General features: G+C 35.3%; 1 protein-coding gene across 8 annotated transcripts; it reads right to left on the bottom strand.

The window, feature by feature from the left end:
• Positions 1–60,108: 60,108 nt before the first annotated feature.
• RBM46 (RNA binding motif protein 46) lies at positions 60,109–142,177 on the bottom strand. 8 transcript variants are annotated; one of them, XM_056802786.1, is made up of 8 exons: positions 142,039–142,177; positions 141,226–141,402; positions 135,033–135,080; positions 97,053–97,214; positions 95,903–96,370; positions 93,986–94,768; positions 77,652–77,737; positions 60,990–61,162 (listed from the first exon to the last, which is right to left on the bottom strand). In XM_056802786.1, exons 4-8 carry the CDS (start codon positions 97,201–97,203, stop codon positions 61,136–61,138), a joined length of 1,515 nt encoding a protein of 504 aa, XP_056658764.1. In that variant the 5' UTR covers positions 97,204–97,214; positions 135,033–135,080; positions 141,226–141,402; positions 142,039–142,177; the 3' UTR covers positions 60,990–61,135. The 8 variants fall into 8 exon arrangements, with proteins under 8 accessions (XP_016278647.1, XP_056658761.1, XP_056658763.1 ...); XM_056802787.1 differs by having other exon boundaries at positions 61,021–62,263; XM_056802788.1 differs by lacking the exon at positions 77,652–77,737 and adding an exon at positions 66,332–66,395 and having other exon boundaries at positions 61,021–62,263.
• Positions 142,178–144,179: the final 2,002 nt, after the last annotated feature.

The raw sequence follows: 144,179 nt of genomic DNA, 5'->3' as shown, positions 1-144,179 counted from the left end.
AATAAAGCTAAACTTAGAAAATAAGGCTTTTAGGGAAGATGTCATTTCCAAAATGAAAATGAATATATTGGTCCATGATTTTACACATATTTATAGCACTTGAAAATTTAGCCATAAAAGAGTTGACTTAATTAATGGATAATATCATAAAAGGCAATTTTTCAAATCAGCAATGAAAAGGAGACTCAGGAAAGGGATACTCAAAATGAGAAAACAACTTGGTATCATATCACATTCTTGTTTTTTTAAAAATCAACTGTGAAGGTTATTTAGCAATATTAGACAAGTCGGAAGCTTAACTATCTCAACCAAAGCAAATGTGCCATTTACAAAAATAAACTCTAGATTCTCTCTAGTCTTGTGTTTAATGTCACCAAAGAAAGAACACAAACAACCATTGGGTTGGGGGAGGGGATTTCAGGAGAGTGTTTTTATGCTCATTTGAGAGTTATTGATTTTCTCATTCTCTAAGTTCAAATAAAACTGAAATATTGAAAAGATGTTTTGTTCTGATTTTGGTCTATTTCTTTAAAGCACTCAGCAAGAGAATATCCCTCTATAATAACTCTGCCATCAAGAACATGTTAGTAGACAATGCAGTCAAAGGGTTGAAAGGTGACATAGTACTGGACCTGAAATCCTTAGAACTCTGTTTCTGACTTATAATAGGAAAGTTTCTTAACATCTTGAAGCTTCAGTTTCCTTATATGCAAAATTTATATTACCTACCTCACAGGATATATGTAAAAGTTTAAATTACATGAGATATCAGCATGACTTTACAGACTTTAAGGTACTCTATAAATGTGAATTATTATTATTAATAGAGCATTGTAATTTAAATATGCTGATCATTTATAGAGGCAGAATAGTGCAATAGACAGAATACTATTGTAAACCTCAAAATTTCTTAGACTTATAAATGTTGGAAATTTCACCATTGGGAAATTTCATACTTGAAAAATTCCCTATTGATAGTGGGTCTTGACTATTGGAATGTGAACCCCATTAGCATGGGAGGTTCCTTCTCTTCCCTTCTTAAGAGTACTTTAGGACAGAAACCTTTTGCTGAACAATGGAAAGGACTTTGACCTATGCTTAAGCATAGAACAGGAATTTCTTTGAGTCATGATTGATTTTAGAATTGATACAATGGAGATACTTGGAATCAATCTCCACCCTATTCAGTCCTAACAGGATTGAGGAAGGGCTGCAGCATAGATCAAAATTTAATTATTCCAATCTCTACCCTACTCAGGTTAACAGGATTTAGAAAGGGCTGTAGCAAAGGATCAAAGATTTAATTATTTGAAAATATGACCTTCAACAGACATGTGCAAAGCCAGAGACCTCTGGGCGGTCCTGGGTTAAGCTAGAGCCTCCATTGGCACAGGGAAATTGATGGACAGGTGATTGGTAGATGTGAGGACTGAGGGGAGGGAACTTGGATGGTTTCCTTAAGGATAGGAGGGTCTGAAGACGAGGGGGGGGAGAAGTTGGTCGGTGTGGTTGGTGTGTGCTCTGAGAAGCTTGCTCTGAAGGAAGCTGAAAGTGGGGGCCTCTGAGACTGTTTCTCCATTTTGGTCACGTGAGTAATAGGGACTGATCTCTTTTCTTTGCCCCAGCTATCTAAGGGCTTGGGTCTTTTGGTCCAGCCTAAACAGAAGGGGTATTTAAGCCCTATTTCCTTCTCTCCCTTTTCTCTCTCTCTATCTCTAATTACTTCCTCCTATTGTAATTAAACTCCATAAAAGATTGACTGCTGACTTAAGTTTTCATTTAGGAATTACATAGCTGAATTCCTAGGCGACCTTAAATTAATATATATCAGTCTTTTAAAGTGATTTCCTTGTCACACTATCTTGGAGCATGCTATCTTGGATGCTTTGGTGCATTAGATAGAATGTTATTTTAAAATATTTGGAGTTACAATGACCTGAGTTCAAACCCTGTCTCTGATACAACTAACTATGTCCTTAGATAAATCATTTACCTTTTATGTTCCTCGGATATTTCCCATAGTATTTGTCTGGTGGTTATATGCAATTGATGGAAGGAGCTCCATAATTCACAGTTCCTTCAAATCCAAAAGGCTTCCAATATTTATGTAGTTTATAGAATATTCCAAAAAGATGAGGACATGAGTTGGAAAAGACTTGTGTGTAAAGGAAAACTAAAGCAAGTTTTGGACTTTCCGACAATCAGGTGGAACAAACAGCAGTTGGAATGTTAGAGAGAAGATATTGACAAGAATCACAGTTGTTTGGGGGGAGGGACAACTGGGAGTGGCAGTTGGTCTCATGATTCTTGCTTCCTGGCCCTTAAACTGGAAGGAGCCTCTCTCCCTATCTCTGGATAGAAGTGCCTCTATTCCTGAATTTCCCAATTGTGTGTTCTACCTGGATTCCTGTGATTGTGTCATCGAACAAAAGGACTTAAGGGAAGCAGTTTGAACTGTAAGGCCAGTCTTTAGGGACATCAGTCTGAAGAGAAAGGCCCAACTAGCCCTGAACAAGTTCTAACCGAACTTTTCTTCCTCTTGCTGTCTACTGCAAAGACTTTGAACCTAAGAGAACTAGCACAGATTAGCATGGACAAGAATAAAAGAAACCCTCCACCAGCCTGTGAGGCCTGACCTCAGCGCAAAAGCTGAGAGAGACTCAAAACCAATATAAGGAAATCCCCATTCCTTCTTCCCTGATACCTCCCCAATACAAACTTGTTATTAAAATTCATCTTTATTTAAATAACCACAGTCAGATAAGAGGACTATCATTTCAGGGGACATAGAGGGAACTGAACCTCAGGACAGCCATTCAACTATAAACAATCCTTATTGGACCTGTGCTGGGCAACCTTGGTCTGAGGGGAGGCTTGTCCCTCAGGGCAGTCCATGCTTACCTGCTCTGGGGTATCTTCAACATCAATCCATAGAGAAGACATCCCCTCAGGCTATCACAGTTGGCCCATTTCTCAAGAAACCCAATTTTCAAAGATAGCCTCTCAGCAGGGGTATCTCCTTTTACCTCATTGGCAGTCATATTCCCTCTCTCCCTTCAACTCCTCTATTCCCTGTTACAAAACCTTCTGTATCCCCTGTTCTTCAATCCCAAACACATTTTCCCTATAAATATTTCACTTGGAGCTGTGTTTTATTACTGTCGTTCTTTAACTATATTCTTAATATATGTAATTCTTAAATAGAGAAGGAAAAGTTAAAATTTTCACATTTTTAACCAAAATGTCTCTAAAATAATGTTTTTCAAGTTTCAAATACTGCACAAAATGTCTGGATGGACTCCACTATAAGGAGGGGGAACAACTGTGAAAGATAAATATCTTTATTTTTGTAAGACATATACTTGTTTTTATAGTGTTAGGAGCCATCTTGGAGATAAGACTTGATCAGAGGAAAAGTTGTATGGGAGTAATACCAATGCCTAGGCAGGTTAAGCAGGAATCAGGGCAGACAATTATCAAAGAAATTTACTGGTCAGGCTAGACAAAGATCAGGAAACTACATATACTTATTGCCCCAAAAGTACTATTAGTTGTTATCTCAGGGATGTCAAGGACAAGGGAAAGTATCCATATGTTCAGAAATATTTATAGCAGACCTTGTTTTTGCAGTTATGAATTGAATACAAAATAGGTTTCCATTAGTTGGCAAATGACTAAACAAATTGTAGTATAATAATATATAGAATTTTATTGTGATATTAGATATTATGAATATGATGGGTTCAAAAGGATATGGAAAATCCTGATGAACATATGCAAAGTGAAATGAGCCAAACCAAAACCATAACTTACACAATTGAAATATAATGTGAAAAGAAATAGCATTGAAAGACCTCAGAACTCTGGTCAAAGCAGTAACTAGTCATGACTTCAAAAGGCTGATGATTATAGAAAATTAATATTGTATTGGAATATTCTTGAGACATGGTTCCCTCTTTGGTCCCCAAGAACAATTTGTTTTTCAAAACTACAAAACCATCTTTCAGGCTATAAAACTGAGCATCTTCCTCCCTTTTTTTATCTAGATGTAAAAAACTGGGAGAGTGGAGACCTGCTCCTTATTTATCTTATTTATCTGTAAACAAGAATATGATTGAGCAATGAAACTTAGTTAGCTAGGCAGCTGCCATTGAAAGGAGGAAAAGGGTCTCTTGATTTCCTTTAGAGATCAGCATCTTCCTGTGATGAAGTTTCCTGCCTAACTGCTAATTTTGCTCCTGCATAAGTCTCTGTTTCTATCCCTGTCTCTGTCTCTCTCTGTCTGTCTCTGTCTGTCTCTGGCTTTGTCTCTGCCTCTGTCTGTCTCTGTCTATCTGTCTCTGTCTGTCTGTCTGTCTGTCTGTCTGTCTGTCTGTCTGTTTGTCTCTCTCTCTCTCTCTCTCTCTCTCTCTCTCTCTCTCTCTCTCTCTCTCTCTCTCTCTCTCTCTCTCTCTCTCTCTCTCGTGCCCAGTCTGGCTGCCTGGCTCTCAGTTTGGACTGTGAGGGATTCCAATGGTGAGTTAGATTTTACTAAATATTAATAAATTAATCATTTAAAACTAAAAACACAGCCTTGAGAGAATTTCATTTCTTGCATGATGAAATATACTTTCCACCTCTTATAGGTAACTCATAGTCACAAAATGAGACCCTCATTCTCTGATATCACCAATATAGTGATTTTTTTTCCTTAACTATATATTTGTTATAAGGGACAACATAACTTTGATTACATTAAATTAGAAAAGTTTTGCACAAACAAAACCAATGCAACCAAGATTTAGAAGGCAAACAGCAAACTAGGGGGAAATTTTATATTAACTGTCTCTAACAAAGGCCTAATTTTTCAAACATATAGTGACTAAGTCAAATTTATAAGAACACAAAACATCCCCCACTTAACAAATGACAGAAAGATATGAATGTGTGATTCTAAGATGAAGAAATTTAAACTATATTTAATCATATTAAAAATTGCTCCTAATCACTACTAGTTGAGAGACTCCTAACCACAGATGAAATAGATAACTACAAATGTTCCCTGCTTAAGTCAATACAGCATGTAAATATCTAGAGACACAAAACAGAGATTATAGCAGTTGGGTGATGAGAGTGAGAGTAGGAATGACTCTTACTTTCCTGAAATGTTTTAGCATAGAAATAAAAAAACAGTGATGAACCCCTAGTAAAAAAGGCTACCCATTGACATAGAAGGAATTGACAGTCTAAATGCAGATCGAATCATACTATTCTTCATTTTATTTCCTCCATGAATTTTTCTCTAATGTAAGCAACATGTGTCTTCTTTTACAACAGGCTAAACATGAACTTATGTACTGTATAATAACACATAACAGCCTGTATCATATTACTGGTCATGTTAGAGGGATTGTGATGGGAAGGGAAACAGGAGAGGGAAAGAATATGGATCACAAATTATCAGAAAATGGTTATCAAAAATTGTATCAATGAGGTGTAACAGTTAAAAGAGTGGTTGCCTTAAACTGTGACTGCGAAAATATGGTTTCAAATCAAAAATATAGTGGTCGCCATGGGAAAATTCCCAAATATGAAATATACCCAAGTCAGATGGGTTTTAAAGAGATTTTAATTAATATAAATTAAGTAATTAATGAAATGTAGAGAGAGAGTAAGAGGAAATAATGAGAAAAGGGCTAGGCCAGCCTAGGCTTAAGCCTTAAGAGAGAGATCAGTCAGTCTTTAATCCACTCACCACAAGATTTGTCCCAAGCAAGATTCTAGTGTTCAGAGAGACCCACCAGTTCAGCTCCTCAGCTCTAAACTAAGTTCAGCCACCAAGCCCTTCAATTCAGATTTGGCAAGCTGCCTCCTCAGAGGCCTTTCTGACCTCCTTTTAAAGAGAATTTTCTCCTATGTCACCTCCCCTAAGTTTTCACATTTACCAATCACAGTAGACGTTTTCCAAAGGCCTGACCATTCTTAATTCACACCTTCTTTAGTTCTCAACTTCTCTGGGTAGACTAAAACTTCACACCTCTTTTGTTAAGCTTGTCCCTTTCAAGTTAGCAAGTTGCCTGACCTTTTAGTGATTAATTTGACCTTCATAGGTACTTAGCACCTTTTTGTATTAGATCTAAAAATGAACTTAGCCTAAGGGTTTTAGCTTCACTTTAAGTATGGGTTGAATAATGTTAGAGTTCTCATATTCCTGATCAAGTACCTTCATTGTTTAAAATGGGGAATGGTCTTAAACCAAATGTTCTAAGGTAGAGGCTAAGAATTTTTAACATTCACAAGTCTGAGAAATTTTAAGATTCACAGAGGTCAAAGGATATGAAAAAAAAAGTTTTCAGATGAAGAAGTCAAAACTATCAATAATCATATAAAAATATTCTAAATCCCTCTTGATTAGAGAAATGCAAATCAAAACAAGTCTGAGGTACCACCTCACATCTATCATATTAGTCAATATGACAGTAAAGGAAAGTAATAAATTTTGGAGGGGACATGACAAAATTGAAAAATTAATGTATTGTTGGTGGTGTGAACTGATCCAACCATTCTCGAGGGCAATTTGGAACTATGTCCAAAGGTCTATAAAATAGTGCATTTCCTTTGACCCAGTAATACCACTATTAGGTCTGTATCCCAAAGCAATAAAAAAAGTGGGGTAGGAAGAACTTATTTGAACAAAAATATTTATAGTAGCTCCTTTTGTGGTGGCAAGGAATTGGGATTTAAGGGGATGCCCATCAATTGGGGAATGACTGAACAAGTTGTTGTATACTATGATGATATTTTATCTTGAAATATTTGATGAGTGTCAATTTCATCATAAAGAAGAAAACATTTTAAAAGAAAGAAATGTAACTCATTTGAGCATAACTTTCTTTAGACAAAAGAGCTATCTCTGAATTTAGTGGAAATCAGATTTTTAAAAAAGATAATTGTATTTTAAATGCACTAGGAGCATTCATCACTGCTTTTTCTTCTAGAGTGAAACATTTTGTGAAGATAAGAATCATTCCCACTCTCCTAGCCTCACTACCCAATCCCTATATTCTATGTTTTGTGTGCCTAGATTTTTACATACTGGATTTGCCTAAGCAGTGCATATGTGTAGTTGACAAATTTCAGTATTTTTTTTAATATGCAGTTAGTCCTAAATGAAACACATTTTTGAAATGAGTACTTATACACGTATATCCAAAGGCATAGGAAAAGACCCAATAGAAGCAGGAGGTTAGTTTCATGTTGATATAAGCATTTCCTAAACATATGTCATAGATTAGGACTTGAAAGGACCTCAAAGAACAATCCCCTAATTTATGAGGAAACTGCTGTCCAAAGAAGTTACATGAGTTATGCAAGGTGATATAGACAGGATTTGAACTCAGGTCCTCTATAAAGGACTCTAGATCTTCAACACAATATCATTATCTCTAATTTTGTAATATCCAAGAAGGTAGGGACTTTGTCTTGTTTAAACATCTCCAGCACATAGTGTTGGGCAAGAAATAGACACTAAGTGCTTGTTGAATGAATGAATTCAGTATCAACCTTTTGTGCTTAAAAATAGCATTCAAAGTTGAGTTTCTCTAATTGTTGTGCCTAATAGACAGCAAAGTGTTAGTTAATGTTTTGAACCTGTCACAATCATCCTCAAGGCAACAATAAATGCAGCAAATATATTCTCCAATAAAGGCTTTCTGTGGAAAAAAAATCTACAGTCACTTCCTAGAACACTCATTCTCTCCCAAATCATAAAATACATTATGCTATTCTCCAGTAATAAGGCAATTCCGGCAACTAAGCTTTCTTGCACAGCTCATTCTGGAGAACTAGGGAGGTTGCAGGCTTTATCATTATTCCTCGGACCTGACTCTAATGTACAATAATGATGAGCAAATCATTGGGCATATTGTTATTGTTATTGGCTCTGCCTTCTAAAGAAATCGAAATAGACAGCAGATGCAAAGGAGGAAGCAGGAGAAATGGGAATGAGCTGTAGGGTGAAAGGCAAATCAGGACAATCTGAACTGAGGCTTGGAAGTTCAGTGGGAAGCCTGTCTGCAGACGTCCCCAAGAGAAATGACCTATGTTTTATAACATTTCGTATTTCCAAAAGCCTAGTGCAAGATGTCTATTAATCATGTCTGAAGGTGATCAAGATGATAATAATGTTAACAGCTAACATTTATGTAATGCTTAAAGATTTCCAAAACCTTCATATAGTTTATTTCATTGATCCTGACAAATAACCTTCTGTTGAAAGGAAACATGAGACTGAGGAACCATCATTTAGATTCTAAATTTTAGAATGTTGCCAGGAGGGGGAGCAGCAGTTGGAGCAGCAGCAGAGGGTTGTGGGAGAAAAAGCTGAGAAAGGGGTCTTTGCCTTGTGAACTCTGGAGAGTGAGGAGCTAGGACCCAAGCTCAAGATCCCAACCTGTGGTGACAGAGCCTTGCCTCCATTTCCCCTTGCCCTGAAGAGAGAAGATTCCTGATATCTTTAGATCATCAGTTGAAGAAAGAAAAGAACAACAACTGCTTCTGAAGGGTGTTGATCCCTTGAACTTCACGGGGTCACCCCGAAGACCCATCCCATCCCTTGACCTTCCCAAGAAGGACACTTGACACCTGTTTAGATTAGGATAGTGACAGTGATTAGAAAGGAAGGAGAAAAGAGACTCTGAAGCCTGAGCCATTTGGCTCAGCTGAAGAAAGAAAAGACAATCTGTAGGGTCTCCTATTCCCACAAACCTATTCCATCCCCCTTTTTGTTACTTGAATTAATAAACAACCTTGTATTGAAGAAACTCACAGTCAGATTCAAATCATAGAAGTTTAAAGAAAGAAAGAGTGTTGGCTAGGCTGGCCATTTAGCCTTGGCGAAACAACAAAGAGCCAACAGGGACAGTCAGTCTGAAAGATAAGTAGGACTTCTAGGGCTCAAGCAACAGCCAAGTTTTGAGAGAAGTAAACTCCATTATTTTCCAAAAGCCTACTTATTGAGGCACAGCCCATGTTCATCATCCTTGCTTTAACATAAGCTCAGGGGTACCTTTCTCTAGGGTTGGAGTGTGAGGGAAAAGGAGAATTACAAAGCCCCAGTGCTTCTCTCTCCTCTACCTCACCAGCTGAAATAGAGAAAGTAAACTGAGGAAACTGTTTCTTGTTGCTCTAAATGACTATGCTCTGGCCGACTGTGACTGGAGAACTGCTAGAGGGGAACCTGAAATTGCTTATTTGTAATGGAGGTAGGAATGAGAAATGCTGAGGGATGCTACTACAGGTATGTTGCCACACAGTGGAACTGCTCTGGGGAATGCTCTGGGGTTTGCCTACTGATCCCTACTGATGGCTGATGGATCAGTATATCTTTCTAACCTCCTCCCCCCCCTTCATTTTCCTCCCTTCTCCAACCCTCTCCTTCCTGCTTCCCTCACCTCCCAGTTCTTCTTGAAGCCTTTGGCTTCTTCCCTCCCCCCTTGAGAAAACTATAAAGATACTCTTTTCTTTTCCTTTTTCAAGTCAAGGGGTTTATTGGGATAACAGAATGGGAAACTGAGGTAAGAGGGATGAGAATTTACCTAATCTATAATGAGGAAGAATTTGAGGGTTTGAGAAAGTAGTCCAGTCACAAACTGTGTCTCTAAGACAGTTAAAGAGATGGAGGACAACAGTTTTTTAAAAATCTTTCTTCTTCTTCACAAAGTCAGCAAGGTCTTTCAGCTTAACCCCAGAGAGAAACAAAGTTCAAAATCTCTCCTTCAGCATGACTTTCCTCCAACTCTTGATCAGTCAAATCTCAGAGAGAACAGAGGTTTCTCCCTTGGTCAGAGAGCCCCCCAAAACCAAGCTAGCCCCACAAGGATCCTCAGCCATCTTCAACTGCCTTTTGGAACCTTCCTCTTGATTGACAGGCATGTCTTGGCTTATAAGTCCTCTCTCTCTCCATGCCTCTACCACACATCCCTCTTTTTTCCTTCCATCCCTTCACCTCCTCCATTCCCTGTTACAACCCTTCCTTACTCCCTTTTACCCAATCCTTATGCTTATAAGGTAGATGCTATTATTATCTCTTTTACAGATGAGAAAGACCTGAGTGAGAGTCTTACCTCCTTCACTTACCAGTTATGAGATTCTGGGCAAGTCCCTTGACCTTTCTCAGCCTCACTTTTCTCATCTTTAAAAAAAGATAATTATAATAGCATCTAGGGAGGCAGTTAGGTGAATATGCCAATGACTTCAATGATGATGATGATGATGATGATGATGACAATCAGGCATCTGGAACCACACAGTAATCCAGGGAGCCTGTAAGGTAGAATAGAAGAATATGGGACTGCCAGCTAATGGTTTTTAAAAAGAGACTTGAGGTTTCTAGAACTCCCAATTATGACCACCTTCATTACTAAGGCAATAGAAGTGAGATTGAGGCTGCTTGGAAACTACAACCCCTCTTCACTTTCACATACACTCACATATGCAAACACATCATTCAGGTTGTAGTTTGCCCCTAAATATTTCTTATCCATTTTTGAGGGATTCCTGAATAGGAGAGGGAAGGCAGAAGGGAATAAGCATTTATATAGTGCCTACTAAGTGCCAGGCATTGAGTTAAATTCCCTTATAAGGTAAGTGCTATTAGTATAGTTATTTACCCTTGTAGAAACTGAGGCAAATACAGGTTAAATGACTTGCCCAGGATCACACCATTAGTAAGAGTCTGAGGAAGAATTTATATTCAGACCTTCCTGACTCTAGACTCAGTGTACCCTTTGTACCACCAGCTACCTCAATTGTAATGTTTATTTTAATCCTATTTTACCTGTAGATAAGCTTGATTTAGAGAAATAGAAACAGCATACTTTTCTCTAGGTTCCCTAGACCTTTGGAAATTTTGGCTTGCCAAGAATACAAAAGTTACCTCTCTTAAAATGAAGGCAGAAAAATGGCGAAAAGCACAGATAATAGAAAGAGAGAGCCAGAGAAATCATCATCTGTATATAGCCAATAGATATTGATGGTTTTTTGACAATAATTAGACATGCATAACAAAAAGTTTATAAATCAGCAAGACTAGGTTATTTCACATCCTTCTACCTTGTATGACATTGAGTAAAGTATTTAATCTCCCTGAGCCAAGTTTCCTTATATGTGAAATGATGAGGTTGAACTAGATGAACTCTAAGCCCTTTCTATGCTTCAATTAGATATAAATTGGGGTAAAATCAGTATCTATTTAATGAGATAATATATCTGAAAATGCTTTGTAAACTATAAAGCCCTATTGAGAAGTAAGATATTGTAATTGTTTCTAAGGAGAATGAAGTAAAGATAGAAATAAAGATAGTTTAATTTTCTTTTTTGTTGTTGTTGTTGAAACCCTTACCTTCCGTCTTGGAATCAATACTGTGTATTGGTTCCAAGGCAGAAGAGTGGTAAGGGTTAGGCAATGGGATTTAAGTGACTTGCCCAGGGTCACACAGCTGAGAAGTTCCTGAGGCCAGATTTGAACCTTAGCCCTTCCATCTCTAGGCCTGGTTCTCAATCCACTGAGCTACCCAGTTGCCCCACATTAATTTTCATTTTTAAAAGGCAAAACGACTAAACATAATTCATGAGGATTTAGGGGAAATCACATGACCCATTTTCTGAGATGAACTCACAGTATAGAATGAGACATATTTTCAGGACATGGCTAATCTGAAATTTTGTTTTTCTTAATTGTGTATTCATTACAATTTTTTCTTGTTTTCTTTCAATGATGAGAAGAAGTAGAGGGGAAAAACTGATTTTAGTTAATTGAAAAAGTTATATTTCATTTTTAAATAGCAGTGATGTAAAAACAATAGATAACCATTTTTTAAATGGCTAAGGTACATGATGTTGGGGAAAGGAGGCAATCAGATCAGTGTAAAAGCAATAATTGCCTTTGGGATCATATGACCGTGGCAATCTATAACCCACCATAGTTACAAAGAAGTTAAGAGGATGAGTTATTTATAAACATGACAGTATTTTATACATTATTTAGTCTGAAAGATTTTAAAATTTTGACAGTATGTTGAAGGTAACTAAGGAAATGAGAAGGAAGTTTTTAAGTGACCTCCCCTAAATGTGGCTGCACATTTTAGTTTCTTTGATGAACTAAATCAGACTACATGCTGTCTATAAAGGCACACAGATCATTCACATTGATTACTAATTCAAAATGGAAGGGAAAACTGTAAATTATAACTATTCATAGTTTACTAAGAGAAACTATCAAAGATAATGGAGAACAACTCTCTTTCTTTCCAAAAGCCTTAAATTTGAACCTCTTGTCAACTATAAGAAGGAACCTCCATAACAAAAGGTAATTACAAATTCATTTTAATCAAACCTTTCATCTGCTTTGCTATAGTTCCTTTCTTTATTATAGTTCTCTCTCTCTCTCTCTCTCTCACACACACACACACACACAAGCAAGTACATGTGTCCCATGACAACAGAGCCAGGCGATAACATACTATCATGAACTCAATGATTTTATGAAATGATTTTCCATTTTTACATGGAATATCAGCTAAGAAAGAAACAAGGAGAAAGAGGGAAAAGACCATGGTTAACAGACCTTTACTCATAATTACAGCAGATTATGACTTTTTTCATAGATATAACCATGGCAGCTAATGACTTCATGATTGAGTTTGAGATCTTTTCATTCCCTCCATCAGACACACTGATGTTCAAATAGAAGTACAAAATTAGATTCCAAAGACACAGAAATATAATGTAATTATCCACATTACTGTTATTCCCCTCCCATTAGTCCAGGTGATTGAGAATAGATTGTGCATTCAAAAATGTTTTTAAAAAAACAGTTTGGGGAGGTGCTCCGTCCACAAGTGTTGTACACTGAGCTTATTCTTAGGCTTTTGCAGTATATTGATCAGTTATGATGATTTTTTCCTTTTTTTTGTTTTGACATTATAAAAATATTGTTTGTTAAATGGAATGGCTTTCTGAAAGAAGGAAGAGGAAAGACACTGGGGAAATGTATGTTATTTTTTTTAAATCAAAATATATAAACAAGAACATATTATTTTTAAGTTTGGAGAAAATATTTAAGTAAAGTTCCCATTTTTCACATTTGAAACTCATTAATAGACAAGGTAGAATATCAAGAAAAGTCAGGCTAACTATAATCTATCAAAGATCATATGATCAAAATGCACAGAATTTTAAAAAGCACAGATTACACAAGTAGAGAGATTGTTCTACTTCCTTGTTTAATTATATATATATATACATATATATGTTAAACAGTATATACCTAAGTTCACTATTTCTTATAAGATTCCCTTCCTCGTTTTTATCTTGAAATATCTATGGTTGTGATGATTATTAGGTTCACAAATATATTTTAGTATTTTAAATTCATTTTATAAACTATAAATATTTATAAATGTAAATAAATAAAAATTTTTAATGTATAGAATAATAGATTTAGAGCTAGAGGTGAACAGAAAGGTCATCTCATCCAATCTCATTTTACAAATGAGAAAACTGAGGCTCTAAGAGGCTACATAGTTTGCCCAAAGGCTCACTGCTAATAAGTGTCTGGAACAGGATTCAAATTCAGATATACTGACTTTAGGTCAGCTTTATCTTCTGGGTCCAGTTGCTTCTCTGTAGAGAAGGAGTAGCAATCATCCTAAGAAAAAGTCCTGACAGAATATGCAGGCTCAGATGGCTGGAAGTAGATTGTGAATCAGTGAAGGAAACTGAGAAGAAATGATCTGACAGGCAGGAAGGGGAAAAGGAGAGACCAAAGAAGAAGACTCCAAAGGAAGAAGGTGGTCAATCTTAGCCAATGAGAATTTTCTGCATATGTGGCACTATAGAGCCCAGACATGAGAGAAGTTAAGTAGGTATACCTTGCTAGAATTGGGAATGGAGAATGAAATGATGGAGGGATGACATATCTTTACTTCTAGACTAGTAGGGTCATAGTACCTCTAGGCTTCATAGATTAGGAATATTCAGAGCATGACATGACTGCATAGTGGGGATCAGAAAAAGAATGAATGGAATGGTTGGAATTCACTCCTATTATAAAGGAAAATAATAGATGTTCTTTCTGGTCATTGGGTAAAGAGAAAATAAGTATGTATCGCTCAGCTGGGCAGTTAGGGGTACAATGGAGTTTGGAGTCAGGCAGACTCTTCTTCCTGAAATCAAATCCAACCTCAGACACTTATTAGCTATGAAACCTTAAGCAAGTCACTTAACTCTTTGTCTCAGTTTCCTTGCCTATAAAATGAAGCAAATGACAAACTACTCCAAGATCTTTGCCAAGAAAATCCCAAATGGAGTCACAACTGAAAAACAAAAACATATCTCAGCTTGGTCCACACAATCCCTGAATAGTTTCAGTTCAATTTTAGTTAACAAAATGCAAATATGCTGAATACTAATGGAAAAGTCCTGTATTAGACTCTAGTGTGAACATAAATAAGAATGAGATAAGCCTTGATTTCAAAGCACTCACAATCACATAGTGGGGATAAGACAAGTAGACAAAGTTTATAAATTCAAAAGAGACTTAGAGATGATCTAGTACTCCATAATTTTACTGGTGAGGAGACTGAATTCTAGAGGCATGAAATGCTTTGCCTTTCAAATTCATTTAATTAAATCTTTCATCTGTTTTGCTTTAATTAATTTCTTTATTATAATTCTCACAAAAAACTACATGAGCCCCATGGCAACAGAGTTAATGGATAATACATTGTCACGATCTGCATGATTCAGAAATGATTCTCACATGGAATATTGGTGAAAAAGAAACAAAGGGAGAAAAGAGGAGGAAAATCATGGATAATGGATCTTTGCTCATAATCAGAGGAGATTACAACTAGTGAGTGGCAAAGCCACAACTAAACCATATTCTCTGGCCTCCCAAGACATATATCCCAGTGGTATAATTTTTCCATGATGGTGAGGTGTAGGGGATGAAGACCTGGATTTGAAGTCAAGCAGACCTGGTTTTGAATCCTTTCTCACAGACTTATTAATTGTGTCATCTTAGCCAATTCATTAGCATTGCTGAATTTCAGTTCTTTTATCTGTCAAATGCAGACAATAAGGTATCTTGTTGCTTCAGCTAGCCTGGTTTGTCTCCTTGTATGTGGCAGCTGGTCACAATACTATGTCAATAGTGAGCAAGTTTCTGAAGTAATAGGAAAGCAAACAGGTAATTTTTAATGGCAGGAAGATTTTGTGTAGGGATCACTGATAGAGTAGATGATCCACCAATAGGAGGAAAGCTAGAAATCTATGGACAAATTTCAAGCAGACAGTGATCATGGATAAGAAAAAATGATATTTATTCCCACTAACTTTTCATTGAAATTAGCTGGGATAATTTCATTTCTGTAAGGAAACTTAGCAGAGATCTAGTATTCAGATATGGTATGGGGACAATTTAGGAGACTATAATCCACAGAAAATTTCTTAGTGAATACAATCTCTAAGTGAGTCCCCACTGTTCCAATGAGTACAGACCTTGGGGCTAGTCATAGCCAGCCTCCTAAAATCTCTCAAATTAAACATGATCCTGACAGGCTGGATCTCTATACTAAATTTATCTGTTATTGGACCTCCTAGGAACATAGGTAGTTTTTTTTTTTAACTTTATTATATTTTGAAGATGTAAGATATAGATTAAGGGATGTTTTTTTTTTTTTCATATTAAAACTTCTATTGGAGCAATAAGGTGATTCAGTAGATTATAAACCAACCCTACAGATGTGAAGTCCCAGGTTCAAATTTGCCCCTAAATACTTGGTAGCTGTGTGACCCTGGGCAAGTCACTTAACCTCCATTGTCTAGCCCAATAACGGCAAGCCTTTTAGAGATGAAGTGCCTAATGGACCCCATCGCACCTCCAGACCTAGTGTTGTGCTGCACCCCCCCAGAGGTTGGGGGCCATGCTCTTCCCCCCATTACCCAAAGACAGGGGAGGGAGAAAGTACTTCCATTGGATTGCTAGGCAGAGGAGCAGGTGAAGTGAGGAATGTCTTCTGGAAGTGTAGAAAGAGGGATGGGAGCAGCTTTGCCCTCGTCACTCTGCCTTTCTAGTAACAAATTCTTGGGGAGGTGGGAGAAGGAGGCTACATGCACACAGAGAGTACATTCTAACCTTATTGAGAAAATTATGCATCATTTACTATAAGTCTTTCCAGGTTTTTTTTTGTGATCATCGTGTTCATTTCTTTTGGCCCAATAGTATTCCATTACAATGGAATGGAAAAAAATACCTTGTTCAGCCATTCCCCAATTGATAGACATTCCTTCAATTTCCAGTTCTTTGCCACCACAAAAGAACTGCTATAAATATTTTGGTACAAGTACATCCTTTTCATTTTCTTTGATTCCTTTGGGATATAGACCTAATAATGGTATTTCTGGGCAAAAGAGTATACAGAGTTTTATGACCCTTTAGACATGGTTCCAAATTGCTCTCCAGAATGGTTGGATTTGTTCGTTGCTCCACCAACAGTTTATTAATGTCCCATTTTTTCCACATACCTTTGAAAATTTATCATTTTCCTTTCCTGGCAAATTAGTTAATCTGGCAGGTGTGAGGTAGTACCTCTATGCTTAGCAATCTTAAGTTTTTGTACTTTGTCTACAACTTAATTTTGATCAATAATTTACCTGCACAATTAATATTTTTATTGTTAATCTATTTTATACTTGTCTGTACACAATAGTCTTAGTTGTGCAATATTTTATATCAACAAAAAAGGAGAAATAGGAAAGGAGCTAGAGGTGAGGGAAAAAAGATGAGAAGAAAAGACAATAATAAAGCCAATTAATAATCTCAGAAGATATTCACAAAAGTCTTCATGGAGAAAAAAGAAGAAAGGAAGAGAAAAAGAGGATGAAGAGGAGGAAAGTTTTTAGCCATTACTTTGATTTTATTTTATTAAATGCTATGTATGTTAAAATTAATCTATATATTATAATATTTTTCCTGTTAAAATGGGGGGGGGGGGTGAATACAGCCACATTTCTTTCCTTCAGTGTTATAGGAAGATATTTTTAAATAACTTTTTCTCAAGAATATTTGAAAGAAACTGGCGTATACCACATTGTGCATGGCTTTATCCAAAACATGACAAAAAACGGGGAGGGGGGGGGGAGAGGTGAATTTAGAATGTTCTTTCCATGTAACTTCTTAGAAAGTTACCTTGCTTAAAAAAAAAAGCAACCTAAATTTTTGTGGTAGTAAAGTGACTGGAGGAAAGAGGGTTCATTTAGTTAAAATCAGAAATTGTCATTTTATGAAGCCAAAATTTCAGCAGCAAAATGAATCTGAATTGCAGGGGGTATGATGAGACTAAGGTAACTTTATCTGAACATCTATCATAGTAGATTCAGTACTGTTGTTTAAGTATGAATTTTCACAAGCATTTGAATTCTGGGTGGTTTTTTCAGCACTTCTCATTATGGACAGTGCCAGTAGCTGCCTAAATAGAGTTTTTGTTATTAGTGAAATGCATTCAAATTTTTTAAAAATGAAATTGGCATAAATAATGTCCTTTATAATCTTTTTCTGCTTGATAGTTTGTGTCTTTAGACACAATTTTCATTTATTTATTTATATCATTATTTATTTTTATTTACTATTTATATGAATTTATATTATTTCTTTTTAATATTTATTTGCACATATTAATTTACAAAAACAAATTACATTTCTCATTGGACATATGATGGAAGTAAAAGGAGGTGGCTGATATCAGAAGGTTAAAGATGAATCAGGTGAGATTTTTGAGGACAACCAGAAAATAATGATGAATTTGTTTGGAATCTGTAGTTTAGACCATCAATTTGTTCATCTACAACAACAAACAGTCTTTTGAAGTTAACCTCATATCTATATTCAATTCTTTCAGGCAATGCTTATCCTGAGGACATGTAAGTGGCTTAGGGGGTAGGAAGTCAGGCCTAGAAATGGAAGATCCTGAGTTCAAATCTGACTTCAGACACTGCCTAGCCCTGTAATACTGGACAAGTAATTTAATGTCAATTGTCTCACCTTGATTTCTTTGCTGTCTTGGAACAAATACATAATATTGTTTAGAAAACAGAAGGTAAGATTTTTTAATGCTCATATTGATGAAATAAATGCCAAAGAGAATTGATGAAATTAGTATTACCATATGATAAACATTAGAACTCTCTAAATAAATAAATATTTACTTAGAACTTTCAGGATAGAAAGCAGGTAGTTTATAATATTAACCATATTATTTAAACACAAATACCACCAACAAGAAACTGAGACTCTAACTTTCAACAATAATGTAGGAAAAGGAGATATTTACAGTGACTTGAAGAAAATATTTTCTTTCTATTGCTACTAGTGCCAAGTAACAGCTATATCTACTTTTTAAATGCATCTCAATCTCTGAAGGTGAAAAGGCTGAAAGGATATTTATTTTTTAAAATTTTATTCATATGATTTGTTTTTATTATAAGGGGGAAAGAGGGTTATTATATAAAAAGGTTGGACTGGATTATATTTAAAATAGGGTCACCAGGAAATTAATTTATTTACAATTTATTTACAAAATATAGAAAGAATAAAATAAGAAAATCAAAGATAGAATAGAGCAAGATATCTAGCCTAAGCACTAAGTAACTTACTACTAGCCCCTGGCTCAACTGGGGCAGGGAGAATTAGTCCTTAGGTCTTGGCAAAGCCGAGGACTTGGGGAAGTCTCTCAAGAGGTAAGTCTCTCCTGGGGCTACTGAAAAGTTATTTATTTTACATTTTGTGATTTTTTCTAACTCTTGCTTGGTTTTAAAGTCTTTCCTTTCCCAAAGATCTGACATGTATACTATTTTGTGTTCACCTAATTTACTTATAGTTTCCTTCTTTATATTCAAGTCATTCACCCATTCTGAGTTTATCTTAGTGTAGGGTGTGAGATGTTGATCCAACCCCAATCTCTCCCATACTGTCTTCCAATTTTCCCAGCAGTTTTATCAAATAGTAGATGTTTGTCCCCAAAGCTGGGATCTTTGGGTTTATCATAGACTGTCCTGCTGAAGTCACTTACCCCAAGTCTATTCCAGTGATACTCCTTTCTATCTCTTAGACAATACCATATTGTTTTGATGACTACTGCTTTATAGTATGGTTTGAGATCTGGTACTGCTAGTTCCCAAAAGGAAGAGATTATAGAACAGCCTCACCAGGAACAGGGTCTCGTGTCCAGACAGCAGATTCTTCACCAGCCTCCACTCCAAGGAATGAAGAACTGTCAGCAGAACCCAAGTAAAAAAAACTACACTCAGGAAGTTGTAACTCCCTTTAAAAGATACTTTCTTTTGCATCACTTCCTGTACCTTCCCCTAATTTTACATCCACCAATCACAGTTGAAGCTTTGCTTTAGGACTGCCCAGGGGCAGTCAGTTTAATTCTGATTTATCACCCTCTATTGCATATGTGGGTCACTCCCTCTTCCTACTGGAAGAAAAGGGGGGGGGGAATCCTTGTATCAAATATGTGGGAAAATATAGAAAAGTAGAAATGTTATACACATTTTTATTGGCCACAATGCAATGAAAATTATATTAAATAAAAAACTAGTTTAAAATATTAAAAATTAACTAGAGACTAAATAAATACTAAAGAATTTGGTGGGTTAAAAAATAAATCATAAACATGATGGAAGGATAATTTTCTACTCCAAGACATTGACGTAAATAAATAAAAGCATTCAAAGAGAAAACAAAGGACTACAGGAATGTGAAGAGGCTGAGGCGAAGGTTAAACTGGGTTAAGAGGCTGAAACATGAAGGAATGTGACACAAGAGAAAAATGGAAGTTGTACCCCTGAAGCTAAGTAAAGATTACCATAGGATACTCTATGGAGTGTAGGAATTGTATCTTCTCAATAAAAAGCCAAAAGAATCATTAAGGGTCATGATTAAATCCCTTTTCACCATGAAAATAGGTATTATAAATATTAGTTGGTAATACAGTTGAATTCTTGAATAGAAATAAAGAATGGTTTCAAAGAGCTTTCAAAATTATATTTCTCTGGAATCTTTAAGATATGTTTATTAATAATCATTCATTCTCACTCCTTTTTCTCCCCTTTATAAAATATGCAAATTCCCACATTGGCCATGTCCAAAAATACATCTCATTCTTCATCTCGAGTCTACAAACTCTCTGTCAGAAGGTGGGTAGAATCTTCTGATCCTAGAATCTTTTGGATGTGATCAAGAGGACTTTAAATGGATGGTGAGAAAACAACTTAAGTGTATCTGCCAAGTCAGAAACCATGAAGAGTAAAAGGACTAGAGCTAGTCTAAGCAGCCCAATTTTGAGGGCATTCAAGAATATATCTCAAAGGATCTGAAAAAGGAGAAGATAGCAAAACATGGAAAAATCTGACTTTTTATTATGAAGAAAAATGGAGCAGATATGCTATCAAGACAATTTCAAAAGAATAATCTACATAGAAGTTGAAGTCATTAGAATGGAACAGGCTGGACAAAAGGGCAGAACACACAAAATAATGTCCTAGGGCTCTGGAAAAAGGAAGAATGGAGCAGTTCCCTGACTGCTGACTCTGCCTTGTGAATTTTAGATTTTCTCCACCCTGATTAAATCTTTAAAATCCTAGCAAACAGGAATGTCTACACCCCTACTTAAGGATTAAGTGTTGAGGAGGATGGCCTTTGACAGACATGTGCTAGCAAATGACAAATCAGAAACAACTAGCAGACCCCCTAGGCTGTCCTAAGTCAAGCTTAAGCTACCACTGGTACATGTGAGACACAGGAAGTGATGTCAAAAACAGCCTATATATTCGCGTCACTACCTCTTGCCAGGCTCTCTTTGGCAGTAGAGGCACTGAGCTCTGGGTCTCTCTCTCAGAGATGTTGGGTTCGGCAGTGGTGTGGCTGGTGGCAGCATGCTGGGTGTCTTGGCATCTTGGCATGCCTGCAGCTCTTGTCCAGGTTTGGCAGTGAGCATCCTTGATGCGGTAGCTAGGAGAAGCTCAATAGCATGGGTCAGGTGAGGCATTTTCCCTGAGCTCTCTCAGAGTTTAGGCTGATTCCTTTATTTTCCTTTTTTCCTTTACCTTTCCTAAAATGCTATCCTCTTAGGAGGTCCCTCATCTTGGAGTAGACCTCGTGACTGGAAGCCGAGGTAGATTAAATCTTGGAGGAGGCCTCATGATTGAGGTCTCTAAACTTCCCTTGGTTTAGGCTAGGCTGGAGAAATCTTATACCCCTTTCTCTCTCTTCCTCTTCTTCTTAATTCCTTCCCTCTATATTAATTAAACCACCATAAAATTCCCAAACTGACTTGGGTATTTTTATTGGGATTTGAATTAATTCCTGGTGACCATTCGTATAATATATTAATCAAAAACCCTTGAATTTAACCCTTAAAGTCTGCCTGCCACACCCTCACCAACACTGGTCTAAGGTGACATTGTGTCATTCTACCTCCACCTAGAAATTCTCATTATTCTGGAATAATTCTCTTTCTCAATAGATCAACATATCTATCAGAATTCAACAAGCCCTCAATGGGGACAAGAATTCCAGCCGCAATTGAAACCATTAAAAATGCACAAAATACTTTGTGATGGGGGGAGGATGGATATTTACATTTTGATGAAGATGCTCAAACCTTGCAGGTTCACTTAGATTTCTGTCAACTGTTTTACTATAGCCTATAAACAGTGGGCTTCATCCGTTTGTTGTTTTCAAATTGTCATGGCTATAGTGTTGTCTTTGATAAACTTTTTTTTTTAACTTTTATAACAATGGTTAGCAAGGAGTTTGGGGGGGTTTCTTTTTTCTTTTTTCTTTTTAAACTGGCCTCCTTGCTGTTCTTCCAACTTCATAAAGTCTGCTCCATATTGTAAAGGAATTAATAATCACAAGTTGTGAACAACTGCAACTGCCAGATCTCTGGATGGTCTTTGTTTTCTGAGGCTACATGAGTTAGTTTTGTCAGTTCTTTGTTCGGGATTTTAGGTTGGGTTTTTTTTTTCATTTTTGATCAGCTTTTTTCCTTTGTACTTCAGTGGGACTGATCTCATTTAATTATGTATTTCAATGATCCTTGAAATGCTTTATTTCCCATCCCAACAGCTACTACCATGCTCTCTAATGGTCATTAAAGTGTACTCCTTAAAAGCTGAAGCTTTTCTATATTTCCTTGGAATAATATCCATTTTTAAAACCAGAGAATTAAAAGACAACAAAAGAGAGCAACGAAATAGCAACGTGTGGTTCAAAAGGCTACCATTTGACTTACATGAAGAGAAAAACAACTAAAGCTGAGGAAACTTGTTCAATTCAATTTAATCTGGTCAAGGTCAGATTTCTGGGTCAGTCTATTATCATTAGGAGCATGCACACAACCACTACTATCACAAAATTAAAACACTGTACAATTATTGCCTATTTCTAGTCATTTGAATACTAGTAAGAGTAATGGAGGGGTAGATACATACTGGATATGAGGAGCATATAATGCAATACAAGGAAGGAGAAATGAAGAAAAGGGATAATGATCTTATCAGAGAAATCTTATGACCCATAAGAAAAAAGGTGGACTGGTCATAATGCAAGAGCGAGGAATAATTCCCATTCCCTACTAGTATGTATAGTCTATCAGTATCCTTTTCTTTTAATATATTTCTTTATTTTATAAGATTCCTTTGCAAGCCCATGTGAAATGTTAAATTATGTATATCAATTGGGTTTTTTGGAAACTCCAATTTTGCCCCTGTCCCCTGAGAACTCACCCTAAGGGACTTCCCAAACTCACCCATTTCAGACTGAATAATAGACTTTAAATTACTAAATGGTCCCAGTTCAGGTGGGTTTAGTTGACCTAATCAAATGTCAAGTGCCCTTTTGTACTGGTGGGTTTCTCCCATTGTATCAAAGTTCTTTCCCAGGTAGCCTAAATCCTTGGCTGGATCTTTCCCTTTTGTATCCATTGTAAAGCATTAGCCTCTTCCTGATAATCCTGTCTTGGACTTCTCATTTCTCTGTAGCCATGGTAATGCTAATCAATTATAATTCCCTGTCCTTAGTTAATCATAGTAGTAGTAGTAGTCTCTCAGGTAGCCAAGGATGACGATTGTCTTTGTGCGCTTACATCTGTGATGTAGATGAGTGTGCACAAAGACACTTGTGCTTGAAGGAGATTTAAGTGGAAAAGCCGTTGCACAGAGACAGTCCCGCTCTCTTGGCATTAGAAGCCTGGGTTCAATGGCACGAAAAGTCGTGACACCTGGAGAATTCCTCAGCTGCATTGGATGGCCGTGTTGTCCCTTGTGCTCCAACATGCCCTAAGCACTCCACAGTGCTTTGCTGCGTTGCCCTCTCAGCCGTTGAACCTTCTTGTTGGTTTCTTCTGCCTATTCCACCAAAGCAGTCTTCACATGCTGGGTGAGCAAAGCCCTGGTTCACCAGGGGTTGATGACCCTATGGCTCCCCTCACAAGGTTTAGCCAGCCTGTCGAAGCCGTTGCCTGAGGTGTGGCCGCTGCTGCATGCTAGCAGCTACTGGGAGCCACAAGTGAGAGCTGGGGGTCAGGTGGGGGTCAGAGGCTGGAGAGCTGCCCTAAGAAGGCACGACAAGCCCTCCATACCAGAGATACTAACCCTCCCTGAGCACCCCATATACCCCTTAGTTAGTTAATCAAATTAGTTAATCAAATGGGATATAAATTCCCCAAGTTCTATTATTCTTTGGAGATCTTCTAGCTCATTGATCTTCCCAGAAATATTGTCCCCAGAACCCCAGGTAGTTTTTGGTGTATAAGATTTAAACTAATGTGTAATACTTCAAGTATTATTTTTATAAAAATTTATTATCTAACAAAATAGAACCACATGACTAAGTTTTTCTACCTGCTCAAAAATCTCCACTCCACCAAAGCCACCACAGGAAGGAGAGATGTACTTACACCCAATTTGTATCCTGTCTAAGTCAGCATGGAAGAAAGTAAAGTGCTGGGAATCTTAGTTTTGCTGGAGATCATAGTTTTTAGAGTAACAGATTCAAATTACACAGGTGCCTGGCTCTGTGATAATGGCCAATTATTAAGGACCTATCTCTTTCCTGATTAAAGACTTTGTTTTTCTGACTACTTTAGTAGTTCTGTGTTTTTTCAAGTTGACACTCAAAATTCCTTTGGTGAGTCAGCCCACCTGAATCAGGTCTGGACTTCCTCCCACAACACTGTGCTAAACTCTAGTTGTACAAAGAAAGACAAAAACACATATTCAAACCAATGCTCTCTGACTCCAGTTCCAGCATACTGCATTGATCTTAATCACCTTAGTCAAATGTGGATTCTCTAAAAGATATAAGACTAATTATTGATTTTACAACTGAATATGGTTTGGAGAGGTATCTGTGTGATTGGATCACATTTTTATCCTACAGTCATCTTTCTTAGCTTCACTGCACACCAAAGTAAGTTTGGAAAGGTTAATGTGAGTTGGACTGGATCTTAATATTATTGTTAACATTTTCATTCTCTAAAGGGTATAGTTCCATACTTTCTAAATAGTTATTAATAAATAATATCATGATAATTTTTAATATTGTATTAGAAATACTAATAATAATAAGAGAAAAAAGAAAGTGAACGAGTCATAATGGGCAAAGAGGTAATAAAAGTATCTTTTTGCAGAAAACATGATGGTATATATGAGAAACCCTAAAGATTCAATTAAAAAATTAGTTGAAACTTCAATAATTTCAGAAAAGTAACAGGACATAAAATAAACCCAAATAATAACTAGCATTTCTATATGCCACCAACAAAGTCCTGCAAGAAGAGATAGTAAGAGACAACCCATTTAAAATAACCATAAATAGAATAAAATGCCTAGGAGTATACTTTCCAAAACAAACCCAAAAACTATATTAACAAAATTATAAAACACTTTTTATGCAAATGTGGTCACATTTAGATAATTGGAGAAATAGTCATTGTTCATGAGTGGGCAGAGCCAATATAATCAAAATGACAATCCTTCCTAATCTGATTTACTAATTCAATGCCATTCCAATTAAATTACAAAAAAATATATTTTATTGAACTAGAAAAAATAATGACAAAATTCATTTGGAAAAACAAAAGGTCAAAAATATCAAAAGAATAAATAAAAATATATATAAAGGAAAGAGGTCTAGAAGTTCCAGATTTTAAACTATCTTATAAAGCAGTAATTATCAAAAATATCTGGTGCTGGTTAAGAAATAGAAAAGTAGAACAGTGGAACATAAGATACAACAAAAAATTGTAAAAGATGATCATAACCTTGTATTTAACAAAAGTAAAGATTCAAGTTTTGGGGATAAAAATTCACTATTTGGCAAAAATTATTGGGAAAACCAAAAAGCAGTCTGGTAGAAACTAGACCAAAAATCTTACATCATTTACCAAGATAAGTTCAAAATGGACATGTGGCCTAGGCATAAAGGGAGATATCATAAGCAAATTAGAAGAGCAGGGATAATATTGCCTATCAGATTTATGGGTAGGAGAAGAATTTATGAATAAATGAGATAGAAAGCACTATGAGATGCAAAATAAATAATTTTTACATATTAAATTACAAAGGTTTTGTACAAATAAAACTAATGTAGCCAAGGTTAGAAGGAAAGTGAGGATAGGGGATTTATAGACAGTTTCTTGGATAGAGGTCTCATATCTAAAATACATGGAGAACTTTGTCAAATATATAAGAATATGAGCCATTCCCCAATTGACAAATGGTCCAAAGATATGAACAGATATTTTTGAATGAAGAAATCAGATATATAACTATATGAAAAATGCTCTAAATAATTACTGAGTAGAGAAATGCAAAACAAAACAACTCAGCTATCTTCTCACACCTATCAAGTTGGAGAAAAATGGTAAAAGGTCAAAATGACCAATTTTGGGGGGGATATGGAAAAACAGAATGTTAATACATTATTAGTAGAAATGTGAATGGATCCAACTATTTTGGAGAGCAATCTGGAATTATGTCCAAAAAGTTATGAAACTGTGTATACCATTTGACCCAGAAATACCACTCTTAGGTTTATTTCCTAAGGTGATCAGAAAAAAAAATAGATAAAGAACCTATAACTTCTAAAATATTTCTAGCAGCTGTCTTTGTATTGGCAAAAAAAAAAAGGCTACACAAGTCAAGGCATATGATTGTGATAGAATACTACTGCACTAGAAGAAATGATGAACAGGTTAATTTTTTTAAATGGAAAAATCCTGCATCAAATTATGAAAAATGAAATGAGCAGAACTAAGAGGACATTATTACAGCAACAGAAATACTATTTGAAGAATGGCTTATGTATGTCCACCTCTAGAGAAAGAAATGATAAATAGAAATAAGCAAGATAAAGTTTTATATATACATATCTTTTTGTCAAATGATGCCTTCTCTGAAGAGGGAAGAGAGGGAGTTATGTAGGGATTTTAATGTAACAAATAAACCAATAAATAAATTTTACTTATTTACAATTTTTAAAAGAACAAATACAAGAAATTAAAGTGAAGGTAAGAGGAATTGAAAAAAAAATGGAATAGAGGGCAGCTAAGTGGCTCAGTGGATAGAGGGCTGGATATGGGAGATTCTGAGTTCAAATGTGACCTCAGATATTTCCTAGCTGTGTGACCCTGGGCAACTCACTTAACCCCATTGACATGGGCACTGTACCCCCAGAAACCCAGGCAAACTATTACCAAGGAAACTCCCTTGCCTTTGCATCCTTGTGACTCTTAACCTAGAAACACCCAATGACCCCACCCAGGCTCCTGAAATGTTTACCCTCTTTTGTCCTCTAGATTTAAGATGGACAAAAAGATGAATCTTTATGCCTCCAGGCAGACCCCAGTCAGATGACCACCCCACCCCACCAAATGCCTGAGGGGCTAGCACTCTCCAAGTCACGCCCACACCAGGACATAGCATCTAAAGAGTATATAAACCCCAGAATTGACAGCCTCTCCATCCATGCTGTCCCCATGGAGGAACAGCCTTTCCTTTCATGCTGTCCTCCCAGGAACTGCTCCCCATCTTGCTGTTCCACCTTGCTATTCCCCTGGCCACTCTCAACATTACTTCCTATATTAATAAATTTCTCTTTTTTGTTTTAAGCTAAGTTTTGGAGTCTTGCATGCTTGCAAAAGGTATCCTTCCTGCCCATAACAATATGTCATATGTATATAGTGCCTAATTAAAAAGAACTAAAAGTATTTTCCAAAATGTAACATCCCTAGAATGAATCTGTGGAGTAGAGAAGAAACATCTCACATTCAGAAAACACTCGGGTCATATCTACATACTGTCACTAAATCTATCCTTTTGATATTGAAACAAATTTGGTCTAATAATAAATGGCTGTTAGAGGCTAACTATGTGTTATTAAGACAACTAAATTCATCTGATCAGTTGATCTGACCAATCATGGCTGCCCAAACAACTGAGTTGACAGGAAAGTGATTGATTATGTAGACCCCATTTAAAACTTGAGCTTTTTTCCAGGTTTACTTTCATGAAGGTCAAAAACCAGGGAAAAAAATGCATGCTGATTACAAAGCCTCTGTTCCTTGTCCCTCATTAGTGTATAAATCAACCCACACTTGCTGCTCAATTTTTTTTAGATACCAATTTTCTCTAGTATAGTTAAGTAACACGGTTCCTGATCTCGGTGTCTTCTGCAAATCTGTTGCTGATCCCAGGCTTTGTGACAATAAAACTGAAATGTCATTAGCTCTTTTAAAATTTCTACTGGGAAGTTGTTAATGCCTCCTATCTTCTCTCCTTTTGCTTCATGCCCACAAACCAAGTCACAGACAGTCCAGTAGTCAGTCCACACAGCAGCTGCTTCTGCTAGCCCATATGTATTTATGTGTTCATTTATTTGTTTATTAAAAATCCTTACCTTCTGTCTTGGAATCAATACTGTACATGGGCTCCATGGCAGAAGAGTGCTAAGGGCTAGGCAATGGGGGTTAAATAACTTGCCCAGGGTCACACAGCTAGGAAGTGTCTGAGGTCAGATTTGAACCCAGGACCTCCCATCTCTCTGGGCCTGGCTCTCAATCCACTGAGCTACCCAGCTGCCCCCTGCTAGCCCATATTTAAAGTGTATAAAGCATAGTTCAGAGCTCAGTTTCAGCTCCATTCTCCAACCCCTCCTCCCCATCAGAAGTAAGACAAATAAAGAGGAATGCAAGGAAAAATACAAAGGTAAAGTGAGAACAAAATATTAGTAATTCTAGAGACAAAAACTTTTTGGGGGAGGAGGGAGGGAGAGTTTATAAATAGATGAAAAGAAGGTATAAAAGAATCAGGTTTGAAAAGTGTCTTCAGAAGCTAAATTGATTGCCTACAGGAAGGACTCATTAAGCCTAGTAGAAAGGGAAGCAGAATCTGGAGAAAGGGAAATATCCAGTTCAGATGGAGTATCCCATATTTATGGTCATGCTCCACTCACTGTAATTGGGCAGAAAACAAAGACGGGCAAGAAGAAATCATTTTGTTCCTGTGCGATTACTAATAAATGCTTATTAAGTGAATGAATGACTGAATGAGTCTGAAGGGAGATCATAGCCATGACACTATTTGCTGTTTTAATTAAATACTCTTGCTAAGTAGTGAAGAAGTTCCATTGTTTCTGTACTGTTTGAGTGTTTTTTTTAGCATCCTCCAAAGTTTACTGGAGTTGGGCACAGCTCTGGTGATCCCATTTAGTTAACAGCTCAGGCTATAAAGGATGGATTCTAGAGGTATATGCTGTGCCTGGATAGAGCTTGATTTGGTAAAGAGAATAATACTGCGTGGTCTCTAAAATCCCCTAAGGGCTTCCAGCCATCTTAGTTCTCTCTGGAAGGGTCAGCCTACCGAGTTACCAAGATCACCATCTAGTGGGCAAATTAGGTTGCAGCCTGAATGGAGAGATGAAACAAGATAGCTGCATCCTTAAGATGTCTGGTACTGTGTTGATTCATTTGCAATCAACAGGAAAAGATCCCATATAATTTATTTGAGGTGAATAGAATATTAAATATCTAGTTCAAACCCATCATTTTCCAAAGGAGTGATACTGGAAAAATAAAGGAACTTGCCCAAGGTTGCAACTAGTAAGTAGAAGAGTCAGGCTACTACTCTTGAAATCTTCCTGACTCCAAATCCAGTCTCAGATAATTACTAGCTGTATAACTCTGGCCAAATCACATAATCTCTTTTTCCTCAGTTTCTTCATCTGTCAAATGAACTGGAGTCTTCTCCAGAATCACTCCAGAATCTTTGCCAAGTATGAACGTGGATGTAGAAGCCACCAGACTTTTAGCCTAGAAAGAGTTAATGATCCTCAGTTTACTTAGCTTAAAGGTGAAAGCCTCAGGTTTGACCCTTTTCCTGTGAGAATCCACCCTGAGGGGAATGTAAGATTTAACAATCCACTTCAGATGGGGACTAAACCCAAACTGAAGCTGAGTGACTCTTTGGTGAAGTGGACAGCATGTTAGTCTCAGAAGCTGAAGGTCCTGAGTTTGATCCTCAGAAGGAGGGTGTGATTTACTTACTGCGAGAGGCTTCTGGAGACTAGAAGAGTCACTTGGGCTTGGGCTTAGTCCTCAGAAAAGCAATTCCAAAATAAATTAAACTAGTCCTTCATCAAATGCACTTTAGCCTATAAGAAAAAAAAAAGGAAGGAAGGACCTAGATTTGAGGCTTGCTTCTGTTACTTGCTACTTGTGTGTTCTTGGATAAGTCATCTCCCTTCTGCCCACCTCTATATATTTCCTTTTCTATAAAATAAGCAGATTGGACTAGATAATCTCTAAGTTTTCTTCTTCCAGCTTGCAGTCCTATGAAGGCAGATTAAAAGTTCAAAATGTATTTAACTAGAATCAAATTGTCTTAAAGAAGAAAATGACTTCAAAGAATATCAACTACAACAGCTATGTGAACAAAAATCCCTTCTGAAACATATACCCCTTTGGTTGAATGAACTGCAATAAGAAGAAATCCCCCACTTCTCTAGGCAGTCCATTTCACTTTGGCTTAGAACTAATTGTTAGGAAGTTTTTATTTTGTCAAATCTAAATTAGCTTCTTTTTAAGTTCTACTCATGGTTCCCACTTCTGCTGTCTAGGAGCAAGCAGGATTTATTCTTTGTCAGGAATCTATCTGGATTTCTCTCTACTCTTAAAAATCCACTCAACAATTACAGTGTGTTCGATTAAGTGAGCACTTGAGACATGTGAGTATCCTAAAGGCAATCAATGAGGATAGCATAGGACTTGGACTTTCAAGCTGATTCACAAGCTAGTAATATAATCTATGTCCACCACAATAATTATCCTCTTGGGCAAGTTCCAGAAATACCTTTGGCCTGGATTTTCTTGCCAAATTCTATCCTCATTCTATGAGAAATTTCTTTGAGAGAGTCTCTAGTTGGGATATCACGAAGCATTTGGGAACCACCTTGTAGTAAGATTGACTTTATGTTTAGGGGAAGAAAGGGACAGAGTTGATCACCTGCCAAAGATATTTTATCCTGACATATGAAATATTCTGTGAGCTTCAATGAAGAAAAATAAATCACTCAAATGATGTTTAAGATTTCTGAAGTGTTTTCCTTGCAAATGCCTGGTGATGCAGGCAATTCAAGTATTATTATTTTCATTTTCATTTTTGAGTTGAGAAATGGGAAATTTAGCCTTTGTCTGGGTTGCCCAAGATTATACAAGCTTCAACTGTCAGAGGCAGAAATCAAACTGGCACTTCCTTATTCCAAGCAGTTTTTTCTACTATACAACCATATTTCCCTAACAGCATGTGTTCCATAAACTGTAAAATGCTATATAAATGTTCACTGTTACTCCCATTACTATTATTAGCATTTAGGCAGTGGGAGAAAATAAGCAGTATAAAAGATACTTCCTGTCCTTCATGACCCTGCAGTCTTATTAAGAAGCCATAAATGTTAAGAACTGGGCAACTTGAACAATTCAAATTTCATTTCCAAACTAGTTCTGCCACTGGCCAGTTGTGTGACCTAGTGGAATTGATATGGGAGTACAGGCTTCCCCTAGATACCCAAATGCCCCAGGTTATGTCCCAGTCAGAGAGTACATAAAAGACTCATTTTTCCTTGCATTCCTGCAGTGTTAGGGAAGGTGACTTTGAGCCCCTCTGTCCTTTCCCTTCATTCTTGATGAGTATAGATAGGCACCTCCCAGTTTACTTCTGATAAACATCTACTTTTTATACCAGATATCTGATTATCCTCTAAACTGGACAGTTCACCCCCTTTTGACTTTGAGGCATAGGACAAAACCACATGATCCATCTCGGGTTCCAGGACCAAGTAACATGCCATCATCATCCTTTCTCTAGTCATGTAGACTCTATTGTCGAGAGGGCATCAAATCCCCAAATCCCATCTCCTCAGGGAGGCAATGTTCCACCTGCACACTATCTTCTGGCCTTTCAACATGACTTCCAAATTGATAAATTTCTTTTTGTTTTTAAACTAAGTTTTAGAGTCTTGCATTCTTGCAAAGGGTAACCTATCCCAAAACTGAAGTTTCACCTCAAAGCTCTTCCACAACAGAATCACAGCTTCATAATCTTTACAAAGGGAATAAGAATACTACCTAACTCAAATTTATTTTGAAGATCCAATGTGACAATATCATGTAAAGTGCTTCACAAACCTTAAAATGCTATATAAAATCCATTATCATCATTAGTGTAGGAGAGTAGCTAATGCAAATGTAAGCGGCTAAGAGAAATAGGACTAGAGATGAGAGGTCTTAGGTTCAAATCCAACCTTGGACAATTCCTAGCTATATGAACCTGTGCAAGTCACTTAACCCCAACTGTTTAGCTATTACTGTTCTTCTGCCTTAGAATCAATACCTAATAACAATTGTAAGACAGAAGATAGGGCTTGGTTTGGTTTTAAAAAAGAGAAGAGTAAGAAAAGATAAGTGGTGTGTTTCACATTATAAATTATCTGAGTAGTTGTGTTGGGGGGCTTGAGGTGAACCCCTGGGGTTTGAGAAGGGTATAGTTTGCAAGGATGCAATACTCTAAAACTTAGCTTAAAAATAAAAAAGAGAAATTTATTAATTTAGAAAGTAATGTTGAATATGGCCAGGAGGACAGCATACATGAAAGAGTGCCTCCTAGGTGGAACAACATAAATGGAAAGCTGTTCCCCAGTGACATCAGGTATGGGGTCTTTATACCCTTTATAACAGTGAAGGCATGACTCTGTGCCAAGGTGAAGATGTGACTGGAGTGGTATGCACTGAGGCACAGGGAGGGAAGGTTTGCCTAAAGACATAAGGGGTGACCCTCATAGTTTAGAGGACAGACAGATGTCTGAGTTACAACTTGATGATATCAAGGAGGTGTATCTCTCTGTCCATCTCAAATCTAAAGGGCTATGGAAGGAGGATAATCGTCTCAGGATCTTATCAGAGTTATCAGATGTTTTGGGTTAGGAGTCACAAGAATGTAAGAGTGCAAAGGATTTCCCTGTGTAAGATTAAAATTAATATCTAAATTCCAAGTGTTATATTTTATAAGATTTATTAATAATAACTAGAAGTAAAGGAATAAAAAGATAATTTAACAAAATAAGACCACGTGACCAAGTGCTCCTGGCTAGCACTCACCCAATCACCACGGCTGCATTTTCAGGAAAAGGGAGTGAAGGTGAGGTTACAGAAACTTTATCTCCAAAATGTAAGTGTGTAAGATAAGAAGGAGAGAGCTGGGAATCATAGTTTTTAGGGTTAAAGATTCTAATTACACATCTGCTTACAGTTTGCCTGAAATATTTCTGTGGTTTTGGGGTTACAATGCCCATGCCAGTTAGAAAAGAAAAAGGTCCATAAGGGCTGGAATTCTTTGCAGACTTCATGGAGAAGATGGATTTGGAGTTTAATTTTAAATAAGAGTAAATGGGTAGAGAAGGTAGAGGAATCAAAGAGAAGGGGAGGGTATTTCAGGTGGGAACAAATCATATAAGCAAATATGTAAAAAAAGGAACAAGCCTGGAGTATAGGAACAACTGTATTAAGATCAGTGATATCACAGCAAAGTATACTCTGAAGAACTCAGAGGAATGAAATTGAAGGTGAAGAAATATAACAAAGCGCTTTGAATACCCAGCTGAATGATCTAGACCTAAGTCAATGGAGGGAATTTGAGGTTTTTAATAAGGGAGGGGAATAGAGTGAAAGAGAAAGATAGAGGGGGCAGAGGAGAGAGGTAAATTTTAAAATATACAATATAAAGTCTTATACTTGATGTCAAAAAATCAATTTCACTATTTTGCCCAACTATATCCAATAAATCTGACTCTAATAAAATAGATGAATACTTACAAAAATATAAAACTACCCAGATTAATAAAAGAAGAAATAGAATACCTCAACAACCTCATCACAAAAAAAAAAGAAAGAAATTGAACAAACCATTGATAACCTTCTTTTATGAAACCCTAAATTTACCTTTGTCCCCTGGGAACTTGCCTTCAGGACACTTTCAGACTGACAGTCCCTGTGACAGAGGCTGGCACATAAGAAAAGTGCCAGGTTGAAGAGTGTGTGAAACTGATCACCTTGAAGGGGGAGAGGCCCAAGGAGAGGGGAATCTTAAGGAAGAGAAGACTCCAGCTGGTAGAGGAGTTGGTTGCTCTCAGTCTTGAGAAGTCAAAGAGAGAAGCTGGTAAAAGGACTTTTTTCTGAGGGTTACCCACTTTTCCTGCTGGTGACTGGAAATCTTTCCCCCCAGCACTTACAAATTGAAGGGTTTCTGAAAAGAAACCTGAGCAGACTTTACCTCAGCTCCTGTTGCCCAGGGATAAGTCAACCTGACTTTTCTCTCAGGGGGCTGAGGCTGCCAAGACATGAGTTCCCCTCAACCTTGAGGAGGGAGGAAAAGGGTTTTAGATAGAGACAGGGACCCCCTTTTCCCAAATTCCTTTCCCATTCTGTCCTGCCCATTATTCCTTTTGTATTACCTGATTGAGTTGACATTAAAAGTTATCTGTTCCCCAAGCTTAGTGTGAGTGAACAGATCAAGGGGAGATCCTTTGGTTTTGAGTAGTGGAGGGGGGACAAGAGGAACAACAGTGAATTGGGGAAAGCAGCTCTGGCTAAGGGAAGGCAGAAGGTGGAAAAATCTTCAAATCCCCTCTATTATCCTTGAGCTAACCCTAAGCATTAGCTGTCTCCCCTGTACCCTGCTTTGAGAAGGGGGGGTCTCTATTCTTTCCCCCTGTCAATACTGAAAGTCTGAAACCCTAGAATACAAATTAACCTCCCCTTTATAATACATACCAGACTCAACAATAGGCTATCAAGCATCCACTTAGCAACCCAGGATAGGAGTGGCCTGAAGTATCCTTTATGCCTTCTTAACTTATCGTACAATATTTTGGCCTCTCCCTGGTACCCAAACCTTGGGCTATATATAGCCTCTTTCCCAAGCCCCTCTGTAACTAGTCAACTATTTCTCTTTGTTTATATTCCATCCAGTGTAAATAGAACCCCATGTTCATTAATTAAAAGGAAAAATTACCATTCCTGTTGGTTTTTTTCCCTGGAGACATTGGTTCCCCTAGTCTCAGAGCTTGGCTCTATGTGGTGTTGTTTGACAAGATGTGGTGACCTTAAGAGCATTGTCTCCCTTGTCCTGATTAAAGATCTCTTCTTTTGTGACTTCTTTGGTGGTCCCATATTTTTCCAGGTTGACACCATCAAAGAACTCCCTAAGAAAAAGACCCCTGGGTCAGAAGGATTCACAAATAAATACTACCAAACACCCAAAGAACAACTAACTCTGGTACTACATGAACTATTTATAAAAATAGATAAAGAGGGAATCCTTGCAAACTCTTTGTGACACAAATGTGATATTGATAACTAAACCAGGTAGAGCTAAAATAGAGCAAGAAAACTATATCTCCCTACTGAGCATTGATGTAAAATTTTAAATAAAAATGTAGCAAGAAGATTGCAACATTATATCAAAAGAATTATACTGGAACAACCTCCAGGAAGTGAGAGGAGCAGAACCAGGAGAACAGTGTACACAGAGACTAATACACTGTGGTATAATCGAACATAATGGACTTCTCCATTAATGGCGGTGTAATGTCCCTGAACAATTTGCAGGGATCTAGGAGAAAAAAACACTATTCATAAGCAAAGGATAAACTATGGGAGTGGAAACACCGTGGAAAAGCAACTGCCTGAATACAGCGGTTGAGGGGACATGACAGAGGAGAGACTCTAAATGAACACTCTAATGCAAATATTATCAACAAAGCAATGGGCTCAAATCAAGAAAACATGTAATGCCCAGTGGATTTACATGTCGGCTATGGGGGGTGGGGGGGAAGGAAAAGAAAATGATCTATGTCTTTAATGAATAATGCTTGGAAATGATCAAATAAAATATATTTTAAAAAAAAAGAATTATACACTACCATCAGGTGGGTTTTATATCAGGAATCTAAGGATGGCTTGATATTAGGAAAGCCATCAGTATAAATAACCACACCAATAACAAAACTAACTGAAACCATATGATTGTTTCAATAGATTTAAAAAAAAAGATGTGACAAAATGCAATACCCATTCCTTTTAAAAACATGAGAAAACACTGGAATAAATGGAACCTTCTTTAAAGTAAGACATGGCATCTATTTAAAAACATCAGCAAGCATTATTAATGATGGAGATAAACTAAAAGACTTCCCAATAATAATAAGTGTAAAACAACAATGCCTCTTATCCTTACTCTTATTTAAAATTTAGTAGAGAAATTTGCTATAACAGTAAGAGCAGAAAAATAATTAATGACTTAGAATACGCAATGAAGAAACAAAAATGATATGTGGGCATATCTAGAGACTCCCAGAGAATCAACCAAAAAACTAATAGAAATAATTAACAACTTAAACAAAGTTGCAGGATACAAAATAAACCCACATAAATCATCAGTATTTCTATTTACCACTAACAAAATCTGACAGCAAGATAGAAAAGGAAATTCCATTAAAAATAACTGGGCAATATAAAATATGTGGGTACGTACCTACCAGAATAACCCAACAACTATATGACCACAATTTCAAAATACTCCTCACACAAATAAAGTGTAAGGGGGTAGAAAATGTGACGGGTTTTTAATTAAAGGTTGGACTGGATTATTCTTTTAATTTAATTAATTCCAAGAGATTTATTTTAACAATTTATTTATAAAATATAGAAAGAGTGAAAGTAAGAAATTCAGAGAGAGGATAGTGTAAGATATCTAGCCTACACACTAAGTATTTTACACCACCCCTAGTTCAACCCATGCAGGGCAAATTAGTCCTTAGCCAGAGTGGCCTCAGCCTTGAGCCAAGGACCTGGGGATGTAGGGAGCCTCTCTCAAGAGGGTAGGTCTCTTCTGAGGCTAGTCCCTTCAGAAAATCCAGGAAAGGAGTCAGACTTTTTCACTTACCACCTGTCAGTCCAAAGTTCAAGAGCAGTCCTGTCTCATACCTGAGCTCCTCCAAAATCAGTTTGAAGACTGAAGAGAGAAGAGAGCATCAAAGCCTTCAGAGGGCAGGGAATCTCAAGCTCCAAAACTCCTACCCCACAGACTGCTGGACTTAATGCCATCAAAGCTCCCCAAGGACAGGGAAGCTCAAGCTCCAACAACACTCCCCCACCGACTGCACTGAGAGATTTACTGACAAAGTCCAAGGGTGAAGGCAGAAAGAAAAGTCCAAAAAATAACAAAAAAAAATGAGAGGAGCAAGAGCTAAGGCAACAGAATGGAGTAAAGAAGGGGTATGAGCAAACAACAGAAAAACAAAAAAAAGAGATTACAATCGACAACTTCTATACAGGCAGTGAACAAAGAGCAAATGGAACAGAGAAGGATGAGGGAACTCCAAGCAAAAAAAAAAAAAACAGAAACCCCAGCAAATTGGATACGGGCTCTGGAAGTACTCAAAATACAATTCAAAACACAATTAAGAGAGGCTGAAGACAACTGGAAAAAGAACTTAAAAACTAAAATAAGTCATCTGGAAACAGAGGCACTTTAACTAAAACAAGAAAATAGTGTCCAGTAGAAAATGAGGCAAAGGTGATGAAAGATGAAGCAAAGGAGATGAAAGATGAGGCAAAGGAAATGAAAATGAGGCAAAGAAGATGAAAGATGACCTCCAAAGAAAATCAAACCAGAAGGAGAAGGATGACCAAAAAGCCAGGGATGAAATTCAGTCTTTATTATCCAGAATACAACAACAAGAAACAAGCGACTTCACAAGGCAGCAGGACACTATAAAACAAAATCAAGAGAATCAAAAAATTGAGGAAAATATGAAGCACCTCATTCACAAAACAGAAGACTTAGGAAATTGTTCTAGGAGAGACAATTTAAGAATCATTGGTCTACCAGAAGACCATGAAAAAAGAATTTCTGACCTCCTTTTAAAGAGAATTTTCTCCTATGTCACCTCCCCTAAGTTCTCACATCTACCAATCACAGTAGACGTTTTCACAGGACTGACCATTCCTAATTCACACCTTTAGTTCTCAACTTCTCTGGGTAGACTAAAACTTCTGAGTAAGTTCACACCTCTTTGCCCCTTGCAAGCTTGCAAGTTGCCTGACCTTTTAGTGATTAATTTGACCTTCATAGGTACTTAGCACCTTTTTGTAGTCGATCTAAAAATAGACTTAGCTTAAGGTTTTTTAGCTTTACTTTAAGTATGGGTTAAGTACTTTTCATTGTTCAGTAAAGAGTTTACAACTTTATCTTCCCCTTAAGGTATGCCTAAGTATGGGTGGAGTAGAGTTCTCACATTCCTGATCAAGTGCCTTCATTGTTTAAAATGGGGAATGGTCTTAACCAAATCTTCTGAAGTAGGGTCTGAGAATTTTTAAGATTCACACCATAATACTACAGGAAAATATCCAAGAAAATGTCGCTGATGTTCTAGAACAAAAGTGAAAAGTGGAGATTGAAAGAATTCATAGATCACGTCCTATACTTAATCCCCAACTGACAACACCCAACAATGCTATAGCCAAATTCAAGAACTATCACACCAAGGAAAAAATATTACAAGTTTATAAGAAGAAGTCATTCAGATACCATGGAACCACAATGAGGATAACACAGGATCTGGCTGCATCTATACTGAGGGACCGAGAGGCATGGAATATGATATTCCAGAAAGCAAGGGAACTAGGTCTACAACTAAGAATCAATTACCTAGAAAACCTGACTATATTCTTACAGGAGAAAGTATGGTCATGTAACAAAATAGGATAATTCCAAGCATTTGTAAAGAAAAAACCAGACATGAACAGAAAATTTGATGCCCAAGCATAGAACTCAAGAGAATCATCAAAAGGTAATTAAGAAAGAGGGAAAAAAGAAAAACAAAACAAAAAATCCACTTTTTTTAAGAGACCCAATAAGTAAAAATGATATGCACCCCTATAAGAAAAGAGGTCATTGGTAACTCTTAAAAATTGTTCTTATCACCTGGTCAGCTAGAATAATTATACTTAGAGGGAACAGTGACAAACTGTATAGAATGAAATGCCAAGATATAAATATGTATCCTGATATATGTATGCATAAATACATATATGTATATATACACCTCTAGAGCTTAAAAGAGGTTAATACTAAAAGAAATGGGAAAAGAAACAAAAGGGGGTAAATTTATATGTCACAAAGAAACTCATGGCGGGAGGGGGAGAACATCAATACACTGGAAGGGTAAAGAGGTTGGAGATAGGAAATACTCAACTCTTACATGCATTGAAATTGACTCAAAGTGGGAAGAACAATCAAATCCACTGGGGCAGAGAAATGATTTGTTCCCTATAATGAATTTGAAGGGTAACAAATGGACTGGTGGGGAGGGAAGCAGTACAAGGGAGGGAGAGGGTGGGAGGAGTATTTTATAAAGACTATAAAGAAAATAAGGGGTGAATAAGAAGAGAGGGGGTAGAAAGGGAAGTAAAATAAGGGGGAACTAGGGGGACTGATTAAAAACAAACAAGTGTAGAAGGAAATAGTGAAAGAAGAAAAGGCAGGACTAGGCATAGAAATCAAAATGCTGGGAAATACACAGCTGATAATCATAACTCTGAATATGAATGGAATGAACTCACCCATAAAATGCAAGTGAATAGCAGAGCGGATTAGAATCCAAAACCCTGCTGTCTACAAGAAACACAAATGTGGAAAGTAAATACGTATAGGGTGAAAATAAGAGGATGGAGCCAAATCTATTGGGCATCAACTGACAAAAAGAAGGCAGGAGTCGCAATCAGTCAATGAGGAGATGAAACTATCACTCTTTGCAGATGATATGATGATCTACTTAAAGAGTCCTAGAGAAGCAACAAAAATCTAGATGAAATACGCAAAAACTCTAGCAAAGTTGCAGGATACAAAGTAGACCCACATAAATCATCAGCATTTCTATGTATCTCCAACACATCTCAGCAGCAAGAATTAGAAAGAGAAATTCCATTTAGGATCGCCCTAGACAATATAAAATACTTAGGGATCTATTTGCTGAGATAAACACAGGAATTATATGAACACAACTACAAAACACTCTTCACACAATTAAAATTAGAACTAAACAATTGGAAAGACATCGACTATTCATGGGTAGGACAAACTAACATAATAAAAAATGATAATCCTACCCAAATTAATTTACTTATTTAGTGCCACACCCACTGAACTACCAAAAAATTTTATACTGAATTAGAAATAAAACATAACAAAGTTCATTTGGACAAACAAAAGATTAAGGATATCCAGGGAAATCATGAAAAAAATGCAAAGGAAGGAGGCCTTGCAATCCCAGATCTCAAACTATACTATAAAGCAGTGGTCATCAAAACAATTTGATACTGGCTAAGAGACAGAAAGGAGGATCAGTGGAATAGATTTGGGGTAGGTGAACTCAGCAAAACAGTTTATGATAAGCCCTCCCAGCTTTTTGAACCAAAACCCACTATTTGATAAAAACTGCTGGGAAATTTTGAAGACAATATGGGAGAGATTATTTTTGGACCAACATCTCACACCCTACACCAAGATAAAATCAGAATGGGTAGATGACTTGAATATAAAGAAGGGAACTATAAGTAAATTAGATGAACACAGAATCGTATACATGTCAGATCTTTGGGAAAGGAAAGATTTTAAAACCAAGCAAGAGCTAGAAAAAAATCACAAAATGTAAAATCAATCATATTGATTACATCAAATTAAAAAGATTTTGTGCAAAAAAAAAAAAACCAATACAACCAAAATTAGAAGGGAAGCAACAAATTGGGAAACAATCTTCAAAGCAAAAACCTCTGGAAAAGATCTAATTACTCAAATTTATAGAGTTAAACCAATAGTACAAAAAATCAAGCCATTCTCCAATTGATAAATGGGCAAGGGACATGAATAGGCAATTTTCAGTCAAAGAAATCAAAACTATTAATAAGCACATGAAAAAGTGTTCTAAATCTCTTATAATCAGAGCGATCCAAATCAAAACAACTCTGAGGTATCACCTCACACCTAGCAGATTGCCTAATATGAGAGCAATGAAAAGTAATGAATGCTGGAAGGGATGTGGCAAAATTGGGACATTAATGCATTGCTGGTGAAATTGTGAATTGATCCAACAATTCTGGAGAGCAATTTGGACCTATGCTCAAAGGGTGCTAAAAGACTGTTTGCCCTTTGATCCTGCCAGAGCACTTTGGGGTTTATACCCCAAAGAGATAATAAGGAAAAAGATTTGTACAAGAATATTCATAGCTGCACTCTTTGTGACAGCAAAAAATTGGAAAATGAGGGGATGCCCTTCAATTGGGGAATGGCTGAACAAATTGTGGTATATGTTGGTGATGGAATACTATTGTGCTCAAGGGAATAATAAAGTGGAGGAATTCCATGGGAACTGGAATGACCTCTAGGAATTGATGCAGAGTGAAAGGAGCAGAACCAGGAGAACATTGTACACAGATACTGAAACACTGTGGTACAATCAAATTTAATGGACTTTTCCATTAGTGGCAATGTGTCCTGAACAACTTGGAGGAATCTATGAGAAAGAACACTATCCACATTCAGAGGAAAACTCTGGATGTAGAAACACAGAAGAAAAACAACTGCTTGAATACATGGTTTGAGGGAATATGGCTGTGGATGTAGACTCTAAATGAGCATCCTAATATAAACACCAACAACATGGAAACAGGTTCTGAACAAGGATACATGAAATTGTGTGTTGGCTGCAGGAAAGATGGGGTGTAAGGGTTAAAATTATGGTTGCGACTGAATTTAATAATTATATTTGGTCACCAAGAATTTTATTTATAAAATCCTAATGAAATACCCAAACTCAGCTGGAAATTTTATGGTGATTTAATTGATATAGTGGAGGAGATTTAAGAAGAAAGAAGAAGGAAGGGGCTAGTACCTGGCAGGAAGATTAGGAGATCTAGAAAGTAAGGTTTTGAGTGTGAAGGAGGGAAGAATCAGCCTGACCTCCAAAGGGGCTCAGCTAAGATGCCTGAACCTGAATCAGCTCAAGGGCAAAACTCACCACCCAACTCTCCAAGATGTCGAAATGCCTCACACACTCTCAGCCAGAGTCACCTCTCAGACTTTGCTTAATGATTCTGTCTGATTCCAGGACAAGATATACAAAAGAGCCATTTCACAGGGCCAAAGAAGCACAAAGCTAAACCTGAATAGTGCCAAAAAGAGCACACGGGAAATACTAATGTGGACTCGAGGTTGTGACACTTGACAAATGTTAAGTCATAAGCCTTCCTTGTATCCACACTATTTGTGAAAATACTTACAGAGGAGTATCTCAAATTTGGCTCCTACCTGGATCCTATAATCTAGTCCCTTTTCTGTCTTTCATAATGTGGCAACTTTCTGTAGTCCTGGCTACTGACTGGGTACATGCTTACTTACTTATATCATTTTAAATTGGCCCTGATTCAAGGACCTGTTATAGATTTACTTTTCCTTTACTTAGAATTTTTACATGTAAGACTTTGATAGTCTATATTTTCATCCAGAAATTATCTTTTTTTATTTGAAATTTTTTATGTGTTTGATTCTCTTGCCAATTGATTCATATACCTCATAACTCAGCCATGCCTCCTTAAGTGATCCTTGTGTTTTTCAATCACCCTCTTAGGGTGGGGGTGGGGGGGAGATGTATAATTATTATTATTTTAAATTGAAAAGCTTAAATTCCTTAAGAGAGAAATTTTAGGTCAAGAAACATGCTATCTCTCCGAATCCAGAAACTGAACTGTTTGGAGAAGACACCATGAAGATGCCTCCACAGACCACAAGCTGCATGAGAAAGATCAAGAATGAACTTTGGGTGTGGTTGATTGAACATTTAATTTGTATGTATACTCTTATGCCAAAAGGGACTGCCCCCTAACTGGCTTTTTGACAATGCACCTAGCAATCATTGGTTTTGTTCTCTTTTTCTCTTATTCTCAAACTATTGTAATCTCTAAGTTGGTTATGTTTCCATGATCCTTTTGGGGAAACTGGTTTCCCAATATGATCACAGGGGAGGAAATGTAAAATGTAGATTTGAACCCTGGACTTCAATCCCCAGAAGTCCTTAGTACTTCCCAGAATTCCCTATAATCTCACCTGAGTCTTCACCTGAGTGCGAGAACACAATTTAGTATTTAAAGGGCTCTCTGCCTCCCAAGCTCTCTCTTCTTCCACTTCTAAGCACACAAGTCTCTCTGCTCGGCATACAAGATGTAGTAAGTGAATTGTGAATGGGCTAATCAGTCCTAGGCATGTGCTTTTCTTATTTTGTATTTTCTCATTTCTTTGATTTCTAATACTCTTTAATAAACCTCATAAAATATAATATTTTTTATCAGTAGAGACTAATTTAATTTTTACAGTGGGGAGGAGAAGGAGGGAAATAAGTAATGTATGTTATAACCAAGGAATAATGTTCTAAATTAACTAAATAAATTAATTCAATGATAATAACAATAACAACAACAACAACAACAACAATAATAATAATACAACCAAGATTAGAAGGGAAGCAAAAATTTTGAGGAAAAATTTTATAGCAAGGAGCTGACAAGACTTCATTTCTCAAATAGAGAACTGAGTCAAATATATAAGAATACAAAACATTATTCAACTGAAAAATGGCCAAAAGATATGAACAGGCAATTCTCAAAGGAAGAAATAAAAACACTCTATAGTCATATGAAACAAATACTCTAAATCACTATTAATTAGAGAAATGCAAATTAAAACAACTCTGAGGTACAAACCCACATCTATCAGATTGGCCATTATGACAGAAAAGGAAAATGACAAAACTTGGAGGAGATGTGAGAAAACTGAGACATTAATGTACTGCTGAAGGAGGTGTGGACTGTTTCAATCATTATGGAGAGCAATTTGGACCTAAGCCCAAAAGGTTATAAAACAGTACATTTTTTTATGTACTGTGAACCATTCCTAGGATTGAATCCCAAAGAAATAAAAAACAAATAGGCATGACCCAGGTATACAAAAATATTTAAAACAGTTCTTTTTTTTTTTGAGGGTGGGACAAAGAATTGGAAAGTGAGGGGATACCTATCAATTGGGGAATAGCTGAGCAAGTTAGAACATATGATTGTAACGGAGTGCTACTGTGTTGTAAGTAATGAGTAGGATGAGTACAGAGAAACCTGGAAAGACTTACATGAACTGAAGAGCAGAGTGAAGCAAGTAGAACCAAGAGAACATTGTTCACAGTGACAGAAATAGTGTACAATGAACAACTGTGAATAACTCAGCCTAGTCTCAGCAATACAATGATCCAAAACAATACCAAAGAACTCATGACATCTGCTTCCAGAGTAAGAACTGATGGAATCTAAATCCAGACCAAAACTAACATTTTTTCACTTTCTTAATTTTTTTATTCAAATTTCTTTACATAAAAGGATTAATATGAAAAAGTGTTTTACATGTTTCACATGTAAAATTTAAATCAGATTGTTTACCATCTCAGTAGGGTGGCAATGGGAGAGACAGAGAGACACAAAGAGAGAGAATGTGAAACTCAAAATTCTTTTTTAAATTTTTGAGAAATGTTTTACATGTAAGTGGAGGGAGAAAAAAATAAAATATTTTTTAAATTAAAATTTTTTAAAAGAAAAAAGATCTGTTTGTACAAAAATATTTATCGCAGCTCTTTTTTATGGTGGCAAAGAATTGGAAATTAATTAAATTAAAGGGATGTCCATCAATTGGAGAGTGACTGAACAAGTGTGGCATATGATTGTTATGGATTTCAGGAAAACTTGGAAAGACCAAATAAACTTAAACTATTCTTAGCAATACAGTAATCCAAGATAATCCTCAAGCACTCATGATGAAAATGTCAATCCCTTCCAGAAGAAAGAAGTGATGGAGTACAGATCAAGACATATTTATTTAACTTTATTTCTTCATTTTTTGTTTGTTTGAGATCTATTTCATAAAATGACTAATATGGAAAAACATTTTATATTATTACTATTACTACACATGTAAAATCTTTATCTCTTTGCTTGCTGTCTTAGGGAGAGAAGAAAGCAGGGAGGGAAAGAGGTTGAGAATTTGGCTCAAACATAAAAATGAACACTAAAAATTATTTTTTCATGTAATTGATTAAAAAATAAAATTAAAAGGTTTAACATTTACATAGCACTTACTATATGTTAAACACCATGCTGACTGCTTTACAATTATTATCTCATTTGGTCCTCAACAACTCTTGAGATGTAGATGCTATTATCATCACTGTTTTTCAGATGAGGAAATTAAGGCAAACAGGTTAAATGAGTTGTCCATTATCATATAGCTAAGTAAGTGTCTGAGACTGGATTTGAAATCAGTTCTTCCTGACTACAGGCAATTAAACTTCTTTCAACTCTATTATTTACTAAAGCCTCAATGGGTAGCCATTCTGTTATTTTTTTCATCTTTATGCTCCAAGGACAGTTAGATGGTACAGTAGATAGAGTGTTAGGGTAAAGAAGTGCTAGAGCCATCTTCCTGTGTTCAAATGAGGACTCAGACACTTACCAGCTATGTGACCCTGGGCAAATCATTGCCTCCTTTTCATCACTCATAAAATGAGCTAGAGAAGTGTAGTATACCAGGCATGTTGGCATCTGGAAAGTATGATTGATGTATTGATATTGTATTACCAGACACATGGTCAGACCCCTTGGCCACACTGCCTCAGCTCGGAGTACATTCATTTGCATAGTGCAGTTAGATTAGAGCCCTCAGTGAGGACTATTTTCATTTGCAAAGCTGGGTTGAATTAATCCCCACCTCTTTGATCTCATCATTGTCAATTCAACCAATGTTAAAACCTATGTCATGTTATGTATTCATTGATCCACATTCCTAAAAACCTTCAATAAACACTGGGAAACTAGCACAAAACTCTCTCTTATAAGCTCCTTTGCTAGCTCTCTCACTTTTACTCTTACTCTCTCTCTCTTCCCCTCCTCTCCTCTTACTCTCTTGCTTCACTGTATCTCTTTTCTAGCCCTAGTGCTTCCTATTGCTATAAGATGCACCAGGAGTTGTAACTCCCCCCCCCCCTTTTCTAGCGACATTGCCACCCCAGTGGCAATAATATAATTATAGGGGGCACCAAGGAGTTGAGACTCCTCACCTTTTCTAGCAACACTGTTGCCCCCAAAACAGACTCTCTTGTCTAGAAATATCAAGGAGTTGATATTCCCCACTTATTCTCTTATTCCTCTGATTTCCTTGGAGTTCGCATTACTCCCCATGTGTTTCTACTTCTACCTTTGAGTCATTATTATTCTCCCATTTCCTTAGCCTCCTCTCTCCACCTCAGGTTATTACCCACAGATAAATATTATAGGACTCCCATGGGGGGGTCTCTATAAGAAGGAAATTACAAACTACTCCAGGATCTTGGCCAAGAAAACCCCAAATGGTGTCATGAAAAATTGGGCACATCTGAAACAATTGAACAACAACCCCACCACCTAGCACAGTGCTGTAAAAACCTGAGCATGTAATAAATTTGTTGATATTTATTGGAGTACCTTCACTAATGAAAAAGACTTTAAAAACAGTAATATCCATAATTCTCAAATTCCACTTGGACAAGTCCTAAAATATCTTTGAAGAACAAGGCCAAATAATCAGAGCTTGGAGTCCATTAATAATAAAATTCATTTAATAGAATGAAGATAGATTTTACAGAACATGCTGCACTGTCATTTCATTTTAGTGGTAAAAAGCTGGACAGGTAGCTCTCTTTTGTACGTCTTATATTATTAATTCTAACAGATGGATGAATTCTCCACAGAGCATCAAGCACAGGGACATAGTGGACTCCCAAGCCTTGGGAAATCTTTCTAGATCTCTCTACAAATAGCTACTGTTTTTTTTTTTTAAAGAAAAAGGTGATTTTTTAAAAAAACTAACAAACCTCACAGCAGTGAAAATGTCTTTTGGTTTCATTTTACATTACAAATTTAAATTTGTTTGAAACAGATACAGAAGAAATTTCACATGAATCATTTAAGAGCTTTTCCTTTCAAATTAATGACCTTGGGACCTTCGTCTAATTGTTTCAACTACTTCAGATATCTCTATACTCCTAATTTGATGTGCCTGCTCAAGTTTTCAGATGAAAAAATCAAAACTATCAATAATCATATGAAAAACTATTCTAAATCCCTCCTGATTAGAGAAATGCAAATTAAAACAACTCTGAAGTAACCATCTTATGCCTCTTGGATTGGCCAATATGACAGTAAAGTGATAAATGTTGGAGGGGATGTGGCAAAATTGAGACTGTGAAGATTGGATTTAGCTATCTCCTGATTGTAACAATGAAGGTACTTAGCTCTTCCTTTATAGTGAAGCTAGAATTGTTAGCTACAACCTATTTTTAGATTTTAACTACAAAAAGGTGTTAAGTAACTACAAAAGGTGAATTGAGCACAAAAAGGTGTTAACTACAAAAGGTGAACTTAACAAAAGAGGGGTAAAGTAACCCCAAAAGATAAAATCTAACCAAAGAAGGTGAGAACTAAAGAATGGGCAGTCCTAGAGAAAAACATCTGCAGTGATTGGTAGATGTGAAAATTTAGAGGAGGTGAAACAAGAGAAAAAGGTCTTTAAATAGAGGGAAAAAAGACTGAAGAGGAAAGTCAGTCACCCGGGCTTGGAGTGAAGGATCAGTCACTCAGAGCTGAAGCTGAACATTTGGATATTCGGAGATTCGGACATTCAGGCATTTGGACATTCAGGCACTGACTCAGAGGATTGACCAGAAGGCAGACACCCAGACTTCTTTTAGACTGTCACCATTGGTAAGTGAAAAGCTGACTTAGTGACCCCATCTTTCTGGAGATGTGAAGCCTCCAGGTAAGGCCCATCTTCTTGAGACTCTCCTCCCCTGACTGGGGCTGAGAGATTCTAACTGGTATCAGAAGAAGCCAGAGTTTTCTCTCTCATTCCTTAATATCCTCCTTCTATTGTAAATATTGCAAATAAACTACCATAAATTCCATTTACTTTTGTAATTCATTTTGGGATTTAGGAATTAAATCCCTGGTGACCACCTAATTAATATATTTCAGAGTCTCGACCACAAATAATTTTAACAAGACACTAATGTATTGCTAGTGAAGTTGTGACCTGATTCAATCATTCGGGGGGGAGGGAGGAGGGCAATTTGGAATTATGCCCAAAGTACTATAAAACAATACATACTCTTTGATTCAGGAATACCACTACCAGATCTATATCCTAAAGAGATTTTTTAAAAAAGAGGGGGGAAGGACCCACTTGTACAAAATTATTTATAGCTGCACTCTTTGTGGTGGCAAAGAATTGGAAAATGAGGGGATGCCCTTCAATTGGGGAATGACTGAACAAATTGTGGCATATGTTGGTGATGGAATATTATTGTTATAAAAATGGAGACTTGAATCCAGGACTTCAATCCCCAGAAGTCCTTGCTCCACTTCCCCAGAATGCTTTGTAATATCACTGAATTCTCACCTGGGCAGAGATCAAGACGGGGTATTTAACCTGATTGGAAAGGCTTCTGGGCTCTCTTCTCTTCCTGTCTCCGCTGGCAAGCAGATGCGTCTCATAATGTAAGTGAAATTGAATTGGGCCTCTTGGCCCACCTGGCACATGCCTTTCTTACTTGTGTTTTTTCTTAAATTCTCAACCTTTAATAAAACTCTAAAAATACAATACTCCTTGCAGAGAGAAACAAACTGCCTCAGTTTCCCCAATTTTAATCTTTACATTGTGCTAGTAATGATGAACAGGATGATTTCAGAAAGAGCTGGAAAGACCTTTATTGACTAATACAGAGTGAAATAAGCAGAACCAGAACATTGTACACAGTAACTCAAATATTGTGGAATTATCAACTGATATACTTGGCTACTCTCAGACAGTACAATGATCCAGGACAATTCTGAGGAACTTATGACAAAGAATGCTATCCACCTCCAGACCAAGAACTGTTGGAGTCAGAATGCAGATCAAAGCATGCTATTTTTTACTCAAGTTTATTTAGAGGTTTTATTTTATATGATTATCCTCCTAAAAATGAGCAATATAGAAATGTGTTTTGTATGAAAATACATGCATAACCCAGATCAAATTGCTTACCATCTCTGGGAGAGGAGGATGGAGAGAGACAATTTTGAACATATATCTTCAGAGAACGTATGTGGAAATTTATCATGTTTAATTGGTAAAAATAAAAATTTTTTTTTTTAAAAAATAAGAGTCAAAGGGGCATAAGATCTTTTTTCTATCTTAATCGTCTTGGTCTTTTGGAGATGGATTTTATTTTTAGAACAGCCCCAAATCCCAGATATTTGTAGTTGGAAGGAACCTTAGAAGCAATATAGTCTAAATTATATCTGAACAAAAATCCCTTTTTACAGTATCACTAATAATAGATCATTAAGCCTTTTTTATGGCCTCCAATGAGAGAGAACCCAAGACTTCCGGTATGGCCCATTCCAAATTTAGATAGCTCTTAATGTTAGAAAGTTTTTCCTTAAAACAACTGCTTAGGACTTCCAGGTAAACATAGTTGCAATATAGACGAAAACAACTGCTTGAATACATGGGTCGAAGGGATATGGCTGGGGGTGTAGACTCTAAATGAACATCCTAATGCAAACAACAACAACATGGAAATAGGATCTGATCAAGGATGTCCTTGATCAGATGAAATTGTGCCTTGGCTGCGAGAAGGGTGGGGGGAGGAGAAGGAGAGAAATGATGTGATTCTTGTAACCAAGGAATGATGTTCTAAATTGACTAAATAAATTAATTTTTAAAATAAATAAAAATAAAAACTAAAAAAAGTTTTTCCTTATATCAAGACTAAATTTTCCTCAATAATTTCTATACATTTGTTCTTGATTCTTCCCTCTTGGGACAAAGAGATCGAGCTGAATCCTTCCATTTGACAGCCTTTCAAATACTTTTGGATGTCTATCATGTAACTACCCCATTTCCCCTTACTTCCTAAATTCCTGCTATGTCTCTTGTTTTCTAAGTTTATCATTTAAGGTCAAGTCTCAAAAAAAGCACTGTTTTTCACCTTTCTTAAGGTATGTAAACCTCTCTCCTCCAAATGCATGTAGAGCCTGCTTAGTGTTATGGAAGACCTGCTACCACTAAGGGACATCCTCCCAACTTGCCATCTATTTGCTTACAGGGTTTGGATGAGATGAGAATCAATAACCCTATCCTGATGAAGAGAAAGACCATCAAGTCTATCATCTGCATAGCTGCCTCTAGAATCTGAAGTCTCCCAGCTGTCATCTTCATTCCCTGTGGAACCTGAGAACCTCTAAGCCTCACCAACCATTTCACAAATGAACTTTTGTGAATTCAAGAACTTTCCATATTCCCCAAGGCTTTTATGAGTTGTCTCCTTTAGTTAAAGGGAGCCTTCTTAAATATATGGACTGTCTTGATTTTTCTATTTGAATCTCTGGGAGTCTGCACAGTGCTTGGTAAATACTAAGTAGGCATTTAAATAATTTTTCATTCATTCATTCATCAAACTAAGAAATGCAGTTTGGGTTCAAAAAATCAAGTGTGAATATAAGAGGGTGATCAGTTTTGCTAGCATTAGGGGTAAACTAGCTCAGAATGGAATAGAGGCACATTTATTAAGTGCTTAGTATGCACCAAGAACAATTTGGAACAAGGAGTAGAAACAAAATCAAACTAATTGTAATGACACTTTTTTATGCAGTTCTCATTTCTGTGCCATGAATAGTTTTTATTCCCTGTTCATACATAGTTTCAATGAAGATAGGATCCATGTGACTGAATTCTTACCAGTAAGAAATAAATGTTGTACAGTGGAACATGGATCCAGGAAGAGTGTAGGAATCCTGACATTGACTAGTTGTGTGACCAAGGGCAATCACTTTTCTTATCTGAAAATGGGCATCATTATGCCTTTTGTAAGGATCACAAAATTTTTTGTGAGATCGAATGAGATAATCTGTGTGAAGCTGGATTGAGAGGTTTGTTGAATGATGTTTTCTCCTCAGGGTCTCCCTAAACCAATGAAATCAAAGGTTTAGTCCAAAGCCAAATGTTATATTGTAATATAATATCTTCCACATACTTACCTTTGAAGGGGGATGTAAGTATGATTGCAATGAAAAAATCAGTGAGACAGAATTTCAATATATTCATTATTCCTCCCTATATTAAATTTAGCCATTTTCTTTGCTTTTCTATCCTGGGAAGACTTTGTAACCCTGAGGACAACTATGTCTAATTACACTTTGTAAAATTATCTGAAACATCACTCTTGTCTTGGAGTGAAATGTTGCTTTTGGAATTGAGGGGACCTAAGATTGAATTTCAGCTCCTTTCCTTAGGGTAGGTATAACCAACAACAAGTCATTAAACTGAGTGGTAGAATTCTCACCTGTGAAATGAGGATGATAATGTGTTACCACACTTATGGAGGAGAAAGTATTTTGTAAACCCTAATGGACAATATAAAATAGATGTGAGTGATTATTGCCAGCCCTGTTCATTGAAAAACTAATTTCACTTCATAGGTAAGGCCAGTCTTCCTTTAAAATAAATCTGAGCTTCCTTTCCCCCTGCTTTATAAAGCAATGTAAGGGTGGATAAAGACAACTGCACATATGGCATGTTGGGCAGTAGTCCCAAAAAACTATTTGTAATTTTTGCCTTCTCTAATTTGCTGCAAATGCAAGATAGTGTAAAAACAAATCTTTTTCTTTTCCTTTATAAGTTGGTTCATGTTTCCCTCTACAGGAAAATGCCAGTCATAACAGACTTTCATAAAAGAGCACACATAGGTTGTCAAAAATGCTTGAGTCAAAAGAAGTCTTTCTCTAGGACAAGGGTCTCAATATAGCATTCGATTACCATTCTTCCATTTCAAAGTGTCTATAAAATATGCAGCATGAAACCCAATTAAAGAATCAGAGAATCTCCGCCTTGAAAAGGACCTCAGAGACCATGTAGTCTAATCCAGAGACCATGTAATCCAAACCTGAATAGTAATACCCCAAAGAACATAGCACACAAGTTGTCATCGAGATTTTGCTTGAAGATCTCTAAAGGAGATGTAACACACCATCTCCATTCTATTTAAGAATGACTCTAAATGTTCTCTCTCATGCCTGCTGGCATGAAAGCAGACCTGTGGACTTTTGATTATCTACAACTACAGAACACACTTCTTGTTGAGAAGGACAGAAACAAAATGGAAGCTGAATAATTCCACCTTCTCCCTGATATAATTTAATATTATAACATACACCAAAGCCATTACAATCAATCTAACTTTAGAACAAAGGCCAAAAAACATAATTGGGGGAAGCAGTACAAAATGTGCTCTCAAATCAAATCAACAATTTAAGATAAATTCAGTTGAGCAGTAGTAGAGCAATTGGTAACTAATAAGCATCAAAGGTAGATCTTGGTTTAAAAAAACAAACTATGAAATCTTGGCACAAAAGGTCACTGAGGAGGAAAGACTTTGGTCTTTAACTCCCCTGAGAAGAGCCACCAGAATGATGATTCCACTACCAAGGAGGATATCATTGGAGGAGGGAGCAGGGTGTGGGAGAAGCTCATCTCCAATAGGATTACAACAGGGAGTTTTTTATTTTAACTAATTAATCTTTCTAAGTAAGGATAAGTTGCTGTTTTTGCTAAAACTAAAGTTGCAGTTATTCTTCGTAAGTATTTAGTTGTTAACTGTTTAAATTCTTTTAGTATGTTGAGTGGTTATATTGCTATCAGCATCCTCCAAATTTTGATTCCCTGAAAAAATGCATGCACCCCATCCAAGTTTCAGCTCTGCTAATTATAAGCCACAAGGCTTTCCCTTCCTTATTTTTACTCTGAACCCATTGTCCTTAACAATTGTTATCATTACTTAATTATTTACAAATTTCAGGTCATTCAAAGCTTTAGTCTAAAAGAAATATTCCTGGTATCTTACAAATGGCTGAGCCACTCTTTAGAGTTCATCTTTTCCTGTCTCCATCTATTGTCTGAACTTTCATGCTGAAAGATCCATGATTTCATCAGTATGAGCACTTCCTCCCCCAAAGTGGATCACAATTCTTCAGTAGCTTAGTTGATAGTTTCTTGGGAGGTTTTATGGTTGGAAAATTATTCATTTTGTGACCAAGCTAACAATTAATCACTCTGTGCCTTTCTAGATGGCCCTCAGAGAGTACACACTACCCATTAAATCCTTTTCCCTTGGGAGGGTTTCCAAAATTTGTGCTTTTCCTCTACAAGCTTCAAGAATCTAGTATCATATTCACACCATAGTGAGATACAAGGGTAAACGTAGAAGATCTAGTGTCCATGTCTTTTTTAAATGTGAACTCAAAGACAATCCTGCATAGGGCTACATTCATTCTTAAATGCTTCACCCTTTATATTTTGCTTGATATCATTTGTAATTTTAACATCAGACTTTACATTTGAAAACTTTACAATTCCGTGGCTTTAGCCATGGATCATCACTCTTTTTCTCTGACTAAAAATTTTTAAAGTTCTGCTTTCCAGAAGTCTACAGTATCACACAATCTTATTTTAGTTGAAAGGTTCCTAAGATACTGTCTGATACTCTTACTACATCTAAGATTTCTAGCAAGTCCTTTTATCTTTCTGGGTCTTGTATACATGAGGAAGGAGTTGGATAAGATGATTTCTAATTCCGAGTTCAAATTCTATACCCCTATGACTCCATCATTCTGGGAAGGAGTAAACTGAAGCAGGGTCAATTGGAATCTCAGAGGAGGAAGGGAGAGCATTGATAATCTATTCCATTCTGCCTTTACATATAGGGACCGCCTCTAGGCAGAGATATTAACTAGGAATTCCAGTGCCAAGAACAAATTTCTTGGGTAGGCAAAAGGAGTGATGCAAAGTCCCATAGGGGAAGAGTCCTGAGGCCATACCTCAGGGAACAGGAAATAGGAATGAGACCCAGGCCAGTTTGTCTTTGTCAGGGAGAATTCCCTTCTGCAGAGAATCTTGACTTTTCCAACATGGCAACCTCCAAAGGGTTGAGGCTGCTAAGTTACAGTGACAAAAGGATGGTCACAAATTGCCCTTAGATCACAATATTCTTATTCCTTGTGAAAGAAGGTATGGAGAGTCCTGGAGAAAAAATAGAGAGGATTCTGAGGAATATAATGTATTCTGTACGAAGTCAGGTTTGCATTCAACAACTCAATCAATACACATTTATTAAGCACCTTCTATGTTCAAAGTGACACTGACAAAATGGCAAGTAGGAGATGTGAGGGAGAGAATTGGGATTAAGGGAATTTTGCTGATAACAGAAAAGGGAGTTCAAAAGGAGCAGAAGGGATAAAGAGATCCACAAGTATTTATTATATGCCTGCCACGTGGCATGCATTGTACTGGGTGCTAAGAATACAAAGACAAAAGTGAAACAAGGAAATAGGGTTTGCATGAGGGTAAAGGCTGAGGTGAATGGAGTTGACCACAGAGTAGTAGAAGGGGAAGAGGGATTTTGCTTCAGAAGAGAATCACTTTGAATTATAGGGATGGGGAGGGAGCAGGGTGTTTTCTAGCTAACAAAGTGGGTAAAACAACAATTATTTGGGACAACCTTCACTTTCCATCAGTGGCTCTACTTTGGCCCAGAATAAGTTCATCACCTGAAATTTCATCATCATGCAGGTTGACTCATCTTTTTTTCCTTGGTGTACTTTTTCTAATTGCATGTAAAAGCGATTTTTAAACATTTATTTTTTCTTATTTTGAGTTTCAAATTCTCTTATTTTTTTCCCCCTTATGGAGAAAACAAGCAATTTGATATGTTATAAACATAAATATGCAAAATATCTTTCCAATTACTCATGTTGTAAAGAAAACAGATAAAAAACAAGAAAAACAAAGTCTAAAAAAGAATGCTTTTTCCTGCATTCTATCAGTTCTTTTTCTGAAAGTAGATAGTTTTCATCAAAAGTTCTTCAAAATTGTCTTAAATAACTGTAATGCTAATAGCTAAGTCATTCACAATTGTATATCATACGATATTGTTCTTACTTGTGTAAAATGTTTTCTTGATTATGCTCTCTTCACTTTGCATAATTTTATGGAAGTCTTTCCAGGTTTTTCTGAAGCATCCTGCTAGCTATTTCTTAAGGCACAATAGCATTCCATTACAATCATATACTACAACCTGTTCAGCCATTCTCCAATTGATTGGCATCCCTTCATTGTCCAATTTGTTGCCACTACAAAAATAGCTGCTATATTTTTGTCGACGTCCTTTTTCTTTTTTTGCTGGGGGAGGGTGGGGGTGGAATCTCTTTGGGATACAAACCTAGTAGTGGTGATGTGGGATCAAAGGATATACATAATTTTAGAGTCCTTTCAGGCATAGTTCCAAATTGTTCTCCAGAACAGTTGGATGAGTTCACAATTCTAATAAGGGTGCTTTAGCAACCCAATTTCCCTACATTCCCTCCAGCATTTGTCATTTTCCTTTTCTGTCACATCAGTCAATCTGCTAGGTGTGAGGTGGTAACTCAGTTTTTAATTTGCATTTCCCTATCAATAATGAATTAAAATCTTTTTCATGATGATAGTTTTGATTTCTTCTGAAAATTAGTCTTAATTTTCTGTGACTATTTGTCAGTTGGGGAAAGACTTTTATAAATGATGCAGTTCTTTATATAGATTCATGTGTGAGACTCAACACCTCAGCAACTTCAGTTGGCCTCTCCCTTCTGATTGTAAGGCTAGAGGAAGGAGCAAGAAACTCTTTCCAAAGCCTTCCTTTTAAGAGGTGGCTCGTGTACTGGCCCTGGAGTCAAGAAGACGCATCTTGCTAAATGCAAATCTGAACTTGGACATACCTTTTAGCTGTGTGTCCTTGAGTAAGTCACTTCACCCTGTTTGCCTCAGTTTCCTCATCTGGAAAATGAGTTGGAGAAGAAAATGGCAACTTGTTCCAGCATCTTAGCCAAGAAAATCCCAAAGGGAGTGCTGAAGTATATGACACAACTGGAACAACTGAAGAACACAACTTACCAGATAATGCTTCATTTTCTCTCTATGGCTCTGCTCTGGTTTCTCCTGAACATCATGCCCCTGCGCCATATAGCTTCTGCTACATACTACCCCCTTTTCAGTTTTTCTTTCATCGTCCCATTATATTATAAGTTCCTTGCAGGCAAGAACTGTGTTTCTTTTTCTTATTTGTATTATCAGCACTATTCACTATTGACTACCATCCTCTTCTGTCCTGTGATGATGGGGGGTAGTATTAAGCTGTCCTACCTCAAACATCAGGGAAGAAGGGGGTTGAGTGAACAAAGAAATTAGGTTTATTTCTGATTAACTCCTGTGGTGCCTGGATGAATCCACACCCAGGGTCAATTCTTTATTTCATCCCCAAATGGCAAGCAACAACGTACATGTAGAAAACATTCTGTAAATGGATCACATAGTTGACTCCTGGTCAGCCTTCTTTTCTGAGAATCTGGTTTTAGAGAAGATTCTGGTGGTGAGTCCTAGAGGCAGTCTGAAGTGACAGAGGGCTATCATTGTTGCTCATCTCAAAAGGATTTGGTAAATCAGGGTGGAGCAAACAGTTCCTCCACACAAAGTACTATGTTCCTGGATAAAGAGTGAATGAAAAATATCAAGGACCTAGAGTTGAAAGGATCATGGATTTAGAGAAAAGAGACCTCAGGGATTCATCTCCCTTATTTAACAGCTGAGGAAATGGAGGTTCAGGTCAAGTAAAACAGTCACACAGGTAGTACTGGGATAGAAACAATAGTGGAATTAGTGGGAAAATTTTAGTCTCCTGGATAAAGGTCTCATACCTAAAATGTACAGAAAACTTTGTCAAATTTATAAGAGCTATGCCCCAATAAAGAAATGGGTGGGGAAAAGATATGGATAGCTTTCAGATGAAGAAATCAAAGCCATGCAATGGTATACAAAAAAAGTGCGCCAAGTCATTACTGATTAGAGAAATGCAAAACAAAATTCTGAGGGATCATCTCATGCCCATCAGATTGGCTAAAATGACAATAGCGCAAAATGAGAAATGTTGGAAGGGATGTGGAAAAACAGGGACACTAGTACACTGTTGGTGGAATTGTGAATTGATCTAAGTATTCTGGAAAGCAACCTGGAATTATAGAATATGCCTTCCTCTCTCTATATACATACACACACACCACACACATATATATATATACTCATACATACAATCTCATATGTATATATAAATAAAACATATATTTTGCTGGATAATGCCTTCTATGGTGTGGGGAGGGGAAGGAGGGCCAAGAATTTGAAAACAAATTCTATTAATAATAAAATGAATTTATGACTAAAAGAAGCAACATAGTGTAAATACTTTTGAAGGTCACAGAAAGGCAAAAATGACAATCAGAATGGAACCAATCTTTCCTAGTCTTCTACTTACCTTTGCTAAAACTTGAATATCAAGAGAGCAAGACCTCTATTGATGAGTTAGATGCAGGTGCAGAGGGAATTCAATGAATCCAACCCATCATTCCCTCTACATCTCTAGATGTTTCATATTTTTTCAGATTGCTCTCCCACTAAATTTCAAATGTCTCTCCCTCTATTTTCCTGCTGCCTACAAATATGACCGACTCCATCCTCTAAAAAAAGTAACTCCTGCTATTCATTGTCCTGTATCTCTACTGCTTGGCTTTCTTAGAGATACAGCCCAAATTCCACCTTTTAATCCTCCCTTTCTCCCAATCCCACCACTATTGCCAATAGTATCCTTCTTTTGGAATTATCTTCCTTAATACTATAAATTTTTTTTGCACGTTCTCTTCCAATTCAGCTCCTTGAGGGTGGGACCATGTCTCTGCCTCTGTCCCTCCAACACAGCATGGTATAAGCCAATTAATACTAAGTATTCATTCTCTCCAACTTACCTTCCTGAATTATAATGCCCAGAACTAAATGGAATGTTCAAATTAAGTCTGACCGCCTTAGAGCACAGTAAGACTACTAACTGTACTCTTAGAAGCTATACCTATCAATCAATATAGCTCAGGATTATTTTGAATTTTTTGATGCCATTTTATAAATCCTGGTCTTTTTCAAACCATTACTTTCCATGCCTACCTAAGCCTTATACATGTTACTTTGATATTTTGAAAATCCAATTAAGAGTTCATATTTATCTCACTTGTTTAATGTTGTGTTCCAAACTGTCAAAATCTGCATTTTCAAGCATTAACTCAAAGGAGTAAACAATTGATTTTCCATAACAACATGAATGGCTAGAAGAAATGTAGATATGAAATAAATCAAAATAAAAGCTCTAGAGGGAAGAACTGGAAGAATAAGTAGCCTAGACTTTGGGAGGGTAATTAGTAAATTTTACCGAAGAAATGGGACCCTTGAAAACTAAAATAAGCCAAACATAAATTAGTGACCACAAAATGAGAGCTGTTTGAACAAAAATAATGGATTGGAAAAAATAGAAAATAAAAAGGTATCTGATACTAAAAACCACTAACCCAGAAACAGATCAAGGAGTTCAATTAAGAATCACAAGACTACTTGAAAAGTGTGATTTTTTTATGTGTGGACATAATATTTCAAGAAATTATACATGCTAACTGCCCAAATTTATTAGAAGTCGAAGGATCTGAATAGCTCCTGAAAGAAATCTCCAATCCCCAAAAAAGAAGTCCCAGGAACATGTTAGCCAAAATCTCGAATTCCCATATTAAAGAAAAAAAAAACACCATAAGCATACAGAAAGAAGTTCAAATCTCTTTAGAATGGATTAAATTCATGGCGACCCCATTTTAAATATAATCCAGTCCAAACTTTTTTTATAATTAACCTCTTTTTCACCTTTATACAAGATACCATAATCATGATCACTTTAGATTGTTAATTTCTGCTAAAATCAAGAGGAGATACAATAATCTAAAAATAAAAGCTAAGACTGTTAAGTGATGCTGCAAAACTGAGTATATAATTCTACAGGAGATAAACATGTTTAGTGGGAAAGAGGACTTTTAAGCACCTCTGGAGAAAAAACTAGAATTGAGGAGGAACTCTGAAATACAAACAAAAAAGTTAAAAAAAAAAACCTAGAAAAGCAAACTGGAGCATTTGCAAGGAACTGCAGGATGATATGTTAGTAACATTTAAATAGGGAGAGAAAAAAAGCGACTCAGGCTCATTTTATCTTCAGAGTATACAGAGAAAGTTAAAATAAGAACAGGGGGTACTGGGAATGGAATGGTTCTGTTCCAAAGGTTTGAAGAGAGGAAAGAGAGAGAAAAAGGAATATATGAGTATAAAGAAGGAGGAAGACTGGGGCAGAACTAGCTATTTCTTATAACTACATAATCAGATGACTCACCTGAAACAGAGGAAGCTTAGTGCTAGTAATGCTATAAGGTCTTTGAATTATTTCTTAAGAAAACAGATAAGCAGGGCTGTTTTTGAAACGAAAGTGTATAATTATAAAGCAAATGGAATGAAATTGAGATTCACAGTTTGAAGTCCTCAGTGTTCTGTTGTATATACTGAAATGCTTTTTTGAGGGGAAAAGGAAGTATTAAGTTCAAAATTATAAAAAGAAAAAAGTCATTCAAAACTGTTTAACAAATAAGCACAGCTAGTGTCTGTTGGCTTTTAGTCGTTTTCTTTTAGCTTGGGATGCTTTATTTGCTTCTTCATTAGCCAGTGGTCAAAAACTACTGATCAATATGGCAAAGGAAAAAAAAAACTCTATGCCACTTTCACCAGAGTGGCTCTTCATAAAAGGAAATGACAGGTTTTTAATTCCATACTGGTACCTCTTAAGTGATGGTCCCTGGGAGAAAAAACTTGCTAAAACTAGGTAAAAACCATCGATAGTCTTTATATATAGACCGTACAGCATTTAACACTTATCCTTTAATACAGATGAAATATTTTTACTGACTACATTAATGAAAACTATTTAAGTTCAGATATAGAGTTTAAAGTCATGAACAATCTCAAGTTTGGAAGTCCACTTTCCATGTTACAGATAACTATGCCTTAACATACTGCCATGAAAATGAAGTGCTCCAATCTGCCTTGCTTCAACAAAGTTTTCAGAAATCATGATGAAGTTGAGGTGGGGAGAGAAGGAAGGTGATCAGCCACTGAATAAAGGTCCTAGCACAAAACTATTTTTATTTGCTTCTAAAAATATGTTTACTGCAGCTGTGCTTTCGTGCAATATCAACAAATTCTCATACAAAATGTCTGATTCAATTATTTTATGTATGCATAGACTGTGATTTCCTTCGCAAGAGTTCCCCAATGTTCTCAAGAGCAGAAATGGTAAAGAAATTTGAAAGAGAAGTAAATGGGAGCTATAAATAATTTTGAGCCATCTAGAAAAATGAAAACAGCAGACACATGTTAAAGACAGCACAAATTTAATGTCAAAGTGTTTGAATTCAAGTACAGAAATTAAACAACACATGATTTCAACATTAAAAAACCATAACACTTATTCCAACTACTATACACTGAATATCACAAACTCAAATGAAATAACTAGAGCAACTCAATAAATTAACAGTAAAAATTATGATAATTTCTATAACAAGTATTTATTAACTAAAATACTTATAATGATTTTCAAGGACCACAATAGTAAATTGTTTTTTATTTACTACTAAATAAAATTTACTTCTTAATCTTTTTTCCTCATCATTCTCTGGCCACATAATGGTTAGATGCTTCTGGTTAAATAACTGTTTTAATCTCCAACACTGTAAGTGATCCTTGGTAACTAAATCTAATGTAACTAATGTCTGCATGTGTTACAATATTAAAGATATGCTGGTCAGCAAAGAATTATTTGAAAAACATTTAACATAAACCACTGGGTTCTACTGCCCACTCTTAGATCAGGAATTGGCAATACTTAAAAATCCAAAAATTTATAAAGAATATTAGCGTACTGAACCCTAATTCAAGGGAAACCACTGAATAACTTTTTAAACTTGTTGCTGACAAGTTCAATAAACATATGCATGTTCATCTGTATCAAAGGTTACTATACTGAAATAAACATTTTTCCTTTCAAAACCAAATGTGCAAACCCGATCTAAAAATAAAACAGTATTTTAATCTGTAAGCTTTACAAATAAATTTTTACATTAATGTTTACAACATTTTCTTCAGAAGAATGAGGCCTGATTGGAGATATATAGTCGTTGTCCAACATGGCTGCCATTAGCAAGCGATATTGTTGGTGATAAGGGATAGCTTGGATAAGAATAAGGCCTTGACGTATAAGGAAGCACGCTGGGTGTCCCAGAAGAGAGGGTAGCACTAACAGGGGAAATACTATTTACTGAGCTGCGACGAAAATTGTAGTCTGTAAATAAATACATGAACAGTTACTTTGCATATCTTTATGGATACAAATTTAATTCAAAGAGACAAAGCATTGAAACACTAATCACATTTTAACATAATGTTCTAACACTCAAAATCTTGATGTTATTAGTAAAGATTGTTTCAGCCTGCACAACACTGCAAATCTTGATAGTTTTTTTTTTATATAAGATAGTATTATTTGCCCTTAATTGACACAATTCTCCAGAGATTTTTATGGGGGGGAACCTTTTTTTTTGTCATTAGTTTTAGTTTGTGTCTTTTTGTATTTAGGAAAAGAAAACCTCTGATTTTTCTTGCTCCACAGTGAAGCTTCATTTGAATTAGATTTGGAACTGAAGGTAAGGTGTATAGTCTTAGAGAAAAAGCTAAAAAGGCCAATTCATTTTTACTTGTTTTATGAATTATGGTTAAGACTTATAACTAGCAAGACTCATCTCCCTGGACTACAGAAATATTTGGTATTTACAAACAAAGTAATTACCAATATTTCATGTTTAAATACTACTATAAACCTTTTATATAACTCTTAACTCACCAATTTAAAGTTATAGTACTATTTAGTCACAAACACTTTAAACTAATCACCTCTTAAAATAAACTTCAGTCAACCATAATCAACTTATAGTATAGAAAAATATCAAAATGTTGAAGCAAAATGTTTAAAATACAATTATATTTGCAAAATTATTATTCCACAATAAACACGTCTTATTTCCAGTAATTTTCCTGCATCATTAATTGTAATTTAATACATATCAAAGACCAAATTTGAAAATCCTGAACTTTCCAAAAACTCAACTATGCTCTTCAGTGTAGGATAAGCCTAAAAGGATTTGAAGTAGGCTATAAAAAGTTATTATTTCCAAAAGTATGATGTTATCTAGGAATGGAAGAAAAGGACAAATTAGGTCATTTAATGCACAGGTAAGGTTTGCACTGTATTATTTTCCTATTACTATAAAGTGAGGCACCTAAAATTTTTATAAGCATTAACTTAATGTGGCCAATGAGACAATGTTTAGCCAACAGGAATGAGATCGACATCAGGAGAATAAGCTCAAGCAACATCAGAAAGGACCTAGTTAAGAAAAAAAAATGCCAAAATTAAAAATTGGTTATAAAGCATTTGATTTTAGAATTATAAAGTGTTTATCTTCACTGTGAATATTTTATTTCATGCATATATATTACATCATTAACATAAAAATTGAAATGATTTTGTCTAAAATAGGAAATAGATTTATAACATCAAGCTCAATATCCTTTTGGTTAGGTTTATATTTAATGAAGGATTTTTGTTTTCCTTTTCCAAGATGGGATACCTCTAGAAACAAAAATGGAAATAGTACTCCTTCCATACTTGGATTTTTAAAAAAGTCCTTCATGAAAAGTTGGTTACATTACGAATTACATTAAGTAAAGCTAGGTACACAAACACTAGAGTGTATAAAGTGATTGCAAAAGTAATTGTTAATACAAATTGGTAGAAAACATTATGAAATTACCCCCTAGGTAACTATTAATACCAGGTAAATTAATTTTGGATGATCTATCTCTCATGGTGTATCTAAAAATTCTAATATCTATTATTATAATCTATTCTTTTATCAGTCAGGCTACCAACGGAAATACCCTTTTAAACTCCGATAATATCTTGAAGAACAAATCTTTTATGCCAAAAAAATAGTTATATTTCTGTCTTAAGAGAGTATTAACTATAAAACATTGAAAGAGAAATAATTCTTATGGTGAACAAAAGATTTAGAGCCGAAATATCTCCAGGCCCCAATTACACATGTAAAATTAAAATAACTGGACTATATAACTTCTGGAGTTCTATTTCACAATTAAACCCATGATCTTTGGTTTTTGAATGAGATCTAATGAGAATGGACAGAAACAAATCTTTCCTTGGAACTTTACAAATCAGCAGAAAGTCCATGAAAAATTATAGGCATTTTAAAAAAAAAGTTTTATAAGAAAATTAAGGATTCAATAAAAAATGATTGTATAACAGTTTGTGCCAGACCAGGGATTAGAAGGATAAAAAAGTCAACAATAACAAAAATAACTGTCCTTCCTCAAGTTCACATACTAATGGGACAAAGCTAGATGCATTTTGAGGGGGGAAAACTACTACAATGACCAGAAAAATACTCTTTAAAATATCCAGACTTCAGTCAGGAAAAGAAATGTGATTTCATTTACTATTTATTGGGGTACATCAAATTTTTGTAGTCTCAAAGCTTACTTCTCTTTTTTTAATTCAATGAGAAAAAAGACAACACCAAAGCCTCTGAAATTTTTGTGAACTTTATTAACATATAAATGAGTTAAAAGTCTTCACAGATACTAACCATGGCTCCCTTTTTATTCATTCTAGATTCCTGTTTCGTATCTACTGCTAAATTCTCTTTTCCTCTATATACACAACTTCAAGTTTTTATTTTTTCATTCCATAATATTCCATTGTTAAGTGTGTGACTCTTAGTTAACTGTAATATTTGACAAACCAGTAACTATACTCCCTTCAAAGGAGATTTTAAGAGATAGACAAGGACCTTAATGATCATCTGATTTTAGCCCATTCATTTTATAAATAAGAGAGCGCTTAAGGAGAGAAAAAACTTGCCCAGAGTCACAGCAAGCAACATAAATCCTTTAGTAAAATGGTGGGTTATAACAACAAATTATTGTCTATCAGCTCCACAATACCATTCATAACTTCCTTCAAATATCTGAAATGAATGGCTATCACAATTAAAAAGCCAATTTTTAAAAGTCAAAACACAGTCTTTGTCATTACTAGTTCTAATAACTGGGCTTCTTAGAAATGGAAATACTTCTTCCTGGTCTCAAATGGCAACTTGGGAATAGGAATATTTCTAATATCTTTAAAAATGTGGCCTGAACAAAAAATCCACCGAGTCTAATCTTGAGCATGTCATGTAACTGCCTTCCTAATTTTGATGTATTTTTAAAACTGATAATCAATAATTATCAATGAGTTCCCTGTATAATCTTCCTAAAAAAAATAAGCTGACCTAAAATAATGCTCATTTATACTTTTTTTCTACTCTCCCTATATGGGCAATCTTTCCATTGGGAGGGGAGGAAATTCTTTTTCTTGTGATAGCTCCCATTAGTTTTGCTTATTATTAGTCTAGCAGAATTTTTTTGTTCATTGACTGTCTTATCTTTTGTACCCATAGCACATGTTTTTCCCCTAGACTACCAAACAGTCTCTTAAAGGATGTTTTCTATTTCTTTGGATTATCTGCTTTCTAAATTATTTCTTTACATTTACCCTAATGGCCCTATTTTGCTTTATTCCCTTTTCTACAATTCATTAATCCTTTTTTGTCTTGTTTTATAATAGTTCTCTCTCCCATTAGAAAGGTGACTTTACATTGCAGGGGAATAAAGCTATAACATTATTTCAAATTATCAGAACAGAAATATGGTATTAAAATATAAGTACAAAGATACTTTCCCAAACGAAATGTGAATTACTTTCAGTGATCTATGCCTCTATTTGCTCCCTTCCACCAGCATTATCTAGATTTTACTGTAATTCAGTATAAAGTAATACTTATTCTGAATTATAGATTACAAATATCCAATTAACAAGTTGTCTATTACCCATAAAAGTTGGCTAACTCACTCTCTAGTATATCTTCACTCCCTCCAATATTCTCTTGTTTTCATTCCAATTTTAAGAAGTTTAAAGATTTTTCTCCCTACCCACAACTTATTACCTCCCTAAAATTTTATCATAAATGTTGGACTTAAAAAAGAAACTCCTGTTTGTTTTTCCTGAGGATAGCCCAGTAGTTAGTTCCCATTTCTCAATAAACACTATAAATATTTCTTTTGAAATTTCCTTCCAAAAATTAATGTATATTTTTCAAATCTTCTATAAACTTTTAATACAGTATGGTAGTATGGTAGTCTTTAAAATGCCACTTCTTCTGGGATGTGGGAAAACAATATGTATTACTTGTAATCACTATCCTTTGAAATTGTGATTTAGATTATCAATTATTATAGAAGAATAGAACTATTATAGAATCAATCATTTCTTTAAAGGCTTAGAATCATGTTTTCTTTTATTTTCAAACTGCAATATTTTTTAATTTTTAAAAAAGTTTTTCCATGGAATTCTTTAAAAATGGATTGATTTTTAAATTCTAAGATTTTATTTTTGCCTATCAATTAAAATTTGAATAGTCTGAATAAAAAAAATTTTTTAAACCAATGCTGAATAAAACATAACAATTATCATATAAAGGATCAGCATTTTTTCATTTTGTCTCAAAAGATGAAATTCTGTTTTATTGATCAAGATAACTTTAAGGAGAATGTGTGTGAATAAAAACACAAATTTAGTGGAAAGAACCTTTCAGCTATTAAAATAAATGCTGTTCATATAAATTGCAAGAGGAGCAGGATTTATGTATATAAACATATATGTTACTACTAGGGTTCATTACTGAAGGAGTAATGTCACTTAAAAAACTCCTGATCTTTTTGTTTGTTTGTTTTTAAAATCTAAGCAATCAATGAGGTGCATAATGGAAGTAATAAATGAGGTATGTCTTTCCAGAGGCTACTAAAAACAATTAAAACTAAGCTGAACTCTGATATTCACAATCACTGCTCCACCCCACAAGTTAAACTCAAAATATGCAGAAAAATCACATTTTGGAATTTATTGCTAATTTTCACATCATTTCAGGTTTTTTCTCTTCTCTTATAAAAGGGAAGTTATATGAAAAGGTGTAAGGGATAGTCCTGATATTTAAGGCATTTGTCAGATACTTTCAGCTCCTTACAATAAAATTGCCATAGTCCATTTTTATTGTGCATTGAAATTGCAAAGATAGTTGTAAAACAATTCCTAACAATTTACAATTACCTTAAAGACATATAAAGGATCAGTTTAATAAGTTTAATAAGAAGTCAACTTTTATGATAAAAGGAAAACATAATTTGATTATATTAAGATAAGTATCATCATTTACTTAATTTCATTTGACAGTTTTTAACATTTATTTTCATGATATGATACTGACTTTTAAAAAACACTTCATGTAAAATATTTCTTCAGCAAAAGAACAAAATATTCCTAGGGCATATATCTTACCTCTTAATTTATTTTCTCCAAATTCTCCTACACAGGTCCAGGCTGAAGAGATTGTGTTCCCTGTCTGTAAGCAGGGAGACAGAAAAGAATTGAATCTTTAGGATGATGTTATCCCTAACCTGGAAGTGTATGGAACCCTGGCAGCTTCAGATTTAAAAAAAAAAATTAAATCACTTGAGCAGCAAATAGGAAATTAATTAGAAAGAAACAAGTTACAAACAGTTATATTTTCTGAAGGACTCAGAGATTGACTGTAGAAGAAAGTGATGTTTGAATCTGCCAAAGAGAATTATGAGACAATAAATTAGCAGAAAAGAATTCAACTTTTCTCTTTAACTTTCCTATGCAGGTCCAAATAACAGGTCTTTTCAAGAACTATGACCCTGCTAATAAGGCAAAGAAAGAATATAAATATTTAAAGAAATTACTAGCTTCAGAATTCTCCTACTTGCAAACATCAAAAGATACTACTGTAGCAAATCTGAAATATGTAAATAGAATAATGCATAACTGGATAATATGATCAAATACCATTCTGTCGTGTTTGAAAAGGAGTTAAAGACTGCCTGGGTATTCAATACTCATGGCAATAAAAGATACTCTGCCTTAAATACTTAAGTTCTGTCTATGTAAGACCTAATTAAACCAGAAACAATACTATACCATAAAGGACAGCTGCTTAAAGGTTTTCTCTTCATGTCCATGAAAAGCCCTGGTCTAATATTGTTCTTCCAATCAAATTTGCTAAGTTTTATACTAGTTTAGAAGTTTGATGATCAATACAAGACTCAAATTTTTATATATTCTTTATAAAGAATAGAACTAGTAAAGAATATAATTTTTATTTCCTCATGAGATCTTCATTTTTATTAGGAAAATATACCTATTAAGAATTCACAGATATAACAATAGAATGAAAATGCGCATATAGACAGTGATATAAGAAACCAAAAAGAACTACTCACTGACCATGAAATAGAGGTCAAAAGAATAAAAGAACTAAAAGAAAATGATAAAGATCTTCAATCTTATGACCAAAACAATTTGGCTAGTAGCATTATAAAACAAAAGACTTAATGGAGATTCTCCCAAAGAAGCACTAAATAGAAATGGTGATAATATATATAGAAAGAGAACCTTTTCTCTCCTTTTAATGTTTACAGTAGTTCACACCTGGGCTCTAGAATTACTTCTTTTATTAATACTTAATTTGAATTGATTCATCCTTAATATAAATTCAAAGAAATAAGATGGTAAAAATTTGTGAAATTATTTAAACCTGTGGCTACCAAACTTCCAGTATTGATTAAAAGACTGACAATGTCACATGCAAGGTTTTTAATTGGAGGGGTAAAAACAGTATGATTCTATTGATAGCTGCATTATTTTCTCAAACATTTTATAATAAATGAAATTTTGAAAAATGACTTCAGAAACGATATATTTTGTTAAGATATGATGCAAAGAAAAACTGAAAGTGGAACAACTATTTTCAGCAAAATAGTCCTACTGCTAGATTTATTCATGTGAATTAACAGTGGAAAAAGGAGTAATCAGAATAGGATGAACTCGAACTTATAGACTGATTGAAGTAAAGACCTTTTAATGTTCTGACTGATGTCTTTGTAAAATTCACAATTTTAGTATCATATTTCTACTCTTCTATATTATTTTCAGGAACTGTAGCCCAAATTCATGTAAGAAAGATCCATTTTTTACCAGTGTTATTATATAGATGTAGGTCATGCAATTTATGGTTTATGAAAAATTTTAAATGAGAGAGCACTGGAGAGGTACATCAAGTAGGTGTAAATAGTCTGAAATAAATGATAAAAATTGAATTATGAAGAACGGAAGTGAAGAATAACATCAAAGAAATGAATTAATGAAAAATAATCCAGTCTGGACTTGTAGAATGAGCAACTGATAGATAACCTCATGGATGGTCTATGTATTCACTGGCCATGCCAACAAAAAGTGATAAAGGATCCCAGAACAGTGAATGAGATTGCCTATAACTAAATTATGGAAGGTAATGGGTGAGAATCATACAGAACAATAAGAAATGGATAGACTATGATTCTTAACATTTAGGGTAATAAACTCCCGCCATATCAATGAGATCACAGATCCATTTAAGTATTTGAACTAGGAAAAAATAATAAACTAAATGAAAACCTCAGTCTTTCTCTCATTAATTTTCAAAAATACCTTTATGATAGAGGAAATTTTGCATGACTTCGTTTAAAACTGAACCTCATAGAATAAATGTTTTATGGAATAGAAGAACGAAGGGCAGAAGTAACCAACAATGAAGATGAAATGTTTCTCTCACTCTTATACAAAGCTGTCACATTGTTATTTTCTCTTTTGAAGACAGAAAATAACTGAATGTGCAGGATTCCAATGCAACCCCAAATGAGGAAAATATTAATATCCTGAAGTTTCAGTTTTTTTTCTGCCTCCATCAATATACTGGAAAAAAATGCCATCCCCTCAGTCTAGACCTGTGTAGGAGAATGAAGGAGAAATACAATGCTATTTAATCTAATTTAAAGTTCTCAATATGTAAAATGTACTACTTGAAATTATACTAAAATATTTATTAAAATGTTGTAGATGGTAATAAAATGTTTCTTTCATATTAAATATTTGTAGACTACGTGTGTTAAATTTAAATAGCAGTATGACTCAAATTTAAAATATTGCACTTAAGGTACACATAAAAAAAGGAGCCACTTCCTGATAGCTAAGTAATCAAAAGATATGAAGTTTTCAGAAGACTTACATAACATCAACATCATGAAGGATTATTCCATCTTATTAAGAAAAACAAAAAATTAAAACACCTCTCAAAAAATTTTACCTCACAACTTTCATAATGGCAAGAGATACTCAACTAATCAATTTTCTCTGTGAAATTCATCAATTTGGAAGCTTTAGCAGGGGTCCCCAAACTTTTTACACAGGGGGCCAGTTCTCTGTCCCTCAGACCTTTGGAGGGCCGGACTATAAAAAAAAAAACTATGAACAAATCTGTATACTGCTGTCTGGGATAGCTGTGATGGGCCCATCACACCTTGCACAGGCCTATCACCATCACCACTATACCAGGCAGCAGTATACAAAGTGCGGAATCCCCTCCCCAGATCTCCGCTCACCATGCTTGATGTCTTCCATTGTGTAGCCACATAATCCTTTGCCCCGTTCCTGCTTTTGTTCAGTTACTCTTAGAACAAGGCACCACACAAAGGATTATGTCACCGGAAGTAGTACTGTACATGAGTGACATCACATACAGTGCTCCTCTCACTGACCACCAATGACCACCTTTCGGAAGTGCTGTGGGGGCTGGATAAATGGCCGGGGGGGGCTACATATAGTAGTTTGGGGACCCCTGCTCTAAGCGATGCTTCAAATCACAACTCATCCACACCTATCTGGTGTGACTCCTACCCATGTTTTCCCATACATCTGTCACAAAGGGGCATCTTATGTGCTTCAAACCTTCCTTGTTTTTTTTCCAAATATTGTGAAGACATCAGTGTAGTACATGGGTTCCCCACTTGTTACCCTTCATTCATGCCACATGCCCAGATCATCTTTTTTGTAGGTTTCCCTGATGACAAACTCTTTTACTCCAATTATTTTTTAAATAAAAGCTATGTTGCGGTCTACTCACACAAGACACCTCTTTATTGTTCTCTATGTGATACAATTTTTAATTTTTTAGAAACTGTAGTATGTATGTAATGACTCATAACTAAATCATACTAATTAAAGAAGTGGTGCTAAAAAAGCCTTTGCTTCTATAAGTACAGGATTACTTTTAAAAGAGTTTTATAATTTTTCTGAAGCCAATTTCCTCCCCTTTTATTCTATTTAATTCTATACCCAACTCATCCATTTATATTCTTCCCAGGTATGCAAACAAATGGTCAAATGCTGTATAGTAACTATAGAAAGAACCACTAAAACACTATTGGTGGAACCACATTTAGTCTAATGTTACATTGTTCATACCCTTTGACCCGGTAATATTACTATTAGGCAAATTCCCCCAAAGAAGTCAAGGACAGGAAATGAACCCATAAAGAGCAACATATTGAGACAGGACTTTTTATGAAGGAGAAATAATTAGGGGAAAGGGGATGTATACACTGTTGGGAAGAAGCTAAACAAGTTGTGACACTGGAATATAATGAAATATTATTGTCTTATTAAGGCAGCTAAAATAAGCAGAAGACAGAGTACTGGGCTTGTAATTATGAAGAATCATCATCATGAGTTCAAATCCAGTCTCAGACAATTAATAGCTGTATGACCCTGGACAAATCACCTAACCCTGCTTGCCTCAGATCTTCAACTGTGAAATGAGCTAAAGAAGGAAATGGCAAATTGCTCCAGTATCTTTGCTAAGAAACCTTCAAATGATAACACAAAAACTTGGACACAACTGAAATGACTAAACAACAACAAAATGCCACATAAATGATGAATATGAAAGATTCAGAGAAACATGGAAAAATGTTTGTAAACTGGTGCAAAGCAAAGTAAATAGAACTCAATAGAATAATATGCACCCTTTGTTCACTATTCGATACAATCCTGTCAGCCCGACAACTTTTCATATTCTATCAGGCATTTTGGGGCTAATTTACTATCTGCTCCGCTGCCATTACCTTGTTCTAACAAGGAACCATAACTTTCTTATCAGTCTGTTAGAATCCACATCCTCAGACCCTGGGGAAAACTCTAGTCCTAAGGATGAGCCATGACTAAGGGCAAATTTATCTAGTCCACTATTACCCAGGTAGTCACAACCCACTTTCCTCTTGGATCCACCCATGCCAGCCTTTCATATATTCTGTCACACATGTACTACCAATTCACTCTCCCCTTACTTTCCATTTCTCACTTCAGGCACCATATCAAATCAACACAATCAAATATTGCCATTGCTTCTGCAAGGGGCTTGTCAAATGATTAAATATTAAAGTGATTCCCAGGCTAGAAATTCCTTCCTTAAGCACCATTGTCCCTAACTATGCTGTTTCCTTCCCATTTAGAATATAAACCTTGGGTACAGGGCCCTTCTCATTTATTTGCCAATCCCAGAACTTAACACAATTGAATGTCACAGAGCCAACATTTTAAAATGCCTTTCCATCCATACATGAATATAATGTAAATGAAAAAACAAAAGGCCGTTTAACTCTTGACTAATTATAATGACCAATATTGGTCCTCAAAAACCAATTATGAAACTTGCCTTCATCGAAGTAGGGGCAAGAAGCTATGGATATAAACTATGATAGACACTACATGATATGTCCACTGTACGCTAGAATTAATTTTTTTTTTCTGTTTCAATAGTCAGGAGTTAAGGAGAAATGCTTGGTGTAAAAACAAAGAAAGTCAATAAAACTTAAAAATGAACTTGGAATCTTTATTATTGTATACTTAATTTTCAATTTTGTTAATAACTTAACCTAAGTTCATAAAGTAAAGGGAAAAAAACACTGCAGTTTTTCAGGAGGTAAACTATATTAGTAGAAAGAACACTGAAATTGAAATCAAAAGACTGAGGTGGGAAGTCATTTAATTGCACTGATTCTCAGTTTTCTCATCTGTTAAATTGCTAAAAATGTTTGAAACTACTTAAATCTTACTATGTTGTGATGAAAAAAATCCCCTAAAACTGTTAATACTATAGAAATGTAACTATTAGTCTATTAACGTGGTCTAACTACTTTAAACTCCTCTGAATTGGCCTCTCTCTATGATATTCAAATAGATCAGTGATCACATCAATTTAAAAGTTCCCTCCTAATAATAACCAGCTATGAGGTTAGGAAGGAGGTTGTGGAGATGACCAAAGAGTAAGGAGTAAAGGGAAACACAGCTGGAGCTTATAATTTTTAATTATCTAAAGACCACAGTATTCCAAGTTTTTCTGCTATACCACAATACTAATAGAATAGTGGTATTAAAAAGATGGGTCTTCACATTCACAGGAAACTTGCTGATAGAAGTGAAGAATGTAGCATAGTTCAAATCTCTTGTTCATATTAGGTCGCAAGTTGTCCTTCTGTGCTATCTGTCCCAGATAACTGTAATGATTAAGTTCTATAATGTGTCTATCCAAAAGCACCTGGAAGTAAACATTCTTCATCCACTCGATCTCTCCTGACAAGTCAAACTCCTCTGAATGACTTTCTTTCAGGAGATTCTGCAGTGTTCTAGGGCTTGATACAATCAGCAATATACTAGCTGCCAACAAGAACATCTGGGGGTATTCACTGTCCAAAGAGAATTCCACTTAATTGGAAGGTTACATAATAGAGAACACTTCTGGCAGAAAGACAACAAAAAATGCTATTTGTTTTGCCTTATGCCTTATCTTAACCTTGAATGATTTTGATATGAGGATTGGCCTATAAGGCACCATTTTACTCTACTTGCTTTCAATAACCCACAAACAAAAGTATAATGACATCTATGTCTTGATCTTTCAGTTAGTTGAGAGATGTGAAAAATGTAGTTCCTAAAAATGGGGATTATGGGTTCCTTCATCCTTTTTAGATTTCCACCAACTCTTTTTCCTCTTCCTTAATAGTCGCCCCTTAAAAGAGTTGCTCAATATATTAACAGTTCACATTTATATAGCATTTTTAGGTTTATAAAGAACCTTTTTCACAATGAATAGATAGTACAAGTTATTATTCCAATTCTACAAATGAGTAAAATTAAGCTTAAGGAGGAATGATAATCTGGCTAACTAAATGGAAAAACTAAAACTTTAACCTAGGTTTGGCTCAAAACCAGTGCTCTTTCCAATATACCATATAGTATAAGCCTCCCATGAATGTAGCTGACTACTAACACCACTAATAAATCCACAGGCTCATCTTTCCACTAATAACAAAAGAAATACTTCTCTCAAAAAAGTTATGTTAGGTACTTAATCTCTGTTAGGTATCATAATGGTTACAAAAAACAAATAGTACAATTCTATGTAGGATTAGGGCAAAATAAAATGTAAATTATGGACCATGCTTTAAAGAAATTTATAATGCAATTGAGAAAGAAAATTTAGGGGAAAAATTTTGAGGGGAAATAATGAGAGAATGAACATAAGACAGTAAATAAACTGTCAAACTATTGGGTTCTTATTCTGAGTGCTATACAATCTTTTAAAAATCAATAGAGCAATATCAGCTAACAAAATCCTGGAAGGCTTGAGTCTTGAGTCTTAAAGGATAGATGGAGGTGGAGAGGAAAGGGGGAAAATCTTTTCAGGTAAAAGTTACAAGTATTAATTAACAAAAGAGAAAGGATAAGAATGGGCACAGTATTTGTGAATGACTGTAACAAGACCTGAAAACAGAGTATATATTGAGTAGTGTTGGGTTAAAAACAGAGAAGATGGGGACCAGATTTCAGAGGTCTTTGAATGCTAGGTTAAGGACTTTATACTTGACCCTCTTGGGTAGGTTGTTCAACAAGGGAATGATTTAAAGAAAACTCTGTTCTAGGATAATAATTTCAGAATCTAAGAAAGCATATGTGTGGAGAAGGATTACAGGCAGCAAGACAAGAATATTTTTAAAATAATTCACAGGGTAGATAAGAACTCAGGAAAAAATGACTGAAAAAAATTATAAACCTTGGTAAATTATTATAAATGGGGTAGCACTATAAGAATAATAGAGTAATTTAGATATATGGTACTAATTGAGGGTAGAGGTTAATAGGGATAGAGAAAAAAGAAGTAAAACATTATAAAGAGAAAGAAAATATGATAATTTGATCACATAATGGCTCCAAGGATTTCGGTCTAGGAGACTGGGAGAAGTGTAATGCCAAAAACTGTTAAGGTTACAAAAAATTTAGTCTCTGAATAAGTTTTTGAGCAAGGGGAAGATGATTAGTTGTATGTATATTCTTCCTTGGAGAGTAATGGTGTTTGTCTTATAGAGAACTAAAACTTGGATAAAAAGCTTAGACAAGAAATATAAAAATAAATATATTAACGTTCAATTCTAAAATGGTCAGATTAATTTGATCTATATAGGACTCCATTATATCATTACTCAATTCAATTCTTTAAATATTCAAGATCATAAGGCCACCACATTGTATATACTAGGTACTTGAGGGGGAGGGCAGAGGCACACAGGAGGAGGTATTTAGATCATGTTTGGATTTAACATGCTAATAATCAGAAAAGACAGTTATATGAAGCTATTATTAAACACTCTTCTACTCTATGCTCAACTAAATTTTCAGTGAATATATTTAAGGTTGCTCCTTTCTCCAAAAGCTCATTTTAAAAAGGAAAACATTTGTATAAACAATGGTAGAATGTTATACAGCCTATTCCTAAAATAAGCTTAACTCTTGACTGCAAATTAAATTTACATATTACCGAGAGACTACTACCACTATGTATTGAGAATGTCTTTAAAAATGTACTTTGGTTTTCTACTCACATCTTTCACATTATTATTGTTCAGAATCAACATACTTTTCAATGTTTTTTGTTTTGTTTTAAGAACTTTACTTTTCTTCTTAGAATCAATACTGCTTATTGGTTCCAAGGCAGAAGAGCCATAAGGGCTAGGCAATGGGAGTTAAGAGACTTGCCCAGGATCTCACAGCTGGGAAGTATCTGAGGCTAAATTCAAACTCAGAACTTCCCATCTCTGGTCCTGACTTTCAATCCACTGAGCCACCTAGCTGTCCCCCTTAAGAATAGAAGAATATTTGTATCCAACAAACATTGCTTAAGCTTTTGAAGTCCCTTTGTTCTTTCCTAATTCAATTTTCAGGTTAACATTGCTTCATCTCTTCTACTCACTCTTCAATACTTCATGGCTATACTTGATTCTTAATTATTAACATTCTTCTCTGACCTCAGTCCAACTCTGACCAATGTCTCTGGCCTGTACCCCACCCTTCCTCTCTGTGGTTCTCTTCTGTTTCCTCAATCTTCCTGGGCCAGTATATTCAGCGTTCAATTTTGTTTTGTATTTTTTTTTAATCTTTTTCTTCCATCTTAGACTCAGTAGTGTGTATTGGTTCTACGGTAGAAGCAGTAAAGGCCAGGCAATGAGAGTTAAGTGACTTGTCCAGGGTCACATAGCTAGGAAGTGTCTGAGGTCACATTTGAACCCAGAACCTCCCATATCCAGGCCCCGCTCTTGATCCACTGAGCCACCTAGCTGCCCCCTAGAGTTCATTTTTTACAGCTTTCAATGGTTCATGGTATTCCTTCCTTTTGGTAAGCAAACCAAAAAAACACAAAGTTTCTTAATTAAATTTTGCATCTTTGGTTATATTTCTTTTTCCCTCATGGATGTTGAATGTCTGAGTATTCTAATGCTGATTACTTCAAAGTATCATCAATCTAGAGGTGGAAGATATCTAAGAATCCATTTACTTCACCTCCTTCTTGTAGAGGAGGCCTGAGGGCCACTAAACCTAAACAACTTGGCCAAGAGTAAATAAGGACTAACGGTGAAGAGACAGGATTTGCAGCCAGGCTCCCTGAACTCACCCATAGTCCATGATTCTTCCACTGTATGAGTTTGGGTTTTCTAAGAGTTAACATGTTTTGCCACATTTCGCTTCTATATAACAACTTTCCAAAGAAAATCTCTAATATGGTTTGGATGCCTGTTCATGAAACTGCTAGTTGCAGGTTCAACTTATAGATGCTATCTGAATTATTGCAAATATAATCCAAATAGGGATTCCTAAGTCCACGGAACAGTTGCATACCTAACTATCTGGCTATAAAGCAAGCATATTCAGCAATCCAGAATGACACAATTATGATTGTTCATCGTGATCCTCAAGTTCAACCTTTTCTTTTTACAAATGAGAAAACTGAGGCTCCGTGGCCAAGTGACTTCCTCAAACTTGTCAGTAACAGAGACAGGCCTAGAATCCTTATCTCTTAACCAGAACCCAACTTTGTTCTAATACATTTCCTGCCAATTAAAAACAACAGGGAAAGTAGTTACCAAGTGAACAGAATTTCTTTTTCCTTGCTGTATTAGCATTAAAAAAAAAAAAACTTAACAGTGGGGGAGCAATACATCTGAAAACTTATAAAAAGCACAAGACCAACAGTTCTCCTCTCCCTTAGTGTGAAAAAAAAAAAAAAACATTTTACATGTAAAATCTCAAAGAGAGCACAAGATAGAGAATATGGAAGATCAAAGAACCACATGTTATTCCAAAGATTCAGAACTCTCTTAGTCCCTTTATTAATCTTTAATTATTAAATTCTAAAATGAGTCTTATAACAAGTAATAGCTATTCAATTAATTTTCAATTATCCATAACAATTAGAAATTTTATAATTTGGTCATCTGAAACAGAATCTAGAAATTATGCAAAATAGCTTTGGAATACTTTTACGTACTTACATTTGAAAATGGGTGCATCTGACGGTCTGAAAATTCATAAACTTAAACAAAATAATGATGGTATACTGTAAAGCTTTAATCCAGAGTGGAATGGAAAATTTTGTTTTCCCCATAAATTTTGTTCCCTAATCAATGCTAGGTAGGAAGAATCATTTCCCATAATGATGTAATATATAAACTGAAATAGAATTTAAGGTTGTTGTCATACTTAAATTACAACTTGCTTATGGGTAGGGAGGGTGATAAATACTTGACTCAATGACATCTCTAGTACTAGGTAGCAATGGGTTATTCACAGATCTATTGGAGTTTAAGCTATATCTGGTCAAAGCATAAACAGGCAGCAGTAATATCACAAAGGAAGTTAAAAAAAGAGGTTGGTAATGTCACTGGTTTCTTGGAAAGTATGATTTGCTACCAGTAACTAAAAATGGTTGCTATAAATTCATATATTTCCAATATAATATGACTCTTCAAAGAGCCAGAAAACTGAAGGGATATCACTATATCTTTATTGTTAAGATTTCTGACGTATAAGTAAAATTGGCAACTTTTAAAAGTCTATGAAAACAATGTCATAATCCTAGTTTCACTTTGGCTACCTGACATTTTTATAGACACAATTCAAAAGTGCAGAAATTAATTGTAATTGGGAGACTGGCTTCAGATATTAAAAAAACAATCACAGCAACCTAGGAAAATCTGTTTCTACCCCCTATTCTTTCTAGTTAGTTAGTTAGCTCTAGCTAACTCCACTTTAGCTTTTTCATCCTGACAGGTTCTCTAGTGTACTATCCACAAGGATTCTGGCATTCAAAGTAGCAAATGGGTATCAGGTAGCCCTAAAATTTTATTTCTTGTTAAATTATTCCAGCACCTACCATTCTGGAGTTAGCTATACTCCTCATCACCTTGACAAATGTAGTTAAAATCTTAATCTCTTCAAATGCTGAGAGGAGTTGTTTATCTATGTGGAAGATTAAAATGTACATAGTAAAGAAATGAGAGATGAGGAAAAAAAGAAATTAGAAATAAAGTGAAATAAAGTATAGATTTGTAAATCAATAAGCAGATGAGAGTAGATTGAGATGAAAGATTGACAAATGTATAAAAAGATAGTAAATCAACAAAGGCAAGGATAAATGGGTAGCCAAAACAGTAACCAAGGCACCAGGAGTATTAGAGATGTCTAATTAGAATAACCTGCTTAGATAGATTGTTTTCCTTAAGAAATTGCAACAGAAGTGAAAAGATAACGATATATAGAATGTTTATTCAAATAAGCAGGAAGTATTGCTAGAGGAAAAAAGAAACTTCCAAACTTGTCACATCTGCAAAATTAATGATGTTAACATTTATACTCTATTATCTGGTCAGAAAACAGCCCATAAGACACACCAGAAACAAATTTTTAAAAATTAAGTAGCTTTTCATAATAAGATATCAACAAGTGCTACTAGACAAAAATTCAGAAACTGTCTACTAATAATGGCTCATGATTTGTTGTTATCTATTTCAAAGTAATTTCTCTGAGAAAATAAACATAGTGGTAGCATTTAGATCATAAAATGAGTATACTGACTCCCTCCCTGTTCTATGCTTCTTTCCATGGAAGAGGGAGCGAAATTGTTTCAATTTTATTTTGTGGATGGTTTTATTTATAGAAAAGCAGACTTTTTTGATGCAACTAATAATACCTTCTCTCTAATTATTACTCAATATTTTTTAGTACACTGATGGTTCTAATTTTAGGTGACAAAGTCTTTCTTCAAAACTCAAGATTTTATTTTCTTCCCTTTCCAAAAAAGAATTTAATGATACTGAGAATTTGCAGGATGAAATTATTTCTGAGAAAATAGTGCAGAAGGAGGTAAAATGATTTGGGACAATATGGAGGAAAAACCTCACTTTTTGAACACAACCATTTAAAAAATGCATTTATTTGAATAGCTACTTTCAAGCCTTATATCATTTTACTATTGAAAATAAAGTCTACAGCTTAAACATGTAGAAATAGCTTAAAAATGTAGAAACTACTCCAACTGCTGCTTTCCATCCAACTATCAATAATGTCCTTTTACATGTTGGAGTATATCAACCAAATACTCTTGATTTCTGATGATCATGCTTCCATGATTAAAAGTTAACCCATCTTTAGATTAAGAACTGTACATGGAATCATTTTACTTTCAGGTATGTAAATTCTATGAATTTTGTTCATGTGGACAAAGTGGTGAGCTTTAACGCAAATATATAAATTATTATTTTTAAATGAAATTAATAAGTAGTTTTTAAACATGATCTATAATAATACAAGTTAGTTACAGAATCAATTTATCAACCAATTTGTAATAAATTTAAAGTTCACGATAGGTATTGCTACTAGTATTGTAATTTAAAACTTTTTACAAACAAATTTTAAGATGTATGGGGGCACATTTTAAAAGTCCTTAAAAGCTTAATTGGTCACTAAGGTAAAAACATTAGAGATGAAGACTCCAAAGATTCTTCTGTTATTCCACTTTCTGATTCAGTTCAGTGTTCTAATACACTAAGTCATAAGCAATATATAATACATATAATGGGGTCTATGGCCATGTTGGCAAACCTATGGCACATGTGCAGGAGTATGCCAGAGGGGGGGCTGCTCCCTTTCCCCATTCCCTGTGCACCTGAGGACATTTCTCTCATTACCCACCCCTCTGCCCAGCAGCCCAATGGGAGCTCTTCCTCCCTCCCCTCTCTGGGGTAAGGTGGGGGGGCTCACATGCAGCGTGAGGGTTGCAGTTTAGGCACTCGGTCTCTAAAAGGTTCGCCATCACTGGTCTATGGTATATCTAGTAAGAGGTAGAAATTTAAAGCATGTAACACTAAAATAAAAAGTCATATACCACAGTTTAACCAGTGGATGTCAAAAATAAAATGTGATTAAATAATTCTCAAAGATCAATATCATCTCTTGCATTAAAATGCTTATTAATAATAAAATTGCACTACTACTGAATACTACTTAGAATCCATTTATAAAGATATATAAATATACATACATATAAACATATGTATATACACATACATAGCTATGTGACAATGTGTGGCAAAGTCATACACTGCTGCTAAAGTGCCACCATTCAGCAATACTAATACATAGTATTATAGTATTTTGATATAAAAAAGATATAACAATTATTTTGAAGGGAAAAAGACTACGAAATCTAAATAAAATGATGTTGAAATTCAAAGGAAAATATTAAATATTACAAACTAAACATTATGCTCTTCTTTAGAAATTCATTCATCAGGGGCAGCTGGGTAACTCAGTGGATTGAGAGCCAGTCCCAGAGATAGGAGGAACTGGGTTCAAGTCTGGCCTGTTACTTCCTAGTTGTATGACCCTGGGCAAGTCACTTAACCCTCATTGCCTAGGCCTTACCACTCTTCTGCCTTGGAACTAATACACAGTATTGATTCTAAGATGGAAGGTAAAGGTTTATAAAAAAGAAAAAAGGGAAATTCATCCATCAAGGCAACTAGCTAGTATAATAGAAAGAGCACCAGACCTGGAGTTGGGAGGAGCTGGACTCAAATATTTCCTAGCTATGTGACCCTGGGCAAATCACTTAATCTGTACTGTCTAACCCTTCTTCCTTCTTCCTTAGAATCAAATGATTCTAAGACAGAAGGTAAAGGTTTAAAAAAAAAAGGAAAGAAATTCAATGGCCAAACATCCCAGGTATCAAGACTAATTTATACTTGGACATTTTGTTTCAGAAAACATAGATACTGAGTTGTCAATAATCAACTGTCTAAAAATCATGATTTTGGTCAATTTGGTAAATTCAGCAAAAAAAAAATTGCTTGATCTGAAGCAGATAAAATGACTGAATAACGAAATTGTTAATTTTCAATCAAAATATATGCAGTGATGTCAATATAGTTTTTATTTCATAAGTCAGGGAGAGGGAAGATTTTTCTGGTAAATATTTTTGTTTTAAACTATATAGAACTAAAATAATTTAAGTATCTTCTAGAAATATGAAATAATTCAATGTAACTTCTCTTTGGTCCTTCACAACTTAAAGGTTCCAACATTTTTTTAAAATCAGATTTCAAGTGGAAAGGGCTTGAAATTATATTTAATTCAGTCTCTTCCTTTTCCTGGTAAAGAAACTGAAGTCCAGTGAGATCAATTGATTAACATAAAAGTCATACAACTAACTACTGAAAGGCACAGACTACAGAACTAATCTCAATCTGAGACCTTTCAAATACCAATCAAACTTAATAATCATTTAGTTCATTAATGAAATGCATTTATAAGCTGAAAAGTATTCATTATACTAGGGATTAAAAAAGAATTCTAGAAAAAAGTTATATCAGTGTCAAAGATGAGCCTGGTCATGATCCTATTTGCCTCAAAGACACATAGTTGAGTTAGTGGAAGTTTTTTCTACTCAAAAATTGGTCATCCTTAAAATGAAGGAATATGCAAAATTTTACCAGTAACAGCTACATTGTATTTTATCAGATGAAATTAAAACCAGTTTGAGGAAATTATTCTTTGTTCTTTGAAATTGTAGAATGAAGTAGTAACATCAGACTGTAAAACTGGAAATAGTATTCATTTCTAAATACATCATTAAATATCATTTAACTATTAGTAAAATTACATTTCCTTATATTTCTTAAAAAACTTTTATTTAGTCTTAAATTTTCTTTAAAAAACACTTCTGGAATTAAAAAAAAAACCTTCGGGAATACATAATTTATTTCAAAATAATAAGTAATCTAGCTAGAAAGAGAACAATTAACTTGTTTTCCCTCTCTGCATTTCTGCCCATCAATCTGGAAATAATGACAGCTCATGAAGTATAAATGAACACCAATTAAATGTTTAAATTTTTATGGCATAGAGGCCTTTCAAGTGTAGTTATTTCTCCCCTGCTATGTCTCCTATTACAACACTTTCTGACAAAGTCAACAGTGAAAAGTAAAAGTAAAAGCTAGGCTAATTGAACTATCTTAAGAGAATGTAAGGAAAATAAAGCCTAGAATACACAAAATCTTCAGAAATATTTTACAAGCAATAACCAGAAAATTCATGTAAGATATTAATAGTGTATGTCATATATTATCTTCCTGTAGGTACCAATTCTAATTTATTTGAAATAAAAGAAGCAATAGTCAATGGTAATCAACAATTGGTATATACTAAAAAAGAAATTTCTTAAATGACAAAAATATATTTCACATTCAAACATGTTAAAGACAAAATAAGAGATTAGTATAGAATAAATATAGAAAGAAGTCTACTAAAAAGTTTTTAATAGAAAAAAAAACAACTATCTCCAAAATGTGCAAGAGAAAAATATCCATGCATACACATTCCCTATGGCTAAATGAGAATTGAGAACTCTTCCTATTGATGATGTGTCTTGCTGTGTTCAACCCCTTTCACAATTAAGGGGCTACACAAAATTTAAAAAGCAACTTTTATTGTAATTTTGAGGGAGAAGGGGATAGGGTTTCCAAATCTGCATTTTCATCAGTGTAAGAGTTCTCAAGAAGGGAGACCCACTCTAACAATTCTGCAGCTTAGGAATGGCCTAAGTGGTAAGTGATTTGTACCACTACAAGCAAGAGTTTCCCAACTAAGGTCAGTTTTCTGACCAATGATCCTTCATGCTGCCTCTCGACTTTTTAAAAAAAAAAAAATAAAGTTAACACACAATATTTAATTTACCTGCTGTTTAAATTAAGAAGAAGGAACAACAAAATCTTGTCAATGTAGTAAACACTAAAAGAAAAATGTATTTAAGCTCCACATTATAAATATGGAAAGCAGGAGAATAGGGAAATCAGAAAAGAGAAATGAAAAAGAAAAGGAGAAAGATAGAAAAAAGGCAAAGGGAAAAGTAATAAAAAGAGAAAAATGGAAAAGAGGATGAGAAATAAAGACTTTTTAAGAGGCATTAAGGAAAGACTAGCAAACAGAAATACATGCATACATATACAAAGAGAGTGAGAGATTTTCATGTTTTGAGGTCTATTAATTAAATTAAGTAGTTACTGTTATGCAAGTAATATAAATTTGGGATATGGCCCTCAACATAAGCTCTTACTGGTTAGTATTAGCCTTTAAAATTTTGATTAGCTGATGAGCTAATTTTTACAATTCTCCAACTGCTTTAATGCTTTTATCTTGATTGAAACCACTCTAACTAAGTACAGCTGCCATCATTTATGACAGGCCATAGCAATAAGATCAATAGGCAAAATGGCATTAAATCTATAGTCCACCCTCTTCTAAAAATATAGCCATACTGACAACATAAAGTTGCCACCAATGTCCCACTGAGATAGATGTTTGCTTCATTATATCAAGCAAATATGTTCCCAAGGGAAAAGTTGTTATTCAAAATACCTGTGTAGTCAACTTTCAATAACATATAAATTAATGAACATTCCAGATTTAAACTGTATACTCTTCATTTCCCTCTAGCTGATGTTCTCCAGGTCTTTCATTACCATAATTACAACTTCCCAAGTGCCCTTGAATCTCCTTAACTTAGTCAATAACACATTCAGGAATCTTCACCCTCCCTCACCTCCCACATCTCATCAGCTGCAAAACCTTGTCAATCCTGCCTTTGCAACATCTTTCCTACCATTCCTTTCTCTACCCTTAAGTTTTTACCTTAATCACCTCATCTGAACTATTCCAGCAGTCTTCCAATTATTATGTATCCCTGCCTCCAGTCCGTCTCCTCTACATAGCTTCCAAAATAATCACCCGCTCTCCAAAATATTTACTAGTATCTGTCATATAAAATATGAGCTTAGTATTTAAAACTCTTCACATTCCTACCTTTTCACATACTACATACAAGCTAAAGTGGCCAACTTCTTACTCCCCAAATTCTGTTTCTACTTACAGGGTGTCCACATGTTCAATAATAACAATTCCTCCTCTTGTCTGTTTCTTACTCCTTTCCTTCCCTTTAAGGTTCAAGTCTAGTGCCATTTTCCATTGGAAGTCTTTCCTGATGTGCTTAGTTGATAATTTCCCTTTCTCTGAATTACCTTGTATTTTCTTCTTTGTGCTTTACAAATAGTAGCTGCTTAATATACTCTTGATGAGTTCAACAGGGTAAAAACAGCTTTAAGAGATCTCAGGAAGCCAAAAAAGCTGACAAAGATCCAGAGGAGGGTTAACCACTGGTCATTTAAAAGTAGTAATTCTAACAGTTTTCTCCACTAATGAATGCTGTGTATATAAACTATAAAATAATAAATACAATGGAGATGTGGCATTATATTAAGGAATAAAATTTGTTTCACATAATTTTCAAGCCTGTATTCTTACCCATTAATTATGGAAACCATTTACAACCTACTCACTATAAGCTTCCAGAACCTGAGTAAATGAATAACTTATTCAATTCAATCATGGTAAGATGGAAAATGTCCCATAGCTAACAAATCAAAATAGTCTACAGATTCCTAAGAGAAAAATGTAGTTGTATGCAATAATCTTATATTTTGCTCTCGACTGTTTTCAGTAGGTTAATTTGTAATTTGCTTAGAAATGCTCCCATTTTAAGTGAAAAAAGCAAGAAAGGAGAAAAAAATGGATCTAAATAGTACAACTATGGGACTCAAATTAGGAACCCCAAAATGCCAACAGAATATATATTTCTTGCATTCTAGGACTCACGTTTGCTCTCCTCTCAAAGATCCTAACTGCCACCAAATGGCTATGCCATCAATTTATTCTTACAATGAAAAATGCATAGAAATGTTCAGGGCAGATTAATATAATGTTAGTTTAAAAAGGAAGACTTAAATAGAGCTTCCAAAATTCAGAAAGTTAGGTCCAATTGGATACCATATATTTGGTGCTTAGCAAATGCTTGTTGACAGATTATGGCATGGGGGAAACTTTAGGTAGCTAACAGCTATGCCAACAAAACAAGAGCTTTGACAGATTAACACAATGGAAAGGCTTTAGATAAAATTGTGGCAGCAGGCACACTACTGTACTTAGTATCCAAGATTCTGCCTAGCTAAGTATGTACCCATCCAACATCTGCATGATAATGAAATCTTTGATCAAAGCAGCAGACAAAAATGAAAAAACCCAAATGTTCAAAATGGCCTAAGTCTTCCATAGTAATGCTGGCAAAGTGATGTAAAGAAGGAATGATGGTATTAATGTAATATCTGGCAGCAGACCTTCAAGGTAATCACTATTTAACCCCATCACTGTTCTCCATCTTAATGCATCAGAGAAATGGAAGTGACCAAGTGATTTCAAGAGATTGTAGTATATGGAAACACACAAGACTGAGGGGCTTTTAGCTCTCCAGCACCGGTGCTTGTCCAATGGCATATTGTCAGTCTGACTTAGGACCATACCCTGGGTCCCTAACAGTGACACCACCAGGAATGTGTGGCTATGAAGACAGTAAATTGCTAGGAAAGGCACTAAGCAGAAGCTTTGCAAAATAAGCACTGAGGAATTTCACAGAAAGGAGTCAATGAAGTGGGAGCCAAGGGTAATGGAATGATTTCTTCCCCTGAGAAGAGCTAGGGAAAAAGTTAAGAGCACTTCCCTGCAGAGGCTTTTTCAGTCCTCCTATACAATCAGGTACACTAGTTTGATTAGGAATTGAGATTTCAGAATCTGCCCAGAAAAGGCTTTGCTACTCCAGAATTCTAACATTATACTTCTTCATTTTAATTTAGCTCCATAAGATGTACTTTAATCTGTAGGTGAGTAATTATTTCAAGGCCATGCTAACATGGGCTAGTCATATGAAAAATATCAATCATTGTTGGTAATATTCACATTATCTGTATTAGATAATCTGGAAAGGCACTAGGAAAAAATGGCTTAGAGATGCAGGGACAGTTACCATGTCTGCACCTGAGCACCCAGGGAGTGAGATGCTAGCTCATGGAGCAGGTATTGCACAGTTATTTTATCTGGTTTTTATCTTGTTTCAAACTACAGGACTCTGAGTAGCCATTTGTTGCCTTGCAAAGCAGCTGCACTTGTGTGGGCATCTGGTTTTTATATTAATCACATACTTAAGCACTTTTAAGTATTAATTAAACCCCTGACACTTTTAAAATTTTAGATTTTTGTTCAACTATCATAAATTTATAATCTTGAGGGAAATTAACCACATTAATAAAGACCTTTCTTCTATTAAAAAAAAAACCTAGAAGATATGAAGAACTAGTACAAAATATTGTTTGTATTATCAGACAGACACCATCTTCTGTTTTGGATTGTTTTTCTATATAACAGAGGAAATGACAAAAGGTATCAAAATAAAACTTATTTTCAAAAAGACAATATGAAATTATAGGTAAATGGAAGGGATAGCTAAAAGGTTGTCAAGAGTCAAATAAAGGAACTGGGAGACCTCATGTCATTTACTCAATATCTACAATAAATGAAAAAAAAGAGAAACATTTAATGGAAAATTACTAAAAGAACACTGAAAAGATCACCAACATCTATTCCAGATTCTTAGAGTCAATTCACTATGTTTGTTGATAGTTAGTGATTTCAATATAAAGATCAACAAAAAATGCTAAAAAAAGTTTCAGGATTAAAAGAGTCCAAGAGTTATGGACTACTCAGAGTTCTAGTATCTTTCAAAGAAAGTTAGGATGTTCCAAACAGGATAACCCAAAAAATGATAGTAATAAACTCAATATACAAAAAAAAAAAAAAGATTTTTGAGTCAGTAGACTTTTAAATCAGACTATTGCTTAGTTTGGAAAAAAGTTTTAGAATATAAAACAGATTAGGGAAAAATAAAAATAGTATGATAACAGCATGTAATATATCTCTTCTCTACTCACAATGCCACATAATTCAGGACCTCATATCTTTTCATTTGGACTGCTGTTATATACCCTCTTAATTTTTCTCCCTGCTCCTGTCTCACCCCACTCCAATCCATCTTCTACATAGCTGGCAATGTGATCTTCCTAAAGCACAGATCTGACTATGTTCCTCCCCTACTCAATAAACTTCATGAGCTCCCTTTTGCTTTCATTTTATCTCTAGAATCAAATACAAACTCTCCTTTTTAGCCTTCAAAGATCTATACAATCAGCTCCAATTTTTCTTTCCAGCCTTATACATCACACACTCTATGCTCTAGCCATTCTGGCCTTCTTGCTATTTCATTCAAAGAAATTTTCATCTCATTTCTCTGTTTTCATCCCATCCCTGAAATGTACGATTTCTTCACATTCACTATTCATTAACAGCTGTTTCCCTAAAAAATCAGTCCAAGTATCACCTTCTACATGAGATCCTGCTTCATAACCCCTTCTTTCCCCTATAGCTGCTAATGCATTCCCACTTAAAGTTTCCCTGTTATCTAGTGTTTATATAACTATACATGTAATGTTTGTCTCCTTAAATAGAACGCAGTTTCTTATGGTTAGGAATTATATTTTCACTAGTTTTTGTATCCTCACTTCTGAAAACACACTAGTAATGCAGCAAATGCTTAGGTACCAATGCTAGAAAATGAGAAATGGGTTAAGAAGTATGTTCTTAGAGAAATTTAATAAAGAAAAGAAGTTGACACAATGAGGAAGCAAAAAAAGCCAAGAAACTGCTTCAAGAACAACAAACACATGTCTTCTTGCCAAGGAGAGAATGTAGACAAAAGGTAACAATGGTTTAGAGTAAGAATTCCTCAATAGAACATTACAGAAAGGGTAGCTAAAGCAGTATAGCGACATAAAATTGCAAAAACACAACTATGCCTGAAGGAAAAAAATGAGCCTACAAAAAGCTTAGCCTGAGAACCAATAACTCCGATCTTTTAAAGATGTAGATCTAGATAACTCTCAAAGGAAGAACACAATGTGAGGCAACATAAAATGAATCTGACAGCATCCAATTATTGCACACAAATATGGGAGCTTTGTTCCACTGATACCATTAATACATACTATTTAAAGAATTGAATCACATTAACATTCTTACTTTAAGAAAGAAAAGATGTCATGAACAACCAGGAAAGAATATTGTTCACATTGTTTACACTTCTATAATGATTTATTCTCATTCATCAAACAGAGTAGAACTACCATATTTTGATTCAAACAGCTCAATACCAATATGTTACAATAGTGCAAATTAAATGGGATAAAGAAAAAAATAACTTTATTGATAAACATAACAATGTTTTTACATCTTTAAAATCATTTTAATAATGTAGTATGTTCTTATGCAATATCATTTGTTTTATATGGTTTGATACTAAGCTTATGGAATTTTAATAAATATTCATTAGTTCTTCATGATAAAACCACATATGACATTGGATAAAGTGAACCTTTGACAAACAACCAATTTTTCCAAGTCTATCCTTGATTACAGCCCAAAGATTTTCAACAATGGAGTTTAAATCAAATGAGTGAAAGCCACTGAAGCATGTTTATCTCCATCTCTTAAATTTCTTAACCTTTAATGATATTTGGCATAGTACAAGATTATATTGCAGCATTCCATCTTCATTTGGGAATTTCTGAATTTCCAGAATAATTCTGCTTCTCAGGAAGTAAGTATATTTTATCAGCATTCATAATTCTCTTAAATATGGACAAGACTTTGAGGCCATATAGTAAAGTTCCTAAAGTATTTTTTTCAGTGGATGTTTTCCAGTCTTTTGAAAATACCCATATATTACATACAGGTTCACCTGGACTTCTTCTAACAATAATTTTGGTATAGCCTTGAAAGAAAAATATAAGTTTCATCAATAAAAATTACCTTTTAGTTTAATCTTTAGAACTCTAGCATTTACATAATCTTGCCTATTATAAATAATTTTTTCTTAATGTAGGTTAGCAGCTATTTTCAAAAAAAAATGGTTTTTCTGGCTGTTGTTCCAAATTCAAGAAGTCGATAATATATTGCAGAACAATCAATAGCAGCCTCTCCAGAGCTGCTGAGACCTTCTGAAGGCTTTTGCTTGTTTTCTGAAAATTATGGCTATATCAGAACAATAGTTTGTCAGTTCTTGGCATTATTTTTCATTTTCAACTTCACTTTTCTTGTCTATCCTGCTTAAGTGTAGGCTTAAAGGATGCTTGAAATGTCCAATTTTCCCATCCCAATAGACTCTATAATATCTCTAAGAATTAATGAAATGTATTCCATAAGAGCTACAACTTTTACGCATTTTAATGGCATAATAACCATAGTAAAACCAAAAAATTAAAAACACAAGATAAGAATATAATACTTGTATGGCACAAAATCTAGCCCTCAAATGACAGAGAACTAACTAAGGGAAGGGAAACACAGCTAAATCCAGTTTCATCTGGACAAGATTTGATGTTCTGAGTCAACCCAACAACCATGACAGCACTAAGGAACTGATTTTCAAGCTATTTCAAGAAAGATAGCAAAAGAAGGGGGGTGTGTGTGTGTGTGTGTGTGTGTGTGTGTGTGTGTGTGTGTGTGTGTGTGTGTGTGTGTGTAGCAGGGGAGAGAATAGAGGAGGAGGAGGGAGAGTCTAGAGATATCACCAAAGAAAGAAGACTATAAATATACTAGCAACAACTGACCCATGTCCACTTGCTCACTCTAGTAAAATCTTTATGTAGACTGTCTACATATGAATTGAAAATATAACAGAGTAGCCAGAATTCTGTGGGTTGCTTCCTACAGGAGACCATATGTTAACAACAAAAGAAAACAATTGACCAGGGCATGCAAGATCCCATTGCATATATCTATTAATTACAAAAAGAAAAAAAAAAGCACTTGGCTCAATGGGTCAAAATATGACTTTAAAAGCCCTAAGCCCTTTTTCAATAAAGTTATTGCCCGTACATAAATTAAAGTCTTGAAGGATTTCTTCACAAATGCAATCACCAATATAATTTTGCCCAATGTTCCTCTGATGATTATCAATATGGAATGAAACATAAAACAGGAAAATAATTAGCAAAAATATTCACGTCAAAGATGATGTCTTGTACCAAGTTATAATAATATAACAGAATTCCTTATAAATGATGAGGTCATCTCCACAATCCTCCTTCCATACAGAACTGTGCTAATTATATCAAGCCCAAGAATGCTTCATAAAATCCATAGCCTTTCAAAAGTGATTAACCTAACAATGTACTACAATAAGAGCAAACAAGTATAATGAGAATGTTTATTTTCTAGAGCATGATGTACAGTTGGATGAGCAACAAATACACAGATGTTTTATACACATATATACTTATGTATAGGCATCATAGGTAAACAAAGAGCAAACCTATAATTGTACAGAGAGAGGAGAGAAAGCTATGCAAATGGAAAATTGCATTTTCAGTGAGCCAAAACTGTTCCTTGACACACAACCCCATTTTGTAATACCAACACCAAGATTATAAAGGCCACCTATCTTCAAATTTTGAAAAATCAAAATTGAGATAAGCCCTAAGAACAAAGGATAGAAGTATGGTGAATGTAAATTGGTGGAAACTATTACCAAAAAGGATATTCATCCAAGAAAAGGAGATAATATCTAGGAATTTTATGATAAAAAATGAGTTGAGCTAATCATGTGATTTAGAACAATGAATAACAAATAAGTGGCCTAATTGCTATACTAATAGCCATAAAATATTAAAGGAGGAGGTTTTCAGAAAATAATCTCTTTTAAGGCATGGACAAGAATTGTACAAGATGGGTAGGGTCATGATCTGAACCAGTGGAAAGTACACCTACATTCATGAAATCAGAGATCCACTGAAGCAAAGATCAGATATAGATCACAGGAATTTAACAGTATGAATCAATACTGGACAGTACCATTCTAACATGAAACTCAAAATCAAAACTACTTCAATCCAACTTTAAAATGATGTTATACTTAAATATGACTACAGTAGAGGCCAAATTTTTAAAAGTGAGTAGAAACTAGAAATTAAGCTTAAATGCTAAACTTGGCTATCTAGAAAATCAGACTGAAGATTTGAGGAAAAATAAACAGTGAGCTCCTTCATCTTCACATTCCCTGGAAAAGAAATCATTGTGAAGACCTAACAAAAACTTCAAACTAAGATAATAGGCACCTCATAAGAATCTCAAAGTTCTTCTCACCTTGGAGCTCTTACAACTATATTTGATTTTTTAAAATCCCTTACCTTCCATTTTAGAATCAATACTGTGTATTGGTTCTAAGGCAGAAGAGCAGTAAGGGCTAGGTAATGGGGTTAAGCGACTTGCCCAGGCTCACACAGCTGAGAAATATCTGAGGCCAGATTTGAACCTAGGCCCTCCTGTCTATAGGCCTGGCTCTCAGAATCCACTGAGCTATCTAGTTGCTCCCACTATATTTTATTTTAAAGAGACACCACCATTATCTGAGGAAACCCTTTAGTCCCAGCTTGTACTGAAGGGATAAATTAATCATCACAAGTTACACATAATACACCTTGCCTTCCAAGGTCTAGAAAAGCATTCAGGCTGTTATAAATCAAAGGTGAAGCAAAATATTCAGAATGCAAGCTCACTGAAGGCAGAGACTTTTTAAATTTTGTCTTCATATCCCCTGTGTAGCACAGATGCTTACATATAGTAGTAGTTGCTTGCATACCATTTCTAACCCCTCATAAGAGTATATAGCCATTACTGATAGGAGACACTTTTTTTTTACTGTTGACTTTCAAGAAATCATTGATCAGGTAAATTCCAATAGAAATTACATTACTCTGGGAGAGTACTGTAAATGAAAACCAACAAGAGGAGAAAAAAAGTATAACAGTTTTTTTAAAAGGCAGGAAAAAATCAGAAACAAAAGTACTTGCACATAGTAGGTATCTAATACATATATATTGAATTGACTTGGCTAGTTCTGCCTATAGCTTTTAAGTTTCTATTTTTCAGATCTCTCTGATCATCAAGGTTTTGACCTTTATCTCTATAACCAGTTCTGCTAGAATCTTAAATTCCCTGGAACTCAATTTTCCTAGACCTCAGATCTCCTTTACCCCAGAACTCATAAAAACTGGCTTTCTGAATACATCTCCTGGTTCTAACTAACAAGCCCTTACTTTTATCATTATTGCTCTTTAAGTCAAGCACTTATCCATCTGGTTCCATAATCTGGGTCAAACAGATTAAAGTGTAAATCCCATGTTTTGTACACAAATAGAATGTTAAGCCCTGGGCTCTACCTATTTCCTACTTTTAGGCCATAAGAATTTCTTGTTAGTCCTTCCTTCAAATAACTTGAGACTGAGAGAAAAGAAACTTAAATTGGTAAAATGTTGCTGCTTATTAGATGCTAACAAAAAAAGCTTACTACCAGGCCAAAATTGATGGCAACAGTGAACTTGAGAATAGCTACAGATTTTTAAGTGAGACATGCTCATTTTAATCCTCTTTTCTTCAACCTCTGTACCCATTAGCAAAGATAAATAGGACTCTTGAGTCTGCACAGATATTTGGTTTTATTTAGGTCTGTGCAAATTAACAATGACTACTCTCTTACCTATTCTTTACATGAATGTCTTCTTGTAACAGAGTCGAGCTAGAAGTATACACCTCTGCTTATCATACAATTTCCTTTTATGCTACCAACTTTTCATAGGAACAACAAAATGGGCAGAAAAAAACAATCTAAAGAACTAACAAATTAGTGTAGCGAAAGCATGTGCTAGGTTTATAAGGTGTCAAGATTTTAAGAGTATGTAAAGAAAGGAAAAATAAAAATAAAGGCTATATATCACTTATAATTTGCTACATGACTAAGTTAATAGTTTATTAGCAACTATTCTAGGAAAGCTTACCAATAGAGCTATCTGACTAAATTCAAAGACTATTTGTCACTTTTTCATCTTATAACTTTAAAGTAAACTGTCTTTATCAGAATGAGGGTAGAGTTTGCAAATGCTTATATAATCAAGAAAAATCATGATGATTAAATTACTGAAAGCAATCAGATCTGCATATACAATTTCCTTCTAAATCTAATACTTAAGATACTACTACTGTTGCCAAAGGTTCACTTACAAACCAGAGTCTATAATGAATCTGAACAACACTGCTAAAAAATAATGTGTAAGATTATCTTCTCTTGTAAACTATTTGGTCTATTTTCTTTTGCTGTCTGTTCTCACTATTCTTGCTAGGAACCCCAATATACAAATTTTAAGGCTTAAAGGTTAAAGCTATGGTTGCCAAGAACCATTACTGATGAGAAGTACTTTCTTTTCTTTCTTTTTTTTTAACTGTTGACTTTCAAGAAATCATTGATCAGTGAATGTTTCTGGTAGAAATGCCAAAACTCTGGGAGAGCACTGTAAATGGAGACCAACAAGAGGAGAAAAAAGTGTAAAGGTTTTTGGTTTTGGTTTTGGTTTTTAAAAGACAGGAAAAAAAATCAGGGGGAAAAAGTGGTATTGCAACTCTTTTATCTCAGAAAAGCTCAGTCTCATGATAGTTTTTACAAATTAATTTTTCCACACAATGTTGTGAAGAATATTCTTACTTTTCAAAAATGCATGAATATATCAGGATGAACGCAAAAGATTTCTTAATGATGCTTCTTGCTTATCATGATTAAGAGTGACAAAATTCCAGATTGGTGAACTTAAGGCTGTGTCTACACAGAGCTATTAATTGGACTGGCTGTTTTGACTGAAAAAAAACAAAACAAAACAAAACAGATCAATTTATCCAAACAACTGAATTAACTTATATTTACACTGTACCAAATGGTTATTTAATCAACTGATGTAATCAGGGGTCAATTTTTGGAACAGTGTGAAGACACTGCCTAAGATGCAGGAATAAGCTCATGCACTGACTTGAGTATTAGAAGATACTGTACTTACCACCTCTCAAAAAGTGCATTTCAATTACGGTATTAGCCAAAGTGATAGTTCCAGACACAGAGAATAACAATAGGGCCATATCCTCTAGGATAGAGCTACTTCACATGTTCCACAAGAAAGCAACATTTTAAAAGCTATTTTATATGAAGAAGTCATATTAGAATCGAGAAAAAAGGATTCTACTATAACTTTGTGAAGTCGGGGTAAAATTCATTAAAAAATCAGAGCTGCTATTCAGTTTCAAAATTATCAATTACTTTAAGCATAATCTGTAATAATGTTTTTTCTAGTTTCATGTTACATTTTGAAAATATTTTGTGAGCATTCAACTTACCTAAATGAAGCAAAGTAAACTGGGCTGCCAATTCCTTTGCATCTTCTAGTGTTGTACATAGTTTGTCTGGCATGAAGTAACTCTGAGATCCATTTGCAATAGCAGGGATAACTATTTTATATACCAAGAGTACTTTTCCATCTTGACTTGTTGTTGAATATAAATAATATTCTGGTGGTGCCCAATTATTTTTATTGCAGTAATAATCCAAATGCATTACTGCAGAATTGAAGTGATTAGATTTTAAAGAATACATACTTATTGGTGTAAGCTTTGTTCCAGGGAAAAATGGGTAAGTGCATCTTTCAATTTCTGGGGGGCTTGGGCTGTGCTGACCATTGAGACGAGCTGGAAGACTTGGTGGTTTTCCTAGAGTTTTTTGGTGTCCCTCTTCTTTGTTAGCAAACACCAATAAATTTTCAGAATTGGGGCTAATTTGGCCATTGAGATGTTGTCTCCAAGTGCTTTCTTTATTTACTGGTTTGGCCAGTGTTACTTCAATACTTGCTCCATCAATACATTTCCCATTCATAACAGACATAGCAGCCACTGCATCTTCTCGGTTGAAAAAATGAACAAAAGCATAATCTCTAAGTTTCTTTACCCTTTCAACAGCGCCAGGTTTGAATTTGTTGAATTCTGCTTTAATTGTTTCCTCTGTGGTAGAGATCATTAAATTTCTTACATATAAAACTTTAACCCTCTGCATTGTTTCTTCATCAACTTCTTTTTCTGGATCTGCCCAATCTACCTGAATAGTGTGGCCCCAGAGTTGGAATGTTCCTGTAAAAGTTACAAAGTTATGTGAAAAATTAAAATGGATAAAATGAAGGTTAAAGAGTTGACTAATTCCTCCCCCAAAACTGAAATTGATATATTTCAAATATTTCTAACCCTAAAACAATTCCTCCTATTCAAATAAAATGCTAATTGGATATATTTATTTTGAAATTGCTTATATCAAAATAATAAATGTTGATCTCTATATTTTTCAAGCTCCATTTGTAACTATCACTCTTTAAAGAGAGAAATTTAGATAATGCATATGATTCTAGTAAATGAGAAAGTTATTATCAAAAAACAACTTTTATAAAACTTCCTCCCATAACAAATAGGCTGCTTGACTTTTAAAAATCTAACTGCCTTATGAAATATTTTACTTTTCTGTTTAGTCAGTATCTTTTTTTTAATATATGGCTGTGTGCTTTTACAAAATTGACCTAGAAGGACAATTAAGAGGGACTTATGAGAAAGAATGCTATCTACAGTCAGAGGAAGAACTGTGGGAATAGAAACACAGAAGAAAAACAACAGCTCTATCACAAGGGTTGATGTGGATATGACTGAGGATATAGACTCTAAATTATTACACTAGTGCAAATATTAATGGTATAGAAATGGGTCTTGATCAATGACACATGTAAAACCAAGAGGAATTGTGCTTCAACTACAGAAGGGGATTTGGGGGAGGGCAGGGAAAGAGCATGAATCTTGTGACCATGGAAAAATATTCTAAATTAATTAAATAAATTTTTCAAAAAAGTGACCTTCAAAGCATACAATACTTATAAGGTCAAAAATATGTCATTACAATAAAAATATGTCATTTACTATCTTTCATAATTTTCCTTAAAAAATTTATTTTAAGAATTCATTTTCTCCCAACAGCAGTGTAGCACCTAGCACAGAGAAGCACAGAATCAGATCTGCCAGAACATCCTGTACCTTACACAAATTGTCTCTATAGGCCTGGACAAGTCTCTTAATTTTTCAGTGTCCCAGGTACTCTAAAAATTTAAGGTGGAAGAATACTTACTGACCTGTCCTGGAAAAGATAATTTCCTCACCAAGAGTTCCCTACACCAATGAAATCACAAGGGAGGGGAAGAACTGAAACAGAAAAAATCATCTGTTTACCTGGAATAAGTTTTCTTCTTGCCATAGCAGCAGCTCTATGGGACTCATATTCTACAAATGCAAAACCACGATTTTTGGTCTTATCAGTTGCACTTGGATAAACAATGACATCCACAACTCCTTCTGTAACTTTCTTCATTTCATCCAGTATTTCTTCTTTTTTCTTTTCTTTGGGAATAGCTCCAATAAATAATCTGCAATTATCCAAACTTACACACACACCAATAAATTTCCCTGGACGAATCTCATAATTATTAAGAATTCTAATGGCTAACTGGGCTTCTTCTTTAGTTGTATACATCACAAAAGCATATCCTCGATTTTCACCACTAAACTCCATCATAAGTCGGAATTCATATATTTTTCCAGCTCTTTCAAAAACAGGAACTAATTCATCTTCATACATATCACGAGGGATCTTTCCTACAAAAACTTCACACCCTCTAGGTGGAGGTGGACCTTCCCAACCTGAAAGGGAAGCATAATTTTCAAGGAAGATATTTGTAAATCATAATTAACTGGTTTTTTATTGAGAAATGGTTTCTTATTTGGGGATGGTATCTATCTGTACCTTGATTTTACGGATCCACTCTCACTTCTGTTACTCCAAAACCCATTACTATTCCAGTCAAACTCCTTTCAAAGTATTATAGAGTGAGGGGTGGGGTTGGGAAAGGACTAAGAATCAGTGGAGTAGAGTCTAAATTCTAACTCTGCTCCTTAATAGCTATGAGATCCTGGGCGAGTAAATTAATCTCTCTGGGCCCCAGTTTCCTGATCTATAAAACAGGGGGGGGGGGTGAGACTAAATGATCTCCAAAGTTCCCTTCCAAGTCTTTAGCTTTCTATGATTCTAAAGTAGATAGTTTCCATTAGCCCATCATTAGAACCTTGATGTTATTTTTTACTTACCATTATTACCCTCTCTCACAAAGCTGGTGATTTAAATTAGACATAGAGTTGAAGGACTAGCTATGAGAGAGTTACAAAGAAAAATATTCAGGAGCAATTTTTTCTCTTTCCCAAAGATTAAACATGACTTAATAGTTAAGAGAAGACTAGAAAGAGAAAATTTCTACTTAAAATGCTTATAGTTGGCAAGAAGATAGTTATGAGAATAAAGAGATTTGATATATAGACAAGTCCTTACCTGGTGGTGGCCCACCAAATTTTCTTTGTCCATTTTCTTGAACCATGTTGTAACCAGTTTTTTCCATTAAAGCTAACAAGGCTGCTTCATTCTGAGTACCAGTTCGAACTTTGCTGCATCCATTTGTTACATCTAGATTTTCTTCATTCATAGTTGCGATTTCTACGTAAAAAAAATGATTAAGAAAAGGTTTACAGTAGCATTAGGTAGCAATACAGTAGTATAGTTTTTCAGCTATGTTCCATGCCCCCAGGAGATCTTATCTCTACAGGTTCAGATAAACAATATGTGATCATCACAGCTAATAAGTGTAGTGTTGGCCCACTTAATCTAAACCTCTATTCCAAAACTTTAGAAGGGTTAGAGTACTGGACATCATAAAGAGAAAACAAAAGTTCATTTGGAAGAACAAAAAATCAAGAATATCAAGGGAACTAATGAAAAAAATGGGAAGAATGGGGGCCTAGCAGTACCAGATCTTAAACTATATAATAAAGCAGTGGTCAAACAATATGGTACTGGCTCAGAGACAGAGAGGAGGATCAATGGAATAGACTCAGGGTAAATGTCCTCAGCAATATAGTGTACATATGATAAACCCAAAGACCCCAGCTTTGGGGACAAAAACCCACTATGACAAAAACTGCTGGGAAAATTGAAAAACAGTATGAGAGATTAGGTTTGGATCAATATCTCACACCCTACACCAAGATTAATTCAGAATGGGTAAATGACTTAAAGATAAAGAAGAAAATTGTAAGTAAATTAGGTGAACATAGAATAGTTTACCTGTCAGATCTATGGGAAAGGAAAGAATTTTAAACCAAACAAGAATTAGAGAATATTACAAAATGCAAAATGAATAATTTTGATTAAATTAAAAAGGGTTTGTACAAATAAAACCAATGCAATCAAAATTAGAAGGGAAGCAACAAATTGGGGGAAAATCTATAACAAAAACCTCTGACAAAGGTCTAATTTCTCATATCTATAAGGAGCTAAATAAATTGTACAAAAAATCAAGCCATTACCCAGTTGATAAATGGGCAAGGGACATGAATAGGCAATTTTTAGTTAAAGAAATCAAAACTATCAATAAGCACATGAAAAGGTGTTTTAAAATCTCTTATAATTAGAGAAGTGCGAATCAAAACAACTCTGAGGTACCACCTCACACCTAGCAGATTGGCCAATATTACAGCAAAGTAAAGTAATAAATGTTGGAGGTGATATGACAAAATTGGGATACTGATGCATTGCCGATGGAGTTGTGAATTGATCCAACCATTCTGGAAGGCAATTTGGACTATGCCCAAAGGGCGCTAAAAGACAGTCTGCCCTTTGATTCAGCCATAGCACTGCTGGGTTTGTCCCCCAAAGAGATAATAAGGAAAAATGTATACAAAAATATTCATAGCTGCGCTCTTTGTGGAGGCAAAAAATTGGAAAATGAGGGGATGCCCTTCAATTGGGGAATAGCTGAACAAATTGTGGTATCTGTTGGTGATAGAATACTGTTGTGCTAAAAGGAATAATGAATTGGAGGAATTCCATGTGAACTAGAACAACCTCCAGGAACTGTTGCAGAGTGAAAGGTGCAGAACCAGAACATTGTACATAGAGACTAATACATTGTGGCACAATCGAATGTAATGGACTTCTCTATTAGCAGCAATGCAATGATCCAGGACAATTCTGAGGAACTTAATGAGGAAAAAAAAACAAAAAACAAAAAACGCTATCCACATCCAGAGAAAGAACTGTGGGAGTAAAAACACAGAAGAAAAACATTTGCTTGATCACATGGTTCGATAGGGATATGATTGGGGATGTAGACTCTAAACAATTATTCTACTGCAAATATTAATAATATGGAAATAGGTCTCGATCAATGATACATGTAAAACCCAGTGGAATTGTTCGTTGGCTGTGGGAGGAGGGTCGGAGGAGGGGAGGGAAAGAACATAAATCATGTAACCATGGAAATATATTTTAATTAATTTAAAAAATAAAGAGAAAACAATTACTTAACAGATTTATAACCTTAGTAAAAGTAATGGTATGAAGATGACCCAATTTCTCTAAGAGTGTGCGTGCTGGAACACAAAAGATAACACGGCCATCCAATGCAGCTGAGGAAGTCTCCAGGTGTAACAATTTTTCGTGCCACTGGACCCAGGCTTCCAACGCCAAGAGAGTGGGACTGTCTCTGTGCATCGACTTTTCCACTTAAATCTCCTTCACGCACAAGTGTCTTTGTGCACACTCATCTACATCATAGATGAAAGCGCACAAAGACAAACGTCATCCTCGGTTACCGAGAGACTACTACTATACAAGAGAACACAAGTTCTACCAAGTCCTACTCAAATGAGAATGTTTCAAATACTTGCCCCACCTAGTTAAAAACATTTGAATAAATTACCAATGAGTTGTGATGTTTTTCAGCAGAAGAGTTCTGACAATGGTAAAATTATGAATCTTTTGAAATATTAAAATACATTGTATAAGAAATAAAATTATAATTTCTATAACAATTTAATATTTGGGAATTTTATCAAAAAAAAAGTCTAATCCACACCACCATAAACATCAGGTATTAATACATTAAAGATATAGTTGGTTTTTTTATTTTTGGAATTCTCACCAATGTGGAATACAACCTACAAAGATGTCTGAAATTTTGAGAGCCTAAATGGTTTGCCTATTGCTTCCCATGTCATCTCCACAAGTAGAATGCAAGTTAATTTAGCCCCAGAGCCATAAAGCAAACTACTTTTTGAGATGTAAATTCCTGATTCTAAGATGAACTCTATCCATTATACTTCCCTACCTTTCTCTTCCCCCTTTTTTTCTTTCTTGGTCTATATCTATGATTTCATCAGCAAAACAAAATACTACTTTAGAAACTCCCCTTTGTGAAAGCAGAATGGGAGTTCTGTATCTCCCATTCTACAACTATGGCACTGAGAAATTACAACTTCCCCATGACAACATATTGAGTATATATTATAAACATTACTTACACCTGGATCCTCCTAACTCTAGAAATGGCCCTCTATCCATAACCCCACTCCATAGCTCCTATTCTACACCTCCTATTCTCCTATCCCCATCCTTCTAAACTCTATCCATATCCAATTCCAACTTTGTTCACCCCTTCACTGTCTGCTAGAATTCCAGTTCTATAATAAAAATCCTTTCTTTTTCTATTTCCTTCCATCCACTTGCTGTAAGATTTGTCTTGCCCAAGACAACACTGCATCTTGACTCTTCTTTCTAGCATTAGCTGTACCTTCACTTACATGCCCCAAACCACTGCTCCTACAAGGGGATAACACCAATACTACTTCTAGATTCTCCCATTGACACCACTACTCAACCAACTCTCTTCCTTTGAAATTCATTGAATTAAAATTTTTCACCAAAAAAATTTAAAAAATATAGAACATGGGATTGTCAACTCTAGCTCTCAGAATTATTATTTTCTCTCTATTTTATAGAAATTTAGCAACTATCTAATATGTCTCTTCTCCAACTGAGGCCCTCATAATTGGGGACTGCAACATTCATGTGCTCCCTTCAGCACCTAAGCCTTTCAGTTCCTAAATTTCCTCAAATTCCATAACTTATTCTTCCACTCCACCTCAGCCACATACTCAAATAATCATATACTAAATTTCACCATAACTTACTAATTTCTACTTCTTGGATCAAAAAATCTACCACTGACACTGTGTAATCCTGGATAAAGTCCCTTCAGCTCTGAGTCTTACTTACCTGATCTGCAAAAGGTTGACTTGATGACCTTGAAGGTCCCTTTCAACTCTAAACCCATGCTCCTCTGACTCTCCAACATCTCTCAGACTCTAATTATTCCCTATCTTCCTGTTTCACACATGCTAAATTTATGCCAAACCTCAACCAGAGATAACACCCTCTATCTGTCTCCTCTGCTCCTCAAAATAGAACCCGAGTAAGTCACAACCAGCTTCACTAAAAATTTTTATAATTTCAAATGAGCCTCTATTGAAGAAAAACAATTCCCTTCTATTTTCCTATCTTCCTCCCCAGAGTATATTCCAAAATCTTTTTTTCTCTAATCTTCCACACTGTCCCTCCTCTCATCATTTTAGTTGAAGATCTGCCATTTGTTTTTTTATGTTTTAAAACATTTTATTTGGTTTTTTAATTAGTTTGCTGGTTACAACAAATTTCCTTCATTATATCCCTTTCTTCCTCCCTTCCCCACACTAGATAAAGCATCACCAAATCCAAAAAACACATATATATATGAACTGTCTTTTATGTCTCTATCAGATCTATCTTTAGAGATAAACATCCACAAAATTATTATTCAAACATTAATTCTGTAGCTGTATTTGATGTTCTCTTAATTCTACTCATTTCACTTTTCATTAATTTAATGCTAGTCTTTCTATGTTTTGATTCTTTTTTTTATTAACTTGCTCATCATTTCTTATGGTGCAGTACTTGTTCAGTTAGATTCCCTAATTGATGGATGTCCTCTCAATTTCCACTTCTTTGACACCACAAAGATAGCCACTATAAATATTTTAAACATATTGGTTCTTTTCCTTTTTCCCTGATCATCTTGGACTATATACCCAACAAAGATATTGTGAGGTCTAAGGGTAAATAAACACACTTTTAGAATTCCCTGGGAATAATTCTAGATTGCTTTCCAAAGTGATTCGATCAAGTATACAGTTCAACCAACAGTTTATTAGTGTCCCCCCCCTCCCGTTTTTCCACATTCTCTCTAATATTTGTTATTTTGATCTTTTATCATTTTAGATAATCAGATGGTGAAATTTCAGAACTGTTTTGCTTTGCATTTCTCTAATCAATAATGATTTAGAGCATTTTTATAGTTATATAAGCTCTGATTTCTTCCTCCAAAAACTGTCTATTCTTACCTTTTGACCATTATTTATTTGGAGAATGGCTCATATTCCTATACATTTGACAAAGTTCTCTTTATATTTTAGAATTGAGACCTCTACCCAAAAAACACAGTAAGATTTCCCTCCCATACTTTTCTACTTTCCTTCTAATCTTGTAAACATGTTTTACTTTAGTGTAATAAACATTTTATATCTCACAATGCTCCCTATTGTCTTCTTTATTCATAAATTCCTTTCCTGTATACATACATATGTCAACTGACATTCCCCTCCGGGTGGATTCTCACAGGAACAGGGAACAAGTACAAACTTTGGGGTCTCCAACCTACAAGCTAGTCCTGAAACCTGGGGTTCACCAGATCCCACTAGGCCACAGGTTTGGAGTTTCTAGATTCCAAGTTGACACATCTAACAGGTTCCTTATTCTAATTTGCTTATGATACCTCCTTTTAAGTCTAGATCATATAACTATTTTGATCCTGTATTTTAAAAAATTACTTTATTTTTTATTATAAATTTAAGTAACCAGGACCACAAAAACTTTAACTAAACAAATACATAAACATTATGTGCAAAATGGCAAACTTCACATTGCTTACAATTTGTTTTAAAATATGTAAATTACCTTGTACTAATATCTTCTGCTTTTGAATTCTCCTTGGATTAGTTTTACTTTGATCTTTTTCCAATGGATTTTGTGGCTATTTTTTTTTACATAACCATAGTATATATTATTGAAATTCTCTTTTCTTCTCATGTATTTCCCTGTTTTCTTTATATTTCCAATATTTTTCTTTCTTTTATTTTTTTAAACCTTTACCTTCCCTCTTGGAGTCAATACTATGTATTGGCTCCAAGGCAGAAGAGTAGTAAGGCCTGGGCAATGAGAGTTAAGTTGACATGGGCACTGTACCCCCAGAAACCCAGGGGACTATTATCAGGGAAACTCCCTTGCCTTTGCATCCTAAAAACACCCAATGATCCCCCTAGGGTCCTGAGATGTTTATACTCCTTTGATTGTCCTCTAGATTTAAGATGGACAAAAAGATGAATCTTTATGCCTCCAGGCAGACCCAGTCAGATGACTACCTCACCCCACCAAATGCCTGAGGGACTAGCACTCTAGGTCACATCCACACTATGACACAGCATCAGTTGTAAAGAGTATAAAATCCCCAGAATTGATGCCCTCTGGGGGACAGCTTTCCAATCCATGCTGTCCGCACGGGGAACAGCCTTTCCATTCATGCGATCCTCCCAAGGAACTGCTCCCCATCTTGCTGTTCCACCTTGCTATCCTCCTAGCCATTCTCAACATTACTTTTTAAATTAATAAATTTCTCTTTTTGTTTTTAAGCTAAGTTTTGGAGTCTTGCATTCTTGCAAAAGGTATCCTTCCCAAACCCCAGGGGTACACATCTGATCCCCATAACAATATGTGATAGCCAATCCACATTGCTACTCCTGGTTTATTCCACTACCATTTCGGTTCATTCCATTACAATTCCTCAACCCTGAATCTTCTATCCATACATTCCCCTTCAAAATAATAGGATGCCATTTCCAGGAGCCACAGATGGCAGCATCCCATACAAGAACCAAACAATTTGACCTTTTCGGCTACTTATGATTAGTCTCTCATTAACTTTATATATTTTTTATAGATCAAATTCTGAGTTCCAGGTTTTTTCCAGGAATACTTGAAATTCCTTTAGTTTGTTAAATTTCCATTTTTTTCTTTTCATAATTATGCTCATCTTTGCTGGATAGTTATTGTTGGTTATAAGCCTACTTCTTTTGCTTTGCAAAATACTATATTCCATGTCCAATGTTCTTTAATGTTGCAATTGATGTCTTATGTTATTCTGACTGTAACTCCACAGTATTTAAATTGTTTTTTTTTTCCTAAACCTGGGAGTTATGGCACTTAGCAATGATGTTCCTGTACATTTTCATTTATGGGTCTGGTCTCTCTGTAAGGTAGTGATTGGTGGAGTCTTTCAATTTCTATTTTACTCTGTTTCTAAAATTTCTGGGCAGTTTAACCTTGATGATTTCTTGGAGTATGATATCTAAACTTTTTCTGATTTTAACTTTCTGGGAGGTCCAACTATTCTTATATTGTCTCTTTGTTTTCCAGATCAGTTGTTTTGGTGATGTTTTATATTTTCTATTATTTATTCTTTTGATTTTGCTTTATTATTTCTTTTTGTCTTACGAAATTATTAACTTCACTTTGTCTAATTCTAATTTCTAATATCTTATTCTGTGAGTATCTGGATCTCTTCCTCCCCCTCCCCCCCATCTTTCTTTCATAATCTTGATTTTCTTGCACTGCTCTTATTTTTTTTCTTTCTAATTTTTCCTACATCTCTCATTTGGTTTTAAAGATCTTTTTAAAACTCTTCCAAAGTTTCTTTTTGAGCTTGTGGCCATTTAATGGATTTCTTTGCTATTTCTGAAGTAGGTGTTTGACTTCACTGTCCTGCAAGTTTGAACCAAGGTCTCCTCTGTCCCCATGATAACTATTAATAGTTTGGTTCTTTCTTCTTACTTGTTCATATTTATTTTTAAATTTTAACCACCATTAAAATCGATTTAATTATTGACTTTTTTCTAGAGTCCATTCCTAAGGTGCTGAAGTGTGGAACCTCAAATTTCAAGATTTTTTTTTTCCTGAATTCAGTTTTTATAGTCCAGGGTTGATGTACTTCTGGTCCCCATCACAAGCCCCAGTCCATGACTAACTTCAAGTACTCCCAACAGGAGGAGCCTATAGGTAGTTCTGCCACTGTAGCTATAAGGAGATAGTTCACTTCCCACGTTAGCAATAACTCCTCCACTATCATGAGTGACCATAATTGACTAGGCCCCAGTCCCTCAGCAACCACATTCATCAAAGCATGCTCTTTCCTCACTCCTCCTCTCTTACTGCTTTTCAAGTTGAGATAGAGCTAATGTCTAGTCTGTGTTCCTTGGGTTCATAAAGTCCCTTATTTGTTAGTATGGAAGCTTGAGTTCCTATCCTTAAGGCCTGATGCCCATAAACTCTATGGCAGCATTGGCAAACATTTTCCAGACCACAGGCCCAAAGTGTAACTTCAAGCTGCCTATGAGCCCTCTGCATTTCCCCAGACAGTAGAGGAAGTACTCACATTGGTCACCTTGACTGAGAGATGGGGCATGCAAAAAATGTCCTCAGGTGCTATGGAGAGGGGGAATGAAGCAGCCTTCTCCAGGCTGCCCTGGCGACTGTGCCATGGCTTTGCCAACATAGCTCTATGGCATCCACTACTTCAATCTCCAGCTATGGGCCAGTGGGAGGCCAAGGTCATAGCAGACACAGCTGCTCCCCGGGCCCTCTCCCTATGGATTCCAGTGGTATCCTAAGGGATGGAAGCTCCAAAGGACTGGCAAATAAGATGAGACTGCCCCCTGCTCTCAGGGGATGCCTTATTCATTTCTCTCTGTTTGCTCTGTTCTTTCCCCCAGGACTTTTGATGGTAGGACTTAGTCCAGGAAAGTCAGAAAGCTTCCTCTCTAGTTGTCTCTGGATGTTTAGCTTCACTCCTGACTCTTATCTAGTTTTTGCCACTTTTGGCACTGATTTGTGGAGTTATTTTTGGCTATTGTAGGGTGTGGGTTATTAGGAGGATGAGAAAGCTCCATGCCCTATTCTGCCATCTTTCCACAGTATACCCTATCTGTGGATTTCGTTGGAAAGAACTATTAATATTTTACCTTTTTCCTTTTTTGTATGAACAGAATAATAATTTTTGAGTATATTTGAGAGACAGATGTCCTCAGTAAAAATAACACTTAAGTGCCTGCTAAATCTAACAATGAAATTTCTATTTTACCTTAGAGATATAATAGGAAAGTACTAGAGTTTATTAGTAGGGGAGTAGTGACATTAAATCTGTGCTTAAGGAAAATAGCTTTGGCAATTCTATAGGATGAACTGAAGTGGAGAGAGGCAATGTAGAAAACCACAGCAAAATTCAGATGAGAGATAATGGTGAGTAAACATGAAAAAGTTATATGCAAAAGATGTTGGGATATGAAAACAAGATTTGACAATTGGCTAGGTGTATGGAATGAGGAAGAGTGAGAAATCTAGGATCATATTGAGGTTACAAACTTGGGGAAATGATGTTGCCTTCAGAAAAATAGGGAATATGGAAAAAAAAGTAAACATTAAGGAAAAGACAAGGAATCCTGTCTTAGAAAAACTAAATTTCAGTTTTCTCTGGAACATATAGTTTGAAATGACCACTAGAAATTTGTTGATATGGATAAGTTTAGGGAAGAGATTGGGCTATATATAGATCTAAGTTACATGCATATGAAAATATAATAATAATTAAATGTATGGCATTGATGAGGTTATCAAGGTTGTGCAAAGAGAGAAGAGAGCCTAGGACAGAGGCTCATGAAACTCCCTTAGGTATGGAAGATGAGCTAACATAGATTGAGAAGTAAGAAAGATAAAAGTGAATCCTGAGAAAGCAGTTTCATAAAACCTAGATGGGAGAGAATATCCAGAAAAAGAATGAGGTCAATAGTGTCTTCTGAAGTGGAAAGGTAATAAGGAGTGCTGATTGGGGAAAAGCCCATTAGATCAGGAAATTACCAGATGATTCTAACTTTGGAGAGAGCTATTTGAGTTGAATTTTAAGGACAGAAACCAGATGAATGAGAGGAGAGGAAAGGGGTATGGAAAGTTTTTTCTACTAATAACTGTTTAAGAAAAAGAATAGAGATACATAATAGTTTGAGAGGATGGATGATAGGATTTAGCAAAGGTTTTTGTTTAAGGAAAGGGAAAATGTGAATATGTTTTAAAGCAATAGAGAAAAGAATAGTATAAATAGAAAGGGTTTGAAGACTAAAGAGAACGGCCAGTTCCCTAGAGAAAATATAGGATGAAATGAAGGATACATATCCAGAGATTGATATTGGCAAGAATAAAGGTCATCTCAGTAGTAGGAAGCTAAACTGAGTGAAGATGTCAAATGGGTTTTGAAATGAGAAGGGAGTCAAAGGGAGCACATAGTGAATGGCTTTGGCCTCAGTTTTCTCAACAAAATGAGAGGAGAACCATAGAATAAAATATCTGGGAGCATACCTGCCAAAAGAAACCCAGAAATTATAAGAACATAATTATAAAATACCTTTTACATAAAGAAAGTCAGATTTAAAAAACTAGAGAAATATTGTTTGTGGATAGGCAGAGCCAATAGAATTAAAATGACAATCCTCCCAAATACCATCCAAATTAAATTAACAAAAAATTACTGAAGCAGAACGAATTTTTTGAAAAAGGCAGAAAGGAGGCAAGGTCAAGAATATCAAAGAAAGAGGACAGCTGGGTTGCTCAGTGGATTGAGAGCCAGGCCTAGAGACAGGACGTCCTAGGTTCAAATCTGACCTCAGACATTTCCCAGCTGTGTGACCCTGGGCAAATCAATTAACCCCCATTGCCTAGCCCTTACTGCTCTTCTGCATTGGAACCAATATACAGTATTGACTCCAAGACGGAAGGAAGGTAAAGGTTTAAAAAAAAAGAATATCAAAGAAATTACTGAAAAAAAAAAGGAAAAGAAGTATTAGCAGTACCAGATTTTAAACTGTAAATTTGTAATGTAAATCATTATCAAAACTATCTGATACTAAGAAATAGAAAGGCAGATCAATGAACCAGAATAGACATGCAATCAATAGTAGTAAAAGACTATAGTTACCTTGTATTTCATAAAAGTAAAGATCCAAGTGTTTGGGACAAAATTTCACTATACGATTAGAATTGTTGGGAAAATGGGAAAGCGGTTTGGCAAAAACTAGGAATAGATCAATAACTCACACCATTAAGTCAAAATGGATTATGGGAACATAGTGGAGTAGGGAGCAAAATTTTCTTGCCCTTCTTAACCCCATCCCAATAATAAAAAAAATAACTACATAAAATCAGCACAAAAAATGAGCAAAAACAAGTAGGAGTCCAGAGTCCATAAGGAAACTGAACAGCCAAGGACAATCAGGCCTCAATCCAACTGTCATAGGTCCTGGGGCAGGAAGAGAGCAAACAGAGGGAATCCACAAATCAACCCTAGAGGGGATTAGCAATCTCACCAGGATTCCTGAAGGGGGGTGGAAGGGCCAGCATTCCTGAGGATACCATTAAAATATGAATCCCCAGGAAGAAGGCTCTGAGAAATTCTGTGTCTGATCCAAAGGCCCTGAGAAATTCTGTGTCTGATCCAAAGACCCTGACTAGTCCACAGCTGGGGAATGAAGGAGTGAACGACTTGGAGTTGGAGGGTGCCAGGACCTAAAGGCAAGTAACTTAAGCCTCATTACTTAAAAAGGAGCAACAACTTTGAAGGCCTGAAAAACACAGACTAGACACTTGCTCTTTCTGGGGTTGTTACAGTGGGAGAGGAGGAATGAGGAGGAGCATGCACCTGTGACTGTGTTTGCTGAAGGAATGGGACCCTGTCAGCTAGGTTATACTCAGGAGATTGGAATCCCTAGCTGTTGCAACAGGTGGAAGAACTGCCAAAGAAGTTTTTGTTGGAGCACCTGAGGTCAATCTCCATGGACTGGGGCTTGAATGGGAACCAAATTAGACTCTGGACTATTAAAAAACACAATAACTAAAAAGGACTCAGGAAAAAACAAACACCTGCAAAAATCCTGAAATCCTGCTAAAATTTAAATAGAGAGAGAGAAGAGGGAGGGTAGAGAGGGAGAGGGAGAGAGGGAGAGAGGGAGGGTAGAGAGGGAGAGGGAGAGAGGGAGAGAGGGAGGGTAGAGAGGGAGAGGGAGAGAGGGAGAGAGAGAGAGAGAGAGAGAGAGAGAGAGAGAGAGAGAGAGAGAGAGAGAGAGAGAGAGAGAGAGAGAGAGAGAGAGAGAGAGAGAGAGAGAGAGAGAGAGAACGAGAACAAGACAGAGAGAGAGAAACAAAGGAGAATGAACCAAACTATTGATATCTATTATGGGGACAGAGAAGACCTTGGCTCAAACTCAGGACAGTGATATGAAACACCTACTTCAAAAAAGGCAAAGAAATACAAATGACCACAAACTCAAAAAGAGCTAAAAAATGAAATTAGAAAGGTGGGTGAAAATTTAGAAAGAAAAAATTAAGAGCTATGCAAGAAAATCAAGAAAATTATGAAAGATCACTTAGGGGGAAAAAGAGATTCAGATACTCACAGAAAAAAATAATTTATTAAGAACTAGAATTAGACAAAGGGAATCTAACAATTTCTTAAGACAACAAGCAATAATGCAAAATCAAAAGATAAATAGTAAAAAAGATTATGAAATATCTTATCACAAAAACAACTCATCTAAAAAACAGATCAAAGACAGACAATATAAGAATAGTTGGACCTCCCAGAAAGTTACAATCAGAAAAAGTTTAGATATCATACTTCAAGAAATCATCAAGGTAAACTGCCTGGAAATTTTAGAAACAGAGAGTAAAATAGAAATTGAAAGACTCCATCAATCACTACCTTACAAAGATCCATAGATGAAAATGTACAGGAACATCATTGCTAAGTGCCATAGCTCTCAGGTTAAAGAAAAAATACTATAATAGGAAAAAAATAATTTAAATACAATGAAGCTACAGTCATAGTACCACAATTAACAGACAGGGAACAGAGCATTTTGCAAAGCAAAAGAAGTGAGCTTATAACCAAGAATAATATATCCAGCAAAGATGAGAATAATTATGAAAAGGAAAAAAGTGGACATTTTATGAACAGAATTCACCTATTCCTCAAGAAAACCTGGAATTCAGAATCTATTAAAAACATACAAAGTTAATAAGAAACTAATCATAAATAACTCAAAAGGTCAAACCGTTTGATTCCTGTATGGGATAATATCATCCTTGGCCCCTGGGAATGACATCATTACCTGGGTATTTTGAAAGGGTACATATTGGATGAAAGATTCAAGGTCGAGGTGAATGTAACAAAATGAGCTAAAAACGATAGTAAGAGTAGACCAGGAGGAGGTAAGGTGGAATGGCTCTATCTCATATGGAGTAGGAATGATTGAACTGCCACAGAGAAGAAGAGGAGAGAGGGTAGAGGGCTGTAAGTAGTGTAAAATTTAAAATTAAATCTCAAATAATAAAAATATTATAGTTGGCAACAAGAAAGGAAGAGAAAAACTCTCAGAACTGTTTTTTAAGATAGCATAGATAAAATTTTAAGCCATGTTTCTCTGCCAAGTCTTTTCACACACCCCCACCCCCCATGAACTCTGAGAGGGTTCCAAACTTTAAGCTGCTGCCCTGCTCCTGCCAGTTTGTATGTATGTTTGTTTTCTTTTTATCCAGTCACTCTCCCTACAGGCCTGACTTTTCAGTTTGAGGACTCTTGCCCATCTGCTTGAGCCCATGCTTGAGTTCTTCATTACTGGATGCTGCCTTTGGTGGATGCTGGCCTATCCTGCTTGCTCCTAGTCCTACTCTTACTCTGGCTTTGGTCCCAGCCCCGACTTCATTCCTGCTGATTGCTGCCCCAGAGAAGCTAGGAGTTTTTAGAGCCCCTTTCCCAGCAGATGGTAGAAAAAAAAACAGGGGTGTCTTTTTCCTTAGGCAACAATTAGCCTCCTAACTCCCTCTGGGGAAACTAGTCTTACCTCAGGGAGGACAGGGTGAAAACATTGGTTTTGCTTTCTCTCTTTTCTATTTCCCTCTTATCTCTAACTATTGTATAGTTTCCTCTTAGAAGATGAAATATTATATATACCTGTATTTAGAAATTTTTAAGGGTAAAAGATGATTATGTTAAATAATCAATGAAGAGACTAGTCTCCCAATGATCATCAGGGAGATTGTGAAGATTAAATTTAATCCTCCCCTGATTATAGCAATGAAAATACAGTTCTAAAACTCTACTCTCATCAGACCTGGGATAAAAAAAAACAACACAATTAGAAAGGTAAAAATTTTCTCAATGTATAAAGAAAAAGAGGGGAGGAGAATGGGGATAAGGAAGGGCCTGGGACTACCCTTGCGAGAACTGAGGGAATAAGAGAAGGAAGAGTGGGTTAAAAGAAAACAAGGGGATAATAAAAGGGAAGAGAGGGATAACTAGAGGGGAGTACATATCAAGAGACAGAGAAATAGGGAAGGACATTTAAGACAAGATAGGGAAGGATTTTTAATATCAAGCTCATGGTTGTGGGAATAAGGAAGTTTTTTTAGAAAGGTAGATAGAATAGGAATTAAAATGTAAGAGGGAAGGGACAAGAGAAGAACCTTTGGAAATGTGGGCCATTTGGGAAGTAGGTGGGCAAAGGGAGAAGGTAAAGGAGAATTTTTAGGAAGAGATGTGAATAGGAGAGGTATTGGTCAAAGGAAAATGGACATCAAAGGAGGAACAGGGCAGAAAGAAAGAGGGGGACAAATAGTGAGGAGGAAAACAACTAGTAACTATAAAATTTAGTGTAAATGGGATAAACTCACACATGGGAAGAAAATGATGAATATCAAAAAAGACCAAAAAACCAGTACCTGACAATGTGCTGTTTTACATGAAATACAATGAAAATGAGAGAAAAATATAGAATGAAGGTAAGGGGCGGCAGCAAAATATACTATACCTCAGCTGATCCAAAGAAGGCAGGGGTCATAGTCATGACCTTTGACAAAACTGGAGCTAAAATGGGTATAATTGGAAGGGATGAAATGGATAACTATATTATGTTTGGTGGGGAAGGGAGGTATTACTATGAATAATGAAATATTACCAGTATTGGACCTGTATGCACCAAGTGTTATATAGTATCCAGAATTTTATAGATGGAAATAGATAACAAAATAATAGTGAGAGGACTTTAATTTTCCCCTCTCACAACTAGATAAATCTAACCAAAAAATAAATAAGAAGTCAAGGAGATGAATAGAATCATAGATAAGTTAAATATGATAGAAATATGGAGAGCCTTTATTTACATACCCACATAAGGTTAGTAATAGATCTGAGCCTGAACATACACAGAAACTCTGTTTGGAAAATAATAGTTTAGAGTGTAGAAATATTCTGCAAAAGTCTGGTTTGAACATTCACCATACTGTGGAGGTAATCCTGCATTCCTGAAGGGTATGGTCCTGGCAATGGATTGTATTTGCTCCCTAAGGACTACTAGCTAAATATGGCCCTGGGAATGTACATTAACTGAGAACCACACAAGTTAAGATGATCAAATTAAATGCTAATAGGAACAGAGAAGCAAGCCTAATATTATATTGCTAGAGGAGCTGCAAAATTTTTTTTTGAAAGGGTACAGAAATATTCATCAGGTGCCATAAAGCTGTTGATGCTCATTGACCTAGGGTTCCCATTACTAGAATTGGGCTCTTAGGGCATTATTGAGAGTAAAAAGCTGTTTGTGTATAACAATATTCATGGAAGCTTTTGTTTTTAGTGACAAAATAATTGGAAATAACACAAATGAAATGAATAGAGAAATGAGAAATGGCTGAATAAATTGTGATATTTGAATGTAATGGACTGTATATTATTAGAAATGACAAACATTTAAAATAAGGAAATGATGGGAAATATATGAAGAGATATAAGATAATAAAAAATAGTAATAAAATTAAGGGGAAAATATCAAAGTAAAACAAATCCAAAGGGAACTCAAAAATAAATGCTTATATTAGCATGCGTGTAATTTAGAGAATTTAAACAAATTGTGGACAACGTGGAATTTGTGGTTTTGCATATAATTTTAATGCATTTTTTCTATTTAAATGATTTGGGGGGCATGGTGATGAAGCATGTAATTGTTTTAATGGAAAAAAATCTATAAACAGGTACCCAACAATTCTTAACGCATCCTCTACTGAATCTCTAGAAATTCACTTTTTGAGCTTCCTTTACTATATTCTGTTCCCCAATAAGTATTTGATACTTTACATCACAGAATATATTTGGTTTCTGAGACTCTCCTTTTCCAATTTCTAACTAACCAGCTTTATGACCAGCTGTAATAGAGAAAGAAGGTACACACTGAATTACTGTTGAGTTGCTGGTAATTATCTACATACATATAAATGATGGGAATATATAATTATGCAAGGAATCGTAATGAGCATCCTTGATATATCCTATATCCTATATATCATAATGTGTATATGTACATAAAAGTTCACAATTGCATCACAGACTAATAAGAGTTGAGAAAAATTATTCTGATATTCTTTCTATAAAACTGCATTTTTATTATTTTTTAATGAGGTCACTATTTTAGGAATCTCCCAAATTTCTTCCACCAAAGCAATATAAGTCCAAAGCCCCAACACTAAGAACGTGGCACTGAGAGGTTAAGTGATTTGTCCACAATCACCCAGGAAATGTAGAATAAAGACAGGACTTGAACCTAAAATTTCTCAATTCTTCACTAGTCTGGCTCATTACCTAATCTGCCATGATACTCCTTTGTTAATATAGTTTTATTATGTTTTATTCATGTTAATATAAGAAATATTTATACTCCTTTGAATAAAAGCTACATTCCTAGTGTTCCAAAGTTAAAAAATCTTTTGAATCTATATTATGACGTGACTAGTTTAAAAAAGACATATGAACAAAATCTATCTTAATATGTATGATGTGAGAAAATGAACCTTCATATGCTATTTTCTAAATACCTCTTTTATTCTACTAGCACAGTAAACTATGTTGGTTTCAGAGAACAATGGTAACACTAATGTTATGAGCTGTGTTATATTGGAAAAGATCACTTAATCATTATTAAGCACTTATTACTGAACAATTTATAAATGTGTCCCACCTAAAACTACCATCTGACACACAAAAACTCATAAGTGACAACTTGGGAAATAATTATTCAAGAAATGTGCTAATACAAAAGAATGCTAAATATATAAATAAATCCTTTTTTACACACACAGATAATATTACTTTTTGTCTTATCTCATTTAATTTCATATTTGTAGCAAACTAGCTAAAGCACAGGTAGGTAGAGCAGTGGTCAGATCATCAGATTTGAGGTCAGGAAGATGTAAGTTCAAATTCAGCCTCAGACACTTATTAGCTATGTTACTTTGGCCAAGTGATTTAACTCCTATTGACCCAGATCCTCATCTGTAAAATGGAGACCCAATGGAGAAGGAAATGGCAGAGTATTCTAGTAACCTAGCCAAAAAAACTCAATAGACGGTCACAGAGTATAGGACACAACTGAACAACTCAACAACAACAACAAAAACAATAACCTGGCTAAGAAAATGAACTGAGAAAATTAAATTTAGTATTAGAAACAAGCTCCAAATGAGGATTAATACTTGTTGAGGTATTTTTCAGTCATGTCTGATACGTCATGACCCCTTTTGGGGTATTCTTGGCAAAGATACTAATTAGAAGTGCTTTCCCTTTTCCTTCCCCAGTTCATTTTATAGATGAACGGAATTCTATCTATTGTACCTCAAGATTAATACTAGATGAAAATGAAAGTATTTTGGAAATCATAAGTCAATAAAACGTTTAAAGCAATTTATTGAAAGCTGTTTTACATATAATAATTCAGGAATGCTTACTGGAATATACCAGGAATAAATTGTTTCAATTGCATGTCATATCTTTTTCTCATCACCTCATTGCATTCTTATAGTAGCTCACTTCTTTTAGCTTTTACTAATTTTGATATTTACTCTGAAAAGTTGGCACTTTGTCTATATACAAATAGCTGATTTAGGAATACTTCAGTAAAAAATCTAATCAATTTCATTCTTTGTTTTGCTATTTGGTGCTCACCATGTGTTTTACCTATCAATTTTTTTCTCAAAGTATTCATGATATTAAAAGTTATAACATTTCTGTGGCATCTACAAGTTTTTGGTTTCTCTCACTCCTTGAATCATACTTTCCCATTTATTTCTCATCATTCTAACCTTCCCCTCCCTCTTTTTAATGAGGTCACCAAATTTCAGAGAATATGTTAATTTCATTGAAATCTAGTTCTCTAAACAAAAACAAAAAAAACTTCTCACTCACCATCATCTGAAAATTGATGAAAAAACTACAAGATTGATTTTTTGTACATATTTATTATGAGTACAAGACAATGAAATAGCCTATGAAAAAATAGTTCTAGTTGTATGTGTACATTGATAAAATCAAATGTCTTAATTCATTTTTTTTGTATCTCCAAGGAATAAACTGAGTTATTTTTTCATTTAGGGGCTACCTTCTTATTTCTTATAGAATAGTAGGATTAATTGATTCAGCTTCTCAAGCAATATGTTTATCCTTTTGTAGGTCACTGAACAAAGTTGCATTTAAAGTACCAACAACTAAATTAAAAGTTTGGCATTTTAGAAACTATCTTTCTTAAAATCTTCTTTTCCAGGGGGCAGCTGGGTAGCTCAGTGGATTAAGAGACAGGCCTAGAGATGGGAGTCCTAAGTTCAAATCTGGCCTCAGACACTTCCCAGCTGTGTGACCCTGGGCAAGTCACTTGACCTCCATTGCCTAGTCCTTACCACTCTTCTGCCTTGGAGCCAATACACAGCATTGACTCCAAGATGGAAGGTAAGGGTTTAAAAAAAAAAATCTTCTTTTCCCATTTTCATCACTCTGATCACTGAAGATGCAGAAGACAAACAATACCAGTGAAATCTTTTATATCTTTCTATTTCATGGTTTGCCACATCTAAGAATTAACCACCTGAACCATGAACCAGATTACTTGTGATAAACCCTCTGGATTTAGCTAGGTCAATCTTCAGAAAGCAGACTCATTCTATTATCACCACCCTACCTAAAATCCTAGCAATGCAGAATCTGACAGAGCTTACCATCCACTAGACTACTCTTCAACAAGTCAGGGTCACCTCTGTAGCATTACAGTAAGATGCTGTGGATTTATTCAAATAATATGGTAATAAAAAAGAAAAATGGACAACAGAAATCACATTATCAATAACATAGCAGTTTTATGCTGATGTTTAACTGGTATAAATCAATTGCCACAACAATAAAGCAAAAAGAACCCAGGAATCACCTTAGTAAACACTTAATATAACTGTGAAGTAAAGAGATGACCAAAGGTGGCTTGGAATATAAACTCATTCATAAAATCTTACAAAGGATGATGGATTATCAAAACTACTGTTTTGTTTCAGAGAGAGAGGTGATAGAGAATAAAATGTACTTTAAAATATCTTAGCAAGAGATTCAACCAAGCAAAATTATCTCAACAGCATTTAAGGACAAAAATGGCAAGACTTTTATCTCTTACACTCACTTAGCACCCAAACTCTCACCAGATGCTGCTGCAGTCTATCTCAACATACCCTCACATGCCCTCATGCTACCATTCTGGGGCAATAAGCAGTGGACTTCAACTCTATCCCAGCCACTTGCTAATGTGGAGTTAGAGACCTCAAAACACACATTAACAGGAAGATGTAAAAAGAGATGGGAAGATATCTAAATGATTGCAAATATCATTAAATAGATATTTAAAGAAAAAGAGAATTAAAGAAACATCTGAGAAAACACAGGATCCTATATATTCTGAAGAGAGCTTGGAACTGAGGATGTTCCAAAATATTTCAAGAAAGGAATGAAAACATTAATCGAGGAAAGTAAAAGGGAACAAATGGCATAATTTCTGATTGCCCAGAAGATAATTAGTAAAATAGAAAAACTTGAACCCACAATGGCTAATTTCTCCCAAAAAGCAAAAGAGAGAACAACTGATTGAGAATACAAATTTACCAAAGTGAAGAACCACCTGGAAAAAGAGAAGGAAAAAACAAAAATGTTTAAGGACCATAGGTTTCACAGAAAATCATGATAAGGCAAAAAACAAACAAACAAAACACAAACAAAAAAACCCTGAATACAGTGATACCTTCACCTATGCAAGAGTTACACAGACCCCTCATAGGTGAAAATCCATGAAGTGGTCACATGATATTTATTTTATTACTTCCTTCCCACTCTCCCATAAACCTTTCCTACACTCTTATTAACCTATAGTCACTAAGCCAATCAGCACCCAGGATACAGAACACAGCATTATGGTTGATTGCCTTTCATTCCATCAGCCAATAGTGTGCCAAGATAAGTGTAACTCCAGGATACATAATTAGATTAGAATTTTTTTTTAAACTGGTGATACAGGGAGGCTGGCATAAGTGAACCACATATAGAGACAACTATGCCACAAAGTAAAAAATACTAGAAAATTTATCCAGAATTTATGAATATGGCAAATAAAGCACCAACTAAAAAGATCTACAGATTACCTTAAAAAAAAAAACCTCTAAGCTTCAGAACTACAAAACTAAGAATGATTAAATGCAACAATTTCAAATAACACAAGATTGTTAAGATTGTTCTGTATCCCCAAGAATCTACATAAGAGAATGGAATAATATATTCTGAAAAGCAAAAGCATTTCAAAACACAACTCCCAAATGACACACCCTAAAATCTTGAGCTTAATTATCAATGAAAAAGATAGACATTTAATAAAAGAGAAGCACATGAAGTATCTTTAAAAAAATCATATGAGCAGAGTAACTTTTGAATAATAAAAAGGTAAAGAACTACAACTACCATGGAACTCACAAGTAATGAAATCAATTACCCTTGCCTAAAAACTATTAAAAAGAAAAAATAACAATAAAAACTATAGAATTAAAAAGAGAGAAAAAACATTACCAAAAGTGGTTTTTTCCCCCCCTAAAAGTGCATGAGGAGGTAAGGATGAAAAGCAGAATTTAAAGAAATGGGAAACAGTGGCAATGTTGGAGTAACAGGCTTTGTGCACCAACATTATAGATAGGTTAATCATAGAATTCTGTGAAATTAACTATAGAATGGGAGAGTACATATAAAAGGAAGGGGTAATAAGAGAGAGTGGAAGTATAAGACACCCTAATCAAGTCAAGGGTAAGCAACAAAAGGAAAAAAAAAACTCCTCTAGTTAGCAAGAAGGACCCAGGAGGATTGATAAGGTGGCAAAGGGAGGGAAAAGAAAGAGAAAACTTTGATATTGGCACAATTGGGTCCCCTGGGGAGGAAAGGAATATTCTGTAATGGGAGATAGGGACTCTACAATGGGCATAACCTAAAGAGATCTGATACTCAAAAAGAAAACTTCCTAAATCATAATATGACTTGAGAAGAAAAATAAAATCCCTTGGGGGGCAACTAGCATCCAGAAGGATGGGAATGCCATGGACCCAGAGAAGATATTTCATTGCAAATGGAAAAGAAAATGATGACAAAATAAGGAAGGGAATAGCATTAAACCATATTATCAGGAACATAGGAAATTTTCTACCATCTTACAGGTAATAACATTTCTATCTTCTCCAACTCTTCCAGGAAGTGATAATAAGAATAAGGAACTGTTGTCCCTTGTTGATTGGCTGAAAAAAAGGAGAAGGGAGGGGGGCCTAGGTGGCTAAGTAGATTGAGAGCCAGGCCTAGAAATGGGGGGTCATGGGTTCAAGTCTGACATCAGACACTTCTTAGCTGTGTGACTCTGGGCAAGTCATTTAACCCCTATTAACCATTCCTTACCACTCTTCTGCCTTGGAACATTCAATAAACAGTAATGCTCTCAAGATAGAAGGTAAAATAAGTCTATTATTCAGAAGGAACTTATAATGTATCTTATAGAAGTTATACTTCCAAAAGAATCAAAAAGACTAAAGAAGGAATGAATATAAAGACTAGGAATCAAAGAATAAAAGTTTAGAAAACAGAGAGGGGAAATAATGAAAACAAGGTAAAGAATTCCTTTTTTAGAAAAAGGTATAGAAAATTGGGGGAAAACTAAAAATCAAAAGGAGTTGAAGGGGAAAATAAGAAGCAGGGAGGATTTTTAGTTAAATACTTTGAGAAAGGGGTGAAAGAGAGGAAAAGTTATGTAATTAATTAAAATGAAAATGAATTGATGAGTACATCTCCAAAACTGGTGAAAAGAATAACAAATGGGAGGGGTAAAGTTGTAGTGGAGAAGAGAGCCTGTGAGAAAAGGAATGCTTTAAAATTAAATAAAAATAACTTTAGGGCAAAGTATTATCTTAAAAAAGAATAGGAATTTTAAAATCTTTATTCTGAAAGAAAAAGCAAAATTGGAGAAACAAATAGAAAATATAAATGTAATTCACATTTTAAATGTGATTGAATTAAACATATAATGACGGTGTGTGACAGACTGGATAAGAAAACAAAACCCCATAATACCATACTTATTAGATCATCTAAAAAACAGATACATAGAATCAAATTGGGAGGCTGGAATAAAATCTGTTATGCACTGGGTGAATCCAAAAGGAAGAGTTGTAATCACTCTATCAGGCAAAGCAAAACCAGATATTTACAATATAAATAGGAATAAACAAAGAAATTACATTATACAGAAAGGACCACAGATAACAAACCAGTTATCCAAAAATAAATAAATAATAAAGCAACCCTGTATGTTCCAAGTGCCTTATAGCATCTAAATTCATAGACAGTAACACAGTAATAGTGAAAAAATTTATCATCTCTTCCAGATTTACACAAATCTAACAAAAATAAACACAATACTCAGGAGTTCAAGAAAGCAGCAACAGGATCATGTTAGACCTTCCTCCAAATGTACAGAGCCCAGCTCTAACACAAATAGTCTCACCATAGAAAGCTAGTACAGTGAAAGAGAAGTTCAAGAAACAACAGTCAAAGAAGAAAATGACACTAAAACATCTATGAACAAAACCTTAATTTGAGGGAGGAAAAAGTTTAGGCATAAATTCAATTAGAATTTATAAAAAAAATTAAAAAGGGTATTTTTTTAAGATTAAAATGTTTATAAATGCAATGATTTTAGAGAAAAAAATTAAAGTGAAAGGAGAGCTAAGGAATAAAGAATTGAAAAGGGAATTAATAATTTAATACAGATGGCACAAAAATCTTGCCCAATTCTGGAGAGCAATTTGGAATTGTGAAAAAGACTGCCTACCCTTTGACCCAGCCATACCACTGTTGTGTTTGTACTCCAAAGAGAGATTAAGGAAAAAGACCTGTACAAAAAATATTTATAGCCATGCTCTTTGTGGTGGCAAAAAAATTGTAAAATTAGAGGGTGTCTGTACATTGGGGAATGGCTGAACAAATTGGGGTATCTGACGGTAACAGAATATTATTGTGCTCAAAGGAATAATGAACTGGAGAATTGATGCAGAGTGAAAGGAAACGAACCAGAAGAACATTTTACACAGAGACTGATACACTGTGGCACAATCAAATGTAACTGACTTTTCTAATAGCAGCAATGCAATGACCCAAGACAATCCAGAGGGACTTAGGAAAAAGAACACCATCCTCATCCAGAGAAAGAACTGTGGGGGCAGCAATGCAGAAGAAAAGGATATGATTGATCACATAGCTTAATATGGATACGATTAGGGTTTTGATGTTAAAAGATCACTCTACTGTAAATAGGAACAACATAGAAATAGGTTTTGAACATGTATAACTCAGTGGAACTGCTTATCAGCTTCAGGAGGGAGAAAAAAGGTGGAGGGGAATCATCAATCATGTAACCATGGGAAAATATTCTAAATAAAAAAAAGCTTGTCCAAACAACAAACTCCTTGAAAATTAGAATGGATAAAAAAGAAGCCAATGACTCAAAAAAAAAAGAAATAAAGCACAGTCAAAAGAATAAAAATAATAGAATAAAAAATGTAAACAATTGACCTGGAAAAGACTAAGGGGAAAAAAATTTAAGAATCATTGAGTTACCTGAACAACATGACCAAAAAAGAGACCACACATCATCTTTCAAGCAATCTTAAAAAAAAAAAAATCCTGCCCAGAACCCTTAAAACCACAGGACCAAGTGAAAAAGAGAAAGAATTGATTGGTCTTGTCATGAAGTATATCCCCAAATGAAAATTACCTGTAACATTATAGCAAAATCTAGATCTTCCAGGTCAAAGAAAAATACTGCAAGTAATCAGAAAAAAAGGAATTCAAGTAAAGGAATCAGTTAGGGTCACAAATAATATAACATCCAACAGCAGAGAACTTGGAATGTGATAATCCAGAAGGTTTACAGACAACAGCTTACTCCAAAAAACTGAGCATAATGCTACAGAAGGAACCTTTAATGAAATAAAAGACTGCTGGGGGCAGCTCAGTAGCTCTGTAGCTCAGTGGATTGAGAGTCAGGCCTAGAGATGGGAGGTCCTACGTTCAAATCTGGCCTCAGACACTAACCAGCTTTGTGACCCTGGGCAAGTCACTTAACCCCACTGCCTCACCACTCTTCTGCCTTGGAACCAATATACAGTATTGATTCCAAGAAGGAAGGTATGGGTTTAAATAAATAAATAAAAGACTTTCAAGCATTCCAGATGAAAAGACCAGATTTACACAGAAACTTTTTAAGTCCAAAGTGGGAGTTCAGAGAAACATAAAAAAGTAAAATGGAAATGAACAACCTAAGTAAGGAAAAATTGCTTACATTCTAAAATACACAGATGATAATGTGCCCCCTTCTGAGACTTATCATTATCAGTGGTTACAGAAGGGGTCTAATCTAGTTTTTGGAGATGGGAATGGTTTGATCATTGCCAATAAACCCCACATGGGGTCATGAAGAATTGGTGACCCCCAGAAAGACTAACAACAAATGAGTTGCAGTTCTGTTATCATTAGATAAGCTTGAGAGAATAATGGAAAGAGAGGGGAAGACAACTATACTGGGGGACAGAAGAGAATGAAAAGTAGATTAAAGAAAATTATCACAGAATCAAAGTCTGCAAATTGGCATTTATATAAACAAGGAAAAATCTGGGGGAAGCAGTTGAGATCTGAGCTCATTTTAATCTGAACTGGTCAAAGGATGGAAAAATACAGGTACAAGACACAGACACACATTCATTTGGATAGAGAAATATATTTCACTCAAGAGGATATTAGGAAGGAAAGAAGAGAAAAACGGAAACTTGAGTGAGAGTAAATTAAGGGAAGAGTTCCCTCTCGCCTTCCTTCTCCACCCAGGCAAAACAAACCTGAGGTAGTACAAAAATATCTATAGTTCTTTTTACATGGAAATCTGGGTGGGTATCCATAAATTGGGTAATGGTTAACAAGTTATGGTATATAAATGTATTGGAATATTGTGCTAGAAGAAATAATGAAGGGTATAGTTTCAGAGAAATCAGAGAAGACTTACATGAACTAATGAAGAGGAAAGTGAACAAAATGAAGAGAAAAATTTATATGATGACAACATAGTAGAGAAGAACAACTTTAAAGAAACAGGAAATTCTGATCAGCATGACCAACCATAATTCAAAAATACTAATGATATAATATGCTAAGCACTCTCTCTTGAAAGAAAAATAAAGGCCTTGCAATACTAAATGACACACATTATACATTTTATTTTTAGCTATGACCAATGCAGAAATTTGTTTTTCTTCACTAAACATGTCTATAACAGAGATTTTTCTGTAATGGAGGTTTTATTTTTCTTTCATTTTCAATTGGGGATGGGAAGTGGTAGAGGAAGAGATTATGAATTTTTGCTGATTAAAAGAAATAAAATATAATTAAAAAAACAGAAATAATGTATACACATATACATGTCTGTACATTTATTGGCACACGAACTAAATGTTTCTGGTACCTTCTAAATGGGACTATTAAAGAATATACATATTCATCAAAAACACATGGAATTTTTAAAACAATTGACCATGTCTTGATATTGAGATATAGCAAATAAATGTAAGTTGTGAAAAATAGTAGATTGTAACACAATAAAAACAGACATCAGTTCAGGGAACACAAACAAAAGGACAGAACCAAATAGAGACTTGATTAAAAAAAAATCCTCATGGGTCAAAAAACAATTCAGAGAGAAATAATTGTATGAAAAACAATAAGGATGCCAAACTTTCTAATATGCATCTAGTCAGAATAAAAATAATACTTCCTAAAATGTAGAACAAAATAGAAAATAGAAAAGATTAACGAAATATTTGTATGTTGTTAAAATTTAGAAATTCAACATATAAGCAAACCTAAAATGAGTACAGTACAGGAAAAATGGAAAAATTAGAGGAGAAATAGCAAAAATTGGAGGCCAAAACTACTATAAAAAGGAAAAAGCAATATTAAAACTAGTACTTTGAAAAGACTAAAAAAATTAATAAGCCTTTAGACAATCTTGTTAATAATATCAAATCAGCAAAATAACAATGTGAAATTACAACAAAATCTAAAGGAATAAAAATCATACAGCTTTAGTCATAACAAAATTAAGAACATAAAAGAGGCATATCTTCAAAAGTAAAGATTACCCAAACTAATAGAAGAACAAGCAGAGATATTAAATAATCCAATCTCATAAGGGGAAATAGAAGTAGCTATAACAGGAATTACTAGAGGAAAAAACTTCTGGTCCAAATGGATTTACTGAATAATTATATCAAACTTTTAAATAACAGTTAAGGCTAGTGCTATTCAAAAGTTGATAACATATCTAACAAATTTCTTTTATAAAATAAGTTCATTCTAAAACCCGAACCAAGTATAAAGGAAATCTATAAACCAATATTATTTTAAATTGATTTTAATTTAACTAAAATACCATCAAGAACACAACAGTAATTCATCTAAAATGTCACTTATTATACTAGGAACACAAGGATAGTTTGAATTAACACTATAATCATGTTTAAAACTACACTATTATCTCAACAGACATAGAAAAAGCCATGAACAGAAGTAAAACACCTGTTAAAAAGCCTACAAAGTATAGGTATAGAGAAACTTTTAAAAAATTATATCCTTAAAACTACTTATCTAAAAACAAAAGCATGCATCATATACAATGGAGATAAACTAAAGCTTTCCAAATAAATATTTGAGCAAAACAATAAAACCCTATGTCCCCAATATTATTCCACCTAATTGAAGAAATATCAGCAATTCCATTAACACCAGAGAAAGAAATTAAAGGTGTAGACAGGTAAGGAGGAAATTAAACTATATCTATCTGGCTACAATATGATGATTTACTAATTGAGACAATTAATAGGCTCAGTAAAGTCATAGGATACAAAATAAACCCCCCCCAAAACACAAGAGAATTGAACTATGCCCAAAAGGCACTAAAAGACTGCCTGCCCTTTGATCCAGCCATAGCACTGCTGGGTTTGTACCCCAAAGAGATAATAAGGAAAAAGACTTGTACAAGAATGTTTATAGCTGCACTCTTTGTGGAAAAAATTTGGAAAATGAGGGGATGCCCGCTATTTCGGGAATGGTTGAACAAATTATGGTACATATTGGTGATGGAATACTATTGTGCTCAAAGGATAATGAATTGAAGAAATTCCTATGAACTGAAAGGCCTCCAGGAATTGATGCAGAGTGAAAGGAGCAGAACTAGGAGAACATTGTACCCAGAGACTGATACACTGTGGTACAATCGAATGTAATGGACTTCTTCATTAGTGGCAATGCAGTGATCCAGGACAATTCTGAAGGATCTATGAGAAAGAGCACTATCCACATTCAGAGGGAAAACAGTGGGAGTAGAAACACAGAAGAAAAACAACTGTTTGATCACATGGTTCAATGAGGATATGATTGGGGAGGCAGACTCTAAATGATCATCCTAATGCAAACATCAACAATATGGAAATAGGTCTTGATCACATGTAAAACCCAAAGGAATTGTGCATCAGCTACAGGAAGGGGTGGGAGGATTCTTGTAACCAAGGAAAAATATTGTAAATTGACTAAATAAATAAAAATTTCAAAGAAAACCAAAAATGAGCAATTTCAATTTATTTATAATAACAAAATTGAAGAGACAATGGCAGAGAAATACTATCCAAAATAAATACAAAATGCCGAAAATATTTGGAGATCATTCTACCAAAACACATTCAACACCTGAATCAATCCAATTATAAGATGCTCTTTAAATAAAGTACAACTTAAGTAGCTGGAAGAATATTCAGTGCTAATGGACCATGCTAACAAAAATGTTAGCATTATTAAAGTTAATTCACAGTTTTAGTACTATACCAGATGGAATTATCAAAAACTAACTTATAGAATTTGGTAATATGATAAAAGAATTCATCTAATGGGAGAAGAGCACTTTTAGAGCTTGAATAGCAGTCACTAAAATAATTTGGTATTGGTTTTTAAAAATAGAAAAGATTAATGGAAAAAGTCCAAGGGAAAATGAAAAATAATTTAACACTGTAAACCAATATTTATTAAACTGGGAAACATAAATTGTTTTGTTTTTTGTTTGATTTTTAAGTTCTTACTTTTCTACCTCCTATCTCTTCCTCTCCACTCACTGAGTAGAAAAGAAAGTCAGTTACAAATACATAGTCAAGCAAAATAAATTCCTACATTAAGAAGGAAAGGGAAGGAAGGAAGGAAAGGAGAGAAAAGGAATCTGCATTGTAAATTCTTCAGCTTTCTACCTAGAGGTAGAGAACACATTTTATTATGAATCTTTTGAATTCATGGTCATTAAGACATTTAAATTACCTAGGAAAGAATTTCCTATTTGGTAAGAATTGCTGAGACAACTAAAACAATATGGCATGAATTAGGTTTAGATCAACATTTTACACCACATTCCACAACAATTCAAAATGTTATGTTACCTTAATATCATATCATAAAAGAATTAGAAGAGCAGATTATATACTTTTCACATCTCTGAGTAGATGTATTGTTTAAACAAACAAGTAATAAAGACATTACAAAAGATTAAATAATTTTGATTATGTGAAACTAAAATACTTCTACACAAGCAAAACTTAAAGCATCAAGAATAAGAAGGCAAGCAGTCAAATAGGAAAGTTTCCTTGAATAAAGGTTTAGTATCCAAAATATATAGATGGCTAATAGAAATTAATAAATACCAAAAGTCAGTCCCAATAGTTAAGTGGCCAAAATACATTAAAAAAAGACACTTCTCAAAAGAAAAATTGTAACTATTAATAAAGGGAAAAGTGTCAAATCACTAACAATAAGAAAAATGTAAATCAAAACAATCCTGAAGTTTCATCTCATCATCTCACACTAAAAAAATAAGATGGCAAAAGATAGAAATAATCAATGCTTAACAGAGTTGGACAAAGATAAGTACACTAACTAGTGCATTGCTGCTTGTTGGGCAAAGATAAGCACACTAACTAGTGCATTGCTGCTGAGTCCTAAATTGATAAAAAAACATTTTGGAATTATATGTAGAAAATCACCTAAAAAAAAATCCATACCATATGACCCAGAAATTCCATACTAAGTATATGCCCAAAGAATCCATTCATAAAAATAAAGAATCCCTAATACATAAAAATATTTATAACAACACTTTTTTGACAGCAAAGAACCAGAAACAAAGCAAAGGCCCATCGACCCTGGGTTGGCTAAATAAATTGTGTTACATGAATATAGAAGAATATTCAATTAACACAGAAAAGCATGGAAATCATGCAGAGGAGCTGATGCAAAATCAATCAAGCAGAGCTAAGAAAACAAAATATGTAACTATAACAATGTTGTCAAAACTACAAAACAATAAAAAATTAAGTGTCAAAATTACAAAGAATAAGCAAAATTACAAAGAGAAATATGAAGATAATTTCCTCCCTTTCAAAATGTAGAAACTCCACAAGTAAAAAATGCTGCATATATTCTCATATTTTTAAACATCCCGGTTAATTTTGCTTTTTTCCATTTCTGCCTCAATTAAAAAAAAAACTTTTTTTAAAAGGATGACTTCAGGAAGGAAAAGAGAGAATGGAGGGAAATGCTGGTGAATAAAACAAAAGATAATTTTAAAAATATTTTCAAGAACAAAAGGATAAAAATTAAAAAGGAATACAAAAAAAAAAAAACAGAAGTATAAACGAAATCTGTAAGGATTTTTATAATTTTTACCCTCAAGGACATGAGCACTATCACAGTTGTCCTCTAACATCATACTTCCAGATGTTTATTTTTAAAAAATGGTAGGAAAGAGAACAAAGACAGGAAGAACAGTTGAATTAAACCATGTGTATATAAACGAGATCTGTGCTTCTGGTGGACAAATTTTGAGAGTGCCAGAGGATAATTCAAGGCAACTTCAAGTAGAGAAATATACCAAAGGAGTGGGAGATAAAATTAAAATCTTATTGAGACCAAAACAAAATATAACAGAAAAGGCAACAACTACCAAAATATATGCCTACTTTTCCACCACAAAATATTGATGTGTCTTCATCTTTAATAAGATCATAATTGTTTAGTTTTTTAGTCATGTCTGACTCTTCTTAACCCATTTGAGGTTTTCTTGGCAGATACTAGAATGGTTTACACCATTTCCTTCTCCAGTTCATTTTACAGATGAGGGAACTGAAGCAAACCTAGTTAAGTGACTTTTCCAGGTCACAAAAGTAATTAGTGTTGGAGGCCACATTTATACTCAGGAAGAGGAGTCTTCCTGACTCCTGACCTGGTATTTGCTCTCTCCACTGTACTACTTAATCGCCCATGAAGGTAGAAGTAAAGGGGGTAGGGAGCGTGAAGCATCCCAAAGCCGTATTCAAATTGGACAACATCCTTACCATTTCACAACTGATGTAGAAATGTATAGAGTACATTGCCCACCAGAAGGCACTATTTTGCTTACTGTTCACTGATTATGAAAAAAAAGTACTAATTCAAGCTGAGCAAAACATTTTATCCAACAAGGTGTATCCCATCTATAGATGAAAATTATTCAAAATTCCTTGAAAGACATAACAAATAAGCCTGACTCATGTCTATCATAAAGATCAGGTAATAAGTATCTGCTGGCTAAAGATGCTCACCAATATTATACAGTCCAAATAGAAAAGTATTTCCCTTGGAATGATGAAGTCTCCTAGATGTATCTGTTTGCAGATGACATACTGGTTGCATCAAGACCTAGAACGCTGCAGAGCTTCCAGGAAGACATCAGTAACCACTAATCCTCATCTCACCACTGACATAAGTAAGACCAAATAGGTAGACTGTCCATTAACCATATTTTGAGCATCAACCTATATAGTTTATCTATCAATATGTACAACCTATCTAGAACAGTATAAATGGATGAGAAGTTTGGCCTAAAGTTGAACAAGGGAAGGAGAGTAAAATAGATTTCTTTTTCAAGAAATAAAGATCATCCTTTTTTTAATACCAACATCCTACTACCTGTGAGTGTAGGCCAGCTAGATACTGAACATAACAATTTTCAAACAATCAGAAATGAGTATGGCACACAAGGTAATAGAGAGAAGTACTTCAATAAAAACAGACATAAAAGATGGCAGCAGGGTAAAAAGTATGACCATAAGAGAAGACGGGATGAGGAAAGGGAAGATGTAGGAACTGCCAGAGTATGACACTGGTGTCTTCATACTATCACAAGAAATTGGGAATGGGGAAGTTCAGGATGCTGTGTGGATCTCCCTCTTTTCTGACTAGATTTTATATTCCTATGTATTTCTAGTGTCGTTTCTTCTTGAAGGAATAGGTTTTGTATAATAGCATACTATCAAAGACACAGAAGAATAGAATAGTATCTTATTTTTTTTTAAATGATGCCTGTTGAATGAACTATACATTTCAGTCAATCATATTATGAGAATTGAACATTTTTTACTGCCATCATATTTGAAGATACTTGACTGCTACAATTGTGTTACCCTGCTCAATTAAGCTATAGAAGTTCTGAGGCTCAATTTCCTCTCTTGTAAAGTAGACAATTTAAGGACTGACCCTCCCCCTGCTTCTCTATGTTTTTAAATATAATAAACTTTTATTTTAAAATGCAAAAGCAATTCTTAGCTCCAAGGTATAGTTTGCCAATTTCTGACTTACATCAAATGTTACTGAGAGAAAATTCCTTTGAAAACTAAATTTGGCCTAGCTACATCTCTCATAAAGATGCACTACTAAGATGAGGTACCATGCTGGGATATAATAAATATAATATTAATACCACAATAAAAACAGAGATCCTTGAAGGTGTGAGGGGTTAATAGGTTATCATGCAAAGGACCTATCTTAGAATCAGAGGGCCTGACTTCCAGTCAAGATGGCAGCTTAGAGAAAGCTAAAGTTCAGATCTCTGGAAACCCTTCCTTACCAATCTCAAACTATAATGCTCCTAGGGCACCGAAATTCAAAACGAACAATAGCATAGACCCCAGGAACCCTCCTCCTGGACCTGGATCAAAAGGTATGGCCCCCCAAAAGCCAGAACCCGAGATCACTCGGACCTAAGGGGTAGGCAGAAGGAAGGTCCCAGGACCCATCCCCCCCCCAACCCAGAGCACTGAGTCCGAGGCAGCAGCAGGAACCTCAGAACCTGCAAAAGGACCTCAGGGCTGGCTATTCTAAAGGCTGCATCCTGAAAACAACCTAACTCAGTCGCGGGGGCACCCAACACAGATAGCAGGGAAACAGAGAGAGACAGGGGGGAACCTGTAGCCCCCTGGCTGGATCCTTCCATCCAAGTCTCACAGAAGATCCCTGCTTCAGGGCATACTCAGTCCAACCCAGCTGAAATTAATCCTACCAGGAGCCCTCGGAGCTACGGGAAGCCACGGCCCCTCCCCCCACAGAGTGCAGGGTCTTCTGGCCAGCAAAGGCATTGAAATACCTTGCGGAGAGTGCCAAGCCAGGCTCAGAGCGTGGAAGTAAGGCAACGGAGAAGCATCGGGAGGGAATTGAGGAGGGCAGTAACACCAAAACAACAGCAATTCCTGGCTTCCCCGGAAAGACAGAACAACAACTGCATAGAACGGACAATTTGCCTGGGGCTAAAACCTCTGAACACCAGACAGAGATAAGAAAAGCTAGTCCTCCCCACTCAGATAGATGGCAAACAGCACAGAAAAGCCTCAAAACTCCAAGAAAAACAAGAAGAAGGGGGCGACTTTGGACACATTTTATGGAGCAAAAATACAAAATACAGAGGAGATAGAAGAGGAAACACAACCAAATGCTCCGAAACCTTCCAAAGGAAATGGAAACTCTCCACAAACCCATGAAGAATTTAAATCGTAAATGATCAAAAAGATGGAAGCCTTCTGGAAGGAAAAGTGGGAAATAATGCAAAAGAAATTCATGCATCTACAAAACCGGTTTGACCAAACTGAAAAGGAAAACCAGGCTTTAAAGGTCAGAATTAGGCAACTGGAAGACAACGAGCATGTAAAAGAGCAAGAATTAATAAAGCAAAGCCAAAAGACCAAGAAATTAGAAGAGAACATAACATATCTCACTGACAAGGTCATAGACTTGGAAAATAGAGGGAGAAGAGACAATTTAAGAATAATTGGACTACCAGAAAAGCCAGAAATAAACAGCAAACTCGACATCGTAATACAAGATATAATCAAAGAAAATTGCCCAGAGATACTAGAACAAGGGGGCAATACAGGCACTGAAAGAGTTCACAGAACACCCTCTACACTAAATCCCCAAAAGACAACTCCCAGGAATGTAATTGCCAAATTCCAAAGCTTTCAAGCAAAAGAAAAAAGACAATTTAGATATAAAGGAATGCCAATCAGGGTCACACAAGACCTTGCAATTTCCACTCTGAATGACCGTAAGGCATGGAACATGATTTTCAGAAAGGCAAGAGAGCTGGGCCTTCAACCAAGAATCAGCTATCCATCAAAACTGACTATATACTTCCAAGGGAAAGTATGGGCATTCAGCAAAATAGAAGATTTCCAAGTTTTTGCAAAGAAAAGACCAGAGCTCTGTGGAAAGTTCGATATCGAAAAACAAAGAGCATGGAATACCTGAAAAGGTAAATATGAAGGAAAGGGAAAAGGAGAAAAATGTTATCTTTTTCTTTTACTCAAACTCTCTTCCAACCACTTTTTCAATCCTATTGTCTAGTTCAAGTGTCTTGCCTTGACCACTCTAATGAATTGATTAACTGGGCCTTTATAATTATCCTAAATATAAAACTAAGCAAATGTAAGTTAAATAAAAAGTTTTCATTTCCTGTGGGAAAAAAAAAAGAATCAGAGGGCCTAGGGTTGAATCCCAGGTCTTACAGTGATGAGGCCTATGTCCTTGGGAAAACCATTCAACCTCTCTAGGTTTCAGATCAGTTGCAAAACAATGTATTGGGGAAGAAAAAAGGGGGAGGAGAGGCTGTAGGCCAGACAATCTCTATGGTCCTTTACAGCTTTAACTTTATTATTACTATTTCTCTTGATGTACAAGTGTTAAATGAAGACCAATATACAATTCCTTCAGTCAGTTCTCAAATGGTGTGGGTATGAGCTCCTTCATTGCCCCAATTCTCTTCCTCTGAAGAAAATGCTCTAGACATGTGTTGGCTGGCACAAAGCAAGGAGTAACTCCTCACTTCCTCAGAAGCTCAATCAGCAATATTGACCCCCTTGGTTACATGTGCTATCTCGCTGTCACATAAGACCACTGACTCACTAAGCCTGCAGACAGAAGTTACTAAAACACCTATCATATTTTTAGATAAATCATCATATCAGTAGGTCTACCTCTACCTCACACTTGAACTGTCTTGAACCCATGTTAAATGTCTCATCGTCATTCCAATTCTGGAGCTGTTTACTTTCTACCACCTCTTAAGTGCCTACTTCAGTGCTCCCAGGATTCATGAATTCAACCACACAAATGCTTCCTTCAATGATGCAAATCATAATCTACCCATACTTTGGTATACAGTGTAATGAGCTGCTGTGGTCAAAATCAATTAATCATTTAGTAGCCAACCCTCTGATGCTAAACACTTCTGACCTTGTGCAGACTTGCACAACAGCAAGGTAGTATGGTAGATCTAGAATCCAGAAAATCTTGAATTCTAATCCAGTCTCAAACACTGACTAAATATATGACCTTGTGCAACTTTCTCAATTATAAAAAGAGGATAAATGACAGTATCTATCTCACAGGTTAATATGAGGACCAAAAGAACTAAAACGTAGAAGGGTTTTGCTCACTCTTTATCATTATTATTATTAGCCCTCTCTTATTTTTAAAACATTCCTTTTTGTCATCATTACCTCACCACACAACAGCCATCTAATTTCTGTTGTCATCTTGTCTCTGTAACTATCAAATAAAGTTATTAAATAATTGTTTCAGTACTAGTAGACCAACTACTGTGGAGCAGGGAGGGGAAATAAGCATTTATTAAGAGATTATTATGTCCCAGGCACTGTGCTGAGCATTTAACAAATATTAACTAATTGGTTCTTCACAATATCCCTGAGGTAGGTGTTATATTGTGTAGTTCATAGCAGTGATGGCAAACCTTTTAGAGATCACATGCCCAAACTGCAACCCTCATGCCACACATGAGTCCCTGTCTTACCCCAGAGGGTAGAGAAAATACTCTCATTGGGCTACTGACCAGAAGGGCAGGCAATGTGAGAAATGTCCAGGCATGTGTGGAGAGGAGAAGGGAGCAGCTCCTTCTGGCATATGTGCCAAAAGTTTGCCAATGCAGGGCTAGAATCTCATTAGCACAAAATGCCAAATGTATTGGTAAAATCAAGTATTCTACTGTTCCTGGGTTTGGGGTTTTTTGTTTTTTGCATATAATACCAAATATGTTTTCCCCTTCCTAAAATAACTTTCTATTTTACTTATGTCCATTTTATCTTTCCAGTAGATTAAAGTTCCTCATTCTTTTTTTTTTCTTTACAGCCTTAAGGACTAACCCAGAGCTTTTCTTTAGGTGCTTAACAAATGTCTGTGGAATAAAGCCTTACTCAAATCAAATAATCACTGGCACATGGCAGGTTCTCAGTCTATGTCAGTAGAGCCCATAGTCTGACAGGTCCTATCAAACCAAAAATTCCTGTTACCATGCCTATGAGTTAATATGTTATCCAAGCCCAACTTAGAGAAGGTTCAGGATGTTTGACACTACAGTTGGTCATGATGTCTTGTGACTACAACAACTGATTCAAACCATCCACTAACATATGGGAGGTTTATGACTTGCATCAGGAAGGAAAAACGTACCCAGGCACAGCATGGATCCTTTAAGTCATGAGAAAGGTAGCTAACAGGGGGTATTATTTAAGTCACTCAAGAAGCTGGGTGACAACAACCAATGCAAAACTAAACTACAGGAGCTACAGAAAAGCTTCTACATTTCCATACCTTATAGTTCTGCGATTTGACCTATACCAAATCTCAGCAACTTCTTTAACTCAGAAAAAAAAAATTAAATCTACAAATGCCTGGGAAAGGCCTAAGTTTTCAAAGCAAGCATAAAAAGGGGAGTGAAAAAAAGGAAATGTAATAAGGAAGGGTAAAGGAAGGGAAAAAAGAAAAATTAAAGTTAGGATGCACACAGAGTACATAAAAGGATAATAAAATTAGAGGCAAGTCAACCGGAACCACTTGGTTTTTCCTATATATTCAATGGTGCAATGGATAGAACATTAAACCTGGAATCAGGAAGACCTGAGTTCAAACCTAACATCAGATATATACTAGCTATGTGACCATGGATGAGTCACTTAACCTCCATTTGCCTCAGTTTCCTCAACTAAAAAATGGGGACAATAATAGCATCTACTTCCCAGGCTTTTGAGAATCAAATGAATTATAAAGCACTTAGTACAGAACTTGGTGTGTGTATATATATATATATATATATTTTTTTTTTTTTCCCCTTTCCAATCTTCCCAGATTACAAAGGTCTAAAAGCTTGGCCCAACAGAATAGGTTTTTCCTTCACTGATGCAGGTCCATAAGCCTCCCATATATTAGTGGATAGTTTGAATCAGTTGTTGTAGTCACAAAACATCATGATTATTACAGCTGCAAAATATTAACTATAGTGTCAGATAAAATTGATATCTTGATAATTTTATTGGTTCTTTTTCCTTTTTCAAATTGTTTAGATTTGAATAAGGGAACGAGATTAGGAAATCAAGATTAAAAAAGCAAAACTATATAGGTCTCATATACCAATACTATAGATATTTTCTGTGGCTCAACTGCTTGGGTAGATGTCAAAAATAAGATGACTATCCAAGGGCCCAGTTATAACAGCTGATGAAGGCAATAGGGATTTGGAGAAATCTGTTATATGTCACCTGCTATTTTACTATCCAAAGTGTTAGAATAGCGGTAATATCAATCCTTATAAACAAGGTAAGCAGGGATCTTAGATCCCAAAGTATGAAATTCCTGCAATTTGGGGAGAAGCATGTTTTAAAACTTTAGGAACTTTATTCTTCCTTCTATAAGCTATAAAAACAGGGAGCCCCATCTTTTTATATTATCTCCCTACCACTGAGAACAGTTCAAAATTCAGTGTTTTTATGTTTTTGTTTTTGTTTTTTTACTGAATCATGCTGCATTGCTATGTGTGCCAGGCATTCCCTATCTGACTACCTCTCACTAAGGATGCTCTATTGGTTTTGCTAACTCCCCAAAAAATGCCTTCGATTTTATCTGGTTTTCTTTCTAAATTATATTAGGGGCAGCTGGATGGCTCAGTGGATTGAGAGCCAGGTCTAGAGACAGGAGGTTCAAATCTACTCTCAGATATTTCCTAGCTGTGTGACCCTGGGCAAGTCACATAACCCCCATTGCCTACCCCTCTTCTGTCTTGGAAGCAATATATAGTATTGATTCTAAAATGGAAAGCAAGGTTATTAAAAAAAATTATATCCACATTGCATTCTTGCTGCCTAGGAAATAGAGTTTACATCAAATATATCTTCATATACAAATTCATCACTAAGGTTTTATTGAGAGAATTTTGTATTCTTCTGTGTTTCTAAATTTATTTTCTTGCCAGTTTTGGGGGTACAGAAATTGTATAATCTATTTTACCTTAAAGTAGCAAATCTCATTGGTATAATGAGAATCCAAGGCATAAATGGCATAGATGTAAAATCAATAATCTCCAAAATTCTATTCAATCTTAAGAATGCACTAATACTCACATTGCCCTGTTTTGCATCCAAAATTCCTTTTATCTATCGCCTCGCCTCCTAAACCCACAAACAAAACAAAATAAAAAGCAGCAGTTAAAAAAAAATTTTTTTGCAGAACCTTTGGGAAGATTTTTGAAGCTAAATAATTATCATATATAATAATCAAACATTAAATTACAACCTATTTATCTTCCAAGAAATCAAAGCTATTTATTATTGTTGCTGTTGTTTTTGCAGCAATCAATCTTAGAACAAGATAAGTATTAAACCAAATTGAAAGATGTGAAAGAGAGGGTTTAAGTAACCTTCCTTGACAGATTTCAATCACAATTTTCCTTCAGAAGACTCCCCAAAAAACAGATATATGTAACCTCTAAAGAAAGTATCATTGAGCTCTAAATAAAAGTAACAATGGAAGTTCCATACCACAAAACAGTAGGAGCATTGGGATGAGAATTAAAAAAAAAAACCTACTCACTCAACCAGTAAAACTAGCTAAGCAATTTGAACAAGTCATATAGCATTGATAGGTTTCACTTTTTTCATCTGCAAAATGGAAAGAATAGTTGATCTCTAATGTTCCTTCCAACTCTAAAATTCTCAGCCTTTCATTCTATCAACAGATATGTAGTTCCAAAAATAGAACATTAAAGGATGTGAAGAACAGAGATCTAAGTTTCTTATTAATATTGTTCTTTAAAAACTTCCAACACTTCTACTGAAGGATATAGGTAAATTTAGAAAAAAAAATTATAAAGAGTTTTCATTAAGGGTACTCTTGACAGGAAAATTTTCAAAAACTGTCTTTTTTCAAGTAGCCTTATCTATGGAGCTAATTTTTTTTTTAATTGGCATTTCATTTTACAAAGGGAAGTTCATAGAGATTAGCAATATGGTATGATAAAGAAACGGCCTGAGTCAGGAAGAATTGATTTTGTTAGACCTTTAATATACTTGCTTTGTGTCAACTGATCAACTCTCTAATTGAGAGTTGGTGCTATTATGCATTGGTAAAGGAGGTCTCTTCACTAGGAGGCTGCTATACTAATGAAATCAGATTAAGTCCCCAAAAAAGGTCATCTGGAGTAATCACAATGATGCAATTCAAGTACTACTACTACCACCACTGCTGATATATTTTAAAAATTAAACATGAATGAGTTTGACTTTTCTCTGTGTATACTACTAAAAACTTATCATTGTAGCTTTTTTTCTAGGTACACTGAAATATTCCCTGGATATAATTAAGAATAAGCGAATTAATGAATATAGCTCAAGAATTCTTGCTGAAATAGCTATTAACCCCAAAAATTTATAGTCTAAATAAAAATCTCCCAGTCAATAAATATAAAACACATTTCCTGCTTTATTAATCAAATATTACCATGGTTAGCAAAATGAGTATTTGACTTAGTTGGTTCAATTAAAATCAAATTACAGGGTCACAGAAAGAGACTTAAAGGACATTTGGTACAATCCCTTTATTTTATAGGATAAAAAAAATAAAGCCAAGAGACATTATTTTACTTACCTGATGTCACACAAGTAGTAAGAGGGCCTTGAACTCAGGTCATGGCACTCTACCTTTGGGGCATTTTCTTCTACATCAGGCTGCCCCCTAAATAATCCTACTCCCAAAAAAACATATTGGCCTGACTTCCCCAATGTGGCAATTTCCAGTAATCAATTAATCTTAAATTCTGAAATGTACTATTAATAATATAATTAAAGTATTACAACCAAATTCCATATATAACTAAGTCAACAAAAAAAATCTTAAAATATTTCATTTATTTTGGTAATAAATTTTATTAGAAATAGAAATTTTTCTTTGCAACATCAGTGTTGGGCTAAACCACATAACTATATTATAGACTAATAGCATATCACACTATTTTTTGAGACATGATCTAATTTATGACACATACAAATACCATAAAGAATCACATCTTGAAGGAATCTACTACTAAAAAGGTTAAGTTTTGAAAGTAAGATGAAGATTAAAATTATGTAGCAATAATTTTTTAAAAGAGCAAATATAAATATTCCTAGCCCTTACTATAAATAATGACTTGAATTTTTTCAGAGAATCATAAAACTAAAAAGGATCATCTGTGGCAAAACACTATCTGAACTATAAATATTAAAACAGCAAACATTTTTTAAGATTTGTAGAATGTGTCCAGATTAATGATTAAGAATCTGCCTACACTGTTCCTCTATTGAGATTTTCTCTACTTCAGCAACTTACCAGTATATCTTGAACTTCACCATCATCTTGAAATTCTAGTCTGCCATTTGTTCCTACTCTTATAGCAAAATATTCGAGATTTTCATTTGCTTAATCCTTTCCTTAAAATATTCCCTAAAAATGTTCTAGATTATTTAATGATTTGGCACTCATTTTTTCATTTAAGCCTTTTTCAATTTTTCTGAGATTCTCATAGGCCATCACTAATATTTTTATCTTTCCATTCTGAGGTTCATTGTCAAGATTTACTTTTTATTGTAATAATTAAGGTTTTAACATTTTCAATGCAAGTTAGCTATTAAGTCACTAATTTATCCCAAAACAAAATCCTTTGGAAGGCACATCCTATCCTACTAGGTTCTGTAGCATGCAATTTGTGTTTTTTTTCCCCAGAGAATGGGTAGGGTCTTCCCTGTCATAAGAGAACTTCATATACTGAACATAATTAACTATAGAATCTTGAAATCATACAAATAAATGGTGGGAACTTAAGGAACTTTAATGAATTTTGTGTGCCAAAAGATGAATTATCAAAATGTAAAACATTTCCAGGGAAGAAGTTATATAGTTTTCTTGAAGGGCTTTTTAAAATTTCAATTGCTCAACCATCTTTACTGTCAAGAAATTCTTATATCTAAGTAGCTTATAATTTAGTTTAAGTTCACTTCCAAGTAGTGTAGGATTTGTTAGTTTCAATTAGAAAACTCAGCTTTACAAAGATCCTAGGACAATCCACTAGTGAGTTCCCTTTAACAGTTTAGTCATAGATAATGAGCTGATTATCAATCTGAAAGTGTCCCACTCCCAAATAAGGTTGCCAAAACTAATTACTGCCTTCACAATAACTACTATTTCAATTCTACCTCTTGTCACCCAAAGCACTGGTACACTAGCCTAAGCCAAAGTCTGGTGGTTCCATGAGAAAAGGTGATGGACACAAGAATGAATCCAGGTATCACTTAAGTTGAAGTATAAACTGTAAGGCAGAAAATGTACCACACCCTTCTGTGATCTCTACAGACAATTTTCTAGACCAAGACCTTAAATTTTCACACATAATTCCTGGATTTGATGACAACAAAGCCAAAGAATGGCTATACTCCTAAAGGTAGCTAGGTGGTTCAGTGGATAGAGAGCCAGGCCCTGAGAGGGGAGGTAATGAGTTCAAAACTGAACACAGACACTTCCTAGCTGTGAGACCCCTGGGCAAGTTATTTAACTCTGATTGCTTACCCCTTACTGCTTTTCTGCCTTGGAACCAATATACAGTATTGATTATAAGGCAAAAGATAAGGTTAAAAAAAAAAACAAGCCAAGAATGGATATACTTAAGACCTTTAGGCTTAAATGTTGATCCTATTTTCTTTAAATTTTAAAATCCTACTGTCAATAATAATCAAGGCTTTAAAATTTTTATTGCCCTTTAAAAACAAGACAGCACATGACTCAGGAAGGTGATAATTTTGTAACTAAATGTAATTATAACCTAGTAAATATAAACAACTTGTCTACAGAACTGTATTTCATCTATAAAATCTAAATGCTTAAACAGAAATTGTTTTATAAAAAGTCAAAAGGTTTGATGTAGTTTTAAAAGTGATTATTACATAAACTTTACCTGAACTTTTAAATGCAATTAAAAACTTCAGCATAAAGTTCCAAAGTACCTTTTTAGAGTATGAGTAGATTCCATAATATGTAGTTTGTTAAGTTTCTAGCCTCTTAAGACTGTGTAAAGTATGGCACTAAGGCTATAGTTCATAGTACATATGATAATTGGTTATACCATCTAGTTCACTGTTCCAGTCATAAACTCACCACTAAGACATATGTAATAATGAAAGGAACTAACCAAAAAAGTGGGGTGGATTAATAGAAATCTGTTGGGTATACATACAGTATAATGCACAGTATTGTATGTCCTGAACATTTATTTTCATAGTAGATATAAAAGCAATTTATTAAAAGATTTTGAAAAAGATGCTTCATATGTTTAGAGAATATGTCAGACTACTTTAAGTTTAGGATGGTGTAATTATAACATTTTAAAAAGGTATTAGTGGGGGCAGCTGGGTGGCTCAGTGGATTAAGAGCCAGACCCAGAGACGGGAGATGCTGGGTTCAAATTTGGCCTCAGATATTTTCTAGCTGTGTGACCCTGGGCAAGTCACTTGACCCCATTTCCTAGCCCTTACCACTCTTCTGCCTTAGAACCAATACACAATATAGATTCCAAGACGGAAGGTAAGGGTTTTATAAATAAATATACACATATTAGTACCTTGTAATAGTTATTTTTAAGTTATTATGTATGTCAAAAGGTTACATGTTCTTTGACCCTAGATTGTAGATCTTATTCTAAGATGACTTTTTTCCAAATGAAATATACTACAATTCCTTACATAATATTCTCCCAAAGTCTTCTGTTAATAGCTATCCATGTGAAAGTATTGGTTTTTATTTTCGTCCCTCTTTCTCTTGCCTCACCAATCGCCAGGTAAATTAAAATGAATAACGGCAGTGAGAGTTCTGTAGATCTCAGTAATACAAATTTCAAGTTATGTATGAGTTGTTTTAATAAATATATAATACAGACTATTCTTATGCACACCTCACAAATCACAACCTACTTGCCAAAATTTTCAAATTATAAAATGGCAATGCCATGAAGCTTGGCTGCATACTAACAACTAAAGAAATATAATTATCTTATACTATAGTTAGTGACAAACATGAAGTTTTAAGATTTAAATAAGGAGACAAAATTGTAGGCAAAGTATTTTGATCTATAACTATACCATCAGTCTGGTCCAAATGTTTTCATAGGAGTGGACAGTCAAGTTGTGCAATTACTTGAATGGAGAATATAAGGCTTACAGGGCAACTAGGAGCATTTAAATTTTGACAAATAAGCACCAATAAAACCAGTAGTAATCTTTCTGTACTTAAAAAACTTTCAAAGCAGGAGGTTTCACTTTTGAACTTTTGTCTCTTCAGTGCTATATGGTGTCTTGCAGAATAAAGGTAATTGAATATCTGCTGAATTGTTGAAATAATTAGGATTTTAAAATATGTATTTTGAAAATACCTAGAATTCACAAAGTATTTGGCCAGAACTTTAATAATGTAAATATTCAATTTGAATTTGGGGTTTAACTACCCACTGCATTAAGTGGGGATGAGGGAAACACTAAAAACAAAAATTTGACATACATTACTAATTATGTGAAATGCCTTTTAATTTTACATATAAAATGCATTCATTTTATTTTTTCTTCACATCCATAAATTGTCCAATTCCACAGTACTAATAATGGTTTTCATTAAAGTGTTAGTTTTCATGAAAACTTTTTCCAATAATTTTTTGTAATAAAAAACATTACCCCAACCACAGATAATTTATACACACACATATTTGGATGTTTATAAGAATACATATATTCACATACACAACAACCTTTGCTTTAATGCTAGCCTTGAGTCCAATACAAAATTACAGGTTTCATCATATTATTACATAATCGGCTTAAATTTCCAATAATTAAATCTCAAGAGAAAGTCATAATAAACAATACTAAAAATCTAAAGCAAGAAGCCATTATATTTTTTAAAATATCTATGGAATATGCCTATTTGCCCTATATTACCCTGTTTTATCCCATACCCATTGATGGCCATATTTTTAGAGATCTCCTAATCCAAGCCCCTATTTTGCAGATAAGGAAACTGAGACCCAAAGCTTCTAAGTGACTTGTCCAAGGACAAGGACACTCTCAAGTACACTATAATTCCTTTGCTAATATAACATTCAAGCAGGTAAGCTAATGGCAGGTATTGGGGCAGAAACAAAGTCTTCCAACTCCCTACCTACTGCACTTTACACATCCACAAGAACTTGGGGTCGGATAACACTTTCCTGCTATTCCCAAGTGGTTTTAAACTATTGATTACCGTGTCTGGCTGCCTGCCCTCGTATTATGGTTGAGAAGGATCAGTTGAGGCTGTTCCTGTCCCTCCAGGAGCTTTCCAATGCACAATAATCAATAAAGACCAGATCTCGGAGTAGAAACCTGGGAGTCAAAGGTAGAGGAATCCTGCGTTTCCAAGCATCCACCCACGTTAAGACCTCTATGAAGACAATAAGGGGAAGGGGTGAGTTATTTCGAGTTTCACCCTAAGTGCAGGAATGGGGACATCCTTGGGTTTGGTGCCCAAGACTGCGTGTTCTTCTTACAGGTAGGAAGGACCCCAAGTGGAATTTACCTGCCATATTCTCAAGAGGCTGTGGAGTTAATTACAAATCAGGGGAATAATGAGCCCAGATGGAAGAGGGCAGATTAGAGCCTCGGGGGTGAACTGGGAATGAGAGTTGGGGAGCTGGGGGAGGGGGGCGGGGAGCCCAAGAGAGTCCGGTGGGGGAGGGGGTCTCGGTGGTCAACTCCAGCCCGGGCAGGAAAGGGGCGGGATGGTGGGGGGTAGGCAGGTCACCGCCGGAATAGATCCCCCCAGAGGCTAAGCCTATAACGGCCTCTTCCCGGCCCGAGGCGCCCCCCAAAACCCCTTTCCACGTCGGAGCAGGGAAGAGGAGGCGCGACGAAAGCGCCTTACCCGCCCGAGGCGGCCCCGGACGCGGAGGGGTGGGCGTGAGTGTGTCCGAGTGTGTTAGCTCGTGTGAGTGCCTGGGGGGGGCGCGGCAGCGAGGCGGGGGAGGGGGGGTCCGGCCGTTACCGGCGGTTTGGTGGCGCCCCCCTCTCCCCTCCTCACCCCTTCGGTCTTCGGATGTTGGTCACAAGTCTCTGGGACCAACGACCACAAACCGCCGCTGCCGCCGCCGCCGCCGCTTCGGGGACCCAGGGAGCCGTGCGGGGACCGCCGCGGGGGAAAGGAGAGGTGGACAGGGGGCAGCTGCAGCAGCAGCTGCAGCAGCAGCAGCCGGGAGCGGGAGCCGGAGCCGGGGGGTGGGAGGGACTCGTGCTGTCCTCGCGCCTCCGCCTCGGCCGCTCGCGCACCGCGCTTAGGCACCAGCGCCAGGCGTCCTCCACCGGCCCGCGTCGAGAACTCCCCACCCGCCGGGGCTGAGGCCGCTGCCAGCCAATCAGGAGTCAGCTCTGAGGCGCCTTCCCCGCCCCCGCCTTGGCGGGGGGAGGAGACCTGGAGCTGAAGCGTCCCTGCCCCCCACCCATCCGACGCTCACTGAATGGGAACCATAGGCGACCCTGAAATGGGCAGGCCCAGAGTTGAAATCTGAAAGGACCACCTGGCAATCCGATGAAGTTACTTGGACGGGCAGCGTGGCTAGCCAATAGAAGAGTTCCGGCCAAGAAAAGTTTTTGAGAGCCAATCAAGAGTGTGCTACCTCGAGGTAGGATGCACGTGGCGGAGGGGTACCTATTTTTGTTAAAAGATGTAAGCCAAAATTGTGGTAGGGTTTTGTTTTCAAATAGTGAATTATTTGTCATGTGAACTGTGCGGTGGGATGGCTACTCTGGAAAGAAAGTTATAGGGGCGGAGTTTGGATTTGTTTCAGAGGTCTGATTGTTAGTAGTATTGTTTTCTATCTCTGAATTACATTTTTAAATGAAATGAATCTAGAATTACAAAAAGAAGTCAGTGTTGAAATTAGTTATCAAATTGTTTTTAAAATAAAATTCAGAAATCTCAAGAACTCCTCTAATAGCGTTTTTAGCATTATCCTCCCAGACTTAGAGGTAGGAAATGAGAACTTTTTTTTAAAAAATCCATAAACATGCACTTCTTTAATATTTGGTGGATAAAGTATAGCCTTCCTGTATAGCTATATGTAAGACATTGTTATGTCTTACATATGTTATGTCTTACATGTGTTATGTCTTATGACACATGTAAATTTATAAAGTGAGGCAGAGTTGCACAAAATTGTCTCCCTCACTCTCCCAGTCATCAAAGTCTAGTGGAAAAACGGACGTCGGGACAATCACTGATGTACTTTTTCTTTCAACTGGAAGCCTCCGATGGATAGTTCTAAAAAGGGAGCACAGATGCCAAGTTTGGGCACCATTTTTGTAGATTTTAGTTTGTATGACTGGTATTGATGAGACTATTATTTTCCCCTGAGCAATGTGGCAATTTGAAAGGCTCCAGTATTGTACATTTTTTTTTGTAATGATAGAATAAAGAATTTGGTTCATATGAAAATAGCACTGAACTGTGTCAAAAGACTGGGATTTGGGGGAAGGCTTTTATTTTGACTTGTAACTTGATGTAAGTCATTCTATACCTCCACCTCCTCCCACCTCTCTCCTTATTTAGGCCAGGTGATCCAAAAAAAGTCATTGTTACTTGTAAAATTCTCCACATATAGTTAGCACATTTTGGTGCTTGAACCAGATATTCTACTATCTTAAAATGAATAATTCAAAACAAAGCAGAAGTCCACTCACAGTAACAGTGAACAAATAAAGAACTTCAAAGTAAATTTGATAAATCAGAAATAACAGTTACTTCAGATAAGCTAATTAAACAATTTTATAGTTATGAAGATATTGGAACCAGTCTTTGTCATCAATTCATAATACTGATATAACAAAATACATTTGCCTAGCAGATTTCTGTTTGAGCCGTTTGGAAATATTCATTGCTACTATATCAAATAAAATTGAATTCAATTCAATTTAACAAGTATTTATTTAAATGCTAACTATATGCCAAACCAAATACTATGGCAGGAATACAAGGACAAATACTAAATCTTCTGTGCCTTTGAGGAGCTTAAGTTTCAGTGGAGTAAGGTGAGGCAGGAAGAACAGCCAAATGTGTGCATAATACCAAGTGTCTATAGTTTGGATAAATTTAAAATGGGGAGAGTTCTTTCATATACAGATGTCCCTTCCAAGTAAGAAAGTGACTTCCTCCACCCCAGTATCCTT

Source organism: Monodelphis domestica, chromosome 6 (genome assembly GCF_027887165.1).
Source record: "Monodelphis domestica isolate mMonDom1 chromosome 6, mMonDom1.pri, whole genome shotgun sequence".
Lineage (NCBI taxonomy): Eukaryota > Metazoa > Chordata > Mammalia > Didelphimorphia > Didelphidae > Monodelphis > Monodelphis domestica.
This window is presented reverse-complemented; position numbering and strand designations above follow the sequence as displayed.

What these genes read in the sequence shown, in the direction of transcription:
- RBM46 (XM_016423161.2), bottom strand. Translation starts at nt 97,203, where the DNA reads ATGAATGAAGAAAATCTAGATGTAACAAATGGATGCAGCAAAGTTCGA. An exon ending in AAGAAGAAAACTTATTCCAG is followed by an intron (nt 94,769 to 95,902) that starts GTAAACAGATGA and finishes TAACTTTTACAG; the next exon opens with GAACATTCCAACTCTGGGGC. An exon ending in GTTTACTTTGCTTCATTTAG is followed by an intron (nt 61,163 to 93,985) that starts GTAAGTTGAATG and finishes ATTTATTTACAG; the next exon opens with ACTACAATTTTCGTCGCAGC.